At 42.8% G+C, this 144,179-nt stretch overlaps 3 protein-coding genes and 1 non-coding gene across 9 annotated transcripts in view; 2 read left to right on the top strand and 2 right to left on the bottom strand.

Moving 5' to 3' along the window:
• The window catches only part of BYSL (bystin like), an 11,550-nt gene extending 3,932 nt beyond the window's left edge, over window positions 1–7,618 (bottom strand). Inside the window, exons 1-2 of the mRNA XM_025382218.1 lie at window positions 7,015–7,618; window positions 916–1,078 (exon numbers count right to left, since the gene is read on the bottom strand). Of these exons, the coding sequence (XP_025238003.1) occupies window positions 916–1,078; window positions 7,015–7,282 (431 nt within the window). The 5' untranslated portion in view covers window positions 7,283–7,618. The remainder of the gene's footprint in view (window positions 1–915; window positions 1,079–7,014) is intronic.
• On the top strand, window positions 7,493–23,880 carry MED20 (mediator complex subunit 20). Of its 6 annotated transcripts, none has more exons than XM_025382233.1 (4): window positions 7,493–7,838; window positions 11,613–11,767; window positions 19,921–20,098; window positions 22,799–23,880. In XM_025382233.1, exons 1-4 carry the CDS (start codon window positions 7,825–7,827, stop codon window positions 22,821–22,823), a joined length of 372 nt encoding a protein of 123 aa, XP_025238018.1. In that variant the 5' UTR covers window positions 7,493–7,824; the 3' UTR covers window positions 22,824–23,880. The 6 variants fall into 6 exon arrangements, with proteins under 6 accessions (XP_025238018.1, XP_025238012.1, XP_025238015.1 ...); XM_025382227.1 differs by having other exon boundaries at window positions 19,921–20,174; window positions 22,799–23,865; XM_025382230.1 differs by having other exon boundaries at window positions 19,921–20,126; window positions 22,799–23,654.
• A 12,471-nt stretch (window positions 23,881–36,351) lies between these two features.
• On the top strand, window positions 36,352–140,504 carry USP49 (ubiquitin specific peptidase 49). The gene is made up of 9 exons (XM_025382212.1): window positions 36,352–36,875; window positions 38,919–39,000; window positions 61,296–61,369; window positions 128,000–129,383; window positions 131,011–131,215; window positions 135,005–135,113; window positions 136,003–136,208; window positions 138,163–138,360; window positions 138,660–140,504. The coding sequence occupies exons 4-8, from the start codon at window positions 128,028–128,030 to the stop codon at window positions 138,351–138,353; spliced, it is 2,067 nt and encodes a 688-aa protein (XP_025237997.1). The 5' UTR covers window positions 36,352–36,875; window positions 38,919–39,000; window positions 61,296–61,369; window positions 128,000–128,027; the 3' UTR covers window positions 138,354–138,360; window positions 138,660–140,504.
• On the bottom strand, window positions 100,587–100,726 carry LOC112623974. Its single transcript, XR_003119309.1, has one exon. It is a non-coding gene; the product is annotated as a small nucleolar RNA SNORA8 (small nucleolar RNA).
• Window positions 140,505–144,179: the final 3,675 nt, after the last annotated feature.

The raw sequence follows: 144,179 nt of genomic DNA, 5'->3' as shown, positions 1-144,179 counted from the left end.
GTATTTCAACTGTTAGGCATCAATCTGGGAGAGGAGCTCATTTTCATTTCTTCATTCTGCATTTTCAAATAAGTTGCCACAGAATTTATCAGCCTCCTTGTCCTTTTACAGTACAATTAGCAATGAGAGATGCATTAACCCCAAACAATCTAAAGTATCAGGGACACCATTATGTTAGTATCACAGGGTCAGAATGAACTGGTTGAGGACCCTTACCCTAGACTCCACTCCCCACGGCCAAAATTTATGGGCTCAGGAGTTTGACCACAGGCAGTCTAAATGCCTGCATGTTCTGGAGCCAGCATTTATTATAGATGGGAATAAATTAGTGGTCCTAACTGGGAGCAGTCTTGCCTCCCAGAGGACATTTAGCAACGTCTGATGTCATTTTTGGTTTTCATAATTAGAGGGAAGGTTGCTACTGGAGCCTAGAAGGTAGAGATCAGAGATATCTACTAAACATCCTACACTGCACAGGATAGCCTCCACACACACATAAAATTACCCAGCCCAAAATGTCAATAATGCTGAGGTTGAAAAACCCTGGCTTAAATGAAGCCTAGGATATGAACACTTGTCCAAGGAAGTTGAGCTTACCACTAAAAAAACCAAGAATACCAAAACCAGATGCAATAGGATGGCTCTCCCCAGAGGTGTAAAACGGGCCTGGAGCTGTTTCCCTGGCAACTGGGCAGTTGTACAATAAATGGACAGAAGGATACAATGTTTTCTGAGGCTGGGTCATTCCCACTCACAGTGGTCTGCTGAGGATGGGCCAGTTTTGTCAAGGTGGTCCCCTACAACTAGCAACTCCAGGGCCCTTTCCTAAAGTAGGGAATCGTAAGTCTGCCAGGGAACTTGCTTTCCTGTGGGAACTTTCTACAAGCACCCATTATCCCAAATCCCCAGACCTACCTGGCAGGAGGGTTCTTGTTCATGAACATCTCTATGGCACGCTCATCCTCAGGGTCCACGACCACCTCTGCATGGTGGCCCACCCCTGTCATTGTGGCAGCCTTCTCCAGGGTGGGCCACTCCTCATCCTCGTCATCTGATCCATCCTGAGGCATTCTTGGACCTAGAAGAGAGGAGACTAAATGGATGAGCAGAGCAAAAGGTAGCTGAGGGATTTAGTCAGTTTAACTTTAGTCATTATGTAGTACAGGCCTCACATGTGGTTGTGATAGACACAGGTATGTGCAGTGAAACAAATGAGGCATGCATTAGCTCCCTGTCCCCAGGGGCTTGCAATCATGCTTGAGAAACAAAACGTATACACAGGAAACAATGAGAAAGAAATGGCCATAAGTAATAGTTAACATACCATACTCAGTTATGTAGAAGGAACTTCTTTTTTTTTTTTTTGAGATAGAGTCTCACTCTGTCGCCCAGGCTGGAGTGCAGTGGCGCAATCTCGGTTCACTGCAAGCTCCGCCTCCTGGGTTCATGCCATTCTCCTGCCTGAGCCTCCCAAGTAGCTGGGACTACAGGCACCCGCCACCACACCCAGTTAATTTTTTGTATTTCTAGTAGAGTCGGGGTTTCGCCACATTGGCCAGGCTGGTCTTGATCTCCTGACCCCTAGTAATCCGCTCACCTCGGCCTCCCGAAGTGCTGGGATTACAGGCGTGAGCCACCGCGCCGTGCCTGTAGAAGGAACTTCTAAACACTGTACCCATGTTAACTGTTTAATCCTTACAAACCCAAGAAGTGGCCGGGCGCGGTGGCTCACGTCTGTAATCCCAGCACTTTGGGAGGCTGAGGTGGGCGGATCATGAGGTCAAGAGATTGAGACCATCCTGGTCAACATGGTGAAACCCCGTCTGTACTAAAAATACAAAAATTAGCTGGGTGTGGTGGTGCGTGCCTGTAGTCCCAGCTACTTGGGAGGTTGAGGCAGGAGAATTGCTTGAACCCAAGAGGTGGAGGCTGCAGTGAGCCAAGGTCACGCCACTGCACTCCAGCCTGGCGACAGTGAGATGCTGGCAAAAAAAAAAAATACAAAAAATTAAAAAAAAATAAATAAACCTTCTTACGGAACATTGGCAAAAACTTAAAAAAAAAAAAAAAATAAATAAATAAATAAAAATAAACCCAAGAAGCGGATACTATTATTATACCCAGTTTCAGATGAGGACACTGAAGCACCAAAAAGTTGATAATTTGCCCAAGACAGGTAGTCTGGGTCTAGACTGCATTCTTCACCACTATTCTACACATATTAGGGTTTGATTATATGCCACAATGAGTGGTAGAGACGACATATGCACTTAGAGGATGAGTGGCGAGGACAGTTAGACGCTGGATGGGCAGTTTGGGAGCAGGCGGAGTGTGTTCCAGATGCGGAGAAAATAAGGCTTCGGATTTAAGTGTCTCCTAGGTAATAGCAATAAATAATGCTAGGTAGGTGGGAAAGGTGAAGCCAGACTGGAGGGCCTTTAAAGTCAGGCAGTGGAGTTCAGATTTCAATCCACCAGTCTATTTAAATAAATGAAGTTGGCTGGGCATGGTGGTTCATGCCTGTAATCCCAGCACTTTGGAAGACCGAAGTGGGTGGATCATCTGAGATCGGGAGTTCGAGACCAGCCTGACCAACAAGGAGAAGCCCTGTCTCTACTAAAAATACAAAAAATTAGCTGGGCGTGGTGGCGTGCGCCTGTAATCCCAGCTACTTGGGAGGGAGGCCGAGGCAGGAGAATCGCTTGAACCAGGGAGTCGGAGGTTGCAGTGAGCCGAGATCGCGCCATTGCACTCCAGCCTGGCCAAAGAGCAAGACTCCATCTCAGAAAAAAAAAAAAAAAGAAAAAGAAAGGGCCGGGTGTGGTGGCTCACGCCTGTAATCCCAGCACTTTGGGAGGCTGAGTCGAGTGGATCATGAGGTCAGGAGATGGAGACCATCCTGGCTAACACAGTGAAACCCAGTCTCTACTGAAAATATAAAAAATTAGCCAGGCATGGTGGCAGGCGCCTGTAGTCCCAGCTACTCAGGAGGCTAAGGCAGGAGAACGGCGTGAATCCGGGAGGCGGAGCTTGCAGTGAGCCAAGACTGCGCCACTGCACTCCAGCCTGGGCGACAGAGCGAGACTCCGTCTCAAATAAATAAACAAATAAATAAATAAAATAAATGAAGTTAGTCCATTTAAATAACTTCCATTTTTGGAAGGCTACATGTCTGGGCATCTGGAAAGGGGGGCTAATAATCCAAGTGGGGAACTATAATGCTATGTATCAATAGGTCATTAACAACAAAGGCAGTGGCCATATGTGATAAACGCTAAGGGGGAACAGACATTTTGTCTCCACGTGCCAACAATCTCCCAAATGTGTACTTTGTAGGTGGTTCTCCTTAGCGCCAGACCCTAACTCCAGGTGTCTCCTGTACAGCCGCTCTTGGATGACTCACAGTCACCTCAAATCTCACCTGTCATCAACTATATTAATTTTCTTTCCCTCCTAGGTCTATAATGCTAACCATCCACAGCTCAGTAAATGGTACCACTGTCCACCCAGCGCTAAGCCTGGGAGGCGCTCCTGCCTCATCCTTTGCCCTCACCCTCAACACCCAATCAATTACTAAATCCTATTCAATTTTACCTCATAGACTGTCTCTCACATGCTTCACAGCCCCATCTAAGCCTAGATCAGCATCATTTCTTGCCTGGATTTATTCAACAGTCACCCACTCATCTCCATGTTTCTGACCTTGCTTCCCTCCAACTCATTTTCCACTCTGCAGACGGTAATCTTCCAGAAACACATATTTGATTTGATTAGCCCTATACTTAAAATTCTCCAGTAGCTTTCCATTCTTCCTATTGCTGTAAGGATGGTTTTTAAATCTTTTGCAAGTTTGCTCCTACCTACCTGACCATCATTCATTACCCATTAACCCAGTCATTCAGCAAACACTGAGCACCTACACTATATGTGAGGCACTGTTGGGGGTGCTGGCAATATATCCATGAACAAGAGAAATCAAAAGACTTTGTTCTATACAGCTTACATTCTAATTGGATGAGACAGTCTATGACCATACCACTCTGAACGCACCAGATCCTGTCTAATTGGAAAAGACAGACATAAATAAACATATAAATATACTGGGTTAAAATATAAGTACTATGGGCCAGGTGTGGTGGCTCATGCCTGTAATCCCAGTACTTTGGGAGGCCGGGGCGGGTGGATCACCTGAGGTCAGGAGTTTGAGGCCAGGTTGGCCAACATGGCAAAACCCCCATCTCTACTAAAAATACAAAAAAAAAAAATATTAGCTGGGCGTTGTGGCAGGCGCCTGTAATCCCACCTACTTACGAGGCTGAGGCAGGAGAATCACTTGAACCCAGGAGGTGGAGGTTGCAGTGAGTCGAGATCACAGCATTGCACTCCAGCCTAGGCAATGGAGCAAGACTCTGTCTCAAAAAAAAAAAAAAAAAGTACTATGAAAAAAGATAGGGCAGAAATATTGGGAGTATGGAGATGGAGTAGAGTGCTGCAATCGTAAATGGAGTAGATAGGCCTCTCTGAGAAAGTAATCCTACAAGTGTATGAGAACAAACTATCCCAGAGAGAAGGAACAACCAGGCCAAACGCCCTAATTTCCCACGTTTAAGGCACAATGAAGCCTGTATAGGTGGAGTGGAATGCGCAGAGGAAAGCAGTAGAAGAAGTCAGACTGGTAAAGGAGGCAGATCATAAAGCGCATTGTAGACCACTGTAATCCCCTACCTGTGGAGTGCTTTGTAGAGAGTATGAGATATGGCAGGGTGCAGTAGCTCACACCTGTAATCTCAGCACTTTGGGAGGCCAAGGAAGAGAGGATCACTTGAGCCCAGGAGTTTGAAACCAACCTGGGCACCACTGTGAGACCTCATCTCTACAAATAATTAAAGAATTAGCGGCTGGGTGAGGTGGCTCATATCTGTAACCCCAGCATTTTGGGAGGCTGAGGTGGGCGGATCACTTGAGGTCAAGAGTTCAAGACCAGCCTGGCCAATATGGTGAAACCCCATCTCTACTGAAAATACAAAAATCAGCTGGATGTGATGGCTCATGCCTGTAATCTTCGCTACTAAGGAGGCTGAGGCAGAAGAACTGCTTGGTCCTAGGTGGCAGAGGTTGCAGTGAGTTGAGATCGTGCCACTGCACTACAGCCTGGGCCATCTCAAAAAAGAACAAAAAAAAAAAAAAAAAAAAGAATTAGTTGGACATGCTGGCACACACCTGTGGTCCCAGCTATGTGGGAGGCTGAGGTGGGAAAGATAGCTGGAGCCCAGGAGATTGAGGCTGTAGTGAGCTATGATTGTGCCACTGCACTCTAGCCTGGGTGACAGAGTGAGAGACTCTATCTCAAAAAAAAAAAAAAAAAAGAAAAAGAAAAAAAGGAGAATATGAGATACTAACGAGGAGGCTACTGTGATAATCCAGGTGGGAGATTGTGGTGGCTTCAACAGGATGGTGTTCCAAAGCGGTGAAAAGTGGTCTGATTTTGAATATACTTTGAAGGCAGAGTCATCAGAATTTTCTTACAGATCAGATGTGGGGAGGGAGAGACAGAGAGAGGAGATGGGGCGGGGGAGAGAGGGAGAGACGGGGAGAGAGAAATAGAGGAGTCTAAAGTTTGTCTTGAGCAAATGAAAGAATACGCTACTGACGGGGAAGACAATGGTGAGAGAAGCAGGTTTGGAGAGAAGGTCAGGATTTCTGTTTTGTACATGTTAAATCTGAGCTGTCAGATTTTATTTTATTTTATTTTATTTTTTTTTTTTGAGACGGAGTCTCGCTCTGTCGCCCAGGCTGGATTGCAGCGGCCCGATCTCGGCTCACTGCAAGCTCCGCCTCCCGGGTTCACGCCATTCTCCTGCCTCAGCCTCCGGAGTAGCTGGGACTACAGGCGCCGGCCACCACGCCCGGCTAGTTTTTTGTATCTTTTAGTAGAGACGGGGTTTCATCGTGTTAGCCAGGATGGTCTCGATCTCCTGACCTCGTGATCCGCCCGTCTCGGCCTCCCAAAGTGCTGGGATTACAGGCTTGAGCCACCGCGCCCGGCCTGAGCTGTCAGATTTTAAATTGGAGTTGCCAAATAGGCAGTTGAATATAAGAATATGGATTTCATGGAAGAGGTCAGGGCTAGACTATAAAGTTAGGAGTAGTCACCCAAGAGATGGTATTTAAACCATGAAACTTGCCAGCACCAGAGAATATTTGAAGAGGTCAGAGGACTGAGGATAAGAGGTTGCAATAAGAGTCAGTCAAGGATACTGAGAAGTGAGGTGGCAGTAAAACAGGAGTGTCGATGTCTTAAAACCCAAGTAAGGATACTGTGGCCAGGAGGCCATTATTCAATTGCGTCAAATATTGCTTTAGATGAGATCTGGAAAACGGATGAAGCATCTCAGAGGTCAACACTCCCTCCCTAGCGAGAAAATATCAAACGTCTTTCATCTCTCTCCCTCTTTGGCTGCTAAACAATGTGTTTTCTGCTCATAACACTTCCCATTCGTTTTTCAGTTCTCAACTTAAAAGGTCCTGCTGCAATCGGAGAAGCTTCTCAAGACCAACGCTATTGTTACCAGGGAAGCGACACTTTATCATAGAAAAATATTATTCTAACAGTCTACTTAATTGACTCTCTACTGGGCTTGACTGTAAGGTCCTTAAGTCAGACGTGCCTATGTTGTTTACTTCTGTACCCAAACATTCGATAGAACTCCGAGCATAGTACAAAGCTCGTAGTGGGTATCCCATATATATTTACAAAACCAATGGATAAATGCTAGGGTGGAGCGAGTGATTACTGTTGGTCTAACTTAGGGGATGTGTAGAAGGGAGTGCCTAAAACTAGGAGTGGACGCGGAGGGCTCTGAACAGGGTTCAGTCTCCCATTCCATTACTTTTGCAAGTGTAATACGGACCCTTTGTTGACTCGAAGCAATTCCCCTGCCAGACACTTTTTAGCTGTCCACCCCGCCCCACTACTGGCCACTGTCTTCCTCGGATCTCATCCCAGACACTCACCCAGCCGCGTGGTGCGTTCCCGCGACGCCGCGGGCTTGTCCCCAGTCCCATGCTCGGCCTCGAGCTCCTCCTGTTGCTGCCGTGCTTGCTGCAAAATCCGCCGGCTCAGCCGGGGTCCCACATACTCTTCCTCCGTTTCTCCGGTCCTGCGACCCCGCCGCTTCTCCCGGACCCCTGCCCGCACCGCATTCCCAGCCAGGATCTGATCGGCCAGGGGCGCATGTTTTTCCTGACCCCCGACCCCACGGGCCGCCTTCAATTTGGGCATTTTTCTCGAAAACGTTGCCGCGGAGGTTCGCACGTGGGGACGGCGAAAAAGCCAGAATGCGCTTGCGCGGTGGACTCCCGGCTCTCAAGAGGCCACGCGGCGATCACAGCGCCCCCTAGCATTCGGAGGCCAGAAGCGCCATCAGCGCCGCCCCTCCCACTAAAAGAGCTCCCGGGTTCCGGAGCTGGACTCCCCAATATATTCACAGCCTTTAACGTTAGCTTCTCTCAACAGTGCAGTCTTTGAGTGTCGCTCTTAGCTTCATGGGTCTAGGCCTAGAGTGCTCAGCCAAACGAGAATGTCTGGATTTAGAAACCTGTGGGCGGGAATCCGCAGATGATGTCACTGGAGGTGTCACCGAGGGGCCCTGAGACCCGCCCCACTCCTTGGGGAAGGCGTGGACCCGGCGCTCTGTTTTTACGTATTTCCGGAGTCTCTTCCGAGACCGAAGGTTGTGTTGGGGAACTGAAGCAGTTTCTGTGGGCGGATAGGGAACCCTGCGTTTCTACCGTGTGATCCGGCCGCCTTCCTGGCCCGACGCCATGGGAGTGACTTGGTAGGACTGCAGGGGGTTTTGTGGGGCGGAGCTTGGAGTTGTGAAGGGCCGGAAAGAGGACCTTGACCGTGGTCCGCCGTCCCCTGGGAGCTGTCCTCGGGTTGTGTGGATGAGAGGATGCCGTGCGAGCCGCGGGTTCCCCGGCCTTGTTTCCTCGGAGATGCGCCCCTTCCTCTTGGAAGGCGGGAAAGCAAAGCGAAGTTTTTTTGTTTTTTTTGTTTTTTCTTTAAGACGGGGTCTCGCTCTGTCGCCAGGCTGGAGTGCAATGGTGCGATCTTGGCTCACTGCACCCTCCGCCTCTTGGGTTCAAGCGATTCTCCTGCCTCAGCCTTCCGAGTAGCTGGGACTACAGGCGCCCACCACCACGCCCGGCTATTTTTTGTATTTTTAGTAGAAATGGGATTTCACCATATTGGCCAGGCTGGTGTCGACAAAGCAAAGTTTTTATCCCAGGAACCTATCAATGGTTGTGTACCTCATTCCCTTCTAGATTCATTTTCCTTCCCGTGAGGCTATAGTACTGCCCGCAATGGGACGTCAGGGTTGGAAATAGGGTCTTTGGACTGTGACCCACCTGCAGACAGGGTTGGAGGGAGTGGGTTATAAGCAATCAGGAAACAGTATTTTTAAAGATTTTCTTTATTTTTCTTTATTTATTTTTCTTTCTTTTTTTTTTTTTTTTTGAGACGGAGTTTCGCTCTTGTTGCCCAGACTGGAGTGCAATGGCGCGATCTCGGCTCACAGCAACCTCCGCCTCGCGGGTTCAAGCCATTCTCCTTCCTCAGGCTCCGGAGTAGCTGGGATTACAGGCATGCGCCACCACGCCCGGCTAATTTTGTATTTTTGGTAGAGACGGGGTTTCTCCATGTTGGTCAGGCTGGTCTCGAACTCCAGACCTCAGGTGATCCGCCCGCCTCGGCCTCCCAAAGTGCTGGGATTACAGACGTGAGCCACCGCGACCGGCCAAGATTTTTGCCTACCCTTCCCTCAGCCATCAAATGCAGTTAGACCAGCTTGTGTCTGTTTCTAATTTGCCCATTTTAAGATCTTGGGTCCAGAGGGAAAAAGAGGCTATTGAAAATAAGGAGATCATGGTTCCAGGCACTTTATCTCTTTAGGACCCGTTTCCCACTATGTTTAATTCCATGGTTAGTCTAGTTTCAGAGGAGTTTTTATCTTTCATAGGTTTTAAGTCTCCGTTGGAAGAAGATGAGGTAGCAGGGAAAGGTATGGGTCCAGTGCTTGTGGAGGCGTTAGTTGTAAGGTGCCAGGTCCCAGAACATTTTTTTCTTATCTCAGTAGATGTGAGCATTTTTCCCCGTGGGAGAAACCCAGAGGCCAGGATATCTGAAGCCAGTGGCTATAGGCTTCTCATACAAAAGCATGTGTAGGGGAAATACTTTTCCTCCTGGTAGCCCAGGTTCTTGCAGGTTTCTCAGTGATTGCACTCTTGTTTCCCACAGTTCACATCATGATCCTCCTGTGTTCCTTAATGGAAGCAAGATATGTGAGGGATGGAAATAGAAAGGATGCAGCGTAGAACCCTGGAACCCCATGCTCTTTCTTTTTTTTTTTTAAAGAAATAGAAATGGGTTCTTGCTGTTTTGTACATCCAGGTCTTGAATTCCTGAACTCAAGCGAGCCTCCTGCTTTGGTGTCCCAAAGTATTGGCATTACAGACACGAGCCACCGTGCCCAGCCACCCCTGCTTTTTAAATGGAGAAGGCAGCTCCAGGGCAAGGGCTCTCTGTTGGCACCCTTATCAACGTTTTCAGAATCCTAGGACTTCTGTCCCTTGTAGTGTCAGTTTAGGGATTCTTTTATATTTCAAAATAAGGCACATTAGCAACATTGTTTATCAGTGCTTTTTCTGATAGAGTAGTGACAATTTTTAGCAACAGAAGGACTCTACCCTAATAGATTCATTTAGTTGATCATAAAGCAATGTCATCTATGACTGTTTTCTTGATTTCTATATAGCTAAGTACTGCCTGTACTATTGTTTATTAATTTTTTAAATTGATCTTTTCCTTAAAAATGTTTTAACAGGCACTACATCCCTATACAGGCAGTCTAGTTAGTGGTTAAGAGCATGGACATGAAACCAGGTTGCTGGGCTTTGAGTCTTGGGTGTACCACGCATTAACTGTGTGACCTAGTGCAAGTTATTTAACCTCTTTGTACTGTACTTAAATTTCCTCTTTTTTTTTTCTTTTTGAGATGGAGTTTCGCTCTTGTTGTCCAGACTGGAAGGCAGTGGTGCGATCTTGGCTCACTGTAACCTCCGCCTCCTGGTTTCAAGCGATTCTCCTGCCTCAGCCTCCCATGTAGCTGGGATACAGGCACACACCACCACGCCTGGCTAAGTTTTGTATTTTTGGTAGAGACAGGGTTTCACCATGTTGGCTAGGCTAGTCTTGAACTTCTGACCTCAAGTGATCCTCCCACCTCGGCCTTCCAAAGTGCTGGGATTACAGGTGTGAGCCACAGTGCCCGGCAGTTTCCTTATTTGTAACAAGTTGATAAATAACATCTTCATAGGACTATTGTGAGGATTTGGAGAGTTAATTCATCTAAAGGCCTTAGGACGCAGACTGGCACGTTGTTGGTTGGCAATTGTTACCTACCACTCTAAAGGGGAAGCCACCATATGAGGTTCACTCACCATAGGAGGAAACCTTGGAAATGATGTTTTTTTTGTTTTGTTTTGTTCCATTGTTTTGATTCAATTTTTGTGAATACTGTTGCCTCTCATTCCCGAAGATTATAAACTTGAAAGCTGCTTTTTTTCTGTTCCTAGGGCTGTTGACTAGAACTTTCTGTGATGATGGAAATGTTCTCTAACAGCAGTGTCCAATACACTAGCCCCAGCCACCTGTGGCTCTGGGCTACTGTGCTGAACAGCTCCACAGAGTTGGTAAAAACGTGTTAACCCAAACTGAGACTTTGTCCTTGATGTAGTCAGAACTGAAAGAGTTGCAAAACGAATCCCTTTTTCATTATATAACTCAGCATTATTGAATGCTCAGCCTGTGTGCCATCTAGAATCTTCGGCATGCCACACTTGAGAATGTCCCATGATAGGAAGTTCATTGCTCTGGTGTGAGAATCCTGAGAACTATGCTTCAGTTCTTAGAGGGGCTCTCAGGGACAGTGGTCCTCTATTCCTTGTCTTTAAAATGGGGGACTGGTCCAAGTGTAATGAGTTATCTTAATTGATTGTTCACATTCGGTTACAGATTGGACTCCTTGTTCTACTCTTCCCCATTCTAACTACTGCACTTGACTGGTCTTAACTTTTTTTTTTTTTTTTAAGATCGAGTCTCGCCCTGTTGCCCACACTGGAATACAATGGCGCAATCTCGGCTTACTGCGAGCTCTGCCTCCCAGGTTCAAATGATTCTCCTGCCTCAACCTCACAAGTAGCTAGGATTACAGGCGCCCGCTACCACGCCCAGCTAAATAATTTTTGTATTTTTAATAGAGACAGGGTTTCACCATGTTGGCCATTCTTGTCTTGAACTCCTGACCTTGTGATCCGCCCACTTTGACCTCCCAAAGTGCTGGGATTACAGGCATGAGCCACCATGCCTGGCCAAAAAAATTTTTTTTTTAAATTTATAATAAAGTTGCAGGGGTTGGGAGACGGTCAGAGTAGGTAATTTCCAAGATAACTTTTGGCCCTGACGAGCTGTGATGCTGTGGGCGAGTGAGTGGCTCAGTGAGCACATGTGTGTCTCTGGATAACTGACAATTTGGTGCTCTCCTTTCCAGTGTGTCCCAGATGCCTGTGGCTGAGGGCAAGAGTGTTCAGCAAACCGTAGAGCTCCTTACCCGGAAATTGGAGATGCTTGGGGCAGAGAAGCAAGGAACATTTTGTGTGGACTGTGAGACTTACCATACGGCTGCATCTACCCTTGGCAGCCAAGGTCAGTGACATGGGTCTGTAGGATGGCTGGAACGAGGGTTGGAGTTAATAGACATTTGTGTTAATTGAAGTATTTCTGCTTTTCTGCTAAGGGTGGTGTTCTTAAACATGTGGCGAGATGTGTTTCTGAATTCATTAATTATTGGTTCTTTATCTCTTAGAATAGGGCCTTTGAAAGCTTTATTTTATTTTATTTTATTTTATTTTATTTATTTTGTTGAGACAGGGTCTTACTCTGTCGCCCAGGCTGGAGTGCAGTGGCATGATCACAGCTCACTGACTGCAGCCTCGACCCCCTGGGCTCAAGTGATCCTTCCACCTTGGCCTCCTGACTTGGCCTCCTGAGTAGCTGACACGACAGGCATGAGCCACCACACCTGGCTAATATTTTAAATTTTTTGTAGAGACAGGGTCTCCCTATGTTGACCAGGCTGGTTTTGAATTCCTGGCCTGAAGGGACTATCTGGCCTCAGCTTCCCAAAGTATTGGGATTATAGGTGTGAGCCGCCACTCCTGGCTAAAGCTTTATTGAGGTATAGTTGATATATAAGCAGTTGCACACATCTAATGCATACATCTTAATGAGTTTGGATATATGCATACAACTATGATACCATCACCACAACCAAGGTACTAAACATATCTGTTACATCCCAAAATTTCTTTGTGTGTGTGTGTTTGTGTGTGTGTGTGTTTTTTTTTTTTTAAAGAGATAGAGTCTTGCTCTGTTGTCCAGGCTGCAGTGCTTTGGTGTCTCATAGCTCACTGCAGCCTCAAACTCCTGGGGTCAGGTGGTCCTCCCACCTTAGCCTCCTGAGTAGCTGAAACTACTGGCATGTGCCACCATGCCTGGCTGATTTTTTTACGTTTGGGTGGGGTCATGGGAGTGTCTTACTATGCTGCCCAAGTTCGTCTCAAACTCCCAGTCACAAGACATCCTTCCACCTTAGCTTCTCAAGTAGCTGGTATCAAACTCCTGAGCTCAGGGGATCCACCAGCAAGGGCCTCCCGAAGTGCTGAGATGACAGGCATGAGCCACCATGCCTGGCCCTTGTGTTCTTTGAGTGCTTTTTGTTTTGTGCAGTTTGAACTCTAAAAGCAATGTTTCTCAGAGGGTTAATCACTGACTAACCACATCAGAATCACCTGGGATACTTGTTAGAGTTGCAGATTCCTGGCCTTGTTTACTGATTGACTGCTGCTGTAGGCCACATAATCTACATTTAATAATCCAGACAATCCTTATGCACTCTGAAATTTGAGAAAGACTTGTTTTAGGCCCAGAAGTCTTTGTTTATGATTCTTTTAGAGCTTTAGGGCTTCTAGAAGTTTCTTTTTATAGAGTTCCTGTTTTCCTACACCTAACCATTGGCATTGACCTCCTCATTAGCATAAATCAATTGTTCTTTTTAGTGGATTGAGTGATGAGACGGGGTGTGGATGATGGGGGATGGTGGTTGGGAGGGAGAGAGGATTTTTTTTTTTTTTCTTTTTAGAGTGAGGGTCTCACTTTGTTGCCCAACCGTACAGTGGCATGATCACAGCTCACTGCAAGCTCTAACTCCTGGGCTCAGGCAGTGAGAGACTCTTTGGATATGAGTTAGGGAACTTGTTTCTCTTAGTCTTGGCTCTGTGGTAACTTGACCTTGAACAGTTCCATAACACTGTGGTTATCACTGGGGAGCCAGAGCCCTGAGTCCTGGCTTTGCCACATTCTAACTGTGTACCTGTAGGTAACTCCAACAACCTATCTGTTACTATTTCCACGCCTCTCATGTACCTGTTTCCCTTAGATCCAGTTCCTGCACTTCCCCTGTAAGCTGTATTTTCCAGGCCCTCTCCTAGTTAGCTTTGGTTATTGAGAGGCACCAGAGAAGATTAGAGGATGGGAGAAAGGAAGCCCACAGTGTTCCTCTCCCTCTGCTTTGGGCAGTGTCTCTAGCCATGGCTGTGTCTTCACTTCCTTGGTTCTAGCTTCTGCTAGGCAGCCCTCATTCCTGCCTCTGATAACAGCACATATTTTCTTTTCCCTTTAGCCTTAAGAATGGTAGTAGCTTCCTGTGTTGCTAATCTTTGGGTTGTCCCACCATCCTGTTTGGTTTTTCCTTTCTTCCAACCCGTGTATTTGTTCCCCGTATACATTTCTTCTACCAAAACTATCTGACATGGGCTCTGTTTTTGGACTCTTCCCCAATACAGTTCTGTCATCTATAAAATGAAGATAATCATAGTATTTCTCTCCTCATGTTGTGCTAAATAAGTTAATACATGCAAAGCATGTAGAACTGAGATTGTCATGTAATTTTTTTTTTTGAGATGGAATTTTGCTCTTGTTGCCCAGGCTGGAGTGCAGTGGTGCAGTCTCGGCTCACTGCAACCTCCAGCTCCCAAGTTCAAGCAATTCTCCTGCCTCAGCCTCCCGAGTAGCTGGGACTACAGGTGTGCTCCGCCATGCCTGGCTCATTTTTGTGTTTTTAGTAGAGATGGGGTTTCACCATGTTGGCCAGGCTAGTCTCGAACTCCTGACCTTGTGATCTGCCCACCTTGGCTTCCCAAAGTGCTGGGATTACAGGCATGAGCCACTGCACCTGGCTTGTCATGTAATATTTAATGTAGTATTTAAGTAGCTAAGAGTTGTACTGAGCTCTTTTATCATCGTTGATAAAATTGCAGTTCCATTTGTGTTGCCTTCAATATGAAGGAGGTAAGAATCAAAAGATAATTACAAAAGCATTTGAGTAATAAAACATTTGGATATAGATATGAAATGACATATGACTTCTAGTGAAACTACCTGGTGTGGGCTGAGAGGCCCTCACTTTCAAGAAGTTCCAGTCTAGTTGGGGAGACAGAATACCTTCATGGCAGGCAGTAGGGAACAATGGAAAGAGCAATAAACTTGGGGTGAGCAGGCCTGGACTGGAGCTTCAGTCTTGCTGGTTACTGGCTCTGTGCCTGTAGTTCAGTGATTTTCACACTTGATCAGCATTAGCATCATCTGAAAGGCTTGTTACCACACAGACTGCTAGACCCCACCCCAAAGTTTCTGACTTAGTAGTCTGTCACCCAGGCTGGAGTGCAATGGCATGATCACAGCTCATTATTGCCTCGACCTGCTGGGCTCCAGTGATCCTCCAGCCTCAGCATCCTAAATAGCTGGGGCCACAGGTGCGTGCCAGTATACCTGGCTAACTTTTTTATTTTTTTGTAGAGTCAAGGTCTCCCTATGTTGCCCATGCTGGTCTCAAACTCCTGGGCTCAAGCGATCCTCCCCGCCTTGGCCTCCTGAAGTGTTGATATTACAGGCGTGAGCGCCCTGGCTATAATTTGCATTTCTAATAAGTTCCCAGGTGGTTCTGCTACTGCTGCTGCTCTGGGATCCAATTAGCTTCATTTTCCTCATCTTTAGAAGGGGGACAGTAAACCTGGTTCTCCTTGCTTCACAAGGTGGTACAGACATGAAAGGATTTTGCTGTGATAGAAAATACGATTGTCGGCTAGGCGCAGTGGTTCACACCTGGAATCCCAGCATTTTGGGAGGCCGAGGTGGGCAGATCACCTGAGGTCAGGAGCTTGAGACCAGCCCGGCCAACATGGTGAAACCCTGTCTCTACTGAAAATACAAAAATTAGCCAGGTGTGGTGACAGGTGCCTGTAATCCCAGCTACTCAGGAGTCTGAGGCAGGAGAATCGCTTGAACTTGGGAGGCAGAGGCTGCAGTGAGCCGAGATCACTCCATTGAACTCCAGCCTGGGCAACAAAGCTAGACTCTGTCTCCAAAAAAAAAAAAAGTACTATTGTCAGCTGAGTGCAGTGGCTCATACCTGTAATCCTAGCACTTTGGGAAGTAGAGGTGAGAGGATTGGTTGAGCCTAGGAGTTTGAGGCCAGCCTAGGTAAGATCTCGTCTCTACAAAAAAAAAAAAAAAAAAAAGGTCTGGGCACAGTGGCTCACACCTGTAATCCCAGCACTTTGGGAGGCCAAGGCAGGTGGATCATGAGGTCAGGAGATCGAAACCATCCTAGCTAACATGGTGAAACCCCGTCTCTACTAAAAATACAAAAAAATAGCCAGGCGTGGTGGTGGGCGCCTGTAGTCCCAGCTACCCGGGAGGCTGAGGCAGAATGGTGTGAACCTGGGAGGCGGAGCTGGCAGTCTGGCAGTGAACCGAGACTGCGCCACTGCACTCCAGCCTGGGTGACGGAGTGAGACTCCGTCTCAAAAAAAAAATTTTTTTAAATGGTGGGCATGGTGGTCTCAGCTACATGGGAGGCTGAGGCAGGAGGATTGCTTGGGCTCAGGAGGTTGAGGCTTCAGTGAGCTGTGTTCATGCCACTACACTCCAGCCTAGGTGACAGAGCAACACCGTGTCTCAAAAAAAAGAAAAGGAAAATGTTATTGTCTATAACAACTAGAAGTGCCTTCTTCATTAAGTGCGCGCGCACACACACGTATCCCTTAGTTGACTTTTAAGATATTTCCAAGACAGTAACACTTGCAGACTCATATAGCATGAATAAATTATGTAATTATAGTGAGTAGACAGAACAGAATGACGAGGTCAGCTTTGGATGGATTTTTTTCTTGAGAGTCCAGAAGGTTTGAACTGGATTTAGGAGGTGACAGGTGTGAATCGTCAGCAAGCAGTCAGGAGGAGGGATGTGTCCTGGAGGATCTGTGCAGAGCCTCCTGTGTTCATGAACAGTGGCCTATATAGGGAAGCCACATGACCTCTGCTCCCCCAACCCTTGCACCCTTTTCATTCCCACACTCTTACCCCCTATCTAGAATGTCTTCTTCCTTTGTGTGGCTGGATCCTATCTTCTCTTCATATCGCAGTTCAAATCCCTTTTTTTTTTTTTTTTTTTTTTTTTTTGAGGCAGAGCCTCACTCTGTCGCCCAGGCTGGAGTGCAGTGGCGCGATCTCGGGTCACTGCAAGCTCCGCCTCCCGGGTTCATGCCATTCTCCTGCCTCAGCCTCCCAAGTAGCTGGGACTGCAGGCGCCTGCCACCATGCCCGGCTAATTTTTTGTGTTTTTAGTATGGGGTTTCACCGTGTTAGCCAGGATGGTCTTGATCTCCTGACCTCATGATCCACCCGCCTCAGCCTCCGAACGTGCTGGGATTACAGATGTGAGCCAGGCCTGGCCAAATCCTATTTTTTTTTCCTGCTGACTTGTTCACTTTAATCTTTTCCTATCCTGAAGTCTTTCCTTTCTTCCGAAAGACTTGTGGTCTTTCCTCGGTAGTAACTTGTTTTATTTCATGGTCTTTTAAAAAGTTTTTAGCCACCAGGCTCGGTGGCTCACGCCTCTAATCCCAGCACTTTGGGAGGCCGAGGTGGGTGGATCACCTGAAGTCAGGAGTTTGAGACCAGCCTGACCAACATGGTGAAACCCTGTCTCTACTAAAAATACAAAAAATTAGCCGGGCCTGGTGGCGGGTGCTTGTAATCCCAGCTACTTGGGAGGCTGAGGCAGGAGAATCACTTAAACCCGGGAGGCAGAGGTTGCAGTGAGCCGAGATCGTGCCACTACACTCCAGTCTGGGAGACAGAGTGAGACTCTGTCTCAAAAAAAAAAAAAAAAAAAAATGTTTTTAGCCTATCTCAGCTGGGCGTGGTGGCTAATGCCTGGAATCTCAGCACTTTGGGAGGCCAAGATCGGCAGATCACCTGAGGTCAGGAGTTCAAGACCAGTCTGGCCAACATGGTGAATCCCCGTCTCTACTAAAAATACAAAAATTAGCCAGGTGTGGTGGCACACACCTATAATCCTCGCTACGCAGAAGGCTGAGGCAGGAGAATCACTTGAACCTAAGAGGCGGAGGTTGCGGTGAGCCAAGATCACGCCATTGCACTCCAGCCTGGGCGACACAGTGAGACGCTGTCTCAAAAAAAAAAAAAAAAGTTTTTAGCCTATCTCTCTCATGAGATTGTCAGCTTTTTTTGCTTTTTTGAGATGGAATCTCGCTATCACCCAGGCTGGAGTGTAGCGGCATGATCTCAGCTCACTGCAACCTCTGCCTCTTGAGTTCAAGTGATTCTCCTGCCTTAGCCTCCCAAGTAGCTGGAATTACAGGCGCGTGCCACCGTGCCTGGCTAATTTCTGTATTTTTAGTAGAGACGAGGTTTTACCATGTTGGCCAGGCTGGTCTCGAACTCCTGACCTCAAGTGATCTACCCACCATGGCCTCCCAAAGTGCTGGGATTACAGGCGTGAGCCACCGCCCCCGGCCTGATTGTCAGCTTCTTGAAGTCAGGGGCTAAGTCCTCTGCTTGTATGTTTCTTAAGCCCTAAGAAAAGTGTTGGGAATGGCTTATGTAATAAGCATGTGGGATTGTGGCAGTCTATCCATTAATTCTTATAGTGTATGAAAGAGGAATCTTGCTTTCCAGTTTTTGCCTTCTGTTTTTTTTTTTTTTTTTGGAGATAGAGTATTGCTCTGTTGCCCAGGCTGGAGCGCAGTGACATGATCTCAGCTCAGTGCAACTTCCGCCTCCTGGATTCAAGTGATTCTCGTGCCTCAGCCACCCAAGTAACTGGGATTACAGGCATGCACCACCATACCCAGATAATTTTTGTATTTTTAGTACAGATATGGTTTCACCATGTTGGTCAGTCTGGTCCCGAACTCCTGACCTCAAGTGATCCACCCACCTCAGCCTCCCAAAGTGTTGGGATTACAGATGTGAGCCACTGTTCCCAGCCCTTCCTTCTTCTGTTTTCTACTTAACTAAATGTATATAGCTTTCCATTCTTATTGCAAAAAGTCTATGGAAATCAATGAGAAAACTCATTTCTTAGAGACTGGAAGGGGTGAGCTGGGGCTTGAAAGTTGAACTTCCGAACCAGATCCTGAATTCTCTCTGCTGTAGTGTGCTGCTTGCTTCCCAAGTTGGCTAGACTTCTAAAAATTCTCCAATGGTTTGCCATTGGTTTCAGGATACAGTCTAAACTTCTTGAGGCATGGTAGACAAGACCTATCACAGCTTGGCTCCCATCTACCTTTCCCTGCTTATGCTCAGACACTCCCCTTTGCTGCTTCTGTAGGACCATTTACTAGATCTCAAAGAGGGAGGAAGCTGAGGTGAGGAGGAGTGCGCAGAGGAAGGGAGCAGCTACTTCCTTTGGCATGCCCAAATGCTGTTACTTTCATTTTACTTATGTAATACATGATAACATACAAAAGATTATATGTAAAGTCTGTGGGAGTTAGACTTTACGTATAGACCATCGGTGAGCCCACCACTCAACTTAAGAATTAAAACATAGGCCGGGCGCGGTGGCTCAAGCCTGTAATCCCAGCACTTTGGGAGGCCGAGGCGGGCGGATCACGAGGTCAGGAGATCGAGACCATCCTGGCTAACATGGTGAAACCCCGTCTCTACTAAAAATACAAAAAAACTAGCCGGGCGTGGTGGCGGGCGCCTGTAGTCCCAGCTACTCGGAGGCTGAGGCAGGAGAATGGCCTGAACCTGGGAGGCGGAGCTTGCAGTGAGCCGAGATCGCGCCACTGCACTCCAGCCTGGGTGACACAGCGCGAGACTCCATCTCAAAAAAAAAAAAAAAAAAAAAAAAAAGAATTAAAACATAATCAGGCCAGGTGCGGTGGCTCACGCCTGTAATCCCAGCACTTTGGGAGGCCGAGGCAGGTGGATCACGAGGTCAGGAGATTGAGACCATCCTTGCGAACATGGCGAAACCCTGCCTCTACTCAAAAAAAATACAAAAAATTAGCCGGGCGTGGTGGTGGGCACCTGTAGTCCCAGCTACTCGGGAGGCTGAGGCAGGAGAATGGCATGAACCCGGGAGGCGGAGCTTGCAGTGAGCCGAGATCGTGCCACTGCACTCCAGCCTGGGCAACAGAAAAAAAAAAGAATTAAAACATAATCGACACTATTAAAGTTTCCTGTGTGCCCCTCACCATTTTCTGTAGAGCAGGGTGGGTCTTACCACATGCTGCCTCTCCTGCTATTCCCCCCTACCTTTCTAGAAAAGGCCGTCAGTGAGAGGATTCCCCTCACCCCACACCAAGAACTGCTGAGGTAGTGCCAGATTGCTGTCTCGCCTCATTCCGGGGGGAGTCATTTGAGTCTACTCTGGGGTTTGCCAGTGAGGTCTTGATGATGAATAGGATCTCTGTCCCTTGCAGGTCAGACCGGGAAGCTGATGTATGTGATGCACAACTCAGAGTACCCATTGAGCTGTTTCGCTCTCTTTGAGAATGGCCCTTGTCTTACTGCTGACACCAACTTTGACGTGCTTATGGTGAAGCTCAAGGGCTTTTTCCAGAGTGCTAAGGCCAGCAAGATTGAAACCCGGGGCACCCGGTACCAGTACTGTGACTTCCTGGTGAAGGTGGGCACGGTCACAATGGGGCCCAGTGCCCGGGGCATCTCTGTGGAGGTAAGACTTGGTGAAAATAGGAGCAGGATGTGCTGAGGGGGCTGCTCACCAAAGGGCTCTGAAGATTTTCCAGTTCTTCTCTATTTTTTTTTTTTTTTGAGACAGAGTCTTGCTCTGTCACCCAGGCTGGAATGCAATGGTTCAATCTTGGCACACTGAAGCCTTGACCTCCAGGGCTCAAGTGATCCTGCAACCTCAGTCTCCCAAGTACCTGGGACTATACCCACCGAATTTAAATTTTTTTTTTTTTTTTTTTCAGACGGAGTCTCGCTCTGTCGCCCAGGCTGGAGTGCAGTGGCCGGATCTCAGCTCACTGCAAGCTCCGCCTCCTGGGTTTACGCCATTCTCCTGCCTCAGCCTCCCGAGTAGCTGGGACTACAGGCGCCCGCCACCTCGCCCGGCTAGTTTTTTGTATTTTTTAGTAGAGATGGGGTTTCACCGTGTTAGCCAGGATGGTCTCGATCTCCTGAGCTCGTGATCTGCCCGTCTCGGCCTCCCAAAGTGCTGGGATTACAGGCTTGAGCCACCGCACCCGGCCTTTTTTTTTTTTTTTTTAATTAGAAATGAGGTCTTGATGTGTTGCCCTGGCTGGTCTCAAACCCCTGGGCTCAAGTGATCCTCCCACTTCAGCCCCGCAGAGTGCTGGGATTACAGGTATGAGCCACCACACCTGGCCTCCAGTCCTTCTCAATTTAAACAGATATTTATGCCTACCTGATTCCTGACTCCAAGGCATCTGTGCTTTCTCTCCGTGAATCTTTTATCCTTCAGAGACTGAGACTCTCTAACACAAGGTGGGAAGTAGGAAGTGGGAAGCTGGGTTCAAAGCAAGCAGAAAGCTTCATTAGGAAGGGTGGCTTGCTAGAGAAGGGAAAAGATAGTCAAGGAAGGCAGGTGAGTTATGATATGGAGGGACAGTCACCCATGAGAAGAAGTACTGGAGCAGACCAAGACAACTCTTGGAATAATTTTCTGGAGGTGGGCCCTAAATCACATATGCCCATATAGCTCTCCTTAGTATGCTTTAAGATAGGTATCAAAAGTTGGGAAGCAAAAATGTGCTTTTCCTTTTGACATGCTGTCTGCATTCTTTCATGGAGAAAGAGGTGTTTGTGTGTGAGATCACTTCATCTGTGACCCTGAGAGAGAGAGTGTGTGTGTGTGTGTGCGTGCATACATACACATACATAGTGACAAGGAGTGAGAGTGGCAGTGTGGCAGTAGCTGGCTTCTTTGGGACCAGGGAAAGTTCACAACTTATAATGTGCCCAGCACTAAGATAAGAAAACAAGTAAGCTTGCAGGGTCTACCCTTTGAAAATTTGTGATTTATTTATTGAGTGAGGCCGAAACACACAAACTATTTTTGAAGTTAGTCTGAAAATGCCATAAAAGAGGCATTTTGCTCTGGGAATTCAAGCCAGTATGAGCACTGCTGACTTTGGTTGTGATGCTTCCTGGAGGATCAACATTTATGTAGGGATTTAAAATGTAGAAACATGGGGATAGAAAAGTCTAGGAAGAATCCCACTTGGAGAAAAGGGCATTAGTGGTAGTTTCTGCTCAGCAACCTCTAGGACCAAGACTTCCTAACCCTTTCAGCTTGTGATAGACCTTGGATTTGCTGAGACCTACTGAGGACCTACTGTTTATCCTCCACATTTCTAATCTTGTAGTAGAAACACACCCCACCTGTTTATTTACTTGTTTCTCCTTAGGGTTGCCAGTAATTTTGCCCTGCCATCTCTCCAGTAAAAAATTAAGAGAGCAGAAGGAGAAAACCGAAGATGTATATTTTTTGGCCCATGCCACACTATTTGGGAAATTCTTTTTTTTGTTTTTTTTTTGTTTTTTTTTTTTTTTTTTTTTGAGACGGAGTCTCGCTCTGTCGCCCAGGCTGGAGTGCAGTGGCGCAATCTCGGCTCACTGCAAGCTCCGCCTCCCGGGTTCACGCCATTCTCCCGCCTCAGCCTCCCGAGTAGCTGGGACTACAGGCGCCCACAACCGCGCCCGGCTAATTTTTTGTATTTTTAGTAGAGACGGGGTTTCACCGTGGTCTCGATCTCCTGACCTTGTGATCCGCCCGCCTCGGCCTCCCAAAGTGCTGGGATTACAGGCGTGAGCCACCGCGCCCGGCTGGGAAATTCTTTCTTAGGGTTGGAGCCCAGGTTGGTTCTACCTAGGGAGTAAAATATGGTCTTGAAAAAAACTCATAAGCATTTGTGTCTACTCTGCTCTCTACTTACACCATCACACACATTTCCTTCTCTTTATCTTTGTCATGTCTCTTAGAATTTTCTTGAGCTCTCTTTGAATCTTTACCCAGCATAGCAGGGACAACACAGTCCTGAGATCATCAAAAGGGGCCCAGATCTGCTTCTGGATCCTCTGGGAGGGCTGCAGGTTGGCACAGCTCCAGAAAGAGAAATGTCAAAGATGCCTAAAGATGTGGATGTTGAGCCCAGTGTTTGGGTTGAATGTTTCCTGTGGACCAACACTGTGCTAGGAGGTGTGTGTCTTTAGCTTGGGGTTGGGGAAGATGGGAGCAGGAGGCAGGAGGTGCAAGAGAAGCAGACCTTGTCTTAGCCTTCATTCACCCTCATTCTCTGTGCTTTTGGTTCCCAGGTGGAGTATGGCCCCTGTGTGGTAGCTAGTGACTGCTGGAGCCTGCTGCTTGAGTTCCTACAGAGTTTTCTAGGCAGCCACACACCAGGCGCTCCCGCAGTGTTTGGGAACAGACATGATGCAGTCTACGGCCCAGCAGATACCATGGTCCAGTACATGGAACTCTTCAACAAGATCCGCAAGCAGCAGCAGGTGCCCGTGGCTGGGATTCGTTAGTGATGAGCAGCTGCCAGCTGAGCTCTGTCACCAGGGGTACTCCACAGGAGAAGCAGGTGCTGACTCTCAGGTCCCCGGACCTCAGAAACCCAGGGTAGACATGGAATCTACTCTCCTTCTCTGGTTCCCAGCTGTGGCTTTTGTTCTGGGGCTCTGGAGTCCCCTCCCCAACCCCCTGACTCTCACACATAGCCCCCCATCAGCTGTTTTATTCCATTCCTTACTGGATTTGGCCTATCCTCAAGAATGGTAATTATGAAGAATGGAGAAGTTTGGACCCTGCCTCCTTTAGGGGAAAGGTAGGACAGGAATGTCCCTGCCTGGTATTGGTGGGGGAAACAGTCTGTGTCCTCAACTATTGGGGATTTGTCTCAGGCCCACCGTGAACATGCTGCATTTTATGTTTGGATTGTGCTGTAATAAGAGCCTCTTCCTTTTGTCAGAGGATGTAACTGGGCTTCTATCCTGGAGATAGAGTGGAAGGCACAACTGGTTTGATAGTTACCATTTTCTGACCTGTTTGCTGAAGTGATTTGTGAATTGACTTTCCTAGGATGTTGCCTGAGTCCTTTGAACTCTCCTTCTGACATCTTTCCCTTCTGTTGTGAAATATGTTAAGCCACAGGCCAAACTGCTGTAAGATTGAAGTTTGTTTTTTTCTCACCTAATAATAGAGAGGTAATCAGATGGTCTAGGGCAGATTTAACTCTACAAGGTTATCAGGAACTTGGTTTCCTTCTGTCTTATTCAGCCATTCCCAGTATGTTTTCTTACCCACAATATCAAAGAAGACTCATCAGCTCCATATCTGCATTCTCCTGGGGAAAGAGAGAGAGAGAAGATATGTTTTTTTTTACTGGACTGGCCGGGCGCGGTGGCTCAAGCCTGTAATCCCAGCACTTTGGGAGGCCGAGACGGGCGGATCACGAGGTCAGGAGATCGAGACCATCCTGGCTAACATGGTGAAACCCCGTCTCTATTAAGAAATAAAAAAAAAACTAGCCGGGCGAGGTGGCGGGCGTCTGTAGTCCCAGCTACTCGGGAGGCTGAGGCCGGAGAATGGCGTGAACCCGGGAGGCGGAGCTTGCAGTGAGCTGAGATCCGGCCACTGCACTCCAGCCCGGGCGACAGAGCGAGACTCCGTCTCAAAAAAAAGATAGGACTGAGCATTGCTCAAATCACTGTGGCCACACTTTGCTGAAAGAGATGCTGGGACATAGAGCCTCTTATCTGGGCAGTCATGTGCCGAGTTAAGACTCAGGGATGCTGTGACTACAAGATGAAAGAGAATTTGGTTGCTGAGACCCAGTTAATGGCCTCTGCTACATGGAGCTCAATGGACATGCCCAGGAATGCTCTTGGCTGTTCGTTTGCAGTTAATACCTCCTGTAACTAAAGCATTCGTTTATGAATTGACTTGCGAGAAGGGCTGATCTCAGAGTCACTTTGAGCTAAGTTGGATTAGTCACACTAGGAAGTTAATTCCACACCCTTCGTCTAAGTCTCAGTATTGAGGCCTCTCCAGTTCTCATGCACCCCAATCTTAGGGTTAGAACATTTGACCGTGATACGTGCACCATGCTTCATGGTTGCCTGAGCTCCTTCTTCTGTTTCATTTGAGCATCCAAACTACATATTTGGTCATATTGCCTGCCTACCCCATGCCTGCTGCAGAAATATTCATCCAGGTATAACCTTGATATACACAGAGATGGTCTTAGGAGAATTGTTAATATATGTACTGTATTGTCATCAAGGATACTGTCCCTTATTTGAAGACATCTAAAGAGAAACTGTTTTCAGATCCAAGTGCTCAGATCTAAAGCCTCTGCAAAAGTCAGGTAGTGGTCATGTTTCCCTTCTAGTTTTGGCTGACAGGAAGCTCAATTCAGTATCATAACTACAGAACCTGTCATCTGTATTTTTTGTTCTCACGCCCTGTTTTTGTTATTTTGTTTCTGGTTTTTTATATTGAGGTATGTTTTAGATATTGTTTACAAAAATAAAATGCACAGATCTTGTGTTTTTGGCCTCCTGATTTACATTTGCTCTCACCCAGGTTTATTTATTTGTATTTTTCTGTAGGCTGCAGCTTTTATGGAATGAAACAATGCATAGGCAACATTTTGAACACAATGCATTTCCTGAAAATCTCCAGAAGTTGATTGTGGTAAATATAGACTCTCTAGACTTGTGCATTGTAAGGAGGGACTCTGTTCCCTAAAAGCTAAAAAAAAAAAAAAAAAAAAAAAAGCATAAAAACTTTGCCTTTATTTTGTTTTATTAGTATTATTTATTTATTTATTTATTTTGAGATGGAGTTTTGCTCTTGTTGCTCAGGCTGGAGTGCAATGGCACGATCTCGGCTCACTACAACCTCTGCCTCCCGGGTTCAAGCGAATCTCCTGCCTCAGCCTCCCAAGTAGCTGGGATTACAGGCGTGCGCCACCGTGCCCAGCTAATTTTATATTTTTAGTAGAGATGGGCTTTCTCCATGTTGGTCAGGCTGGTCTTGAACTCCTGACTTCAGGTGATCCACCTGCTTCAGCCTCCCAAAGTGCTGGGATTACAAGTGTGAGCCACCATGCCCGACCCTTATTTTTTGTGATGGAGTTTCACACTTGTTGCCCAGGCTGGAGCACAGCGGCACAATCTTGGACTGCAACCTCCGCCTCCTGGATTCAAGCGATTCTCATGCTTCAGCCTCCCGAATAGCTGGGATTAGAGGCGCCCGCCACCACGCCCAGCTCATTTTTTGTATTTTTAGTAGAGATGGAGTTTCATTATGTTGGCCAGGGTGGTCTCCAACTCCTGACCTCAGGTAATCCACCCGCCTCAGCCTCCCAAAGTGTTGGGATTACAGGTGTGAGCCACTGTACCCAGCCCGCTTTGCCTTTTAGGCACAGTCTTGGCTCATACATTTCCAGCGTTTTTCACTTTTGTTCTTTTCCTTCACATTTAAGCATACATTCGACGAGCTTTAAGTCTAGAGAACACCAGATTTAAGAACTGCCACTTGGGTACTTTTTTCCTTTGTGTCAATTAAAGGAAATGTGTCACTAAAAGAGGCAGGTAATGCAATATATTTTCTTTTTTTTTTTTTTGAGACAGAGTCTTGCTCTATTGCCAGGCTGGAGTGCAGTGCCTTGATCTCAGCTCACTGAAGCCTCTTCCTCCCAGGTCCAAGCGATTCTCCTCCTTTAGCCTCCCGAGTAGCCAGGACTACAGGCACACACCATTACATCCAGCTAATTTTTGTGTTTTTCCAGCTTCTTTTTTTTTTTTTTGGAGACAGAGTCTTGCGCTGTTGCCCAGGCTGGAGTGCAGTGGCGTGATCTCGGCTCACTGCAAGGTCCGCCTCCCGGGTTCACGCCATACTCCTGCCTCAGCCTCCCAAATAGCTGGGACTACAGGCGCGTGCCACCACGCCCAGCTAATTTTTTTTGTATTTTTTGTAGAGACGGGGTTTCTTGGTCGTGATCTGCCCGCCTCAGCCTCTCAAAGTGCTGGGATTATAGGTGTGCGCCGCCGTGCCTGGCAGTTTTGTATTTTTATTTTATGTATTTATTTTTTATTTTTTGAGACAGAGTCTTGCTCTGTCGCCCAGGCTGGAGTGTAGTGGTGCGATCTCGGCTCACTGCAAGCTCTACTTCCTGGGTTCACGCCATTCTCCTGCCTCAGCCTCCCGAGTAGCTGGGACTACAGGTGACCGCCACCACGCCCAGCTAATTTTTTGTATTTTTAGTAGAGACGGGGTTTCACTGTGTTAGCCAGGATGGTCTTGATCTCCTGAACTTGTGATCTGCCTGCCTTGGCCTTGCAAAGTGCTGGGATTACAGGCGTGAGCCACCACGCCTGGCCTAATTTTTGTATGTTTAGAAATGGGGTTTCACCATGTTGGCCAGGATGGTCTTGATCTCTTGACCTTGTCATCCGCCCACCTCAGCCTCCCAAAGTGCTGGGATTACAGGCATAAGCCACCCTGCCCGGCCTACATTTCTTAAATAATTTAAGAAATATGGCTTCACTAGCAAAGCTGCCAAAACTAAACTGATGACTTGTGGGAAGGACCCATATGTTATCCAGCTCTTGTGTGCATTTCTGAGTGGGGCTTTTAGGAGTACTTTAGGATATAAATGTTTGTGTATAATTTTTGAAAGTGAAAGTTGAGGGCTATTTATATAAATTAAGGGGAAAAGGACGTGATTATTCCCATTTTATAAATAAATCTTACACTCAGCCAGTAAATGGAGATGCCATATTTCTTTGGTTCACATCTCATGTTCTTGCCACTCTAGGCTATCTTCCTACCCCTCCTTCCTCTGTTTCCAGATGCTTTAGCCTTTTTCCCATCTGTAGCTACCCCAAAAGAACAGAAACTGGGAAACTGCTAGGGCCTTGCCAATGTCATCTTGGGGTACTTTTGCCAGAGCCACACGGAAACATGCTAACCTTGACTGTCAGCTGTCAGGGCAGCTTTAGAGTTCATTTAGTTCTCTCTCAGTGTAAAATGGAGAGGCTGTAGCTCGCAGAGAAGTCATGCAGAGAGATGAGGGTGGACTCAGACCAAACTTGAGGCTCAGGACTCCTGGCTACCAGCATGTGCCAAAGTACAGCAGCTGGACCTCCCTGAGGTGCCGGATGATTTTAGGTGGAATGTGGAAACATTTTAATACTAGTACTTCTGTCTTATTCTAATTTGTATTAAGAGAAAAGTATAACTAGCACTTTATTCCTTAGGATGGGGGTGTTTTTAAGTGTTTGTTTATTTATTTATCAGTAGAGATGGAGGTCTCATCCTGTTGCCCAGCCTGGAAGAGTCTTTTCAAATGATCTGTTAAGTTACAGTACAGGGGATACATGCCAACCTCAAAACCTGTGGAAGGGGAAGGCAAATACTGGATCTTGGGAACCACTGTAAACTACTTTGCGTCTAGTCTATTTCCTACATCCATTGATGGTTCCTGCCCTGGCTGTGCTTTCCTGTTGTCTTTCTTCCATGCTGGATTCTCTGTACCCTGCTCCCACACTGCCTCCTGCTGGCTTTCCTCAGATATTAAGGACCAAGTAGTCACATTTCCCCCACCATGAGTTGGTGTCGCTTCTTCACTGAAGAAAACACCTAGGGACTGACCCACTCCTTGCCTCCACCAGATCTGCCCCAACCCAGTGTGTTCTGAGACTTCAGGTTAAGGCAGTTATTGAAATTTTTATCTTCAAATACTGGAAGGTAAGGGTTGTGGTTAGAAGTTCCCCACCTAAGCATGTGCTCCAGGTGTCAAAAATTGACAGGCAGGACTGATTTATGGCCTTGTCGTCTCCAGCCCCATACCTTTAACTCCCAACATTGCCTTTCTCTTGCCACACCCTCCTTCTCCATTTCTGTTACTGCATGGGTTTCTTAAGGCACAGACCCCAATTACTATCTCATGTGGAATGGCTGAAACCAATTGCATTACAAGTTTGGGCCTCCCCTGAGAATTTGGTGTCTGACTTGTGAGTACTCACTTCTTGGGGGTGGGAGCTCTCCAAGATGAGTCACTATGATTGCGTAGAGCATTCCCAAATAAGTCTTTTTGGTTAGAATAACTCTTTAAATCACCCAGCTTGATTTAGAGTCAATAATTGAATGATGATCCCTCAATCATTCAATACCCACATCTCGGTGGGGCGTGGTCGCTCACACCTGTAATACCAGCACTTTGGGAAGCTGAGGTGGGCAGATCACCTGAGGTCAGGAGTTCAAAACTAGCTTGACTAACATGGTGAAACCCCATCTCTACTAAAAATACAAAATTATCTGGATGTAGTGGTGCACGCCTGTAATCCCAGCTACTTGGGAGACTGTGGCAGAAGAATGAATCACTTGAACCTGGGAGGTGGAGGTTGCAGTGAGACGAGATCTCGCCACTGTATTCCAGCCTGGGTGACAGAGTGAGACTCTGACTCAAAAAAAAAAAAAATTCTGTGATCCAGAAAAGAGCCTCTAAAGGGAGAACAAATCCTGCAATGGAAACAGTATGAGGACAAAGTTAAGCAAGTTTGAGGCTGGTCTAGCCAGCTTTTGTGAGCAGGATCTTTCCCTGCCTTCTGGACCTTACATCTGGGTGTCAAGCCAGAGGATTTTCCTTCTTCATTTTATAGCCAATCCTTTGGGCCTTTCAGACAGTTTCTGGGAAGATGGACTGAGTTTGTGCTATCTTCCTATGTTTCCCCTTTTTCTTTTGAAAATAGGCAGGAGTAAATACGTAAGAAGCAATCTTGATAGCTACTTCTGTGGCTTCAGAGTTACTCTTCTGTTATGACACTCCATGGGGTCTGACAAGTATTCTGTTAAATGGAATTTGGCATAATGCATATACTTTTTCATTTTTCAGAAAAACGTAATTGATGAGGCAGAGAAATAGTTCCTTGCCTCTGTGATGAAATTAGCAAGTTGAAAAATTATTGAAATGATTAGGGCAAAGTTTCCTAATTCTCTTGCATTCTCTGTTTCATTTCCCAACATACCGCTGCCCCATCAGATAGCACAGACTAATTTTTAAGATTAATATGAATTTGACTGAATTTTCTTTGGAGACTTTTAAAAAGAGATTTTAGGGACCACATTTATATAGCCTAGATTGTCCTGAAGCCAGAATTCACGAGTAGAAGCCTTTTGTCATGTAGGAAAGGCAAGGCTGTGAATGTGAAGTCTTTTGTCAAGTAGGAAAGGCAAGGCTGTGAACGTGAAGGGTGTTCTGGGGTGGCCTGCTCGAGGGAAGAGAATGCGTCTTTAAGAGACAGATGGTTGAGTGCTTGCCATAGCACTGGCCCTAACTTGCCACGTAACTTCAATCAAGCTGTTGTCTCTGAGTCTCATCTGTACAGTGGGAATAATGATGCCTGCTTTCCATATTTCATAGAGTTGTTGAGAGGCTCAAAGGAGAATACACATGAAGAGTGTTTTGTAGGCAAGAAGATGCCATCTCTGCTCTCAGGTCTTAATTTTCTAAAATTTTTTATTTTTTAAGACAGAGTCGCACTATGTTTCCCAGGCTGGTCTCGAACTCCTGGGCTCAAGTGATCCTCGGCCTCCCAAAGTGTTGGGATTATAGGTGTGAGCCACCATGCCTGACCTAAATATTTATTAATTTGCTTAAAGGTAACAATAAGCCCATCACGTTAACATAAATAATTTTTTTTTGAGAGAGAGTCTCACTCTATGGCCTAGGCTGGAGTGTAGTGGTATGATCTCAGCTCACTGCAACCTCCGGCTCCCAGGTTCAAGCAATTCTCATGCCACAGCCTCCCGAGTAGCTTGGATTACAGGCGCCTGCCACCATGCCTGGCTAATTTTTGTATTTTTAGTAGAGATGGGGTTTTGCCTTGTTGGCCAGGCTGGTCTCAAACTCCTGACCTCAGGTGATCCACCCACCATAGCCTCCCAAAGTGCAGGGATTACAGGTGCGAGCAAAATATTTATTTATGTATTTAATTAATTATTTATTTATTGAGATGGGGTCTTGCTCTGTTCCAAGGCTGGAATGCAGTGGCATGATCATAGCTCACTACAGCCTCCATCTCCCAAGCTCAAGCAATCCTCCTACCTCATCCTCCTGAGTAGCTGGAACTACCTGTGCCCGCTACCATATCTGGCTAATTTATTTTTAGTAGAGATGACTATGTTGACCAGGCTTGGTCTCAAACTTCCTAAGCTCAAGTGATCTGCCCACCTTGGCTTCCCAAAGTGTTGGGATTACAGGTGTGAGCCACTATGCCTAGCTGATAAAATATTTTTAAGGAAAAGTAACTATTTTTCCAAATAAAATTTCTTGAGAAGAGTAGCATTGTTTTTAATTTTCATAAATCTCTTGAATGTCTGGCATAATAGAAGACTGAAATACTCATATCTGCTTTTGCATTCAATCTGTTTCAATGTTGTTTTGGTTGAAGAATATGAAGAAAATTCAACCTCCCACAGATGCATATTTGGAAAAAGGGAGAAGTATATTCATAACTGTTTCAGATAATTGTGGATATTCTTTGATGCTGTCAAAACTCTGCTAAAGGCTAGTTGCAGTGTGGAACCTCAAAGTATATTAGTGAACTTTTTATATTCTATTAATGTTTATTGGTTTATTTTGCACTTTTTTTTTCTTTTTAGAGATGGAGTCTCGCTATATTGCCCAGGCTAGTCTCGAACTCCTGGGCTCAAGTGATCCACCTGCCTCAGCCTCTCAAAGTGCTGAGATTACAGGTGTGAGCCATTGCACCTGGCTTTATTTTGCACTTTGAATGGATCTTTTATGAATGCGTGATTTTGTAGTGTCATGCATTGGTCATTTGGAAAAACACTGCACATCTCCTAAATGTTGACACATTATACAATATCAAAAAATCATATTTATTAATATCACTACCAGTCCTTGTTGTTTAATTTTAATGTTTTATTTTAGTTTTTTTTTTTTTTTTTTTTTTTGACTTTTTTCCCCTCTGTTGCCCTGGCTGGGGTGCAGTTGTGCGATCTCGGCTCACTCCAACCTCCGCCTCCCAGGTTCAAGCAATTCTCCTGCCTCAGCCTCCAGAGTAGCTGGGACTACAGGCACACGCTGCCATGACCAGCTAACTTTTTTTGTATTTTTAGTAGAGATGGGGTTTCACCTTGTTTCCCAGGCTGGTCTAGAACTCCTGAGCTCAGGCAATCCCCTCACCTCGGCCTCCCAAAGTGCCAGGATTACAGGCGTGAGCCACCGTGCCTGGCCTTATTTCAGTTTTTTGAGACAGAGTCTTGCTCTGTTGCCCAGGCTGGAGGGCAGTGGCATGATCTTGGCTCACTGCAACCTTTGCCTCCCTGGTTCAAGCAATTCTTGTGCCTCAGCCCCCTGAGTAGCTGGGATTACAGGAATGTACCACCATGCCCATCTAATTTTTGTATTTTTAGTGGAAATGGGGTTTTGCCAAGCTGGCCAGACTGGTCTCGAACTCCTGGCCTCAAATGATTTGCCCGCCTTGACCTCCCAAAGTGTTGGAATTACAGGCGTGAGCCACCGTGCCCCGCCCACTACCAGTCTTATTTATTAGAAAAAGTCATGGGAAGCTATCAAGCTTATATTGGGAGATACAAGTCAGTTGTCAGAAATTCTGTTTGACTTAAATGCTTGAGTTTTATTAGGCCGGGCGGGGTGGCTCACACCTCTAATCCCAGCATTTTGGGAAGCTGAGGCGGGCAGATAGCCTGAGCTCAGGAATTCAAGACCAGCCTGGGCAACATGGTGAAACCCTGTCTCTACTAAAATACAATAAATTAGCTGGGCTTGGTGGTGTGTGCCTGTGGTCCCAGCTACTCAGAAGGCTGAGGCAGGAGAATCGCTTGAACCTGGGAAGCAGGGGTTGCAGTGAGCTGACATCACGCCACATCTCTCCAGCCTGGGCAACAGAGTGAGACTCCGTCTCCAAAAATAAAAATAAATGGTTGAGTTTTATCATAACGGACAATGCTATCAGACTCAACTTTATTTTTAAGAACATGTCGGCCGGGCACGGTGGCTCATGCATGTAATCCCAGCACTTTGGGAGGCTGAGGCGAGCGGATCACCTGAGGTTGGGAGTTTGAGACCAGCCTGACCAACATGGAGAAATCCCGTCTCTACTAAAAATACAAAAATTAGCCGGGTTGGTGGCAGATGCCTGTAATCCTAGCTACTAGGGAGGCTAAGGCAGGAGAATCGCTTGAATCTGGGAGGCAGAGGTTGCGGTGAGCCGAGATCGCACCATTGCACTCCAGCCTGGGCAACAAGAGTAAAACTCCGTCTCGGAAAAAAAAAAAAAAAGAAAAGAACATGTCTGCCAAATATCCAGTGAACAACTACAGTCTGTTAGCTGTTCTTTCAAAAAAAATGGTGTTCCATGAAGAAAGCTATTAACTCAGTTCCAAACTCAAATTACAAAAGTGCTTTTCCTCAAGACAAATGTTGTACTTAAAAGTGCTTGATGCATACATACATACATTTAATCACATAAACATGTGTACTTAAAGTAATTTTTATTGTCTTCATCGAAGACCTCTTAAATGAAACAGGTGTTTTTGGTGTTTTTTTTTTTTTTTTTGAGACAGAGTCTCACTCTGTTGCCCAGGCTGCAGTGCAGTGGTGCGATCTCAGCTCACTGAAACCTCTGCCTCCCAGGTTCAAGTGATTCTCCTGCCCCAGCCTCCTGAGTAACTGGGATTACAGGCGCATGCCACCACGCCCAGCTAATTGCTGTATTTTTAGTAGAGACGGGGGTTTCACTATGTTGACCAGGCTGGTCTCGAATTCCTGACCTCAAGTGATCTGCCTGCCTCGGCCTCCCAAAGTGCTGGGATTACAGGTGTGAGCCACTGCACCCGCCTGGCCTGAAACAGGTGTTTTTTTGTTTTGTTTTTTTTACTGTGGCAGTGAAAAATACCTTGACCTCTAGTACAGCTTGGTGCAGTTGCCTTGATTTGTGCTAAGGCAGTAGTTTTACCCATTGCTACTTTTGTATCATTGTGCAAATGTCATCACAGTGACAATGCAGATAATGTCTTAGTATTATTAGGAAAATCATTTTGACCTCAGGCACTCCACTATCCCCCCAGCCCAAAGGGTCTCAGAGATCCCTAGGGCTTTCCAGGCCACACTTTTTAAAAAAATTTATTTATTTTTTTGAGATGGAGCCTCACTCAGTTGCCAGGCTGGAGTGCTGTGGCGCGATCTCAGCTCGCTGCAACCTCCAACTCCCTGGTTCAAGCGATTCTCCTGTCTCAGCCTCCTGAGTAGCTGGGATTACAGGTATGCACCACCACATCCAGTCAGACCGAGTTTCACCATGTTGGTCAGGCTGGTCTTGATCTCCTGACCTCGTGATCCACCTGCGTCAGCCTCCCAAAGTGCTGGGATTACAGGCGTGAGCCACCACACCCAGCCTCCGGGCCACACTTTTGAGAACACTGATCTAATACGTGCTCACAGCATTGAGAAACTTTTCCTCCTGTATTGCTATTCTGGGAGCATCCCTTCCATTAGAAGTTTTAAGTGGCTCCCAAATTCTTCACTCAGCAAAAGCACCTTGTTATGGAACTAACATTGAATAAGTAAAAATCTTTCTTCTCCAAGATTTTTCTTGGGGATTGCTGAGTAAGGGAAAAAGACAGATAATTAGAGTTATAATGTAAGAATTCCTTAAAAAGAATTGTGTTAACTGTGATGGACGAGAGAGCTAAATTCTGAATCTAACTCTGAGGTCTTGAACCTCAGGAAACACTCCACTTCCTCTCCTTCTATCAAACCTCTTTTAAAAGTGCAAGTTATTAATAAATTGCCTTTACAGCGCCTGGTCCAGGCATTGTAGTTTCCCCCTTCCTATTGTGTGTGGGTTGTGTTTTGTGCTTACCTAGTTCTCCTATTTACAGGTGTGTAACTTGAGCCACCACTGTAGCTAATGTGTGTTTATTTTACTTGTCCTTATATTTAAATGTAAGTCTTTATCTGCCTTTAGCTATGTGTTGGATGTTGAAATTGTTGATCTTATTTTGGGAGACTCCCATCCTCCCCCACAACCCCGCAAGTAGTTTCAAGACAGTGCACCTACGAGACTGCTTAGGAACCAAGCCTTTTGTAGCTTAGGTGCTGTTCTGTTTCCCAACGGTGTCCATCCCCATCTCTCCAGAAAGAAGTCCTTAGGACCAGTACCAACTCAGTCTGGTTTACTTCCCAAGCTCTACAATCTGCTGAACTTCATCAGTTCCGGCAGCGATCCTCTAACTTGGAAATTTCCATAAAACAGCTGAATCTCTCTTGGGTCATCAGTGGCAAAAGCCAGACACGTGCTCGCCCGCCTGGGAGCCAATAGTAACTTTTGCTGCTGCCTCCGGAAACCCCACGGTTTGCGGGCTGCTGCTTTAGGAACAACACAGAAATAACGTCTTTTAACAGAACAAAACATATGGACGGAATAGTGAGAAAGCCTTTGTCCTTCGCAGTGGGGAGAGGTGTTAAAGGTGAACCCAAAAAAGTATGGGAAACTCATGTAAAATACCTTTACAGTTCCCCGGGAAGAAGGGGGCGGAGATGGGCTCGGGAGCGTCTCTGGCCCTTTAAGTAGGAGGGACAGACATAATAGTCTGTACCTTTAAGAGTCTCTTTGTCTGGAAACCTTCTTATTTACCCTCCTGTGCTTCAACCAAACTTCGACCAGCCATTCACAACGCCCCCCCTACGCCGCCGCCCCTTACGCCAAGCTCAAAGCGGCCGCGCGTTTGTGGCTGACCCTAAACTTTGCGCCTGCGGCGCGAACCCTCGGAAAGGGTGCCGGTGCCGGGGTCGCGGCCCAGCGCTGCGCCGTTGGCGCAATGCAGGGCCCCAGGGGCGGGGCTCCAGCGGGCGGGCCAATAGGCGGGCAGGGGGCGGGGCCGCGTTCGGTTGTCTCGCGCCCTGGTGACAGCTCGCGCGTGCTGATGATGGCGGTAAATAGAGGGGGCCGGGGGAGGGGACGGAGGCGGTGGGGAGGCGGCAAAGTGGGTAGCTCCAGGGGGTAGGGGGGACGGGGGCCGGGGAGGCCGCGACGGCCAGGGAGCCCATTCTAAGACTCGGAGGCGGGGATAGGAGTCTCCGGCTCACTAGCCCTCCCCTTTAAAGAAGCAAAATCCTCACACACCGGGTGAGGGGCGACAAAGGCAGCGCGCGCCTTGCGGGCGGGAGGAGCTGCGGTAGGGGGCGGGACCGCGGCGCCGGCGGGCTGGGGGCGCCCAGGGCGGGGGCGGCGGGAAGCGAGAGCCGGGAGTCGGGGCGCTCCGGCGTCTTATTTTGGCGGGGTGGGCGACGGCTGGGTTGGGGCAAAAGCCTTGAAGGGAGAGGGAAAGGAAGGCTTGGGGGCGATGGGGGGAACCGGGTTGAGAATGAGATGAGGAGGATTAAGGGGAGAAAGGGTTAGAAGCCAGGGAGAGGAGGAGTGAGAAAAAGCCAGCCAAGGAGGTAGGAAGGAGGCAAAAGCCAGGGTGGTGGGCGTTAAGGAAGCCGGGCAGGGAATGAGGTTAGGGCTGGGAAAAGGGATCGTGGGGTTAGGTGTAAGAGCAGGGGTTTGAAGGGGAAAGCTTCGTAGGGGGTGGTGTTGGGGTGAGGGGTACCGGGGTAAGTGTTGGAAGTGGAAGACAAGGAGGGGCAGAGCTGGGGTAATAGTTGGGAGTAGGAAAGAGAGAGTGATTAAGAGCCAGACGTGACAAGGGTGTGAACTAGTGCGGAGCGAGATGAGCTGAAGGACTAGGACCAGCGGTGTGGTGGGAACTGCTGGCAAGGTTCTGAGAAAGGAATGGGTTAGTGGGTGGGCGATGGATGTAAATTCTGTAAAGCGAGGGGGGGCAAATGAGACCTGGATTGGAACCAGGTGGAGTCCGGAATAAGAGTGTGGTGGAAGGGCCAAGGGAAACAGATAAGAGATGGGTGTCTGTAGGACAATTCTGGGAGCAGAAAAGCTGAAAGGAGACTAGAGTTAGGGTGTAAGAAGTGATGGCCATCTGGAACCAGGATAACTGGGGAATTACGTTAATTGTAGAGGTTCAGCAAGATCCAAGGTGAAAACAGTGAGGTGAAGAGACAAGGCTAAAAACAAATGGTGAGAGGAGCAGGAAGAGATGGGCCCCAGGATTTAAAGGATGAGATGGGGAGTAAGGGAAGAGAAGGGGGCTAACGGAAGCTCGGGGAGTCCTGATGAATGTAGAACTGGGGTAGACTGCACGGGGGTGGGAATCGAATGTGCGTGTTGTGGGGAGTTGCTCCAGAAGGTCTGCAAGGGTCAGGGCAGAAATGCTATAGTGAAAGATCAAGTGTAAGAGAGCCTTTGGTGCAGAAGAGAAGGAACCATGGTGAGTGAAAGGGGACCTAGAGACAGGGGTAAAGACTAAAAAGTAAGGGCAGAGGTGGGGGGTGCAGGAAAGGAATTCTTTGTTGAGGAGAGAACTGTGTGTTGAAACTGTCCATCCTTTTGTCCCTAAAAGTAGGAAATTCCAGAAACCTCTTTCTCTCTTCAAGGAATCTTGAATCCGCTTCCACCCTTCATTGCTTTTGATTTGAGTTTCCTGTCCACTTTGAAGAAATGAGACTCATTTTGATTTGATTTTTTTCTTGTATGGGTGATAAAGCGTAAACTCTGGGCGTTGAAAACCTCTGCATTTCACTAGTGTTGTGATAATGCGGGGAAAGGGTGTGCTTATTTAGAGTGTACTCGAGTGATGTGATAGTTCTGGTGTTGTAGGAGTGCTGTACCTGACAAGTGCTGGGCTGTGTTTTATGGACAGCATTTTCATTTTCCACGGAGAACACACTGTTGTTGGGATAGAGAAAGATGATTAATCAACCAGGTTTCTGCTTATCGTTTTCAGTGGCTGGAGAATGTTAAGAAGTCATTTCAGAGAAAGGCAAATAACCAACCAAGGAAGTTTACTGGGGGAGAGATTTAAATCAGAGCTGAGGGCTTTGAGTTCCTGAGCTGCCTTTAGCTTTTTGTGGGACGTTTCATGCTGTAGTTGGTAACCCACCCATTTAACAAAATGGAATAAAGAAAGAGAGAATTGTAGAGTAGTGGAGGATTTTAGAGTGGCAGACTTATTTTTTAGGGTAAATAAATTTATGAGTAATTTTGATGGAAAAACATCTCTACAAGATAATATTGCATGCTGGGTCTTTGGACAGCTCCACTGCCTTTCGTATTTTATGATTGTGAATAAAGAAGGCCAGATTAATACTAATTTTCTAGAAGCTTTTGATTTTTAAGACACCTTTAGAAATGAAAAGGAAGATAAGAAATTTGGGGCAAAATTTGAATTATTCTTAGAATTTTGTTTTAATGATTTTATTCAGAAGCTTTTACATTTAGCTAAGAATATGAATGAATATTTGTTTTGCATTTGATGGTGCCAAAGGATAGCATATAATTTACTTAGGGAAAAATGCAAACAGTTGTTAAGAATCTTGTTGGGTTATTTCATTATGTACACTCAGATGCACAAAGAGACTTTTTTTTTTTCAAAGTTGTATAAATTTTGGATTGACACTCTTTTGCTGGTGTTTGTATAAAGAGCAAAGATTAGGTTTATGACATTCATAATAGTTAACAAAGATTATATTTTGATTTGTGGATTTGAGCAACAATGGTTATTAATGTATGTGAATAATTTAGAAAACTTTCTACATTCAGCTACTGTGTTAGTGGCATAGTATTTAGTTTATGGTTTGTTTCCTGGATTGTATTAAGCAAGTGTTCAAGGTGACTAGATGTATTTAGCAATTTAACAGAGGATTTTGGTAAAAATTACTATTTTTGCCACTACATTTTAAAAGGATTAGTTTGATACGTTGACTTTCAAGATGAAGAGTAACTTTAATATGAGGCACTTGTTTCAGTGAGATGTGTGTGCATATTCTCTTTATAGATGTGTTTGGGCTGGCATTAGTAGTAGGATGTACTCTGTATGGTATTGCCATGTTTATAATGTAATTGTAATTGTTTTATGCTTAGTATCTTTATATAAACGATTATAGACTTATTTGATATTGGTAAAGAAGAAAATATAAACTGTAAGATCAGCCAAGGGAAAGAGTGAGTCCTGCCTTTTGTTTCTGTATGCAACGGCCTTAGTGTGCTAAACCAGAGCCTCATTGTCAATGGTTATTTCTCAGTCGCTATTTCTAAAACTGAAAATGGATTTTTAAAAATTGAGATAATGCTGTTATCAATAAGGACTCCAATGATAAATTTAAGCTTTATTTTCATTTGTTCGTCAAGTACAGTTCTACCCGATTTAACTTTATTTTGGTTATAATCTTATTTGCTAAGCAAAAGCTTTTAAATTTATATTTTTAGATTTGTTAGGTTGTACATAATGAAATGTTTTCCTGGTTAATTGTAGATTCTTTGGATGGGAAGAGACCTTGAAAGGACCTCTAGTTTATCCAGCAACTCCAGTCAATATCCCACTTAAATAATTCCAGGTAGATAAAAATTTATCCTATTTTTTTAAAACAAATCTTCAGCAGTAATGTGGTAACCTCTAGATAATCTTTGCAAGCATTTAATAATTTATCTATCAGGAGAGTCTGCCTTCTCTCTAACCAGCACATGCTTAATGCTATATATTTGTTTGTTTCCTCTTGCCCCATTCTCAATTTTTGAGTAAAAAAATCTGTGTACTTTTGTATTTATAAGACCTTAGTTCTTCATAAACTTAATAATAGTAACCAGCACACATATAATGCTTTTGTGCCAGATTCTTCTGTAAGCACTGCAAATTGTAACTTGTATACTCCTCAATGGCAATCCTATGAGGTAGGTACTATTACTATTCTCATTTTACAGGTGATGAAATAGAGTGTCCTTGAGATTAAATGGTTCGTCCAAGGTTATACTTAGACATTCCTGCAACTATTTATTTGGTAGTTAATTATCTTATATTACAAATAATACAAAATAATATTTTGTTAAATAGTAACCCAGTGATACATTTAAGCTTTATTTTAGTTCAAAAGTTAGAGTTCTAAGTGGTGGGATGGGATTCCAACCTTTGCATTTTGCCAGCAGAGTCTGTGCTTTGGTTTTACCTCTGGTTTGCCTGTTGTGAAGTTCTCCCTCACCATGCTCTTCTTCAGATTCAACACTTAACAAGTCTTGTTTGCCAATCTTTAAAAATTATTCCTGTAGTCCTGTTACTAACCTTTTATCAGTTCCTTTCTAGATGGGGAACCTGGGGTAAACACCATAATGATTATGTATAATGTAAAGATTACATCGAGGTTCTTGCATGCTTCTATTTTTTCATTCCAAAATTGTATTTACAAAACAACCCCACACCAGTAAAAAATGCCTTATTGCATTGCAGATTATGCATCCAGAAAACTGCCCTGGACTTGTTGTATACTATGACATGTTTACAGTTGAAAGATTATTGTTGTTTGAAGAAAAATGAATTTTTTTCTGACTTCAGATTTCAGTGCAAATATCCATAAGCAATACTTGTTTATACCCTCACTAATTTTTTACTATTTTCTCTTTATGTGTGCCTAAGTGATATACCAATTCCCCCATACATTATTATTGTTATTATTATTTTTGAGACAGAATCTCGCTCTTTCGCCCAGGCGAATGCAGTGGCGCCATGTCAGCTCACTGCAGCCTGTACCTCTCTGGGACTACAGATATGCGCCATCACACCTGGATAATTTTTGTATTTTTTGTAGAGACAAGGTTTTACCATGTTGCCCAGGCTTGTCTCGAACTCCTGGGGTCAAGCGATCCGCCCACCTTAACCTCCCGAAGTGCTGGTATTACAGGTGTGAGCCACTGTGCCTGGCTCCGCTATACTTTAACTGGTTAAGTAAATTGATCCAGTCTTTTTTTTTTTTTGAGATGGAGTACTGCTCTGTAGCTTAGGCTGGAGTGCAGTGACGCCACCTTGGCTCACTACAACTTCCGCCTCCCAGGTTCAAGTGATTCTTCTGCCACAGCCTCCCTAGTAGATGGGATTACAGGTACCCACCACCACACCCAGACAAGTTTTTATATTTTTAGTAGAGACGGAGTTTCACCTTGTTGGCCAGGCTGCTCTCAAACTTCTGACCTCGAACTCGTGACCTCAAGTGATCTCCCAAAGTGTTAGGATTACAGGCGTAAGCCACCGTGCCCAACTGATCCACTCATTTAAAAAAATAATTAACAATTACTGAGTGTTTACTAGGTGTCCAGCATTAACTGAGTATGTGAATTGTTTGAAACTTGAAACAGCCCTATGAGAGAACTTCTGTTGTTAATACTCTATTTTTTGGTGGCTGTTGATTTTATAATTTTTTAAATGTATGGAAAAGTTGCAAAAATGATACAAGAAATTCTGTATACCATTACTCAGTTTTACCAATTTTTTTTCATTTTGTCCCATTTGCTTTATCATTTTCTCTAACTTGAGTATTTTTAAACAAGTCAGATTGAAGAAGATGCATATGAAGACCTTAATTTTAAAGAAGAAAAGGGGAGAATGTTTTGAGTATTTCAGAAAGTTTAGTTTGTATTTGATTTCAGTCAAATACTTGAAGCAAAGGAATCTCAAGATTGGGTTTAGAATGGACTTTGTGTTTTTATGGTCTTGTCTCCAGTACATTCTGAGATTCTTTTACTTGTGAATGATGGGTTTTCAGGTCTTTCCCATTAGAAGAAACTCTATCATAGTGTACCCATCTGTTGGGAACCTCCTTAGCATGTGACATGTGTGCTCATGCACGGATGTGTCCTCAGGACATGCTAGCTATGGAGGTATGGGTGATTATTGTGTGAGAAACAGGAACCATGGGGCCTTTCAACACCACAACCAAGAAATATTTAGGTGAAATACATATTTTAAAGACTCTTATGTAGCTTCAAGGAGCTGGAAAAGATCAAAGTGAAAAATGTATTGCTTTAAGAATATTGGTTGGCTGGGTGCGGTGGCTCACACCTGTAATCCTAGCACTTTGGGAGGCTGAGGCAGGTGGATCCCTTGGGGCCAGGAGTTTGAGAACAGCCTGGCCAACATGGTAAAACCCCACCTTTACTAAAAATACAAAAATTAGCCAGACGTGGTGGCACGTGCCTGTAATCCCAGCTACTCAGGAGACTGAGGCAGGAGAATTGCTTGAACCTGGGAGACAGAGGTTGCAGTGAGCTGAGATCAAGCCACTGCACTCCAGCCTGGTCAACAGAGCGAGACTCTGTCTCAAAAAAAAAAAAAAAAAAAAAAAAAAGAACATTGCTTGGGATTAATACAAATAGGTTTGCCATATGATGAGGGAATGAATGGAAGTATCTTAATATTTTATTACCTTCCCCCCAAATAAACTTAAATTTTGGGAGTCTTTTCTGTTGTTGTCACATAAGGAAATTTAACTGACTCCTTTCCCGTCATTTAATCTTCATTAAAATGATGGCCTGTCTATTCGATAAACTTGTGACCTGAAGGGGATCCTCAGTTTAAGTGGAAGGAATATTAACTGTATTCTGACAAATGCAAAATACGGCACTTGTGGCTGGGCGCGGTGGCTCACACCTGTAATCCCAGCACTTTGGGAGGCTGAGGCAGGCAGGTGGATCACCTGAGTTTGTGAGTTCGAGACCAGCCTGACCAGCATGGAGAAACCCCGTCTCTACTAAAAATACAAAATTAGACGGGCATGGTGGCGGTTGCCTGTAATCCCAGCTACTCGGGAGGCTGAGGCCAGAGAATTGCTTGAACCAGGCAGGCAGAGGTTGCAGTGAGCCGAGATTGTGCCATTGTACTCCAGCCTGGGCAACAAGAGTGAAACTCTGTCTCAAAACAAAACAAACAAACAAAAAAATGGCACTTGTGGGCTTCTTTTCCTTTCCCCCCCTCTTTAAGCAATTATCAAAGCTATGAAATATAACTCCTTGTTAAAGCTGATTATAGGCCAGGCACGGTGGCTCACACCTGTTATCCCAGCACTTTGAGAGGCCGAGGCAGTTGGATCACTTGAGGCCAGAAGTTCGAGACCAGGCTGGCCAACATGGTGAAATCCTGTCTCTACTAAAAATACAAAAATTAGCTGGGCATGGTGGTGCATGCCGTAATCCCAGCTACTTGGGTGGTTGAGGAACATGATTTGCTTGAACCTGGGAGGCGGAGGTTGCAGTGAGCTAAGATTGTGCCACTCCATTCCAGCCTGGATGACAGAGTGACACTCCATCTCAAAAAAAACAAAAAACAAAACAAAAAAAAGCTGATTGTAATAATTAAAAACACACCCCTTTCATAAGGATGAAAAAATTACAGATTGTTTGGAAAAGCATTCTTTCTAGTTACTGTTTTGGAGATATGGGCTATTTTTAAAGACTATAATACTATCCCTTTTCCATTCACATGTTAATAGAAGTCTGGAAAGTAAGGCATTCTCCTGAAATTTTCAGGGTTTTTTATTATATGTCAAGTTGTAAACAGCATTCTGTGACAGGTATTTTCTCTCTTTGTCTTTTATTGAGCTAATTAGTGATTTACACTCTAGTAGCATCTCTTCCAGCTTTACTGTGTGAAAATGTCTGCTACTCTGTGCCTTCTATGCAGCCAGGACTGGCAAATGATTGGGGGCAGATGTTGGTTAGCACATCAGAAGGATCAGGAATAAAATTCATTTTTCTTTTGTATTTTTAAAGATATGTTTTAAAGGCTTTTGTCTATATCTTTGCCCCACTCCATTATCCCCTACCCTCATTCAAATAGGAATGTTATGACCTCCGTAACCCAGAGCTACTGTTCTTGATTCAGTTTTGGATTGTTTTCTATCCTGTTCCCACCCCCACCGAAACGTTGTGTCGTGGGATTTAGGGAGGATTAGCACGGCAGTCTGGCATAGTTTAGAGCCCAGGAAGCTGGTCTTCACTGCTCCCTCCCATCATCAGAATACAGAGCTTTCAGTCATTGTCTTTAGAACCCAGCAGTGCTTCTCTTGCTGGGCAAGTTGTGTGAAAGATGGGAGGGCAGCACTGTTGCTAGTGAGTTAGAAGGATACTTTTGTATGATGCTCGTATCTTTCCAAAGGAAGGATAGGCTCTGCTGTTGTGTTAGCTTTTTCAAAATGCAGCAGAGAATGGCAAAAAGATAATTTATAGCTTGGCTTTAGCATTTTGTCGCATTGGTGTCCTGCTCTTTCGTGCCTCCTGCTCTGTCTGTCAGTCTCTAACATGGGAAAGATGTGTAGGATATGTCATGTGCTCACTTGGATGGACCATGTGGGTGCATTAAAATAGCAAGAGCTTTGACTTTGAAATAAAGTCTTTAAGGATCAATTTGTTTTGTAGATATAAATTGTAGTTGAAAATGAAAGGAAGAGTAGATAGGGGTTTACTGATTTATCAGCTTTTTTTGAGACGGAGTCTCACTCTGTGGCCCAGGCTGGAGTGCAGTGATGCGATCTCGGCTCACTGCAACCTTCATCTCCCGGGTTCAAGTGATTCTCCTGTCTCAGCCCCCAGGGTAGCCAGAACTACAGGCATGCACCTCCACGCCTGGCTAATTTTTTGTATTTTTAGTAGAGATGTTTTGCCATGTTGGCCAGGTTGGTCTCAAACTGCTGACCTCAGGTGATCTGCCTGCCTCAGCCTCCCAAAGTGCTGGGATTACAGGCGTGAGCCACCATGGCCGGCCTTGATTTATCAGTTTTGAGCCCAGACCTTTCTAGAATGCCAGGTAATTTATGGTACTTATTTTTGCAGTTATGGATACTAACTTATCAGGACAATAAGGTCAAAGTCCCTGTTAAAGCTAATTAGATTCTACTTGACAAAAATTGGAGGTAGCCGCAAAGAAAATCAGGTAAGAAAATGTATGAACTGCTCAGTTCAGCCGTCATTGCTAATAGCTTTATGATCATAGACATCTAGCCCTTGACAGCGAATCAGCATTTATGAACAGAGGTCATCTCATTTATGTAGGCATTCATAGAGTATGTAGGACTGTATTAATGTTATGTTTTTATAAATCAGAATGCCAAGAATATCCCTATAGATGGTCACTGCTAACATTTACATCTTTCACTCTCCTTTTTTATGTTCTGATACAATCAGCTGTATCAATTGGATGCTTACGGCTATACACTGATTGCATGCTTGTATCTAAAAGAGGTCAAAGGTCAGGTTAAAAACATTCATATAAAAAAGTAAAATATGGTCAACTGATTAGAGGAGGGGTCTTATAAGTAAAGATGAGAGCAAACATATCACTGTGGAATTGAATATACTCTTAAAATAAATATTTTAGAAATGTGTGACATAACGGCCGGGCATGGTGGCTCACGCCTGTAATCCCAGCACTTTGGGAGGCTGAGATGGGCGGATCACGAGGTCAGGAGATCGAGACCATCCTGGCCAACATGGTGAAACCCCGTCTCTACTAAAAATACAAAAAAGTAGCCAGTTATGGTGGCGGGTGCCTGTAGTCCCAGCTACTCGGGAGGCTGAGGCAGGAGAATGGCGTGAACCCGGGAGGCGGAGCTTGCAGTGAGCCGGGATGGAGCCACTGTACTCCAGAGCGAGACTCCATCTTTAAAAAAAACAAACAAACAAAAAAAGGAATGTGTGACATAACTTGAAGAGCTTATAACAGTGCATTTCAAGTGAAAGGTAAGTGTGCTTTAATGAAGACATCAGTCTCATCTGTGAGTGGCCTCATGGTCTACTTCATACTGAAAATCCCAAATTGGGCCCAGTGTGTAGTTTACCTTGTTATCCCAGCACATTGGGAGGCCCAGGTGGGAAAATCTCTTTTTTTTTTTTTTTTTTTTCCCTTGGGGCGAAGTCTCACTCTGTCCCCCAGGCTGGAGTGCAGTAGCGCGATCTTGGCTCACTGCAGCTTCCACCTGCCGGCTTCAAGCCATTCTGCCTCAGCCTCCTCAGTTGCTAGGACTACAGGTGTGTGCCACCACGCCTGGCTAATTTTTGTATTTTTAGTAGAGACAAGATTTCGCCTTGTTGGTCAGGTTGATCTTGAAGTCCTGACCTCAAGTGATCCACCTGAGTGGGAGTGATTGCTTGAGCCCAGGAGTTCAAGGTTACAGTAAGATATGATTGTGTGCTGGCACTCAGTAATCTAAATCTGAAATATTGAAGTATTGCAATTTTAGAGCCTTATAGGCAGATGTTGTCCTACTACAGGTTGCTATTATTTTCCTTTACCAGTATTATCATGTATACTAGCTAACATTTGGAACTTGTGGCCTTTCATTAGGAGACATCTAAAAAGGGGTGAACAGGTAATTTTTTTTTTTAAATGTTATTCTCAGTGCCCAGGGAATATGGAATAGACATGTCACTCTACACTGAATACGTTAATCAGTTTTTGTTAGCAGCATGGCGTAATGAGCATATTAACTACAACACCTACGTTGGCAGCCAACAGTCTGCTTGTGAAATCTTTTAGAAAACAGAAATCTGGTGAGAAGTGTTCCTGAGCAGTTGAAATATTGTCGGGTGCGGAGTGAGGGCGTTACATAGAACAAATAAAGTAGAAAAAACTTATCCTGGCCGGGCGCGGTGGCTCAAGCCTGTAATCCCAGCACTTTGGGAGGCCGAGACGGGCGGATCACGAGGTCAGGAGATCGAGACCATCCTGGCGAACACGGTGAAACCCCGTCTCTACTAAAAAATACAAAAAAAACTAGCCGGGCGAGGTGGCGGGCGCCTGTAGTCCCAGCTACTCCGGAGGCTGAGGCAGGAGAATGGCGGGAACCCGGGAGGCGGAGCTTGCAGTGAGCTGAGATCCGGCCACAGCACTCCAGCCTGGGTGACAGAGCAAGACTCCGTCTCAAAAAAAAAAAAAAAAAAAAAAAGGAAAAACTTATCCTCCAAAAAGTAGTTGTTTCACCACTGAAAGCCATGAGGAAAGGCATTTTATCTGTGGATTGAGATGTGGCTGTCTAATTTACGTTGGACTTATAGAGTTCTTTTTGTATTTTGATTTTTCATTTAACTTTGTCATTTAAACAACTTCAAGGTACATTTCTATTTGATGAAAAAAGTTTTGTAAAACATTTTAAGGACGGTGAGTTTCTCATTTTTTAGTATATATTATATACTACTGTAAATTATTTTTCCCTTCCACTTCCAATTAAAACATATCTGACTTAAAAAAATGCCTTCAGCAGAAGTAAGAAGTTTCTGTTTAAGCAGAGTTCTTGGCACTTAAGAGGTGTTCAATAAGTTTTTATGGAATAAATTAATGTATGCATGAATGAAAAATATTATTCTGAATTTGGACTTCATACTCCTATAATTTGGGTACAGTATAGCATTGGTGTTCAAAGGCTCTCTGTTCAGCCCTCATTCCCATGTCTATTTTCCTCCCCACCTCACAGTCACACTCTCTAATGTGTTTGGTATGTCCTCGATTGTGTATGCATCTTTGTAAAATACTTACTGATTCTTTTGGTATATATATTTTTAATTACAAAATTGCTCATTATACTACACTGTTGTAGAATTTGGCTATAGAATTCTCCTTGTAGAAATGCTGTAGATCTTACTCTGGTTTTTACTTTTTTCAGTGAGCACTATATTTTAAGAGCTATGTATGGGCCGGGCATGGTGGCTCACGCCTGTAATCCCAGCACTTTGGGAGGCTGAGGCGGGCAGATCACGAGATCAGGAGTTCGAAACCAGCCTGGCCAGCATGGTGAAACCACGTCTCTACTAAAAATACAAGAAATTAGCTGGGTGTGGTGGTACGCGCCTGTGGTCCCAGCTACTCGGGAGGCTGAGGCAGGAGAATTGCCTGAACCCAGCAGGCGGAGGTTGCAGTGAACCAAGATTGCACCACTGCACTCCAGGCTGAGGGTGAGACTCTGTCTCAAAAAGACCAAAACAAAACAAAAAAAAACTGTTCATGTGGATGTAGATTTAGCTAATTGCTTCTAGCTGCAACATAGTATTCTGTGGTGTGCATCCATTCCCATAGTGATGGGCACCTAGGCTACCGTAAACAATGCTACCGGTAACAGTCTTGCACATGTCCATTATGGACATGTTTGAGAATTCTCAGGGACACAGACCCAGGAGTAGCATTGCGGCATAAGTACTATGAGGCTGTTGAATGGTTATATAAGCTTATAACAACAAGCATTGTGTTTCTATAACCGCCCCCCCAACACTTGGTATTGTCCACATTTCTAATTGTGGCCTTTTAGTAATGTCTCATTTTAATTTTTATTTTGTTTATTTATTTATTTATTTTGAGATGGAGTCTCACTCTGTCACCCAGACTGGAGTGCAGTGGCACGATCTCGGCTCACTGCAACCTCTGCCTCCTGGGTTAAAGCTGTTCTCCTGCCTCAGCCTCCCGTGTAGCTGGGATTACAGGCGTGTGCCACCATACCTGGTTAATTTTAGTAGAGATGGAGTTTCACCATGATGGCCAGGCTGGTTTCGAACTCCTGCCTGACCTCAGGTGATCCACCTGCCTTGGTCTCCCAAAGTACTGGGATTACAAGCGTGAGCCACTGTGCCCGGCCCTTTTTTTTTTTTTTTTTTTGAGACAGTCTCACTCTCCCAGGCTGGAGTGCAGTGGTGCAATCTCAGCTCACTGCAACCTCCATCTCCTGGGTTTAAGCAGTTCTCCTGCCTCAGCCTCCCGAGTAGCTGGGATTACAGGCATGTGCCCCCACACTCAGCTAATTTTTTTGTAGTTTTAGTAGAGACAGGGTTTTGCCATGTTGGCTAGGCTGTTTAATTTTTATTTCTAGTTACCAGCGAGTTTAATAATTTCTTCAATTCTAGTTAGCCATTTTCCTTTGCCTCTTCATATCCTTTGTTTCCTGTATTTTTCTTGTTGATTTATAGAACTCCTTAATATATATAATATTTCTTAAATCCCTGGTTGGTTTTGGACCATATAAATATCATCTTCTGGGGTGTCATCTATTAACTTTGCCTAGGTGTTTTTTGTTTTTTGTTTTTTTTGAGACGGAGTCTTGCTCTGTTGCCCAGGTTGGAGTATAGTGGTATGATCTTGGCTCACTGCAACTTCTGCTTCCTGGGTTCAAGCAAGTCTCCTGCCTCAGCCTCCTGAGTAGCTGGGACTACAGGTGTGTGCCACCACACCCAGTTAATTTTTTGTATTTTTAGTAGAGACGGGGTTTCACCGTGTTAGCCAGGATGGCCTTGATCTCCTGACCTCGTGATCTGCCCGCCTCGGGCTCCCAAAGTGCTGGGATTACAGACGTGAGCCACCACGCGTGGCTGCTTGGTGTTCTTTATTGAATGGAAATTCTTGATTTTGATATAGACACATCCATCATTTTTTAGCCTACTGTATTTGCCTTATTACTGCTTCTTAGACTTAGATCATCCAGATTGTCTCCCTAAATTTCTTTTAGCTTTATGGCTTTACATTTCCCCTTAAGTTTTTAATGTATATGGAGCAATCTTTAGATGTGGTATAAGTTGGATCCAGCCTTATTTTTTTTTTTTATTTCCCAATACCATCTACTAAACTAGCTGAACTTTCCAGTTGATTTGTAGTAACATCCTTATTGTAAATCAAGTTTCTCACCTTTCTATTCTATCTCATTGGTGTATTTATCTCGAAGTTTCTTAAAGGGGGCACAGTTAGTAGAGTAGGTATGTTTAGCACTGCAGGGCCTGTCCACTCAGTGTCAGTAGTGTTGCCCTGTCATTGTGACATCCATGATGTCCCATGCATTTCCAGACACACCCTAGATGAGATCCTGTACCATATCATATTTATTACTGTGCCTTTCTAGTATTTATTAAGACATGGCAGGATGGATTCCCTCTCTTTGCTTTTTTTTTCAAAATTGATATAACTATCTGTAGATCTTTTTTTTTTCATAAATAGTTTAGATTTAGTTTTTCTAGTTTCCTCCCTCCCCAAAATGTCCTGTTATAATTTTGATTATTGAGATTATAATTTGATTTAGATTAATTTACCAAGATTTGGCATCTTTTTACAAAGTTAAGTCAGTACATCCGTGAGCATGAAAGAATGAACATAATATTTTATTATTATTTAACTGGAGGAACTATTGGGTGTGTATTATGTTTTGTAAGAGAATAGTATATTTTCTCAAAGTTTAAAAAGGAAAGAAAACCATACTTTATGCAGAAGCATAAACTGCATAAAGTATAATTTTCTTCCTGATTCCAGACTATGAAACAAAAAAAAATTTTTTTAATGTTCAACTTGAAAGCTATGGAATATGCTACAGTTAAACCACCTTGCTAATCTATTCTCATTGTCTTCCTTTATGGTAAAAAATGAGAGCAAATGTTTTTGCCAGAATGTGTTTTAGTTTAATTTTTAAAAATCCCTGGTCAAAATTAATCACTTATCAAAAAATATCAGGTCCAGCTATTTCCTCACTTACAGATTCCCTAGATGCCTTTTCTACCTGCCTGTCCATGCAGAGCCCAACATGTGATCAATAAGTGTGTTTTTGTTCCTTGATGCCGTCAAGCAAAACAAGAAGTATGGTTTTAACACTCATTGATTAGTAGTAGGTGATATTATGTTTAAAAATACCATATGATACCCCTCATTTTGCTATAAAAGGTCAATAGAAAATATAGGTGTTTTACTTTTTTAAATATTTGGAGATAGAGAAAAGCATATATCCTAATTGGGAAGTCATTTTTTAGGTTTTAGAGACAGTGGGGCAGCAGATGTTTCAGATTTGAGTCTCATCATTATTCTGTAGTTTAAGTCTTTGGGAAAGAACAAGTGACTCTGATTCCACATGCTCCTTGCCTTGTTCTAACAGACTTGTAGTATTTGTGCTTTCCTTTCCTGAGGAAGCATTACAACTTTTTAAGTGTTTTCATGGCCGGGCGCGGTGGCTCAAGCCTGTAATCCCAGCACTTTGGGAGGCCGAGACGGGCGGATCACGAGGTCAGGAGATCGAGACCATCCTGGCTAACACGGTGAAACCCCGTCTCTATTAAGAAATACAAAAAAAAAACCAGCCGGGCGAGGTGGCGGGCGCCTGTAGTCCCAGCTACTCGGGAGGCTGAGGCCGGAGAATGGCGTAAACCCGGGAGGCGGAGCTTGCAGTGAGCTGAGATCCGGCCACTGCACTCCAGCCTGGGTGACAGAGCGAGACTCCGTCTCAAAAAAAAAAAAAAAAAAAAAAAAAAAAAAAAAGTGTTTTCATTCCGCACTGAAATGTGATTCAGTCAAGTTGTTCTTTTGACTTTGGTTTAGCATCTGTTTGAATGAAAAAGGAATTTTAATTCATTAAGTGATTGACGTAGGTATAAACCATGAACCTTCTCCAGTGACATCATAATATGTTAAACATTCTTCTTTTCTTTTTCTCTTTGCTGGTTTTATAACTATGACTTTTGAATATCTATCAGCAAAAACATTATTTCCTGCCCTTAATTTTTTTCAAAGACAGCCACACATACCATTTGAGTTTTCCAAATACTTTTGTTTTGCCTTGAAACTCAGACTTTTTTTTTTTTTTTTTTTTTTTTTTGGTATTTAATGCCATATTTCTAAGCAGTAGGCTTATGCTTACAAAAATCTGTGTAGGGGCCGCGCAGGGTGGCTCACACCTGTAATCTTAGCACTTCAGGAGGCTGAGGTGGGTGGATCACGAGGTTAGGAGTTTGAGATCAGCCTGGCTAACATGGTGAAATCCCATCTCCACTAAAAATACGGCGTGGTGGCAGGCGCCTGTAATCCCAGCTGCTTGGGAGGCTGAGGCAGGAGAATTGCTGGAACCCGGAAGACAGGTTGCAGTGAGCTGAGACCACACCACTGCACTCCAGCCTGGGCAACAGAACGAGACTCCATCTCAAAATAAAATAATAAAACATAAATAAAATAAATAAAAATCTGTGTAGGTTCTTTTCTAAACCTGCCCAGCTTTTATCCTGGGATCTACTTCCCTCATATCCTGGGTATTTCCTTTGCCTTCTTATGGAGAACCCCCTGTTTTCCTGGACTTGATATCTTTCTCCTTTGTTGTTTATATTTTAATTTGTGTGGAGCATGTCCCCCAGAAGTTCCTGAGAAAAAGGTACATGAGATGTAAATTTGTTTGGGATTCTGCATATATGAAAATGTCTTTATTTTCTTTTATACTTGATTTATAGTTTACCTGGGTATAGAATTCTAGATAAGAGAATATTTTCTATTTTCTCTGAGTTTATCAGGCATCACTCTATTGGCTTCTAGCTTCTGTTGCTGTTGATGAGAAGTCTGATGATGTTCTTCTGATTCTTGACTATTTTTTTCCTCCCTGGAAATGTTCTGAAATTTTAATACAATTAGCCTTATTCTAGGCCTTGTTTTGTCTTTTATGCTGGACACTTGGCGGGCCTTTTCAATTTGGTAACAGACTTTTCAGTTCTGGGAAATTTTCTTGAATTCTTTTTTTTTTTTTGAGACGGAGTCTCGCTCTGTCTCCCAGGCTGGAGCGCAGTGGTCCTATCTTGGTTTACTGCAAGCTCTGCCTCCCGGGTTCACACCATTCTCCTGCCTCAGCCTCCCGAGTAGCTGGGACTACAGGCACCCACCACCACGCCTGGCTAATTTTTGTATTTTTTTAGTAGAGACGGGGTTTCACCTTGTTAGCCAGGATGGTCTCCATCTCCAGACCTCTTGATCCGCCCGCCTCGGCCTCCCAAAGTGCTGGGATTACAGGCATGAGCCACCGCACTCAGCCTGAATTCTTAAATTCTAACCAATCCCTTCCTTTTCCTCCTTGCCCCCCGTTTTCTCTGTTCTTCCTCTCGAACTCTTAATACTTGTGTTTGGAATTTCTAGACTGATGATTCCTTTAATTTTCTTTTCCTATTTCCCGTGTTTTTGTCTCTTTACTCTGCTTTCTGGGGGGTGTCTTGAACTTCACCTTAAGACCTTTCTAATTAGTTTTATATTTATGCTGTCATATTTTTAATATTCAAAAGTTTTTTTTTCAGTGAATGTTGCTTTTTAGTAGCTTTTTTTAGTAGCATTATTTTTGTTTCATAGATGGGCTAGCTGTTCTCTGAACGTGTTATTTCCTCAGCTTTCTGTAAAATCTCTGTTTCCTTAAAATACCTTACTTGTTCATTTCATTTATTTTGATCTTTCATTTAGGGAATTTTGTTAAAAGTATAGCTTTGGCTGTTTTACTCATATTCAAGAGTGAGCCACGAAAAAACTGAAAGCTGGATTTGCCAGCTTTTTGGAGTGGCAGCTTCTAAAAGTTAACTGGTGGTTTTCATTGTAAGCTGATTAGTCAAGGACCCATATTCTTTGAGAGGACACCTCTAACAGTCAGTATTTGTGCTTTTCTCTTGACCAGGTTCATCCCCAGAAAGAATGTTCCTATTATCTGCTTAGGGCTTACAAACCTGGCTGCAACATTTGGGAAGCTGAGTGGGGAAAATGGCTAGGGATGTCTCACCTTTCAGGATATCAACTTTCTCTTAATCACCATCTTTTTTAGACTGGTGGGCCTGCCCCAGTTGTGCCTAGTCCAGAGTCTCTCTAGTAATCTTTCCAGAGAACAAACCTCCCATCCTCTGCCCAGCAGCTGCTTGGAGACAGGGTGGCAATCTAGGGATAGAACTTTTACCCCATTCTTTTTTTAGCCTTGTCTGCTATCCCCACTTTCAGAGGCATTTTGAGTTTTTCTGGTTTGTCTTAGCACAATTCAGTTTGCTTTGGGCTTCTCCTTAACATAGGGAGACCCTCCATCTCTACATAAAACTAAAAAAAAAATTAGCCAGGTGTGGTGGCATGCGCCTGTGGTCCCAGCTACTTGGGAGGCTGAGGTGAAAGGATAGCTTGCACCCTGGAGTTTGAGGCTGCAGTGAGCCATAATTGCGCTACTGCACTCCAACCTGGGCGACAGAGCAAGACCCTGTTTCAAAAACAAAACATAGAGGCAGGGTCTCACTCTGTTGGCCAGGCTGGTCTCAAACTGCTGGCCTCAAGCAGTCCTCCCATGCTTGCCTCTGAAAGTGCTGGGATTATAGGCATGAGCCACCATACCTGTCTGACCTATGTTTAAAGTTAGAAACCATTTTTGTAGGATAAGTGCAGATTCACAGTTGAGTAACTTCTCAAACAAGGCTAACTTCCAACTAAGTTTTACCACAGGCAAAAAACCTACTTAAATAAATTGTATGTTCCTTGGCACTGATGTAGGGATACTAGAATTGCAGCAATTCAAAGCAATTATCTTGGGCCTACATGTTGCTGCTTCCTTGCTGTGTGATCCTGGGTCATTTCCTAATGAAATTGGGCCCTCTGTGCTTCATGCTGTAAAATGCTGCTGATACCCACCTCATTGTGAGAATTAACTGAGCAAGTATACATGAAAACACCTCACACAATATGGTATCTAGGAGGAAGTATAATATTCATAAATCTCTTATTAAAATTGTTGCTTTGCTAACAAAATTACTGTATAGTATGTATAAGAAGTGCTTGATAATGACAGAATTAATGATTTTAATGTATGCTGACAGACTGAACTCTACCAATTAATATTTATTATATGTGGGACATATAAGAAGCAGGATTAGCTTTAAGCAGAGTGATAAAGTAGAAACTATATAAAAGGTGATCTTTATGGCTGATGCTGCTGCTCTACAAACTAAATGGGATTTGGTATTGTTTTTATTTGCATTTATCTTGGATGACTGAGGAGAATGCAAGCACATTCCTTTGCTCTCAGGTCATGTTATTTTTTGGTGAGAAGAACTCCCAATCTGGCTAAGATCGTATGTCTTTTAGTTCTTACTAAGCTGTCAGTTAAAATTGTAAAGACCCAGATACCCAACACATTTTAGGATTCTTGAATTCTACCTGAATGATGAAGCTCTTTTATCCCAGCCTGCCCCAGAACATCTGGGATGTTTGAATGTCAGTGTTTCTTTTTGCTAGAATAATGATCTAAAGTGTTTGCTTTCTTTGGTAGCAAAGAAAGAATACCTAACATATGTACAGCTCTTGCCAGTTTATAATGCACTTACACACGTTTTCTTATTTGATCTTTGCAACTCTTTTGGAAGAAAGTAGAGCTGATGTTATATGCTTTACAAATGAGAAAGTAGGGATTCTCAAGACGTTAGTGAATTGCCCAAGGTCACACTGGTAATAAGTAGATAACCTGGACCTTAAACTGAAGCCATCTCATTCTAAATCTGAGGCTTTTTCAATCTTTCGTGCTCATATATCCCTTACACATTAACAGATCCATCTAGTATCTTATTACATATGGAAGACAATCAACAGGGCAAGTGGATTCCTAAAGCCATTTTGATCCTAGTCATCATACAGCCATTTAGAGAAGGAAATTTATGATGTGGGGCCTGGCCATCTTTCAGTCAGACTCTGGATCTTTTATGTATCGTTGTAATGATCCCAAATTGTTTTTATTTAAGACAACTGAAACGGCCAGGTGCGATGGCTCACGCCTGTAATCCCAGCACTTTGGGAGGCCGAGGTGGGTGGATCACGAGGTCAGGAGTTTGAGACCAGCCTGGCCAACGTGGCAAAACCCTGTCTCTACTAAAAATACAAAAATTAGCCGGGTGTGGTGGCAGGTGCCTGTAATCCAGCTACTTGGGAGGCTAAGGCAGGAGAATCGCTTAAACCCAGGAGGCAGAGGTTGCAGTGAGCTGAGATCATGCCATTGCATTCCAGCTTGGGCAACAAGAGCAAGACTCCGTCTCAAAAAAAAAAAAAAAAAAAAAAAAGCAAGCTAAAACAATATGATAATTTTTTCTCTAATACAAAAATATATGTGTGGAGAGATGATAAAATTACCATTTGCAGTGGTAAATATCACATGAAGTTTTTAATGAAAATAGGTACTTAAGAGCTGGGTGGGGTGGCTGGCACGTGCCTGTAGTCCCAGCTACTTGGGAGGCTGAGGTGGTAGGGTCACTTGCGCCCTGGAGTCTGGAGTTCAAGACCAGCCTGGGCAACATAGTGAGACCCTGTCTGTAAAAAAAAGTATTTTATAAATGTTAGGCAGCATATTGCCTAGGAAGTAAAATTTAAGATAAATGTAAAAAATGGGATCCTCAGCCCAGCACGGTGGTGGCCCACACCTATAATCCCAGCACTTTTGTAGGCCTGGGCAGATCACTTGAGGCCAGGAGTTCAAGACCAACCTGGACAACATGGTGAAACCCTGTCTCTACTAAAAATACAAAAATTACCTGGATGTGGTGGTGCGAACCTGTAATCCCAGCTACTTGGGAGGCTGAAGCATGCAAATTACTTACCTGGGAGGCAGAGGTTGCAGTGAGCTAAGATCATGCCACTACCCTCCAGCCTGGGCAACAGAGTGAGATTGTCTCAAAAAAAAACCCGGGATCCCCTATCAGTGATTCATTTGGCCAGCAGTATATGTTAATATGTCCTTTGTACTATGTACTATGCTATGTCAACAGGACACAATAATGGATGATAAATAATCCTTCCTCCCAGGAATCTCACAGTCTAGATTACCATTCCATGTATACTGTAAATACAGCTTTGTGGACTGCATTTCTGTTTAATGGTGAGGAAGCATTTTAATAAATAGCTTCTAAGAAGTCAATTCATGTGGCAAATGAACAGCACTATTACCACCTAGATTATTCTGAATCATAGTCAAAATGTGTAAATGCAATCCTTCTACCCTTTGTATTTCACAATAATTCAAAAATCTCTGTTTTACAGTTTCTGTGCAGAGGCCTTGAGTTTGAACTTAAACCATTATTGAGAGCCATAAATGGACAAAACCCATGGCAAACTAATACTTTTGAATCTTAGTAAAGTCAGCAGATCTTGAACCTTTTTTTCATGCTTTCTGTGTGGTGCACTGAAATGTAAAATGTTATATGTTTCTTATTTACTCTGGGCAATATGTACAAAATTTTAGAATTTTAAATTTGAGTGGGACTGGAGATAACATAATTAATCAGTGGCAGAGTGTGGACTGAAACCCAGGCTTCCTGATACCTAGTTTAGTTCTCTTCCTGCTATCCTGTACTGGGCTTCCTAATTTAGCAGCCAAGAGAGATTTAATTGTAATTGCTGATTGTGGTCTCCTTAAAATTTTAAAGTTTTCTTTATTTAACTGTAAATGCATGTAAATTTTTTCTTTATTTAGTTGTGTGAATTTCCTCTGCCTTGTGTCTTCCAAGGCGTTTGGGCTGTTTTAACTTCAATTACGGCTGGTTGCAGTGGCTCACGCCTGTAATCTCAAAACTTTCAGAGGCCGAGGCTGGCGGATCACGAGGTCAGGAGTTCAAGACCATCCTGGCCAACATGGTGAACCCCCTCTTTACTAAAAATACAAAAATTAATCAGGTGTGGTGATGCACCTGTAGTCCCAGCTACTTGGGAGGCTGAGGCAGAAGAATCACTTGAACCCAGGAGGCGGAGGCTGCAGTGAGCCGAGATCGTGCCACTGCACTCCAGCCTGGGCGACAGAGCAAAGCTCTGTCTTAATTTAAAAAAAAAAAAAAAAGAAATGGATTTGGATAGGCCAAAAATGTGACTGGGTCAAGGAAAACACTTAAATCCATCAAGGCCTTGCTATTAGTAAAATTATGGAGTGTGTGGATAGTGGAAAACAAGTATAGTGTGCTAGTGCCTTAGAATGTAAAGGGAAATAATAGGCAGACTAGAAAATTTTGTCTGTGTTTCGTATCCAGCCTCTCCATTCTTTGGTCAGTATGTACTGAAGCACCTACTAAGGACAAGGCACTTTTTCAGACATCAAAGGTATTACTATGACAATAAGTAAGACAAGATGCTATTTCTGTCCTCCAGGAGCTTACAGGGCAAGGCACTTACAGATGAGGTACAGCATAGGTTAATAAATGTTTGTAGTTTGGAATGTGCCACGTTATTGAGCTTGCTGAAAAAGGTGTAATCTTGGTTAAGTTTATTTACTGACTTAAATGTATTAATATTCTCTTGGTCCACTTTTTAAACTTTAAAACATATAAAATGTACATTAAAATATTTTTTGATATAAAATATATTTTAAAATATATAACTATATCATAAAATATTTTAAAATATATAACTAAATCTTAAAATATATATAGATAGTATATTTATGTGTATTTTTAAGATAACAGGTCTATTCTACTTGGTAAGTCATCTGAACATTCCATACCTTACTACATTAATATTAGAGAGCTATCAAAGAAAGGGCATTGCTGCTGTGATGTCACCCAGAAGTTAGTTTTTGGTGCCTGCCTCCCGCCTGCCTGCCTGCCTGCCTTCCTTCTTTCCTTCCTTCCTTCCTCCCTCCCTCCCTCCCTCTCTCCCTGCCACCCTCCTTCCCTTCCTCCCTCCCCCCCTTCCCTCCCTCCCCTCCCTCCCTCCCTCACTCCTTTCTTTCTTTCCCTTTCTTTCTCTCTCTCTCTTCTTTCTTTCTTTCTTTCTTTCTTTCTTTCTTTCTTTCTTTCTTTCTTTCTTTCTTTCTTTCTTTCTTTCTTTCTTTCTTTCAACAAGGTGTGACTCTGTCACTCAGGCTGGAGTGCAGTGGTACAATCACACACAACTCACTGCAGCCTTGACCTCCTGGTCTCAAGTGATCTTCCTGTCTTAGCCTCCCAAGTAGCTGGGACTACAGACTTATGCCAAAACACACAGCAAATTATTTTTTGTAGAGGTAGGGTCTCCCTGTGTTGCCTAGGCTGGTCTCAAGCTCCTGGGCTCAAGTAATCCTCCTGTCTTGGCCTTCCAAAGTGCTGGGATTGCAGATGTAAGCCACTGCTCCCAGCCTGGTATATTTCTAAAGAGCAGAAACCTGGGTTTGAATCCTTGCCTTGCCACTTATTAGCTGTGGAACTTATGTATGCCACAGTTTCCTCATCTGTAAAATTGGAATAAAAATATCTACCTCACAGTTGTTGTGAGGATTGAATTTGTTAATATATGTAACAGCACTTAACTGTGTTTCTGGCACACATTAAACACTGTTATCAGTGTTGCTGGCTATAATAATAATCATCACCATCATCATCATTGTTATTATTTGGCAGAATAAGAGTAAATTGGGTAAGGTTTCAAGAATGGATTTTCTCCTTTTCAAGCCCTGAAAATTGCTTTAAACCAAAGGTAGATAAAGGAAGAGAATTAAACCTTTGTTGATCATCAGCTATGTGCCAGGCAGTACACTGGTGTTTTACTTGCGTTCTCATTTATTCCTTACACCAGTGCTGTGAAGTAGATTAGAAAACAGGCTCGGAGAAGTTAAGGAAGGTCTTGTAATAAATGGACACCATGATGATGACTGGTCTCTGTTACTCCACATCATGTGCTCTTTTCTTGCATGAGCCAGACAGCCCCTGAGAGTTCAGCATGTTTCAGTAACAGGTAAGCTTGGAATATGGCCTCCTAACTTTGGGAACTTCCTTTCTAATGACCATTTAAAGGGATGTCATCCACATTTTTAGTTAGTTCCTACTGTAGTGATTTGTTTTATGTCTGTAATTTCAGTTCCCACCCATTTAAAAGTATATTGCAGTAGTGTAAATGATATAAGTGGGACCTGGATAGAAAATATTTGAACTGTGGAATCTTATTAATAGTTTTCAGCATTGAGCTGATTTATTATAATTTCCCAGTGTTCAAGATTACCATCGTAATTATTGAAGTTGCTAATCTTCACATTTATTAATATAACTTGCCTAGGGCTTTAAGCCTAAACTCCATATGGTTACGTACATATCCTAGGTGCTACTTGGTATGGAACTGATTATATAGTCAGCTTTGGGGGAGCATCCCAAATTAATTGGAATAACTTGGTTTTAAATGTAATTAAGTTAACTTTAAATTTTTTGGTGTTCTTAGATTGAACGTAGGGTCATTTGAGGGACATTTTATGGATGTGAAACCCCTATCCATAAAGTGTCAGCTTAGCTTTTCATGGATATGGTTGCCTCAGAACCCCCAACCTAGAACTAGAAGTTGTAAGCTTTCCCTAAAAATATTTATTTGCTGGGTTTCATGATCTTGTAACCTCTTATGCTTCCTGGGACCTACTTTCTGGCCTCATGCCACTGATTTGCACCATAGTGCACCCACATGTGAAACTTGGCTCCCTCTTTGATTTTCAGAAAGGCACTATTCACACAGGGCATTTGCAGATTATGTGTACCTACCTGAAGAAAGGGGCAAAATAGAGGTGGAGTGAGCCTTACTTTGCATTAATGTAATCAACTTCCCTAGTAAAACATTCCTGTTCTTAAAATGTTTTCAGACCTCCCTTGACCCAAGAGCTTCACCCCCACCTAATCCCAGCTCTGCTCCATTATACTAACTCTTTTCTTCTTATTCTTTCCCTCTCCTCCTCATTCTTCTCCCCATTCCTTTCGGCGATATAAAACCGAATTCTTCCCTGTCTAATGCAGAGCAATTTCCCTTTCTTGACAACCATTCTAGGATCTTGACAGCCAGCCACTCTGCAGCGAACCACCTACTCCAAGGGAACTGTACATGAGTGATGGGAGCCCATATTATGGGAACGTATTTTCTTTTCTTTTTTTTTTTTTTGAGATGGACCTCACTCTGCCGCCCAGGCTGGAGTGCAGTGGCATGATCTCAGCTCACTGCAAGCTCTGCCTCCCGGATTCACACCATTCTCTTGCCTCAGCCTCCCGAGTAGCTGGGACCCCAGGTGCCTGCCACCACGCCCTGCTATGGGTTTTTTTTTTTTTTTTTTTTTTGTATTTTTAGTAGAGATGGGGTTTCAAGATGTTAGCCTGGATTGTCTTGATCTCCTGACCTCATGATCCGCCCGTCTTGGCCTCCGAAAGTTCTGGGATTACAGACATGAGCCACCGCACCCAGCCGTGAACATACTGTCTTTTTTCTTTTTTTAAAAAAAAATATATATATTCTCCAATTATAAAACTTTTAATTAAAAAGTAAATTTTAATGTCGATAATGCAAACTTGTTAAGGGCAGAAAGATAACACATAAGGCTGTCACTTCACACTTGGAGGGTTGCACAGCAGGCGCACAGAGGCGCTCCTCACTTCCCAGACAGGGCGGCGGGCGCCTGGCCGGGAACATATTTTCTTAAAGTTTCTTCCAAGAGGAAATCTGTGTTAGCTGTTAGGGTGACACAATAGAGAATCTTCTTTCCTCGTACAGTGGTGGCCCAGCTTGCCGATCTCAAGCTTAATACTGAGTCCTGCTTCCTAAAAAAGTGTCAGAAACCTTAAACATTCTTATACATGTAATTTGTCCAAATCATAAACTCTAGATGTCTTTGGCTAATATATCGTCCTTGTGTACAGAATATATACCGCTTTTAAAGAAGCATGCCGCTTACATATAGGTCATAAACCCACTTAGCACAAAAGAGTCACCTCATGCCATCTTGTTATTTTATATTTCACTTACGCTAAAATAATTTTAGCTTTTGATATTCAGGTATTTTTGTTACCATGAATTTGTGTGTTTCTTTTCTGAGTTTCAGATTGTATGCAAATATAATGTGTAATTTTTAAGACCTAAAACAAATGCAGAAGTGCGTTTTTCAGGAAGTAAACCTTTAATACTTCCATTGATCAGTCTACCCATAAGTGACTGACTCTTTGGTTACTCTTAGCTAAAAAGAAAGATCACAGTTTTTTTCACTCTTACATCAGTTTTAAGGACTTGTCGGGAGTTTAATGCATTGTAATATACTGGTCCTTTTTTGAATTTGTAATTACAATTCATGAAATTGCTTTTTTCTTGCCGTGTATTAGCCCAGCCTTACAGATGGTTTCCCACTTGTAGGTAATAGAGAAGAGGAAACCTAACCAATGACTGTGGAATAATATGGAAGAAGATGGAAAAAACTTGTTTAATGGGTAAGAAATAAAAACTGTAATAAAACATTATTAATGAAAGCTATTTGTAATAATAGTATTATGTGTGGCTGAGGTTGGCATACTATGAGGGTAACTGATCAGTTACTGTTTGTCTTACTCCATTCTGAACTTTCACCGCTTACTTTCATCTTAACCTTGTGAATTTTTTAGTACCACGAATTAACTTAAGCTATAAGGGGACACAGCCATATTTGAAGTTAAAATGGGACCTAAAGACCAGCAACCATACTAAAACAAGTCTAGGATAGGTCTTGAAACTTATTGGTGGCAAGATAGAGCTCATATCTGTCATGACCTGTCAAGAACAATTATCTACCTCTTCTTTTTCTCCAAATGCTATCATTTGCTATGTTTGTCCCACCACGGGGATCCCGTTCATTTGAGCAAGTGCAGATGTGTGTCTGGTGGTAATCAAATATAATTCTGCTTTGGGAGGTTGAGGTGGGAGGATGACTTGAGGCCAGGAATTCTTTTATTTGTTTATTTAGTTTTGAGATGGAGTCTTGCTCTGTCACCCAGGCTGGAGTGCAGTGGTGTGATCTCAGCTCACTGCAACCTCTGCCTCGCGGGTGCAAGCAATTAATTCTCTTGCTTCAGCCTCCTAACTAGCTGGGACTACAGGCATCTGCCACAACCCCTGGCTAATTTTTGTAGAAACGGGGTTTCATGGTGTTGGCCAGGCTGGTCTTAAACTCCTGACCTCAAGTGATCTGCCCACCTTGTGCTGGGATGTGCCTCCCAAAGTGCTGGGATTACAGGCGTGAGCCACTGCGCCTGGCTGAGACCAGGAATTCTAGACAAGCCTGGGCAATATAGCAAGACCTCATCTGTACCAAAAAATAAATAAATAAATAAAAAGCCAGGTGTGATGGCTAGCTACCAGGGAGGCTAAGGTGAGAGTATTGCTTGAGCCCAGGGAACTGAGGCTGCAGCGAAGTATAATCATTCCACTGCCCTCCAGCCTGGGCAACAGAGTAAGACCTTCTTAAAGAAATGGGATTCTACAGAAAGCCCAGTAAAAGGTTTGACTAAGTTTATGAGATATAAAATTTTTTTAAATTATGCAAGTTTATACATTCATGTCAATAATTTAAAACTACCAGATAACTACAATCCTCTACCTGAATCTTATCGTCCTCCCAGAATCTATAAGTATATGGCATGTATTTGTGCAACCTTCTTTGCCTAGTGGTTAAAAACATGGACTTGGAGCCAGACCATTTTTAACCAGTCACTATTAACTTGACATTTGGGCATGTTATCTCTGTGCCTCAATTCCTTGGATATAAGGTGAGGACAATAAAATGCTATCTCATAGCAATTGATTTGTTAATCCATATAAAAAACTTGAAATAATGTCTGGAACGAAGTAAGTGTTTAGTAAATGTTAACTATGATTCTCATATGTATCCCAATTAGCATTTTTATGTACCAGCCATCTACACATAAATTTTTCTCTGATACATTCTAAGAGTTAAACCATCTCAGATAAGGTTTAAACATGGTGGCAAAAGCTTTTTAGTTTTTTTCATGAAAAATTTTCTTTTTGACTTCATCTCTAAGTATGCTGCTAGACTATGTGTGAGAATAAAGTTCTATACCTTTACCTTTTACTGTATATCTTATGGTGTATATGATATTTATAGGCCGGGCGCGGTGGCTCAGCCTGTAATCCCAGCACTTTGGGAGGCCGAGATGGGCAGATCACGAGGTCAGGAGATCGAGACCATCCTGGCTAACACGGTGAAACCCCGTCTCTACTAAAAATACAAAAAACTAGCCAGGCGAGGTGGCAGGCGCCTGTAGTCCCAGCTACTTGGGAGGCTGAGGCAGGAGAATGGCGTGAACCCGGAAGGCGGAGTTTGCGGTGAGCTGAGATCCGGCCACTGTACTCCAGCCTGGGTGGCAGAGCGAGACTTCGTCTCAAAAATAAATAAATAAATAAATATGATATTTATTTATAAATAAACAACTATCTTCAGGCTAACATAGGTTCATCTTGCCTGTAAAGGTGTCTTGTAAAGCAGGATACACAATTCTCTTGTTTCTAGATAGCTATGTCAAATGCTGTGTTGTGTTTCTGTCAATCTATTTTGAAGGATGTGCCTTCTTGAGTTTTTTTTCTTTTCTATTTTTTTTTTTTTTTTTGAGATGGAGTCTTGCTCTGTAGCCCAGGCTGGAGTGCAGTGGCGCGATCTCAGCTCACTGCAACCTCCACCTCCCGGGTTCACGACATTCTCCTGCCTCAGCCTCCCGAGTAGCTGGGACTACAGGCACCCGCCACCACACCAGGCTAATTTTGTTTCTGTATTTTTAGTAGAGACGGCGTTTCACCATGTTAGCCAGGATGGTCTCGATCTCCTGACCTCGTGATCCGCCTGCCTCGGCCTCCCGAAGTGCTGGGATTACAGGCATGAGGTACTGCATCCAGCCTGAAGTTTTTTGTTTTTTTTTTCCCTCTTTACACACAGGATCATAGTAGTTATTTTATTTTTTATTTAATTTAAAGAGACAGAGTCTTGCTGTACTACCCAGCTGGCCTTTAACTCCTAGACTCAAGTGATCCACCTCTCTGAGCCTCCTGAGTAGCTGGGACTATAGGTGCCCACCACTGTACCTGGGCTAGAATCATAGTAGTTTTGATCATATTTCTGATACTGTTTGTATGGCTTGTCAGCACTTTCTTAGGTGGTATAGACAATTTAACTATTTTAAGAAGGAAGAACACTTAGAAACAGTAATCTATTTTTATTGTTTCCTGTTATCTCAGTGTTTAAAAAAAAAAAAAAAAAAAGACTAGGAATAGAAACAGGCTAGGCATGGTCGCTCACGCCTGTAATCCCAGCACTTTGGGAGGCCGAGGCAGGTAGATCACCTGAGGTGAGGAGTTCAAGACCAGCGTGACCAATATGATGAAACCCCATCTCTACTAAAAATCAAAAATTAGCCAGACGTGGTGGCGCATGCCTGTAATCCCAGCTACTTGGGAGGCTGAAACAGGAGAATTGCTTGAACCCAGGAGGCAGAGGTTGCAGTGAGCTGAGATTGCGCCACTGCACTCCAGCCTGGGTGACAGAGCAAGACTCTGTCTCAAAACAACAACAACAAAACAGAAACAGTAATCTCTTTTTAGTATTTCCCTCTTGAATTGCTCTGGATTAGATTAGATTATTATGGACTATTCTATCTGCTGTGACTATAGATAGTGAGGCTATTTTAGAAGGCTAAAATATAAAAACAAGTTGGCTGGGCACAGTGGCTCACGCCTGTAATCCCAGCACTTTGGGAGGCCAAGGCAGGCAGATCACGAGGTCAGGAGTTCGAGATCAGCCTGACCAACATGGTGAAACCCCATCTCTACTAAAAATACAAAAATTAGATGGATGTGGTGGCACATGCCTGTAATCCCAGCTACTCAGGAGGCTGAAGCAGGAGAATTTCTTGAACCCGGAAGGTGGAGGTTGCAGTGAGCCAAGATCGCGCCATTGCACTCCAGCCTGGCAACAGCGAGAGACTCCGTCTCCTAAAATAAAATAAAAATAAATAAATAAAAACGGAAGTTAACATTTACTAGTATGTATTGTGTGTCAGACAATGTTTTAAGTGCCTTACTCATTTATTTATTATCTCATTTAATCCTGTCACTTATAAGGTAGATACTGTTATTGTCTTCATCTTAAAGCTGAGAAAAGTGAGGTGCAGATTGAGTAATTTGCCCAAAGTCACATTGCAAGTGGCAGCTTCAGGATTTAAACCTAGGCCTATGCTATTGACCAGGGAGTGCTGGCCTAGTTAATAACTCTTATAAGGTTTACTATGGTTGTGAGAATTTGAATAAGACATAAAAACCAAATATCTCCTGAAAAAGTCACCGTAACTATTGGGTTTTGTTTGCCTGTGTGAAGAAAAATTTGAAATCTTGTATTTTAAGTATGGGAAACATGATATGAGATGATTATTCATAAATAATTATTTTTCTTGACCGTGCTTAAATGAATATTGCTGTTTTGCTTCATTATGAATCATTTATAGTATATAGAAATTACCTAACTAAACAACAACATATGTTTAGAAGGGATTAGAGTTGATTTGTAGATTGCCATTTAGCTGCTATTCATAGAAACATGCAGACAGAAAGATTGAACTGCGCAGCAGTTTGGAACTGATTGATAATTGGAAATTGCTCTTTCATCCTGTTAAAGAATATTTGAGTGACAGCAGAAAGTTGTACAGGAGAAGAAAAGCCAGGAGAAAGGTGACTTACAGGTCATATCATTAGAATGTGATGGCCTAAAGAGTAAATGTGCATTAGCAATTGACATTTATATAGGAACTAGGAGGAAGTGTTGTATGTGATTTTTGTTCTGGGGTCTGACTTCTTCAAATAGCAATTCATTTCTTGTTAAAATATGGTGAACTACAGAGTAAGCGACAGTTAAAGTAACAACAAGTACACTAATAAAATGTCTTGGCCCTCCTGTGAGTATGGTTGCAGGTAGTCAGTGATGTTTTCCTCTTTTTCTCTCCATGTTTTTTTAACCCCTTTCCCTTGTTTGAGAATCTCTTCTGAATATTGATGAAAGTTATGGCTCTTATTGTACATATCTTTTAAAACAATGTCTTAAAGGGTGGTCTAGGGGCCCCTCAAGAACCTTTCAGGGGCTGATGAAGTTAAAACAATTTTCCTAACAATTCTAGAATTTCTACCCTCATTCTCTTACAAGTGTGCAATGAAGTTTTCCAGAGGCTACATAATGTACAATTGACTGAACGCAGAAGCAGATAGGAGAATATAGCTGTTTTCCTTAACCTAGACTTTAAAAGATTAACAAAAATGTAAAATAAGGCCACTCTTCTCATTAGATTTGCTGTGATAAGCTCTGTGGTTTCTTTCTATCTCAGAACATTGTAATGATCCCAGTGTGGGCTGAAAGTCATGATGTCTCTCCCACTGATAGGTACCAAACTCAGAATGTTGTTTGTATGAGTTGCTCCCAACTTTGGACAGGCCCTTTCATGTCCTTTCAACCTTTTGTTTTACAGTATTAACTGAACACCTACTGTGTTCTAGCCCTGTTCTATTAAAGCAAAAAAATCTCTACCATCATGGAGCTTATGTGCTATTAACAGCTTCCATTTTAGCCTTTGAGTTCTTTGCCTAGACACAGTTGCCTCTTTAGGGGAATCTCAGAGTTGATAGCACTAGTGTGTCTCAGTGGCTGAGTGCTGAGGATAGAGTGGCTTGACATTTTGCGAATTTTGATTGTTAAAAAAGGCACCACACAGGGCCGGGCGCAGTGGCTCACGCCTGTAATCCTAGCACTTTGGGAGGCCGAGGTGGGTGGATCACGGGGTCAGGAGATCGAGACCATCCTAACACTACGAAACCCCGTCTCTACTAAAAATACAAGAATTAGCTGGGTGTGGTGATGGGCGCCTGTAGTCCCAGCTACTTGGGAGGCTGAGGCAGGAGAATTGCTTGAACCTGGGAGGCGGAGGTTTTTCTGTGAGCCGAGATCGCACCATTGCACCCCAGCCTGGCGACAGAGGGAGACTCTGTCTCAAAAAAAAAAAAATAAAGGCATGCTTTGGAAGGTTGAGGTGGGAGGATTGCTTCAGGTCAGGAGTTCCTTTTTTTTTTTTTTTTTAGATGGAGTTTCGCTCTGTCACCTAGGCTGGAGTGCTATGGCGCAATCTTGGCTCACTGCAAGCTCTGGTTCCCGGGTTCACACCATTCTCCTGCCTCAACCTCCCAAGAAGCTGGGACTACAGGCGCCCGCCACCATGCCCGGCTAATTTTTTGTATTTTTTAGTAGAGACGGGATTTCACCATGTTAGCCAGGATGGTCTCGATCTCCTGACCTCGTGATCCACCCGCCTCGGCCTCCCAAAGTGCTGGGATTACAGGCGTGAGCCACCATACCCGGCGAGGTCAGGAGTTCTACACCATCCCGGGCAACATAGTTAGACCCTGACTCTGGGGGGTAAGAAAAAGGCCAGGCATGGTGGCATGCACCTATAGTCCTAGCTACTCAGGAAGTTGAGGCAGGAGGATAGCTTGAGCTCAGGAGTTCGAGGTTACAGTGTGCTGTAATCACATCACTGCACTTAAGCCTGGGCAATAGAGCAAGACCCCATCTCTTAAAAAAACAAAAAACAAACAAACAAACAAAAAAACAAGCCGAGCATGGTGGCCTCATACCTGTAATCCCAGTATTTAGGGAGGCAGAAGCCAGAGGATTGCTTGAACCCAGGAGTTTGTTTGAGACCAGCCTGGGCAATATAGTGTGACCCGCTCTCCAAAAATAAAAATAAATAAAAACACAACAAAGGCACAACATGGTTTAGGATTTTTCAAATTTTACGTGGAACCCCAGAGTAACAATAAAGATGGGCCTGTCCTCTTATTATTGTGGTTGATTTTACCTTGTTTTGCTTTCAGAGTTAGTGCTAGTTTTGTCAAGAAATAAAGAAAATGAGGGCTGGGCGCGGTGGCTTATGCCTGTAATCCCCGCACTTTGGGAGGCTCAGGTGGGTGGATCACCTGAGGTCAGGAGTTCAAGACCAGCCTGGCCAACATGGTGAAACCCCATCTCTACAAAAAATACAGAAATTAGCCGGGCATGATGGCGGGTGCCTGTAATCCCAGCTACTTGGGAGGCTGAGGCAGGAGAATTGCTTGAACCCAGGAGGCAAAGACTGCAACAAGCCGAGATTGCACCACTGCACTCCAACCTGGGCGACAGAGCAAGACTCCGTCTCAAAAATAAATAAAGAAAAAAGAAAAAGAAAAAAGAAAATGAGATACCAATGGATGTTAAATTTATTCTTTTTTTTTTATTATTTGAAGAAAAATATTCTTAAATGCATGAGATTTTCTTTTCCTGGTGAGTTGCTCCCCAAACCCTGTAATTTATTTAATAGACTTTTATACAAAAAGATATGACTTGGCTCATTAGATTGAGTCACTTAATACCGACTTGAAGGTTAACTAATATGGCTGTCAGACTCTTTGCTCACTGGCTAGATGTCTGTCTTATCACTCACTAACTTCAGCCATTTCTAAATACTGACAACTGGAATACCATTAGAATATTAATGGAAAAAGAAACTGACATTTAAAACATGAATGACCCAAATTTTTTTCCAAAGATTATTTTAAGTTTAAAATACACTTTAATAGAAACTTTTTTTTTTTTTAATTGGGTGGCATTTTGGCCTTCCCTTCATTGAAGGTATGAAAGGAGATTTTTTGTTTTGTTTTGTTTTGTTTTGAGACGGAGTCTCACTCTGTCACCTAGGCTGGAGTGTAGTGGCGCCATCTCTGCTGACTTCAATCTCCGCCTCCCGAGTTCAAGTGATTCTTGTGCCTCAGCCTCCTGAGTAGCTGCAATTACAGGCATGTGCCACCATGCCTGGCTAATTTTTGTATTTTTAGTAGAGACGGGGTTTCACCATGTTGGCCAGACTGGTCTCGAACTCCTTACCTCAGGTGATCCACCTGCCTCGGCCTCCCAAAGTGCTGGGATTACAGGCATGAGCCACTGCGCCCAGCCCTATTTTTTCTGTCCTTATGAATTTATGCCCTTTTAAAAACCCCTTTGTTGTGATTTTAAGAGAGAAAAGAGGTAAATATATTCATTCTGCTTTGTTTTACTGGAAGCCCAGGGTTTAACATATATTATCAAGTGCATGCAAAATACTAAGACTTGTGTTAGACATTTGGTCTTTTCTCTAATTTAAAAATCCCGTCAAATTATGTTGAGGTTTATGGCCAGGTGTGGTGGCTCAGGAAATCCTAGCACTTTGAGAGGCTGAGGTGGTAGGATTGGTTGAACTCAGGAATTTGAAACCAGCCTGGGAGACACAGCGAAACTGTCTCTACCAAAAAAAAAAAAAAAAAAAAAAACAAAACAAACAAAAAAATTACAAAAATTAGCCAGGTGTGGTGGCACATGCCTGTAATCCCAGCTGCTCAAAGGGCTGAGGTGGGATGGTCACCTGAGCCTGAGGAGATCAAGGCTACAGTGAGCTGTGATCATGCCACTGCGCTTCAGCGTGGGTGAGGGTGAATGAAAAACAAACAAACAAATAAATAAATAAATAAATATTGAGGTTTCGAAAATTCATTTACATTAATGTTCATCTAATTTTTTGAGCACCTTTTATATGCTAGGTACTATCACATACATTATTTTATATAATCACATCAACTCTGAGAACATTAAGACAAATTCAGGAAAGTTAAATAATAAATTTAAGTTATACTGTGCCTAGCTATTGGATATCAGATAGCTGATGTGGTTTTTAAGCAGGGGAATCAGTATAGAATGAAAATGCTGTTTTTGTTTAATACCCATGATAATACTTAAGATTTACTGTAGTAGATCCAGAAAGATTGTAGGCATCAAGATCCACTAGCAGTTAAAACAGTAATAATGCAGGCATGCAGTGTAAGGACAGATTTGGGGCAAGGGGATAGCAGTGGAAATGGGGAGGGTGACGAGGTTCAAGAAGTCAAGAAGCAAGGGGGGCATTTGAATTCATACTCTTAAATGAGCTATCATAACAGAGAGCCTAGACTAGGATCTAATACTCCCCTTTCTGAATACAAATTAGTAGGCTTTGTAACTGACTTGATTGTGACATGAATAAGGAGTTAAAGAGAAAGTCAGGTTTTCACGTCAGGTAAATAGGAGTGCCATATCTAGAACTGGAGGAAGGTGGAAAGAAGTGCTGAATTGAGGAGCAGTTAGTACATTCAAATATTAAGCATGAGAGGCCGGCTTAAGCGTGAGAGCAGATTACAGGCTGCTGTGGCTCATGCCTGTAATCCCAACAGTTTGGGAGGCTGAGATGGGCAGATTGCTTGAGGCTAAGAGTTCGAGACCAGCCTGGCCAACCTGGTGAAACCCCATCTCTAATAAAAAACAAAAAAAATTAGCCAGGTGTGGTAGCGCATGCCCATAATCCCAGCTACTCTGGAGGCTGAGGCATGAGAATTGCTGGAACCTGGGAGGTGGAGGTTGCAGTGAGCCGAGATCACACCATTGCGCTCCAGTCCGGGTAACAGAGTGAGACTCTGTCTCAAAATAAAATAAAATAAATAAGTGTGAATTTCATGGTTGGTTAAATATATGATCATCTAACATGTCTTCTGTATTCCTTTGTTTTTTGATATTTGTCTGAATGTGCTGTAAACATATCATACACTATTTAAAAAATTGAGTTCATTAAATCGCATTGTTTCCTTAATGTGCTCTTATTTTTAAGCTGATCTTTTAGTATTTTTAAACCTGTAGTTTGAGGACCGTCTTTTCCTTTTGAAACCATGTACTCTGATTTCATTAGAACACAAAATATTTTTACAAATCAATTTTACAAGGTTGAGAGCCCAATAGAAAAGACATGAATTGACTGGACGCAGTGGCTCACGCCTGTAATCCCAGCACTTGGGAGGTCGAGGCGGGCGGATCACGAGGTCAGGAGATTAAGACCATCCTGGCTAACATGGTGAAACCCTGTCTCTACTAAAAAATACGGAAAAAAAAAAAATTAGACGGACGTGGTGGCGGGTATGTAATCCCAGCTACTCAGGAGGCTTAGGCAGGAGAACGGCGTGAACCCAGGAGGCGAAGATCGTGTGACTGCACTCCAGCCTGGGCAACAGAGCGAGACTCAGTCTAAAAAAAAAAGGAAAGAAAAGACATGAATTGACAGTTCACATAAAAAGAAAAAAGATAGATCAATATTCACTGTAAAGATGTACAAACAAAATATATGTATATATTATTTTTCAAATGTCCTATTGAAACATATTTAAAGTTGTATCAGTCTCCAGTATTAGGGAAATGCATTCTCAAATACTGCTGGTGGGTAATTAGGGGGTAGTGTGTAAAGTAGCGTAACGTTTTGGAGGCCAGTTTGATGATCTCTATCCAAAATTTAAAAGCGTATATCCCTTGACACAGCAATTCATTTTCTGTAAATTATGTCATAGATGCACTTGTGTAAGTGTTCCATGATATATACCCAACCATATCTATGGTGTATTGTTTATAATAATGAAACACCAAAATGGCATAATTCTCTTCTCGTGGGGGCTAGTTAAATGCATTATGCACTTCATATCATAGGATATGCTACAGTCTTTAAAAAGAGTGATGTGGCCGAGTGCGGTGGCTCACGCCTGTAATCCCAGCACTTTGGGAGGCCGAGGTGGGTGGATTGCCTGAGGACAGGAGTTTGAGACCAGTCTGGCCAATATGGTGAAACCCCGTCTCTACTAAAAATACAAAAAAATTAGCTGGGCATGGTGGTGTGCACCTGTAATCCCATCTACTCGGGAGGCTGAGGTAGGGGAATTGCTTGAACCAGGGAGGTGGAGGTTGCAGTGAGCTGAGATCGTGCCACTGCACTCCAGCCTGGGCGACAGAGTGAGACTCTGTCTCAAAAAAAAAAGAGCAATGTAAAGCCAGATATATGGGAAAATGTCTAAGATATATTAAGTTAAAAAAGGCAAAATTTAGAATAACATATAGGATACAACTTACATTAAGCATCATATTTCTAAATGCATAAAATATTCCTGGAAATGTGCCCCAGAAGGATGCTCAGTTAACAGTAGTTACCTCTAGAGAGGCTACTGGAGACAGAAAGTAGCGGGAGAATACTCATAGAATTTTAATGTTCTATACTTATATTGGGTTTTTTAATTTATTTATTTATTTATTTATTTATTTAGAGACTGCTCTGTCGCCCAGGCTGGAGTGGAGTGGCGTGATCTTGGCTCACTGCAAGCTCCGCCTCCTGGGTTCACGCCGTTTTCTTGCCTCAGCCTCCTGAGTAGCTGGGACTACAGACATCCGCCACCATGCCCGGCTAATTTTTTGTATTTTTGGTAGAGACGGGGTTTCACCATGTTAATCAGGATGGTCTCGATCTCCTGACCTTGTGATCTGCCTGCCTCGACCTCCCAAAGTGCTGGGATTACAGGTGTGAGTTACTGCACCTGGCCCTGGTTTTATTTTATTTTATTATTATTATTTTTTTTTGAGACAGAGTATCACTCTGTTGCCCAGGCTAAAGTGCAGTGGCGTGATCTCAGCTCACTGCAACCTCTGTCTCCTGGTTCAAGCGATTCTCCTGCCTCAGCCTCCTGGGTAGCTGGGATTACAGGCGTGTGCCACCACACCCAGCTAATTTTTATATTTTAGTAGAGATGGGGTTTCACAATCTAGCCCAGGCTGGTCTTGAACTCCTGAGCTCAGGCAATCTGCCTGTCTCAGCCTCCCAAAATGCTAGGATTACAGGCATGAGCCACTGTGCCCGGCCGATGAGTTCTTTAAGAAATAATAATAATTATCGGCCGGGCGTGGTGGCTCATGCCTGTAATTCTAGCACTTTGGGAGGCTGAGGCAGGTGGATCACGAGGGAGACCATCCTGGCCAACAGGGTGAAACCACATCTCTACTAAAATACAAAAAAAAATTAGCCGGGCCTGGTGGTGCATGCCTGTTGCCCCAGCTACTCAGGAGGCTGAGGCAGGGGAATCACTTGAACCGAGTTTGCAGTGAGCCGAGATCGCACCACTGCACTCCAGCCTGGTAACAGAGCAAGACTCCATCTCAAAAAACAAACAAACAAAAAACTACAATAATTTTCAAGCATATAAAAATTGATAGTAATTTCTTAATATCATCGACTATCTAGTAGTCAGTGTTCAAATTTCCTCATTTATCTCATTTTAAAAATCATTTGCTGATTTGAATTAGGATCCCAGTAAAGTTCAAATGTTGCAATTAGTTGATTTTTTTTTTCTCTCTCTCTCAACTGCCTCACCTCCTCTCTCTCTCTCTCTCTCTCTTTCTCTCTCTCCCTCCCTCCCACCCTCCCCCCCCCCCCCTCTCCCCCCCCCCCCCCTCCCTCCCTCCCTCCCTCCTTGCAAGCTATATGTTAAAGAAACTAAGTCATTGGTCTTGTAGAGTTCCCTTCAGTCTGAATATTGGTGACTGTATCCCAGTGGTATCAGATACACTGGTGGAAGAAATACTTAATAAGTGTGTATATTTCCATCAGGAGATACCTAATATCTGGATGTCTCTCTTTTTTCTTTTTGTTGAGTAGCCATTGATGGTCATTGCCTAGTCCACTAATTCATAACAGTCTTCTGTAAATGGGACCGTTAGCTAGTGGCTCTTACCAATATATTTAGTATTCTAGGATATACAACATTTAGACACAGGTTACACACTTTCTTTTTATATTGTCTGCAACTATTTCCATTGGTATTCTAGTTTATTTTAGGACCCTTTCATCATGGTTTAAAGTATTCTTTTTGATCAGAAAGGTTGTCTTATTTTTTGAACTCTAATTTAAAAATTACTTTAGCTTTCTCAGTTTTTATCAGAATATTTTTTCAGCTCTGTGTGTAAAAAAATCTTAGACATAGCAATTAATAATTTGCCAAAGAGGACACTGAAGTAGAACGTTATTTGTTTATTCATTTGGTCTTCAACAAAATTTATTAGGTACCTGCTCTGTTCTCGGCATCGTGTTTTCTTCAGGTTTTTTATAGTTGGGACACAGTCAAGCAGACAGAAAATTACAGTGCAGCTGGCTGAATAAGGGAAAGTATACACACGTGCTCGGAGAGCACATAGAAGATAATGCTTAACCCAGCCTTGGAGGGTAGTGGAAGGTTTCTTGGAGGAAGGAGTGACTATACTAAGATGTGATGGATAAGTAGGAGTCAGGCTAAGGAAGGAATGGATAGCCAGGGGAATGATGACAATGTTCTAGGGGAGGGAGCAGCTTATGGGAAGACCCAGAAGTAAGAGAGAATAGTTCCTTTGGGGAACTTAAAATGCTTTAGAACAACTGGAGCATAGTCATGGGGTAGAGAAAGAGGGATGAGCTAGAGAGGTATGCAGGATCAGACTATGAAAGACAAGCCATTTTGAGGAGTTTGGACTTTCTCCCCAAGGCAGTGAGAATGACATATTTAGGTTTTAGGCTGAATGCAGGAAGACCCATTAAAAGGCAGTTACACTAATGTGGGCTAGAACTGATGATAGTTTAAATTAGAATAGAGGCAATGGATGTGGAGGTAGTTTTATTCATTCCTTCAGAAAATAAGTACTAAGCATGTTTTTTCTGCTAGGTGCTGTTCCAAGTGTTTGAGATATAGCTGTGACCCAGATAGAACTCTCTGCCCTCATGGAGCTTATAGTCTAGTGGAGGAGAAAGACTATACATAAGTAAATACATACTATGCTTAGATAGCGATAATTGCTAGGGAGGAAAACAAATTGGGAAAAGAAATGAGAGTATTAAGTGGGGAATTTTATAATAGAGTGACCAAGGAAGGTGTTACTGAGAAGGAAACATCGAAGCACACATCTGAATGAAGTGAGGATGCAAGCCATGTAGATATCTGAGGGAAGAGCATTATAGGCAGAAAAAAAACAGAATTGCACAGGTCTGAGATGAGAGATTGCCTGGTGTGTTGGAAGAACAGTGAGGAGGCCAATGTGGCTCATGGGGAGTAAGTGAGAGGAAGAATAATGAGATCAGAGAGAAAAAGGGATCCGAGCATGTAGGGCCTGATTGGTCATTATAAAGATATGATGGAGAGAAATAGTCAAAGCTCATAAGGAAGAATCAATAGGATTTGGGAATTGATGGGATATGGGAAGCGGTGAAGGAGGAAGGAATCTTGAGATAGGGAACTATCACTAAGATAAGGAACACAGTGCTCTCATAATATGAACGCTGTGACTTAATTTAAAAGAATAAAGCAGCTGGAGCAGGCAAGCATAGATACCTATTATTGTGTAAATCTCTCTTTTATGACAACCTTGGGGAAGAGGTAATATTTATTATACCCATTATGATGAGGGGGAAGTCTCTCATCTTAGAATGGGTTTTCCTTTGGTTTTGGTAGATCTCTAGTTAGGGACCGACTTTGTTCAGCAGCCAGGAAGATGCCTGAATGATGGAGCAGCAATGCTAGGCTAAATATGGATGGAGCCCTTAGGATATTGAAAAGTGCTCCCTGATACACAGTGCCACATGCTACACACACACACACACGCAGACACACACACACACACACACACACACACACACCATCTGCATTTTGTCTGTATCTTCAGTCTTTAAGATATCTGCTAAATCGCTGGTTGACATTACCATAGTTGAATAGTATAGCAGCTGCTCTACTGAGAGAGAAGTCACTTTGACTGTGTCTGTACTAAATGTGGCTTCAGGAGATTCATCCATCCATTGAATCCTCACTTACTGATGAACTTTTTAAGTATGCATGTAATGCCTGTGTTACAGAGATAACAATAACAGGCTCATTATCCCAGGTCTTAAGGACTTCAGAGTCTAATCAGGTGGATAAAGGAAAACAGGAATTATAGTTAGGCATGCCATAATCTTGGGTGTGAAGAAGGTATTAGAATACCGAGGAAGAGTTCCTCATATTCTAGATGAGGTTAGGCAAACTATTTTTTTGAGACTGGGTCCCACTCTGTTGCCCAGGCTAAAGTGCAGTGGCTGCAACCTCTGCCACCCAGGCTCAAGTGATCCTCCTGCCTCAGCCTCCCGAGGAGCTGGGACTACAAGCATGCGCCACTATGCCCGGCTAATTTTTGTATCTTTTTTGTAGAGATGGGGTTTTGCCATGTTGCCCAGGCTGGTCTTGAACTCCTGAGCACAAGCGATGCACCTGCCTTGGCCTCCCAAAGTGCTGGTATTATAGGCTTGAGCCACCACGCCCAGATGAGATCTTTCTATAGTAAGATACAAAGAGGGTTAAAAGGAGATAACGTGCTGAAAGGAGATAACATGCTCAATACAAATTTTATTAAGCTTTTTATGTGTTCTCCCTTTACTTCCAGTTTTATTTTTAGGTAGATGAGTAAATATGCCTCAAGGCCAACTGTCACTTTAGCACTAAGGTAAATAACTGGTTGAAGAATGCAGATGTTGATAGCCACACTTTATCCTTTGTAGTTGAAGATGACAGCCACTGACCAGCAGTTGCCGTCTAGCCAGCAGATCCCTACCAGTTGCACACACTGGTCCTTGGTTTGTAGCTGGAAACTCCAGGAACAATAGTCTTCCCTTATCCTCAGGGGATACATTTCCAAAACTCCCAGTGGATGCCTGTTTCAGTACCATGGTATCCAGCACCACGGACAGTACCGAACCCTATATATACCATGTTTTTCCTATATATACATACCTATAAAGCTTAATTTATAAATTAAGCACAGTAAGAGATTAACAACAACAATAATAGAACAACTATAACAATATGCTGTGACAAAAGTTTTGTGAATGTGGTTTCTTTCTCTCAAAATATCTTACTGTACTTGTACTCATGTTTTTCAGACCACAGGTAACTGAAACCTCAGAAAGCAAAACTGTGGATAAGGGAGGAGTCTGCATTGAGTTTGGCAGAGTTTGCACTTGACATCCTGTCTTCAGAAATAAATACATCAAGTGCTTGTCAATGCCCCCTAGGCTTATCTGCCTCTGTGATTTCTCTGAGTCCCCAGTGGTGCTGTGTCATTTGAAGTTGCATGCTAGCATGTCTTCAGAGTGTTTCTTTTGCAAATTCTGCATATCTTTGTTCAACTTACCACATAGCAGCTATTTGGGAATGCAAAGCAAAGGGAAAAAAGTATGTTTGAGAGAGCACTGATTAATATTACAATAGCTTATTAATATTACAAGTTTTTATTTATTTACTTTTTTTTTTTTTTGAGATGGAGTCTCACTCTGTCGCCCAGGCTGGAGTGCAGTGGCACGATCTCGGCTCACTGCAACCTCCGCCTCCCAGGTGCAAGTGATCCTCCTGCCTCAGCCCCCCTAGTAGCTGGGATTACAGGTATGCACCACCACGCTTGGCTAATTTTTGTATTTTTAGTAGAGATGGGGTTTCACCATGTTGACCAGGCTGGTCTCAAACTCCTCATGTGATCTACCTGCGTTGGCCTCCCAAAGTGCTGGGATTACAGGCACGAGCCACGGTGCCTGGCCTTATATTACAAGTTTTTAAAGCCTTAAGTGTGTCGAGTTTCCAGTGGTGTGAGTGAAAAAAGGGTCTGAAAAAAGGTAGTTTTAAATAATAAACCTATAGCATTAAAATGACGGGATCCGATTGTGTGGCAGTAAACAGGTTTTATAAGTGACAGCTTAAAATTTTATTCCTTAATCATTTTGCAGAGTGCTAAGGGTCAAAAATAATAAAAATACTTGTCTTTTGTTTGTCTGTTTGGTTTTTTTGAGAGAGAGGCTCACTCTGTTGCCCAGGCTGGAGTGCAGTGGCGTGATCACGGCTCATTGCAACCTCCGCCTCCCGGGTTCAAGTGATTCTTGTGCCTCAACCTCCCAGGTAGCTGGGATTACAGGTATGTACCACCACTCCTGGCTAATTTTTATATTTTTAGTTAGACAGGATTTCACCATGTTGGTCAGGCAGGTCTCAAACTCCTGACCTCAGTTGAGCTGCCTGCCTTGGCCTCCCAAAGTGCTGGGATTACAGGCATGAGCCACCGTGCCTGGCCAATAAAAGTACTTTTAATAAAGAAACAGTACTATGCCCCTCCCCTCCCTCCCCGCAAAAAAAAAAAAAAGTCTCTATAGCAGAAGAGCTCAACATCAGTGCAGTTATTACCTTGAGAAGCTCTTCCCTAGAAAATTATGACATTTTCAATCATAGAATTATAAGATTAAAAGGCTCTCCTGCCAGGCACAATGGCTCACACCCGTAATCCCAGTGCTTTGGGAGGCCAAGGTGGGCGGATCACTTGAGGTCAGAAGTTTGAGACCAGCCTGACCAACATGGCGAAACCCTATCTCTACCAAAAAATACAAAAATTGGCCGGGCGTGTTGGTATGCACCTGTAATCCCAGCTACTCAGGAGGCTGAGGCAGGAGAATCACTTGAACCTGGTAGGCGGAGGTTCCAGTGAGCTGAGATCACACCACTGCTTTCCAGCTTGGGCAAAAAAGTGAGACCCTGTCTCAAAATATAAATAAATAAAAGGCTCTCCAAGGCTTTGTTCTGAGGATTTGATTTAAAACATTGTTTCTCAGACTTTTTGCTTTAATGGATCTTTAAAATACACACGTGTGTGTACACACACACATACACACACATATACACCAACCTAAACTAACATCTGCTATCATCAACATACAAGAAAGAGTATTTTAACACCAAGAACATTGGAGACATATAATCTCTTTATAAAGAAACCAGTGTTTCCCAAGAACAAAATAGATAGTAATCTTACCCTGGTGAGTGAAATTATTAGTCTGAAGATTAGTGGTTGGGGAACTCATTCATCTCGACTGGTACGTTTAGATCCTATTTTGGGTTAGGATAAATTACCTTGGGATAGAATGAACTCGCAAATGATATTATCATATTAGCTGGAAGTATATTCAGGGGAATCTTAGTTGAATTGTAGTTTATGCTGCTGCTGCTGCTTTTTTTTAATTTTTGAGACAGAGTCTCGCTCTGTTGCCCAGGCTGGAGTGCAGTGGCAGAAACTTGACTCACTGCAACCTCCAGCTCCTGGGTTCAAGCAATTCTCCTGCCTCAGCCTCCTGGGTAGCTGGGACTACAGGTGTGCACCAGCACAGCCAGCTAGTTTTTGTATTTTTAGTAGAGGTGGGATTTTACCATCTTGGCTAGGCTGGTCTTGAACTCCTGACCTCAGGTGATCCACCTGCCTTGGCCTCCCGAAGTGCTGGGATTACAGGCATGAGCCACTCTGCCTGACCCACCCTGCTTCTTTTTTTTTTTTTTTTTTTGAGATGAAGTCTCGCTCTTCTTGCCCAGGCTGGAGTGCAATGGCGCGATCTTGGCTCACAGCAACCTCCACCTCCCGGGTTCAAGCAATTCTCCTGCCCCAGCCTCCCAAGTAGCTGAGAATACAGGCATGCACCACCTTGCCTGGCTAATTTTGTATTTTTTTTTTAGTAGAAATGAGGTTTCTCCATGTTTGTCAGGCTGGTCTTGAATTCCCAACCTCAGGTGATCTGCTCACTTTGGCCTCCCAGAGTGCTGGGATTACAGGCGTGAGCCCACTGTGCCTGGTCTACCCTGCTTCTTAGTAAGACTTTTAGTGTTTGCCTTGGCACCTTAAGATGGCCTTACCTATCCAGGTTCTTTGTACTTATTTCTCATCTTCTATATGAGATTGTAAACTCTGAGGTCAGAGATCTTACATTGGACAAATGTTTTAGTGCTTATCTTTTTGTATGTGTGGTAAAAAAAACATAAAATTTACCATCTTAAACCCTTCATTTTCAAGAGTAGAGTTCACTAGTATTTAATATATTTGCATTGTTGTGAAACACTTCTAAAGTTTTTCATTTTGCAACAGTTTTTCATTTTGCAAATCTGAAACTCTGTACTCATTAAAAAACTTTCCATCCTCTTCCCCAGTCCCTGGCAACCACCATTCTACTTTGTCTCTATGAATTTGACTTCTTTAGATACCTCATATAAATGGAATCATACAGTATTTGTCTTTTTCCGATGGACATATTTCATTTTGCCTAAAGTCCACAAGGCTCATTTATGTTGTAGCTTGTGTCAAAATTCTTTCCCCGCCTTTTTTTTTGAGACAGAGTTTCGCTCTTATTGCCCAGGCTGGAGTGCAATGGTGCCATCTCGGCTCACTGCAACTTCCACTTTCTGGGTTCAAGCAATTCTCCTGCCTCAGCCTCCTGAGTAACTGGGATTACAGGCGTATGCTACCACCCCCAGCTAATTTTTGTATTTTTAGTAGAGATGGGGTTTCTCCATGTTAGGCTGGTCTCGAACTCCTGACCTCAGATGATCCATCTGCCTCGGCCCCCCAAAGTGCTGGGATTACAGGTGTGAGCCACCGTGCCTGGCCAGAATTCTTTCATTTTTAAGGCTGAATATTCCATCTCATGCGTATACCACATTTTGCTTATCCATTCATCCATTGATGGACATTTTGGTTGCCTCCACTTATTGGCTATTATGAATAGTGCTGCTATGAACATTGGTGTGCAAATACCAATACCTCAGGGTCTCTTGAAATTTCATATGAGTTTTATAATTAATTTTTCTATTTCTGAAAAATGCTGCTGGGATTTTGATAGGACTTGCATCGAATCTGTAGATTGCTTTTGGTAGGATTAACATTTTAACAATACCAAGTCTTCCAATCCAGGAACATGGATGTCTTTCCATTTATTTGTGTCTTGAATTTCTTTCCACAATGTTTTATAGTCTTCAGCGTCCAAGTCTTTCACTTGCTCAGTTAGTTTTATTCCTAAGTGTATTTTATACTGTTATTAATGAGATTTTTAAATTTTTCCTTTTGAATTGCTCATTGTTAGTGTATATAAATGAAACAGATTTTTGCATATTGATTTTGAATCCTGCAACTTTGCTGACTTTGTCTATTCTAACAATTTTTTTGCAAACTCTTTAGGATTTTCTTTTTGTTTCCTTTTTTTTTTTTTTTTTTTTTGAGACGGAGTTTTACTCTCGTTGCCCAGGCTGGAGTTCAGGGGCACGATCTCATCTCACTGCAACCTCTGCCTCCCAGGTTCAAGTGATTCTCCTGCCTCAGCCTCCCAAGTAGCTTGGATTACAGGCGTGCACCACCACACTCAGCTAATTTTGTATTTTTAGTAGAGATGGGGTTTTACCATGTTGGTCAGGCTGGTCTTGAACTCCTGACCTCAGGTGATCTGCCCTCCTTGTCCACCAAAAGTGCTGGGATTACAGGTGTGAGCCACCGCGCCCGGCCCAGGATTGTCTATGTATTAGATCATGTTATCTGAAAACAGATAAATTTACTTTTTTTTTTTTTTTTGAGACGAATCTCTGTCGCCCAGGCTGGAGTGCAGTGGCGCGATCTTGGCTCACTGCAACCTCCGCTTCCTGGGTTCAAGCAGTTCTCTGCCTCAGCCTCCCAAGTGGCTGGGATTATAGGTGCCCGCCACCACGCCCAGCTAATTTTTTTGTATTTTTAGTAGTGATGGGGTTTCACCATCTTGGCCAGGCTGGTCTTGAACTCCTGACCTCATGATCCACCTGCCTTGGCCTCCCAAAGTGCTGGGATTACAGGCATGAGCCACTGCGCCTAGCCCAGATAAATTTTCTTCTTTTCCAATTTGCCTAATTGCACTAACTAGAACTTTTAACATTATGTTGAATAGAAGAAGTGAGGGTGTGCATGCTTGGCTTGTTCCTCATCTTAGAGAAAAGGCTTTTAGTCTTTCACCACTGAGTATGATATTATCTGTGAGGGTTTCATACATGGTCTTTATGATTTTAAGGCAGTTTCCTTCTATTTATAATTTGTTTGATGTTTTATCATAAAAGGGTGTTGTGTTGAATCTTGTCCAATGCCTTTTTTGCATCGAGATGGTCATCTTTTTGTCCTTATTCTGTTAAAGTGATGTGTTACATTGATTGATATTCATATGTTGAATCATACTTGCATTCCAGAAATGAGTCCTACTTATTGATGGTATGTAATTATTTTAACATGCTACTGAATTTGCCAGTATTTTGTTGAGGGTTTTTGCCTCAATACTCACAAAGAATATTCATCTGTAGTTATCTTTTCTTGTAATGTCTGCGTCTGGTTTAGTGTCAGGGTAATGCTGGCATCATAGAATGAGCTTGGAAGTGTTCCCTCCTCCTCAGTTTTTGGAAGAGTTTGAGAAAACTTGGCATTCATTATTTTTTAATGTTTGGTAGAATTCTCCAGTGAAGCCATCTGGTCCTGGGCTTTTCTTTGTTGGAAGGTTTTTGGTTACTGATTTAATCTCGTTACTCACTGTTTTTTTTTCAGCTTTTCTATTTCTACATGATACAGTCTTGGTAAGTTGTGTGTTTCTAAGAATTTATCCATGGCCGGGCGTGCTGGCTTGCGCCTGTAATCCCAGCACTTTGGGAGGTTGAGGTGGGCGGATCAGGAGGTCAAGAGATCGATACCAGCCTGGCCAACATGGTGAAACCCCATCTCTATTAAAAATACAACAATTAGCTGGGCATGGTGGCACATCTGTAGTCCCAGCTACTTGGGAGGCTGAGTCATGAGAATTGCTGAAGCCTAGGAGGCAGAAGTTGCAGTGAACTGAGATGGCACTACTGCACTCCAACCTGGCAACTGAGCGAGACTCTGTCTCAAAAAAAAAAAAAAAAGAAAGAAAGAATTTATCCATTTCTTCTAGGTTATCCAGTTTGTTGGTGTGCGTTTGTTTATAGTAGTCTCTTATAATCCTTTTTATTTCTGTGACATCAGTTATAATTTCCCCTTTCATTTCTGATTTTATTTTATATTATTTACTTATGTATTTTTTTTTCTTTTCTTTAAGGTTGAGTCTCACTCTGTTGCCCAGGCTGGAATGTAGTAGCATGATCTCAGCTCACTGCAACCTCCGCCTCCCAGCTTCAAGCGATTCTTCCTGCGTCAGCCTCCTGAGTAGCTGGGACTACAGGCGTGTGCCACCTTGTCTGGCTAAGTTTTCTATTTTTAGTAGAGATGGGGTTTCACCATGTTGGCCAGGCTGGTCTTGAACTCCTGACCTCAGGTCATCCGCCCACCTCAGCCTCCCAAAGTGCTGAGATTACAGGCATGAGCCACCATGCCTGGACCTTTCTTCTTTTTTAATGTATGCTTTTACAACTATAAATTGACCTCTTAACACTGCTTTTCCTGTATTCCGTAAGTTTTGGTATGTTTTCCTTTTTATTTGTCTCAAGGTATTTTCTAACTTCTCTTGTGACTTGTTTGATCCTGTGGCTGTTTATGAGTGGATTGTTTAATTTTCACATATATGTGGATTTTCCAGTTTTCCTTGTGCCATTGATTTCTAGTTTCATTTCATTGTCATTAGAAAAGATACTTTGTGGCTAGGTGCAGTGGCTCACGCCTGTAATCCCAGCACTTTGGGAGGTTGAGGCAGGCGAATCATGAGGTCAGGAGATCGAGACCATCTTGGCCCTGGGAGGCAGAGGTTGCAATGAGCTGAGATCACGCCACTGCACTCCAGCCTGGCAACAGAGCAAGACTCAGTCTTTAAAAAAAAAAAGAAAAAGAAAGAAAAGATCCTTTGTGTGATTTTAGTCTTCTTGAATTTGTTAAGATTTGTTTTGTGGCCTAACATTGGTCTGTCATAGAGAATTTTCCATGTGCACTTGAGAAGAATGTATATTCTACTGTTGTTGGGTAGAGTTCTCTATGTATGTCTATTAGGTCCAGTTGGTGTATAATGTTGTTCAGGTCCTCTCTTTCCATGTTGACCTTCTGTCTGGTTGTTCTGTCCATTATTTAAAGTGGAGTTTTGAAATTCTCTAGTATAACTGTGTTGCTCTTTTACCTTTCAATTCTGTCTAAGTTTTTATTTCATATATTTAGGAGCTCTGGTGTTTGGTGCATAGATATTTATTATTGTTATATCTTCCTAGTTTACCCTTTTATCATTATATAATGTCGCTTTTTATCTTTTGTGAGAGTTTTTTACTTAAAATCGATTTTGTCTGACATTAATATAGCCATTCCTGCTCTCTTCTGGTTACCATTTGCATGGAGTATCTTTTTCCAAACTTTTCCTTTCAATCTGTGTGTCCTTAGATCTAAAGTGAGTCTCTTGTAGACAGCATATAGTTGGATCCTTTTTAAACTCCAGTCAATATATGACTTTACATTTAAAGTTAATTACTGGCCCAGCATGGTGGCTCATGCCTGTAATTCCAACACTTTGGGAGGCCAAAACAAGAAGATCGCTTGAGGCCAGGAGTTAGAGACGAGCCTCGGCAACATAGAGAAGACCCCATTTCTACAGAAAAAATGTATTTTTTTAATTAGCCAGATGTTGTGGCATGCACCTGTAGTCCCAGCTACCCAGGAGGCTGAGGCAGGATTGCTTGAGCCCAGGAGGTCAAGGCTGCACTGAACCATGATAGTGCCACTGCACTGTAACCTGGGCAACAGCATGCGAGCCTATCTTAAACAAAACATAAACTACCAATAGGGAGGGAAGGACTTACTATTGCCATTTTGTTAATTGTTTTTGGTATATTTTGTAGCTTTTTTGTCCTTTTATTTTTTACTGCCTTTTTTGTGTTTTGTTGATTTTTTTGTAGCAATATATGTTGATTCTCTTCTCATTTCCTATTATATATATTCTATAGATACTTTGTGTTTACTGTTGTAATTACATAAACCATTTTTAAAGTTACAGCATTCTGTTTTAAATTGTTAAAAACTTCATTCACATACAGAAAACTACTTCTTTCAAGTTTCTGCTGAGAAATCTGGTGATTATCTTTGGAAACTCCCTTGTATGTGATGAATCGCTTTTCTTTTGCTGCTTTGAATATGTTCTCTGCCTTTGACTTTAGATAATTTAATTATAATGTATCTTTGTGATCCTCTCTGGATTTATCCTTGTTGAAGTCCTTTGAGGTTCTTTAGTGTGCATATCCATTTATCTTCTTAGATTTGGGAAGCTTGCAGCTGTTACTTCTTCAAATAAGCTCTCTGCCACTTTGTCTCTCCCTCTTCTCCTTCTGAGTTTTCATAATGTGCATTTCAGAATGGGTTGTCCTGATAGTGCCCTATAAGTTCTTTATGTACTCTTTGCCAATCTGTTTCCTTTTTGCTCCTGTGACTCTACCTTTTTTTTTTTTTTTTTTTTTTTTGACAGAGTCTTGCTCTGTCACCAGGCTGGAGTACATGCAGTGCAGTAGCGCGATCTTGGCTCACTGCAACCTCTGCCTCCTGGGTTCAAGTGATCCTCCTGCCTCAGCCTCCTGAGTAGCTGGGACTACAGATGCTCACCACCATGCCCAGCTAATTTTTGTATTTTTAGTAGAAACGGGGTTTCACCATGTTGGCCAGGATGGTCTCAGTCTCTTGACCTTGTGATCCACCTGCCTCGGCCTCCTAAAGTGCTGGATTACAGATGTGAGCCACCACACCTGGCTGACTCTACTTTCTTTTGCCTGATTAAACCTGCTGTTGAACCTCTCTAATGAATTTTTCCGTTCAGTTATTGAATTTTTTAAGGTCCCAAATTTCTGTTTGGATCTTTTTCATTGTTTCTCTTTTTATTCATGCATTGTTTCCTTCATTTCATTTAGTTTTGTATCTGTGTTCTAGCTCATTGAGCATCTATAACAGTTATTTTAAATTCTTTGTCATGCAGCTCACAGATCTGCATTTCTTTTTTTTTTTTTTTTTTTTTTTGAGACGGAGTCTCGCGCTGTGTCACCCAGGCTGGAGTGCAGTGGCGCGATCTCGGCTCACTGCAAGCTCCGCCTCCCAGGTTCACGCCATTCTCCTGCCTCAGCCTCCGAGTAGCTGGGACTACAGGCACCCGCCACCACGCCCGGCTAGTTTTTTGTATTTTTAGTAGAGACGGGGTTTCACCATGTTAGCCAGGATGGTCTCGATCTCCTGACCTCGTGATCCGCCCGTCTCGGCCTCCCAAAGTGCTGGGATTACAGGCTTGAGCCACCGCGCCCGGCCTACAGATCTGCATTTCTTTAGGGCCTGTTTCTGGAGTTATATTTTATTGCTTTAATTCAGCCATATTGCCCTGTTTATTTGTATGCCTTATAATCTCTTGCTGGGCTTTAAGAACCTAAACCAACCATCTCTCCAGTCTTTGTATAGTGACTTTGCAGAGGAAGACCTTTACCAATTATCCTGGCTGTTGGTTCTAGGATCGCTCAACCTTTTTCTGACCTCTTGCTCCCCCTGATGTCTGCCTATGGAACTTCAGTGCTAACATCCTGCTCTCCTCTGTTTTCAGTGTCTTCTGTACTCTGGAACCTGTCCATGAGTGCTCACCACTCATATCTCACATGACATGATTCTGAGTCATGTGAGATAGAAACCAGTCTCTCAGGAATCCCCAGACAAGCCAGAATGTTGGACACATAGTCAACTCTTTTGTTTCCAGAAGGAGTAGACCCAGTATAGGGGGGTTTCCTCCAACTTTCTCTGCACTATGCCACATAAGAAAAAGGACATGAAAGGACATGCCAAACACTGTGAAATTTCCTATCCCTTTTGCTGTAATCTCCTTTTGGTTTTACAGTGGCCTGGTGCTGTAGCTTCTCAGCTTTTCTTCAGAGCTCTCACACAAAGGTATTCTGGTCCATATATTGTTGTTAACACACTAAACACACTCTTGCTCTCTTGACTTTGCTCATATTGTTCCTATCTAGGAAGAGTCTCCACACTGCCTCTCACTCATTCATTTGTTCAGTAAATAATCTGAATATTTATTTGGCATACTGTTGGCTCTGGAAATATAGTGAAAAATGCACAGTACCTGACTTCTCTGTGTCTTTGTTGGGGAAGGATCTGTTGCTTCCTAATCTACCATCTTGTTGATACTACTTCTCTAATGATTTTTATTTTATTTTTATTTTTATGATTTTTCCAGACAGAGTCTCACTCTGTCACCCAGGCTGGAGTGCAGTGGCATGATCTTGGCTCACTGCAACCTCCACCTCCCAGGTTCAAGTGCTTCTCCTGCCTCAACCTCCCAAGTAGCTGGGATTACAGGTGCGCACCACCATGCCTGGCTAGTTTTTATATTTTTAGTAAAGATGGGGTTTCACCATGTTGGCCAAGCTGCTCTCGAACTCCTGACCTCAAGCGATACACCTGCCTTGGCCTCCCAAATTGCTGAGATTACAGGTGTGAGCCACCATGCCTGGCCATGATTTTTATTTTTAAAGCATTTTATTTAGCATTGGAGATATGAGGAAATGGTAGCTGCCCTGAAATAACTTCCTTTTTGGCTGGGAAGACAGGATTTATAAATTAAAACTATCAATATTTGGTAGACTATAGTAAGTGAGGGGTTTGTGCCATAATCCCAAAAGAAACAATCCTGCATGTTAAAATCTCGAAAGATCAAAATCCCCTAAAGTGTAAAATCCCCAAAATTGTAATCTTGAAAGATGAAAATCCTGAAAATGTAGTTCTGGGAAAAAAATTATTTTAAATTATTTAAAAGACATTTACTTACTTTTTGTTTATTTTTAGAGACAGGGTCTCACTATGTTGCCAAGGCTGGAATGCAGTGGCTATTCACAGGTGTGATCATAATGCACTACAGCCTCGAACTCCTGGGCTCAAATGAGCCTCCTGACTCTGCCTCCCAAGTAACTGGGACTACAGGCACACACCACCATGTCCAGCTTATTTACCTTTTTTTTTTTTTTTTTTTTTTTTGAGATGGAGTTTTGCTCTTGTTGCCCAGGCTGGAGTTCAATGGCGCGATCTCGGCTCACTACAACCTCCGCCTCCTGGGTTCAAGCGATTCTCCTGCCTCAGCCTCCCGAGTAGCTGGGATTACAGGCATGCGCCACCACCCCTGGCTAAGTATATATTTTTAGTAGAGACAGTGTTTCTCCATGTTGGTCAGGCTGATCTCGACCTGCAACCTTAGGTGATCTGCCTGCCTTGGCCTCCCAGAGTCCTGGGAGTACATGCGTGAGCCACCGTGCCTGGCCTATTTACATTTTTAAAGGGAATTTATTTGAGAAACATATAAAAACATAACAGAAAGGCTGAGCGCAGTGACTCACACCTCTAATCCCAGCACTTTGGGAGGCTGAGGCAGGTGGATCACTTGAGGTCAGGAGTTCAAGACCAGTCTGACCAACATGGTGAAACCCCATCTCTACTAAAAAATACAAAAATTAGCTGGGCTTGGTGGCATGTGCCTGTAATCCCAGCTACTCAGGAGGCTGAGGCAGGAGAATCGCTTAAAACTGGGAGGCGGAGGTTGTGGTGAGCCAAGTTGTGCCATTGCACTCCAGCTTGGGTGACAGAGCGCGACTCCATCTCAAAAAACAAAACAAAACAAAACAAAAAACAAAAAAAACCCCAGAAATCTTCATAAGTTACTTTATACAATAAAATAGGTAATAATATATTTTTACAAACATAAACTCACTCAAGTATATTAATAGTAGTTATACAGATATAGCAGTTATGAGCAGATGAACCATATTCATAAAGAAATAAGTCAAAAAATGAAATGTATAAATATATATCACTGTAGTTGGTAATTGTGTGTACCCAGCTTTATAACTGTGGTCTTCTGGAATACCATGATGGATAACGTAAGTCTTTTGATGAAATTGATCAAAACCATCATTGGCCGGGCACAGTGGCTCACACCTGTAATCCCAGCATTTTGGGAGGCTAGGACAGGTGGATCATGAGGTTAGAAGTTTGAGACCAGCCTGGCCAACAGAATGAAACCCCATCTCTACTAAAAATACAAAAAATTAGCTGAGCATGGTGGTGGGTGCCCGTAATCCCAGCTACTTGGGAGACTGAAGAGAATCGCTTGAACCTGGGAGGCAGAGGTTGCAGTGAGCAGAGATGGTGCCCCTCACTCCAGCCTGGGCGACAGTATGAGACTCCGTCTCAAGAAAAAAACAAAAGAAACAAACAAAAAAAAAACCCTGCAACATATGCAGTTGCCTAAAGAGAAAAACAAATTTTTAAACAATCATTTAGAAAATTGTTTGTTTGTTTGTTTGTTTGTTTATTTATTTTGAGACAGAGTCTCACTATTTATTTATTTATTTATTTATTTTGAGACAGAGTCTCACTCTGTCGCCCAGGCTGGAGTGCAGTGGCACAATCTCGGCTCACCGCAACCTCCGCCTCCCAAGTTCAAGCGATTCTTGTGCTTCAGCCTCCTAAGAAGCTGGGACTACAGGCGCACACCACCATGCCTGGCTGATTGTATTTGTTTATTTATTTTTTGAGATGGATTTTCGCTCTTGTTGCCCAGGCTGGAGGGCAATGGTGCAACTTTGGCTCACTGCCACCTCCGCCTCCCAGGTTCAAGCGATTCTCCTGCCTCAGCCTCCCAAATAACTGGGATTACAGGCACCCGCCACCAGGCATGGCTAATTTTTGTGTTTTTAGTAGAGACCAGGTTTCACTATGTTTGTCAGGCTGATCTTGTACTCCTGACCTCAGGTGATCCGCCCGCCTCGGCTTCCCAAAGTGCTGGGATTACAGGCATAAGCTACCACACCCGGCCGATTTTTTGTATTTTTATTAGAGACAGGGTTTTGTCATGTTGCCCAGGCTTGTCTTGAACTCCTGAGCTCAGGTACTCCGCCTGCCTTGGCCTCCCAGACTGCTAGGATTGCAGGTGTGAGCCACAGCACTCAGCCTATTTCTTTTAAAGATATTGTTTTGCTTTGTTACCCAGATTGGACCTGAACTCCTGGGCTCAAACGAACCTCCCAGCTCAGCATCCCAAGCGGCTGAGACTACAGGCACATGCCATTGCACCCAGCTGAAAAATTCTATGTTCCACAAATGCAGATACACAGAAAAGACATCTCTTTATTTATTGAGGAAGTTTCGACCTTTTTTTTCTGACATGCACAATGCTTACACAGAAAGCCAACATGATAATGCACTTTTTTGGAGTCATATTTACAAAATACATAAAACAAATTGTAACTCCGTAAAAGTATATAATTTATACTTTTAGTACTGGAAATGATGCAAAGCTGAAATATATAGCACAGTGAATTGTAAAAAATAGTGCTAGCAAAGTTACTGACTAGTTCAAAAGTAATTATGTGCATGGTAGGATAAGAAGACATATACTTAGCCAGGCGTGGTGGCCCACACCTGTAGTCCCAGCTACTCGGGAGGCTGAGGCAGGAGAATCACTTGAACCCAGGAGGTGGAGGTTGCCGTGAGCCAAGATGGCTGGGTGCAGTGGCACATAACCTGTAGTTCTAGCTGGTTGAGACAGAGGCAGAAGGATCAGTTGAACCCAGGAGTTTGAGGCTGTAATACACTATGCTTATGTCTGTGAATAGCCACTGCACTGTGGCCTGGGCAACACAGCGAGATTCCATCATATATATATAACATATTCAAATATATAGTATTTATATATAATATATAGTATTCATACATATAGTATTTATGTGAATAAATAAATAAGCTGACTAAATAGTGGAATAAAAAACTTGAGGAAAAACCCAAAAACTGGAAATAAAATTTAACTTCTGAAAAATGTATTACAGGAATAAATTCTGGGCAGTTAGTTGCATAGAGGTTGTCCATAAGACCTGGCTGACTTTCGCAGTAATTTAACTATATTTTGAAGTCCTACCTCACAATGAATAGCTGTGATTGAAATGAAAAATAGGTTTTTTTTCTTTTAGGGCATGGCTCTCCTTATAGAATACATTCACATTTGACATTCACCAACATGATATACACAGACATGAGCATTTCCTATTAAATTTGCCCATCTTTTGTGCCATACTTCTATGTTGTTTTAGGTACACAGAAATCCATTCCATGTGAAATCATATACAGACCACAGATTTGGCACAAATAATACTGGTGATTGAACAGCAACACCATTGTGTATGTGTTTTGTTTTGTTTTGTTTTGTTTTGAGACAGTCTCACTCTGTCACCCAGGCTGGAGTGCAGTGGCGTGATTTCAGCTCACTGCAACCTCCACCTCCTGGGTTCAAGTGATTCTCCTGCCTCAGCCTCCCAAGTAGCTGGGACTACAGGTGTGAGCCACCACACACAGCTAAGTATGTGTTTTCTTATCCTACCATGCACATAATTATTTTTGAACCAGTCAGTAATTTTGCTAGTTCTTTTGGGCAAATGTGGCTTTAATTCATTAAAAGCTCCTGGAATTTTATCAGCTGGAAGGAATGCCAGTGTGGACGAGTGATGCATTTTTATTTTTATTTTCTTATTAGAGACACGGTCTTGCTCTGTCACCCAGGCTGGAGTGCAGTGGCACGATCTCAGCTCACTACAACCTCTGCCTCCCAGGTTCAAGTGGTTTTCCTGCCTCAGCCTCCTGTGAGTAGCTGGGATTACAGGTGGGCACCACCACACGTGGCTAATTTTTGTATTTTTGGTAGAGGCAGGGTTTTGCCATGTTGGCCAGGCTGGTCTTGAACTCCTGACCTCAGGTAATCCACCCTCCTTGACCTCCGGAAGTGCTGGAATTTCAGGCATAAGCCACTGCCCCTAGCCAAATGATGCATTTTTAAACGGAAGTGTTCGTTGTTATTGTGTTATGTGACTAATCTACTCATCTGAATTTTCTGCCAAATGCAAGTAAAAACAGGATGGGAATAGTTCCACCTAGTATGATACAAGTAACATGCTGCAGCTACCCTGCTTACGATAAAAAATGAACTTCCCCAGAATTCAGCTTTCAGGATTTCAACGTGCTGAATTTTAATCTTCCAGGATTGTGATTTTCAGGATTTTAGATGTTAGGGATTTTTAGACGTTAGAGATTTTGATCTTTCAGGATTATGGCATTTGAGATTGTGTTTTTAGGGATTATGATTAGCACTGGTATGTGAACAACCTATAAATGCAATAAGAGCTCGGAGTAGGACTTCATAAGTAGATGGGCCTTCAACCTAGAATCGAAGAAAGAATAAGCTTCTCTGAATGGTAAGCTTCTTGAAGGCAGGAACTGTGTCTTTTTTTTTAAACTATAATATTTCTAGGGCCCACAGAATGCCCAATAGATATCCAAATTGTTTACTGAACAAATGGATGAGCAGAAGGGAAGTACAAGAGACCCTTCCGGGTTGGGGGGTTAGTATGAACAAAGGTGAGAAGGCAAGAGTGTGGTTAGTTTGGGAGTCAGACAATGAGTAATTTAGTTTGTCTACATTGCAAGGAGCCTATGGGGCCTATGGGAAATACTCAGAAATAGTTGGAGAAGATGACAGGGGCCAGATAGTGAAAAACTTTTGGTTGGGTTTTTTTTTTTTTTTTTTGAAACAAGGTCTACAAGGTCTTGCTCTGTCACCCAGGCTGAAGCGCAGTGGCAAAATCATAGCTCACTCCAACCTCGACCTCCTTGGCTCAAACAGTCGTCCTGCATAGCTAGGACTACAGGTATGCACCACTCTGCCAAGCCAATATTTAATTTTTTTCCTGACTTCATAGTAGCAGAATTTTATTTAATTAAAAATGTTTTTTAAAAATTAGACATTACAGATTCAGAACCCACTATTTCAATTAACTGAAGAAAAATAGGAGGTTGGGCTAAGACTTTGACAAATTATATTGTAAATCCATCCACAGTGTTATAAAATGAAAAGAACAAAAATAACAATAGTTTACACATGTCTTTAAAAAAGCAAGTTTAGAAAAAGACCAGATTAAATCAAGCCTAACCCTGTAAATTATAAAAGAAAGAACCTTGAGATTCATCCAGCTGCTCACTTCCTCCTCTCTTTCCTGTTTCCGTGTAGTCAGCCACTACTGTTGGTTCTTCAAAACTCCTTTTATGTGCCAGCTTCTCTAAGAAAACTTTACTGACCCAAGGTCTCATAAGATACCATTACTGTGTTCTTCCAAAATCTCTATTATAGCACTTCTTATTTTTTTAATGTTAATAATCAATTCATTATACTGATATTTACATTATGGTATTTGCTGAGACAAACTGCAGAAGGTATTGCAGAGTTCTTTTTTATTTTATTTTATTTCAATAGTTTTTGGGGAACAGATGATTTTTGGTTACATGGATAAGTTCTTTAGTGGCAATTTCTGAGATTTTGGTGCACCCATCACCTGAGCAGTGTACACTGGTACCTACTGTGTATTCGTTTATCCCTTACCCCTCTCACCTTACCCTCCAAGTCCCCTAAATCCATTATATCATTCATATGCCTTTGCATCCTCATAGCTGAGCTCCCACTTATGAGAACACACGATGTTTGGTTTTCCATTCCTGAGTTACTTCACTTAGAGTAATGGTCTCCACCTCCATCCAGGTTGCTGCAAATGCCATTATTTCATTCCTTTTTATGACTAAGTAGTATTCCATGGTACATATATTCCACATTTTCTTTATCCACTCGTTGTTTGATAGGCATTTTTGTTTCATTTATCTTTTGTATTTTTTTTTGGTTTCAATTTATTTTGGGTCTGTTCTGATCTTTGTTACTCTTTTCTTCTGCTGTGTTTGGCTTTGGTTTGTTATTTCTCTAGTTCCTTGAGGTGTGACCTTAGACTGTCTATTTATGCTCTTTCAGACTTTTTGAGACAAGGCCTGGCCCTGTTGCCCAGACTGGAGTGCAGTGTCACAATCTTGGCTCATTGCAACCTCCGCCTCCTGGGCTCAAGCTGTCTTCCCACCTCAGCCTCCAAAGTAGCTGGGACTACAGGCATATGCCACCACACCGAACTAATTTTTGTATTTTTTGTAGAGACAAGGTTTGCCATGTTGCCCAGGCTGGTCTCAAACTCCTTAGCTCAAGTAATCCACCGGTCTCAGCCTTCCAAAGTGCTAGGAGTATAGGCATAAACCACTGCACCGGGCCTCTTTTGGACTTTTTGATGTAGACATTAAATGCTATGAACTTTTCTCTTAGCACCGCTTTTGCTATGTCCCAGGGGTTTAATCATTTGTGTCACTATTATCATTTAGTTCTAAGAATTTTTAAAATTTCCATCTTGATTTCATTGTTGACCCAAAGATTATTCAAGAACAGATTATTTAATGTCCATAGTTTTGAGGGTTCCTTTTGGAGTTAATTTCCAGTTTTATTCCACTGTGGTCTGAGAGGATACATGATATACTTTGATTTTCCTAAATTTATTTAGACTTGTTTTGTGACCTATCATATGGTCTATCTTGGAGAATGTTCCATGTGCTGATAAAAGAATATATATTCTGCAGTGGTTTAGATCCATTGTTGGGGAGCTAGTGTGGTCTTTTAAGGGTGTTATAGAACCTTGTTTTGTTTTATTAGCAGAATTACTTTTCTGATTCCTTCTCATCTGGGTAGACTATTTCAGTGGAAAAATCTGGAACTCAAAGCCTGCTGTTCAGATTTATTTATACCACAGAATGATCCCTTGATGTGGTGCTCTGCCCCCTTACCCTGGGAATAGGGCTTCCTGAGAGCTGGACTGCAGTGATTATTATTGCTCTTTTGGGTCTAGCTACCCAGTGGAGCTACCAGGCCCTGGGCTGGTGCTGGGGAATATCTGCAAAGAGTCCTGTGATATGATTCATCTTCAGGTCTCCTAGCCATGGATAACAGCACCTGCTCTGGTGGAGGTAACAAGGGAGTGAAGTACACTCTGTGAGAGTCCTTGGTTGCAGATATGTTTAGCGGGCTGGCTCTCTCAAATGCTGGTTATGCTAGCAGCGAAACTGTCATGTGGATAGACGCAGGACTTCTGGTTAGCCAAGATGTTGCAGGCAGTGGAATTATCCAGTTTGCCATTGATGGGCATTTAGGTTGGTTTTGTCTTTGCTATTGTGATTACTGCTGCAATGAACATATGCATGCATGTGTCTTTATGGTAGAGTGATTTATATTCCTTTAGGTACGTACCCAATAATGGGATTGCTGGGTTAAATAGTAGTTCTGTTTTAAGTTCTTTGAGAAATCACCAAAGTGCTTTCCACAGTGGCTGAACTAATTTACATTCCCACCAGTATTGTATAAGTGGTCCCTTTTCTCCACATCTTTGCCATCATCTGTGATGTTTTTGACTTTTAAATAATAGCTTTCTAACTGCTGTGAGATAGTATCTTATTGTGGTTATTTGCATTGCTCTAATGATTAGTGATGCTGAGCATTTTTTTCATATGCTTCTTAGCCGCAATATGTCTTCTTTTGAAAAATGTATGTTCGTGTCCTTTGCCTACTTTCTGATAGAGCTGTTTGTTTTTTTGCTTGTTAATTTAAGTTCCTTATAGCTTCTGGATATTAGACCTTTGTCAGATGCATAGCTTGCAAATATTTTCTCCCATTCTGTGGGTTGTCTATTTACTCTGCTGATAGGTTTTGTCATTGTTGTTGTTCTTTGCTATGCTCTTTAATTAGGTGCCATTTGTCAATTTTTGCTTTTGTTGCAATTGCTTTTGGTGTCTTTGTCATGAAATCTTTGCCAGGGCCAGTGTCCAGAATGGCATTTCCTAGGTTTTCTAGAGCTTTTATAGTTTTAGGTTTTACTTTTAAGTCTTTAACCCATGTTGAGTTGATTTTTGTAGATGGTGTAAGGAAGGAGTCCAGCTTCAATCTTCTGCATATGGCTAGCCAGTTATCCCAGCACCATTTATTGAATAGGGAGTCCTTTCCCCATTGCTTTTGTCAACTTTGTTGAGTATCGGATGGTTGTAGGTGTGCAGTTTTATTTCTGGGCTCTTTATTCTGTTCCATTGGACTGTGTGTCTGTTTTTATATCAGTACCATGCTTTTTTGGTGACTGTGGCCTTAAAGTATAGTTTGAAGTTGGGTAAAATTGATGCCTCCAGCTTTGTTCTTTTGCTTATGATTACCTTGGCTATTCAGGCTCTTTTTTGGTTCCATATGAATTTTAGAATAGTTTTTTTTCTAATTAGAAGAATGTCATTGGTAGTTTGATAGGGATAGCACTGAATCTGTAGATTGCTTTGGGCAGTATGGCCATTTTAACAATATTGATTCTTCTTATCCATGAGCATAAAATATTTTTCCATTTGTGTTATCTCTGATTTCTTTGAGCAGTGTTATAATTCTTGCTGTAGAGATCTTTCACCTCCCTGATTAGCTGTATTCCTAGGTATTTTGTTTCTGTGTGTGTGTGTGTGTGTGTACGTGTGTGTGTCTGTTGTGAATGAGATTATGCTCTTCATTTGGCACTCAGTTTGATACTCAGTATAGAAATGCTACTGATTTTTGTACATTGATTTTGCACCCCGAAATTTTGCTGAAGTTGTTTATAAGATCTAGGAACTTTTGGCCAGATATGATGGGGTTTTCTAGGTATAAAATTATTTCGTATTTTGTATTTTTATTTATCGATATATTTTTTCTTATGCTACCTTGTCCAAGATCTAGTTATAACGTTATATCATCTGCAAATATAGTTTGACTTCTTCTCTTCCTATTTGGATGCTTTTATTTCTTTTTCTTGCCTGATTGCTCTGGTTAGGAATTCCAGTGCTCTGCGGAGTAGGAGTAGTGAGAGTGAGCATTCTTGTCTTGTTCCAGTTCTCAGGTGGAATGCTTCTAACTTTTACCCATACCGTATGATGCTGGCTGTGGGTTTGTCATAGGTGGCTGTTAATTATTTTGAGATATGTTCTTTCAGTGCCTAGTTTGTTGAGGATTTTCAACATGAAGTGATGTTGAATTTTATCAAAAGTCTTTTCTGCATCTATTGAGATGATCATGTGTTTTTTATTTTTAGTTCTGTTTATGTAGTCAGGGTGTCCTATTTCAGAGCCTTTGGGTACTGCTTTGTGAAGAAAGACCTGGTGTTCTCTATGAGCCAGAAAAAACCCTGCTTTTTCAGCTCCCTTCCAGCTTACTCTACCTATGTCTGTTAACTGTTTTCTTACTCAATTTGTATTGTATTGTATTTATTTATTTTAGATACAGAGTGTCACTCTGTCACCCAGGCTGGAGTGCAATGGTGTAATCATAACTCACAACAGCCTGGAACTCCTGGGCTCAAGTGCTCCTCTCACCTCAGCCTCCTGAGTAGCTAGGACTACAGGTACACATTACCATGCCCAGCTAATTTTTTTATTTTTTATTTTTGTAAAGATGGTCTCACCATCTTCCTCAGACTGATCTTGAACTTCTGGGCTCAAGCAGTCCTCTCACCTTGACCTCCCAAAGTGCTAGGATTACAGGCATGAGCTACTATGCCCAGCCAATTTATATCCTTTCATAAACTTTTACTTTACCTACCTTTTGTTAGCTTGGATTTTCCGTTTTTTTTTTTTTGGTTTTTGGTTTTTGGTTTTTTTTGTGAGATGGAGTCTCGCTCTGTCCCCCGGCTGAAGTGCAGTGACGCGATCTCGGCTCACTGCAAGCTCCGCCTCCCGGGTTGACGCCATTCTCCTGGCTCAGCCTCCCCAGTAGCTGGGACTACAGTCGCCCGCCACCACGCCCGGCTAATTTTTTGTATTTTTTTTTTTAGTAGAGACGGGGTTTCACCGTGTTAGCCGGGATGGTCTCGATTTCCTGATCTCGTGATCCGCCCGCCTCGGCCTCCCAAAGTGCTGGGATTACAGGCGTGAGCCACCGCGCCCGGCCTGTTTTGTTTTGTTTTTTAAGATGGAGTCTCGCTCTGTCACCAGGCTGGAGTGCAGTGGCGCAATCTCAGCTCACTGCAGCCTCCGCCTCCCAGGTTCAAGTGATTTTCCTGCCTCAGCCTCCCGAGTAGCTGGGACTACAGGCGCCCACCAACATGCCCAGCTAATTTTTTGTATTTTTTTAGCAGAGACGTGGTTTCACCATGTTGGCCAGGATGGTCTCGATCTCTTTACCTCGTGATCTACCCGCCTCGGTCTCCCAAAGTGCTGGGATTACAGGCATAAGCCACCGCGCCCGGCCAGATTTTCCAGTTCTTAAAATAACAGTTGTGTTTACTTCCCAGTTCCTTCCATTTTCCATACTTGACTAACCTAGCAAATCTAAATTACAATTAAATCGGCTTTCATGACTGCATTTCGGAATCTTGTAATGGAAATGTTAATGGCATCAGCATTCGTTTAAGTTGGCTAAAGCCTCCTTTGCATGCTAAATGTGTGTTTGTCATCCTTCCATCTCATCCACCCATCCAAAAGTCATTATTAAATCTTTCCCCCTCTGGGATGTACCAGGCAAATGTAAGACACAGCACCCGGTGGTAAGGAAACTGTATTCTCTAACCTAATGATTGCCCCTTTGATGGTGGGTAGAGACCCAGATTGAAGACTAGTGGTGGTTTGGGCTTAGAATGATTCATCTCCTTAAGAATCATCAGCCTTGGCCGGGCGCGGTGGCTCAAGCCTGTAATCCCAGCACTTTGGGAGGCCGAGACGGGCGGATCACGAGGTCAGGAGATCGAGACCATCGTGGCTAACACGGTGAAACCCCGTCTCTACTAAAAAAATACAAAAAACTAGCCGGGCAAGGTGGCGGGCGCCTGTAGTCCCAGCTACTCGGGAGGCTGAGGCAGGAGAATGGCGTAAACCCGGGAGGCAGAGCTTGCAGTGAGCTGAGATCTGGCCACTGCACTCCAGCCTGGGTGACAGAGTCAGACTCCGTCTCAAAAAAAAAAAAGAATCATCAGCCTTTCATCTTTCCTTATTACCATCTCTCCATTTCTACTCTTACATTATTTTTTTCTTTCCTATTTATTGAATACAATGATATATTGTAAAAGCTGAAGAGAGGCAGTATTGAGCTGGAACCTTGACCCAGCTATTTTCTATGTGAGTGTTCTTGAGAATACTTACCGTATTAGTCCATTCTCACATTGCTATAAAGAAATACCTGAGACTGGGTAATTTACAAAGAAAAGAGGTTTAATCACCTCATGATTCTGTAGGCTGCATAGGAAGCATAGTGGCATCTGTTTCTGGGGAGGCCTAAGGAAACTTACAATCATGGTGGAAGGTGAAGGGGAAGCAGGCACATCTTACATGGCTGGAGCAGGAGCAAGATAGAGAGTGTTGAGGTGCTACACACTTTTAAACAACCCGATCTCGTGAGAACACACTATCACAAGAACAGCATCAAGAGGATGGTGCTAAATCATTCATGAGAACTGCCCCCATGATCGAATCACCTCCCACCAGGCCCCACCTCCAATACTGGGGATTAAAATTCAACATGAGATTTGGTGGGGACACAGATCCAAACCATATCATTTACCCTCTCTGATATTCAAGATCCTCATATATAAAATTGGGATAATAGTATCTGGGCATTTTAGGACTAGAGAAGATGTGAAAAATACCTAATACTTGATGTTCTTTACTAACTGTTATTGCTGTTATTATTGTATAATCATTGTTTCCATTTTCTCAACAGCATGGGAGACTTTTTAGATAGTGCTCAGTGCTCGATGTTATGATAGAGTGAGGTAAAGTATGGGTATCATAGGAATGGAATTGGTAGTTATTAACTAGAGAATCATAGGTCAGACATCTCAAGGACCTCAGAGACCCAAGAATGCCCCATACTACAGAAGAACTCATGAGAACTTTAAATAGGACAAATTTCCTTTAGTTGCCTACTTCGATTTCTTCCTAGTGATGGGCGTGCATGTTTCAGTGTTCTTAGCTATTCAAATATGTGTATACTTTAAAGCTTTGTTTAAAGTTTTAAACAAAATGGACCCACTTAATATACTCAACATGTTTTCTAGTTTTGTGCTCACTTTACCAACATTGGCAGTGTTTTCCCAAAAGGGCAGAATTCAACAACAGCTTTGTAGGTAACACTGCCAAGACAGATTTGAAATCACATGCTGAATAGCGTGGACTAGGTTAACAACCAGGGTTTTCCAAATGCACTACCATCCCAAACCTCATCATTTGGCCCTTTCTAGGGTACAGAAATCTTGCTACTACTTCTTACATTTCAGAAATCTTACATATATGCTGTGATAATCTTGTCCATCTCTGCCTTATTTTAACCTAAATTTTTTACCCATACTAATAAGAACTACTGAGAGGTAGGTATAGGTATAGGTATTTTACATGGATTTACTTGCACTATTTGAATTTCAAATTAGAATCACTTTTTAAAAATCTTTCAAAAATTGTGGGAGTATGGAAGAAGTTATTGGAGTAGTGTTTCTTGTCAGTGCTTACTTTATTATTATAATTCTGAAATTATTTCTACTACGAGAACTAATGAGAAAACATTTAATGAGCAGCAAAAGAATAAAAAATATTTGATTATATTTATTCTAGTGGGTTTTTTCTAGCTTCTATTGAAGACTATATAAATCTGAACAGTATGAGAAAACTATAGAACTACAGAAATACTGTGTCAAGGCCGGGCGCGGTGGCTTACACCTGTAATCCTAGCACTTTGGAAGGCTGAGGCGAGCGGATCATGAGGTCAGGAGATCGAGATCATTCTGGCTAACACGGTGAAATCCCGTTTCTACTAAAAATACAAAAAACTCACTGGGCGTAGTGGCAGGCACCGGTAGTCCCAGCTACTCGGGAGGCTGAGGCAGGAGAATGGCGTGAACCTGCAAGGTGTAGGTTACAGTGAGCCGAGATCGCACCACTGCACTCCAGCCTGGGCAACAATGCGAGACTCCGTCTCAAAATAAATAAATAAATAAATAAATAAATAAATAAATAAATACTGTGTCAATAGAAATACCAAGTTTTAACAAGCACAAAGCCAAGAAAACCAGTGATACCAGATACTGAATTTCTATGGCACTGATCTTTGAACACCCAGCAGGAATAAACTACTGAGTGCAGATACCATGGCAATGCAATTAAATTATTCTAGTGTTTTAAGATTTAAGACATCCAGTTAGTCAATCATTTTAGTTAAATGAGATTTTTGTAATGTTGCCTAATGTTGTTTTGGCTGATTTCTACACCTAAAGCATAGTGTTTGATATATCGTAGGCGAGTGCTCAGAAAATGTTTTCTTTGACTAATTTCTAGTGATAAAGTGCTTGCCAAAAATCCCCTTTCATGGAAGCTGGTATCCTTGAACAACCCATTTCCTCATAATAACACCAGGTTTCTAGTTGGAAAAAAAAACACTTTTAAGTATGTCATATTTTCAGGAGCCATTAAAAATGGCATCCTTACCATGCTTGTTTTTTCTCTTTGCAAGCAACATACCATGTGTGTGAGCTGTTTATTGAAAGCCAAGTCTTTTTAAACATTTGACTTTTTTTGCCTGTACATACCCAATTTTGTTGGTTTGTCCTACTAGGACCTAGGTATTTGCCAGTACATACGTCTGTGGCTAGGAAAGCATGATAGTCTTACATAGTGCCCTACAAAGGAGCTAGAACTGGAAAGAATAGGTTAAATGAGCAATCATCACAGAATTTCAGAAGATAATCATCTCTGCTCAGTTAATTTATCAAAGGGAAGCAGCTCCACCTAGAATTACAAATCAAGACTATCAGGTAACATGAGTAAAAGATGCCCAGGAAATATTTGGGGTCAAGTTCTTAGTTCTTTATATCAAGAGCCTTGTGCAGGGGGTGAGTGGTAAAAAAAAAAAAAAACAGTACAGACTTTGCCTTAGGGAGTTTGGACTATGGTTAGTAAACCAGATAAAACAATTAAGGACTGTGAACAATGAGGTGTTCTTTGAGGGAGAGATTCACTGGGTAGTAGAATGATCAGGAAAAGCCTTAAAAAAAAGGACACGACCTAAGCTGGCCTTTGAGGGTTGGTACAGAAGAGGAAGGATAGCATCTCAAGGAATTGACTGTTCTTGGGACTTCTGAGGAAGTAGTGAGTAGACCAGTCCATCTGGTGGTTTGGATGCAAAGAAAGGGTGGGAGATAATATGAGAAGCTTGTTTGGGGTCAGATTGTGTGCGATACTTTTGAAGGTCTGTCTGAGGAACTTGGATTTTTTCATACAGACAGTCCATTAAAAGTGGAGGTTATGGGTTGTTGTGGTGGTTGTTTTTAGTTTGGAGTAATGTTTAATGTGAAGTATGGATTTAGAAGCTCAGGAGATTTAGTGGTGGAGAAAAATGATTAGTTTATTTCAAAAATAATAGCTCTACTTTTGTTTTTTGAGATGCAGTTTTGCTCTTTTTGCCCAAGCTGGAGTGCAGCGGTCTCGGCTCACTGCAACCTCTGCCTCCTGGGTTCAAGCAATTCTCCTGCTTCAGCCTCCCGAGTAGCTGGGATTACAGGTGCACACCACCATACCTGGCTAATTTTTTGTATTTTTATTTATTTTTATTTTTATTTCTGTTTTGAGACAGAGTCTTGCTCTGTTGCCCAGGCTGGAGTGCAGTGGCACAATTTCGGCTCCCTGCAACCTCCGCCTCCTGGGTTCAAGCGATTCTCCTGCCTCAGCCTTCTGAGTAGGTGGGGTTACAGGTGTGTGCCACCACGCCCGGCAAATTTTTGTATTTTAGTAGAGATGGGGTTTCACCATGTTGGTCAGGCTGGTCTTGACTTCGTGATCTGCCCACCTCGGCCTCCCAAAGTGCTGGCGTGAGCCACGGTGCCCGGCAGTTTTTTGTATTTTTAGTAGAAATGGGGTTTCACCATGTTAGCCAGGCTGGCCTCGAACTGCTGACCTCAGGTGATCTGCCCACCTCTGTCTCCCAAAGTGCTGGGATTACAGGCGTGAGTCACCGTGCCCGGTCGATAGCTGTACTTTATTATTATTATTATTATTATTATTATTATACTTTAAGTTCCAGGGTACATGTGCACAACGTGCAGGTTTGTTACATATGTACGTACACCTGTGCCATGTTGGTGTGCTGCACCCATCGACTCATCAGCACCCATCAACTTGTCATTTACATCAGGTATAACTCCCAATGCAATCCCTCCCCACTCCCCGCTCCCCATAATAGGCCCTGGTGTGTGATGTTCCCCTTCCAGAGTCCAAGTGATCTCATTGTTCAGTTCCCACCCATGAGTGAGAACATGCGGTGCTTCGTCTTCTGTTCTTGCGATAGTTTGCTGAGAATGATGGTTTCCAGCTGCATCCATGTCCCTACAAAGGACACGAACTCATCCTTTTTTATGGCTGCATAGTATTCCATGGTGTATATGTGCCACATTTTCTTAATCCAGTCTGTCACTGATGGACATTTGGGTTGATTCCAAGTCTTTGCTATTGTGAATAGTGCCGCAGTGAACATACGTGTGCATGTGTCTTTATAGCAGCATGATTTATAATCCTTTGGGTATATACCCAGTAATGGGATGGCTGGGTCATATGGTACTTCTAGATCCTTGAGGAATTGCCATACTGTTTTCCATAATGGTTGAACTAGTTTACAATCCCAACAGTGTAAAAGTGTTCCTATTTCTCCACATCCTCTCCAGCACCTGTTGAAATTGACAAATGGGATCTAATTAAACTAAAGAGCTTCTGCACAGCAAAAGAAACTACCATCAGAGTGAACAGGCAACCTCCAGAATGGGAGAAAACTTTTGCAATCTACTCATCTGACAAAGGGCTAATATCCAGAACTTACAAAGAACTCAAACAAATTTACAAGAAAAAAACAAACAACCCCATCAAAAAGTGGGCAAGGGATATGAACAGACACTTCTCAAAAGAAGACATTCATACAGCCAACAGACACATGAAAAAATGCTCGTCATCACTGACCATCAGAGAAATGCAAATCAAAACCACAATGAGATATCATCTCACACCAGTTAGAATGGCAATCAGCTCTACTTTTTATAGTGACAATGCAGGTTATCTTGTGTGGAGGTTCCTATCAATCAGCCTGTACAGGTAGCACCAGTGTATAACAATCTGTTGGCCAGTCAGCACTGGTGCTTCATGCTGCTTTCCTAAATTCTTTTTTTTTTTTTTTTTTTTCCTTGAGACGGAGTCTTGCTCTGTTACCCAGGCTGGAGTGCAATGGTGCAATCTTGGCTCACTGCAACTGCCACCTCACAGGTTCAAGTGATTCTCTTGTTTCAGCCTCCTGAGTAGCTGGGATTACAGATATGCACCACCACGCCTGGCTCATTTTTGTATTTTTAGTACAGATGGGGTTTCACCATGTTGGCGAGGCTGGTCTTGAACTGGTTGACCTCAGGTGATCCACCGGCTCAGCCTTCCAAAGTACTGAGATTACAGGTGTGAGCCACCACGCCTGGCCTGCTTTCCTAAATTTGAATTGCTTGCAAATCTGTTTTGTTTGCTCCATCATTGTCTTTCTATCATTAACATACTACTTATTTATTTTCAAAAGTATAAACTTATATGGAATTTCTGTAGGGGTTAAAGTAGACACTAGGTTACCAAGGCATAATTTCCCAAGACTTGGAGACCTGTGATCACTGGGAGGATTTTTGGATCTTCCTCTGAACTTAGCTGTATTAAACATTGAAACAATCCTGCAAAATGCCTAGATGAGACAGGTTTAGAGGTAAGTTTTATCAGACCTTCTTGGAACAGATAAACCATAGAAGAATTAAACTGTTTCAGAGAAGAGATAAAGTGGGAAAGCTGTCCATCTCAGGTTTTGAGGTTAGTGTAATCTTGATACAAAACAGGGAAAGTCAGTATATATAAGAAAATGAAAGGCTAATCTTCTGAAAATGGATTTGAAACATCTAAATACAGTACTAGCAAATTGAATGTATCATTGTATTAAAAAACAAAACATCAGGACCAAATAGTTTGTTTAAATTATTATATTGCAAGGATGGTTTCATATCAGAAAATACATCACTGATATCATCCAACATATTAATTTTTAAAATGGGAAGATCTTTTTATTTTCTTAATAGGTTCAGAAGAAAACATTAGATAAACTTTAATATTTAGGCTGGGCGCCGTGGCTCAAGCCTGTAATCCCAGCACTTTGAGAGGCCGAGACGGGTGGATCACGAGGTCAGGAGATCGAGACCATCCTGGCTAACATGGTGAAACCCCGTATCTACTAAAAAATACAAAAAACTAGCCGGGCAAGGTGGCAGGCGCCTGTAGTCCCAGCTACTCGGGAGGCTGAGGCAGGAGAATGGCGTGAATCTGGGAGGCGGAGCTTGCAGTGAGCTGAGATCCGGCCACTGCACTCCAGCCTGGGCGACAGAGCGAGACTCCGTCTCAAAAAAAAAAAAAAAAAAAAAAAAAAAACTTTAATATTTAGTCTGATTAAATTTTTTTCACAAAGCTAGAAATAAAAAACTTTCTTAACCTAAAGTTAACCAAAACTTCCTTTAGTAGACTTCACACTTACCAGTAAAACTATAGACCTGTTCCCTCTCGAATTAACAACAGTACATGGTGCCCACTATCAGCCTTAATATTTATTAATCAACTGAACTTCCTGGTTAATTCCAGAAGATAAGAAAAAGAAAAGAGAGGACCACGCTGTCTGTATTTGAAGACTATGTAGATATCCATAGAAAATTCAAGAGAATCGCCGGCCGTGGTGGCTCACGCCTGTAATCTCAGCACTTTGGAAGGCTGAGGTGGGCAGATCACCTGAGGTCAGGAGTTCAAGACCAGCCTGACCAACATGGAGACATCCTGTCTCTACTAAAAATACAAAATTAGGCGGGCATTGTGTTGCATGCCTGTAATCCCAGCTACTCAGGAGGCTGAGGCAGGAGAATCGCTTGAACCCGGGAGGCGAGGTTGCAGTGAGCCAAGACCACACCGTTGCACTCCAGCCTCGGCAACAAGAGCGAAACACCATCTAAAAAAAAAAAAAATTCAAGAGAATCCACAAATTATTAGAGCTAATAATAACAGTTCTGCAAGGTTTCTGAGTTTCAGATCAGCAACCTTTTGATTCAACTATACGAAATTATAATTTATGTAGGTCAAAATGGTCAAGTAAATATTTGCAGTTTCATATGATTAAACCTAATACAAAAATCAATCACATTCCTGTCTACCAGCAATAATCATTTAGTAAATGTATACTTTTTTAAAGATTCTTTTCACAGTAGCCACAAAAAGACCATAAAGTATCCAGGAAATATCTAAACAAGAAATACATATCTTGGGGAGAAAACATAATCAAAAGACCTGAATAAACAGAGAGATACCATGTGCATGGATGGGAAGACTTCGTATAATAAAGAGGTAATTTTCCGTAAAAACGTTTATAAATTCAATAAATGCCAATCAAAATTTCAAATGATTAAGGGTGAGGCTAGGGGGAAAAAATCCAGATGTATTGACAACCTAAGTGTAAACTTCAAAACTTTTAGAAGAAACTGTTGGCAGGTACCTTCATTACCTTGGCATAAGAAAGGATTTCATAAACAAAAGATGAAATTATAAGATGCATCATATGATAGTATTAACTTTAAATCTTATGTATGACAAAAGATGCCTTAAACAAAAGACAAACTGCAGACAGAGGATATTTACAACACATCTGACTGCCAGAGGCCTTGTATTCAGAATATATAAAGAACTCTAATCATTTAATATAAAAAATACAAACAACCTAATCAAAAAATAGGCAAAGGTTAGTTGATCTCTTGGAATATGTAATGCCTATTATTTTGTTTCTGCCAGTATTAAATATGATGTTTCTATTGATAGCACCTTCAAAGCAGCTTAGTTCTTTTTTTTTGAGACAGAGTCTTACTCTGTCTCCCAGGCTGGAGTGCAGTGGTGCAATCTTGGCTCACTGCAACCTCTGCCTGAGGTTGAGGCAGGAGAATTGGGTTCAAGCAATTCTCCTGCCTCAGCCTCCCAAGTAGCTGGGACTACAGGCATGTGCCACCATGCCCGACTAATTTTTTTTTGTATTTTTAGTAGAGATGGGGTTTCACCATGTTGGCCAGGCTGGTCTCAATCTCCTGACCTCGTGATCTACCCGCCTCGGCCTCCCAAAGTGCTGGGATTACAGGCGTGAGCCACCGCGCACAGCTGCAGCTTAGTTCTTATTAGTTTTGGCAAGTTCTTATGTGAGTGGTAGCTTTAGTGGTGATTATATGTTTTGTCAGCTCACAGTAGAGAAAAAATAGCCAATAGATATATGAAAAAATGTTCAATTTTACTTTAGTAATTTAGAAAATGTAAATTTAAAAAATTTTAAATTCTGAGAGTGGTCAATCAAATTTGACTTAAGAGCCAGCTTTGTAATTCATCTCACAGCTCAGCCATGTACCAGCAGTGCAACCTTGGAGAAGTTTCTTTACTTCTCTGAGCCTGTTTGTTTTGTTTAAAATGGGGTTAAAATTACTGCCTCATTAGATTGTTGAGAAAAATAAATGACATATATTAAGTTTTAGAACAGTGCCTGGATGTAGTAAGTGTTCAATAAATGATAGCTGATTTAATTATTTGTAATGCAACTTAATTATCAAAATACCAAAAAGTATCCAGACCCAGGCAAATTTTGTCTGACTGTATTTTTTTTTTTTCTTGAGACAGAGTCTTGCTCTACTGCCCCTTGCTCTATTGCCCAAACTGGAGGGCAGTGGTACGATCTTGGCTCATTGCAACTTCTGCCTCCTGGGTTCAAGCAATTCTCCTATGTAAGCCTCCCAGGTAGCTGGACTACAGGCGCCCCCCACCACTCCTGGCTAATTTTTGTATTTTTAGTGGAGACGGGGTTTCACCATGTCGTCCAGGCTGGTCTCAAACTCCTGACCTCAAGTGATCCATCCGCCTCGGCCTCCCAAAGTGCTGGGATTAGAGGCATGAACCACCACACCCGGCCTGACTATATTCTACTTGGAGAAATCTGAAATAAATGGGGAGTAACTTACCTCTGAAAATGCCAGCTAGCTAGCTTCTTACTCAGAGCCCTCCCAGGTGGCATTACCTGGGTGAAGTCATAACTAGGGTCTAGACCTTATCTCTAAAGGCTCACCGCCTCAATTTTGTGAGAATAACATATTATGCCCAGTTTCTTGGGAACTGACTTATATGATCAACATCATTGGCGTGAAGATTCATTTTTAGTGAGAAACAGAACTGTTAAGCCAACTAGTACTTGAGTTTGGTTGTTATTACATTCTCTCCCTGTAGCCGAGGTATGTGGAAAATCAATTTTGGTTTTCTGTGCAAGGAATCCATGCGGAGGGAGTCTGCTGGATGGTTTTAGCGACTGTTGGTATCAGGCCCTTATATGATATCAACAGGGTTGAGTAGTTGTATTTTTTAGTTGGGGGACTTGCTGTCTTTAGCTGAAGGAAGAACACTGCCTAACCATTGGTCAAAAGATGCTCTCCTCTTAACTGCTGACCTTCAATTTGTGGTCAGGCATAGGCTGGCAGTCCTCCACAGTCATATTCTCTTTGGTTCTGTGAGGTTATATCTCAGTCACTTTGATTGGGTTTGGGGGGCCCCAGAACTCTGCTGTCATTCACACCTCAGGGTTATAGTATTTTTAGCAGATGGATTATTGTGTCCACTGTTTTTTTTTTTTTTTCTAATTTCAACCTCGGAAGATAAAACCTTAATTGCTGTTTTGGAGACATTTTATATCATTGTCATGTGACAATTCCTTATTTCTTGAACCTGCTCAATGACATCATCACCTTAACAGTCCTGATCCCACCTTCCCATTAAGGTGCAAATCATGTCTGGAACAATTCTATGGCATATTTTCTTTGTTGGCAGACTCATGTATGTTGGCTTCTTAGAATTAGTAATGCATTAAATGGTCCCATAGAGATCTATTGTTTGGTCTCTTGGAATGTGTAATATGTATTATTTTGCTTCTGCCAATATTAGATAGGATGTTTCTCATTCATAGTTCCTTCAAAGCAATTTAGTTCTTCTTTCTTTTTTTTTTTTTCTTTTGAGATGGGGTCTCACTTGCTCTGTCACCCAGGCTGGAGTGCAGTTGTGCGATCTCAGCTCACTGCAGCCTCTGCCTCCTGGGCTCAATTGATCTTCCCACTTCAGCCTCCTGAGTAGCTAGGACTACAGGGTGCATGCCACCATGCCCAGATAACTTTTTGTAGTTTTTGTAGAGACGGGGTTTCACCATTTTGCCCAGGCTGGTCTCGAACTCCTGGACTCAAACGATCCACCTGCCTCGGTCTCCCAAAATGCTAGGATTATAGGCGTGAGCCAATGCACCTGCCCCAGTTTAGTTCTTATTAGTTCTGTTAAGTTTCTGTGTAAATGGTAGGTATAGTGATGATACATATTTTGATAAGTTGATTGTAGCTAAATTAGGTGGTTTGATGAGACTGTTGTCCTGTCTTCAAACAAGCTATTCTTTATTTACCCTTGGCTATAGGCTGTTTGTGATCACTAACTTGAAAATAATAAACATTCAATGGTAGGCTGGTCTTGAGGAAAAAAAGACAAAAATAATTTTAAAATTTACTGAGAAATCAGGCTCACACAACACCTTGTTCATAAACTAAAGGTTATTATTCTAAAGGTTAGTTTAGAATAATTACTTTTCTAGTTATTCACATCTCTTAAAAACTTAATAAATTACATATATACCTTGTTTTTTTATTGAATATTTGCTAAGGATATACCTCACTGATATAATAATTTCATGGGTATGTACAGTGTTCAGCACATTTACCACGGGCAACGTAGGAGAGATGCTGGAAAAAATTATGAAGTCAGTGAGACTGATTTTTCGTGTTCTCATATCTTTTTTTTTTTTTTCTTTTAAGTGACCTCTCTTGTTGGTGTCCATTAGAACCTTAAGGCTCAGAACTCCCTTCTGTGGGATCTCAGGCAATGATTCATGCTTTTCCCTTCCTCTTCAGTTTCTTTCTGTCAACATTTACTTAGGCAGTATCATATGCCTGAGCTCTGCTTTCCATCTCCTGCTACAGTAAATTAACCTGCACTTAGTTATTGGTAGTTGATTGGCTTAGGGTGTTTCCCTTAAAATATTTGCCTTTAATAGGGACTTCGATGTCTTAATTCAAATGGTGAGACTTACTGGCACACCAGGAGGTTGATATTTTAAAATATGGCAGAGGTAGCTAAGATTTGTGGGACTTAAACTGTAGTAAGTTCATTGCCTGGGTATGCACTGGCCCTCTTTTTGTGGTCAGCCTGTTTGATTCTTGTACAAGTTAGGGCCCAGTCCTCTCACCTCTTGTGCCTGCTTACTATAGTTGAGTTCCCAGAAGTACATCTGCTTTATTCTTGTACAAGAGATGAGGGTTCATGCACAGTTCACGTCTTTGAAATGCCTTCTATGCCTTATTTGAAAGAGGGCCCCCTTTATGTATTTGCCATGCAGCGCGTTCTCTTGGACCTGTAAGTATTCAACGGGCATACCCCCATTGGAGAGTGAGCTAAGGCTGATTCTGCTTTCTTTAATTTGACTGCATTTTGTGATGCTATGGGTTTGTTTTTGTTTTTTGTTTTGGAGACAGAGTTTCGCTCTTGTTGCCCAGGCTGGAGTGCAATGGCACGATCTCAGCTCATCACAATCATTGCCTCCCGGGTTCAAGCAATTCTCCTGCCTCAGCCTCCCAAGTAGCTGGGATTATAGGCACCACCATGCCTGGCTAATTTTGTATTTTTAGTAGAGACGGGGTTTCTGCATGTTGGTCAGGCTGGTCTCGAACTCGCGACCTCAGGTGATCTGCCCGCCTCGGCCTCCCAAAGTGCTGAGATTACAGGCATGAGCCACTCTGCCCGGCGATGCTATGTTTTTTTGTTTGTTTGTTTTTTTAAAAACATCTAAATTGGACTTTTATTATCCTTGCACTGTGTTGCTATTAAACAGTTTTTAAAGATTTAATAGATAATATTAGAAAAACCCTCAAATTTGCTCTAAAAAGATAGTGATTTTTTTTTATTTTTAATATAAAAGTATCCTTCATTTTCTTGTTTAAGAATAGCTTATTATGAACACCTTATTAGATGAAGTTTTCTGGATAAAATCAAAACTAGAGACTCAGTTACTGTAAGATGCTGAAAACCAGCCTGACTTTGGGCCCTGTGGAGGCAAAAATAACTGGCCTGGGGATGGGTAACAGGGCTGGCCAAGTCAGCCAGTATTTTGATTAGGTTTAACTACTTTCAGAGTACATGGCTATCTCATTTGAGCCTCCCTCAGAACAGCTCTCTGCAGTGTAGGTATTAGTGCTCTCCAACTTTAGGCACTAAGAAACTGAGGCTTATAGTGCATCTTGTGAATTTAGAATGGTATGGAGGAGGAGTGCTTCACCATTCAGCTGATTCCCTTAACTGTTCTCTCTCTCTCACACACACACACACACTCTCTCTCTCTCTCTCTCTCTCTCTCTCTCTCTGTCTCTGTCTCTCTTTCCCTCCCCGCCTTCTTCCCTCCCTCTCTTCTGACCCCCCCCACCACCTCCACTGCCCATTTCAGAGAGGTTGGTTGGATATTGAAAGAGATTACCAGTACACTGCAATAATGTTAGGAGCTGTTCCATGAGGGGAAGATCTCTTGAGAGTTGGCGAAAAGAGAGTCTGTCCACAGATTCACTTCTATGGACAGTTTTTGGTAGTGGCCCCTGGGGAGGAAGACTAGAAATTACCTTGGTACCTTGGTTGATAAGAAATGTCAAATGATTGACACTTGACTGACTGAGGCTCTGCTGTATTGCCACTCTGCAGAGTACAGACTCTTCAGAGCCTGCATTTTGCAGTCATCGGCTTATGGAAAAGATGTGGGGAGGGGACTCTTTTTGTAATGGCTAGTGCTACTAGCTAGAATTCCTTAGGTACTCTATATGCCATAAATTCCAGATTGCCTATCTCTAAACCTTATTTCCTAAGGAAAACAGAGTAAACCATTTTAGCTCTGTGCTTATCTTCAGTCATCTTGCTGATGCCTCAATTTTTAAGATTACTGAAACACTGAATCTTCTCAGTGCCATGTCCTTTTTTTAAAATAGGTAATGTGACTTTTTTCCCCAAAAGGTACAAAGGTTGACCACTGAGTCTCCTTTCCATCTCCATCCCACAAAGCATGTGCTGTTACCAGTTTCTTGTTATCCTCTTATTTGCATGTGTGTATATGTATGCTTGCATGTATATTCATGATATATTATACACATTGTTCTGCCCCTTTGCTTTTTTCACATACTGTATTTTGAGTTGTACATATAGCCCTGCCTCTTTTTTCCTTTTTAAAAAATAACTGGTGGTTTCCACTTATGGCTGATTTATAATTCATTTAACTTATTCCCTATTAAAGTGCATGAATGATAAATGATCTCTTTGTAGCTTCCAATGTTCTCCTTCTGTATATATTTAACAAATACTCCTGTGTATTTGGCTCCTTTTCTTTGGATATTTGTCATCTTTTCTCTTGAAACCAAGTACTTAAAAGTTGTCTTTTTTTTTTTTTTTTTTGAGATGGAGTCTCACTCTCTTGCCAGGCTCAAGTGCAGTGGTGTGATCTTGGCTCAAGTGATTCTTCCGCCTCAGCCTCCTGAGTAGCTGGGATGACAGGCGCACGCCACTATGCCCAGCTAATTTTTGTATTTTTAGTAGAGATGGAGTTTTACCATGTTGGCCAGGATGGTCTCGATTTCTTGAACTCGTGATCTGCCCACGTCAGCCTCCCAAAGTACTGGGATTACAGGCGTGAGCCACCGCGCCTAGCCTAAAAGTTGTCTTCATGCAAAATATGATGGGCCTCCTTCCTGACAGACATGCTTTGGTATGCTGCTGGAGAGGCACAGAACTAAATGGACTGCTGTCGTTTAAGCAGCAGGACATCAGGAAGACGGGTTCCCATTTCTTAGAACAACCACCGAAATAACCGACACCAGCATCTAATCTTGAGGATCCATTTGTATATTCCAGTCAGATTTATTTTCTATTCACAGAAATTGTTCCTTTTCTTCTCTGCAGGCAGTTCCTAATGTATATGTGTCTTCCATACAAATGACCATGTGTGGAAAGCCCTCTTCAGCCATGTGGAGAAAGTGGGAGGAGGGAGATTCCCAATTTCACTGCTTGAGCTGCAGCTGGGAAAGCAATTCTTGGCGTCTCAAGTTGCAACTTTGAAATAATTTTCTCAGAGAAAATACATTCGGTAGTTAACTGTTATAGTGGTAGCACTAGGATTCTATTACTCTACTATACATACATTATGAATTCAATAGGCTTTTTAAACTAGACCAAGTGCTATTTTTCACATTGTTTCTATGATTGAAAACCAACCTGTTGGTTGGTGTTTGTGAATACTGTGTTGGATCTGTGTGGCCAGATTTTGCTTCATAAAACCAATGTTATGTAGACTGGGGGTAACCTTTATGTGACTGGGGTCAGAAAAACAAAAATACTATATTTTTAAAAATATAATTTTTGTTCTGTTGTTTGCTGAGACTACAGTGAGACTTATAAATGTATAGGATGAGCTTCTTTCCACCTGGATAATTGGAGTCCATGAGAAAGGAGCAGAATTGCTTAAAAATCAGGAGTGCAGTGGTGCGATCTCAGCTCATTGCAACCTCTGCCTCCCAGGCTCAAGCAATTCACCTGCCTCAGCCTCCAGAGTAGCTGGGATTACAGGCGCACACCACCACACCCGGCTGATTTTTGTATTTTTTAGTAGAGACAAGGTTTCACCATGTTAGCCAGGCTGATGCTGAACTCCTGACCGCAAATGATCTACCCACCTTGGCCTCCCAAAGTACTGGGATTACAGGCCTGAGCTACCATGCCAGGCCTCGGACTTTTCTTTCCCAGTAAAGTGGAAGTTTCAGAAAGAGAGAACAACGTTTGGCTAAGCAAGGGCATTTCAACAGACTGACTAAAGTGGCTTCATGCCCCGCAAAGACAGAGCTAATCAGGAAATTTTGTAGACAAATTGTGGATAAAAATCTGGTGAGGTTACTGAAAGAAATTTGGTAGGGTGGTGGGGTTAGGGGCGGTGGCTGGGGGTTGCCTCCTGAGTCTAAAAGGCAGACTTGAGGCCCAGACAGAAAGGCTCATGCAGGCAATCTCTGTGACTAACGCTACTGAGAAAAACTGCACCACTTTGATTCGGTGTGGGGGATCAGGTGGGAGGTGTTTTTCAAAGGGTACATTTCAAAGTAAAACTAGAAATGATGGTAAAAATGAAGAGTATTTCATAACCTATCTAATTTGTGAACAGCTTGTATCCCAAGGTCTTCTCTCACTACTGATATATTGTTTGCTTTTCTTGTCTTTAAAGGTGTTTTATTTATTTATTTACTTATTTATTTGTTTTGAGACAGAGTCTTGCTCTTTTGCCCAGACTGGAGTGCAGTGGCACAATCACGCTCACTGCAGCCTCAACCTCCTGGGCTCAATCAATCCTCCCACATCAGTCTCCCAAGTAGCTGGGACTACAGGCACATGCCACTACGCCCAGATAATTTTTTGTAGTTTTTGTAGAGATGGGGTCTCACCACATCGTCCAGGCTGGTCTTGAACTCCTGGGCTCAAGCGATCTGCCCACCTCAGCTTCCCAAAGTGCTGTGATTACAGGTGTGAGCTACCATGCTGGCCTAAAAATATTTTTATGTTGTATTTCAAGCATACCCCAAAATAAAGAGAGTAGTAAAATGAATTCCATGTACCTATCTCATAACCTCTCTAATTTGTGAATAGCTTGTATCCCAAGGTTTTCTCTCACTACTGATATATTGTTTGCTTCAACCATTACAGACATTTTGACAATCGTGTTTTTTCTGTCCTATTATTTTTTTTTTCCTGGAGTACTTCAAAGCAAATTCCATATATCAATCATAATATTAATATTTCACCTACAAATATTTCAGAGGTATTTCTACCATACAAAGATTAAAAATGGAACCACAGCACCATTATCACATTAAACTAATAATTACTTGGTGTCACTTAATACTTAGTCCATGTTCAGTTTCTCTAGTTGTGGACTAAGGGCGGTGGTAGGGAGGGAAGCTGGAAGAAGGGGTTACAAAGCGGCACAAGGTAACTTTTAAGGGTGACTGATGTGTTTATTGTTTTAATTGCAGTGGTTTCATAAGTATATCATATGTTAAAACTTACCAGATTATAAACTTTAAATATGTGCAGCTCATTGTATGTCAATTATACCTCAATAAAACTTAAAAAAAGAAAAAAACTAATGGTGTAGCTAGATACAGACAGTATTTTAAAACATTTTTCCCCAGTTATCTCAAAAATATCTTTTTATGGTTGGTTTGTTCAAATCTGGACCTAAATAAGAACCACAGATTGCATTTGATTGCTGTGTCTATAGGTTTCTAATAATCTAGAGCAAATCCACTCCCACTTGCCTTTTTTTCATGCCATTTATTTGTTAAAGAAACCAGATGACTGACGGATCCTGTAGCGTTTGCTACATTTCGATTTGGTGATTTGGCTAACTGCAGCCTATGACAGCATGTTCTTGGCTCCTAGGTTTCCTATAACCTGGTAGTTAGATCCAAAGGCTTCCTTGGACTCAGGCTCAGTTCTTTTAGCAAGAGTATTTTATAATAGGTGATGCTGCTATGAACCTTTCATGGCATTGTATCAGGGAGGTCTAGTTGCCCTAGTTTCAAGCAAAATTGATCAGTAGAGTTAGGTATTGTCAGCCTTATCCATCTATTATAACATTTCCTGTCAGTTTTCACCTAATACTTTAAGAAGCCACTGCCTACATCCCCTATTAGGAGTAAATTACTCATATCTGTGTATGTCTGAATAATGCTTGACAACTATATTGAGGTATAATTTTCATAGAATAAACCACACATATTTCAAGGGTACAATTCAAGAAAGTCTGACATATATACTTATATACACTTTGATATGTGTGTGTATATATGTGTGTGTATATATATATATTTATGATTGCCTGTCTAGCTGCTGTAGAGAACATGGTATTAGAGAGGCATACTACAGGGACAAACCATGATTCCTTTGGTCAGCTTTTAGAAGGGTAAATCCTGATTCTCTCAGTGGTAGGGATAAAATTTTTCCATGTGGCAGTAGAGAACAGGGAGCCTTTAGTTCGGATCTTGTTTTATCACTAGCTTGTCGGGGAGATCATGCTAAAACAAAAGACTTCAAGTGGCTTTTGGGTTTCCTCTTACAGGTTTTATTATGTAGATATCCTAAATACCTGCTTGCAGATATCCACATGCTGTTTGGGGGTTTATTATCCGAACCCAGCCTTGTTTCTGGCTCTTCTCCCCACTTTGATTTTCCTGTTCCATTTCAAAAGCACAAAATCTCAACAAGGATTTTAAAAAAGAGAAATCTTTTCATGCCTGTACAGACTTTTATCCCACTTTCCTTTAGGGAGACCTTAATACCAATGTGGTAATCCCAAGCAGAATGACACAGGAAGTAGTTTGCATTGTGCAAGTCTCATTGCACATGTGCTGCACTTAATGGAGCTGATCTCTGTGCCATTGGGTCACATATACAGTATGGCTAAAGACAGAGTATAATGCTTATCTTCAGTAAAAGGAAGAGTTAGCAAATGAGATCAGGGGTTCTATTGCACAGGATAATCCTTTTTGGCTTAAGAAAAATTCTGGCCTGTGAGTGACATCTTTCTTCCATTGGTTGGAACATTCATGTGTTGGGATTCATAGGGAAGTTGGGTTAGCTGACCAAGGTGTGGACAGAGCTGATTCCCCAGGTTAGTAAGGGAACTGTTATTGAGCAGGGCCTGAGCAGTAGGACAAATTGGGGACAGGATACTGGGGTGGCTCAAAATGCATGCCATGCCTTTTTAACATCAGCTCTATGAATGGCCTCACCAGGTTGTAGCAAGTGGGCCCCTTTGATCTGGAGGCAGCACAAACTACTAAGCTCTGAAGCTTAATCCTTACCCAGCCAATCTGGTTCTCATCCACTTTTGGCTGCCCCTTCTCCTCTGCAGAGAGTCAACATTTCTAAGAGTGTGTGCATGTGTGTGCGTGTGTGTGTGTGTATACATGTGTTCTCCCAGTGTATTCAGAATCCTTGAATTTAATATGATCAGTCTTCTTTTGCCATCTTGCCTCCAGTCAGCCATCCTCCTGGAAAAGGGGTTAGGTTTTAGGTACAGAACTCTTTAGCAAGAATATTAAGTTAATTAATCAAAAAGTCTGATCCCTTGAGGGCCAGCTAGCTTAGCTTTGTACCACAAGTGGCATCTCCTAAACACCTATCAGTCATCTTACAGATCTTGATCACCAGGAGACCTGGATGAAACTGTATATATAGCTCAGTACAGGATCATCACTGCTACCAAACAAAAAAGTACAAAATGTTCAGTAGCTTCATCCTGAAAATATAATTAATAGTAGTATACTATAAAGCAGATATTATTATGTGAAAATTCAACCTGAGATTCAAATGTATGTGTAGGAGTGGCCCTGCACAGTGGCTCATGCCTGTAATCCCACTACTTTGGGAAGCCTATGCGGGTGGATCACTTGAGGTCAGGAGTTTGAGACCAATCTGGCTAACACAGTGAAACCCTGTCTTTACAAAAAATACAAAACTTAGCTGGGCATTGTGGTGCACGCCTGTAGTCCCAGCTACTCTGGGGGCTGAGGCAGGAGAATTGCTTGAACCCGGGAGGCAGAGGTTGCAGTGAGCTGAGATAGCGCCACTGCACTCCAGCCTGGATGACACAGCGAGACTCCATCTCAAAAAAAAAAAAAAAAAGAGAGATGGTGGCGGGCACCTGTAATCCCAGCTACTCCGGAGGCTGAGACAGGAGAATCACTTGAACCCAGTGGGCCGAGGTTGCAGTTAGCCAAGATTGCACCACTTCATTGCAGCCTGGGTGACAGAGCAAGACTCCATTTCAAAAAATGATTTTTAAAAAAAGGGCCGAGCGTGGTGGCTCACGCCTGTAATCCCAGCATTTTGGGAGGCCGAGTCGGGCAGATCACGATGTCGAGAGATTGAGACCATTCTGGCCAACATAGTGAAACCCCGTCGCTACTCAAAATACAAAAATTAGCTGGGCATGGTGGTGCATGCCTGTAGTCCCAGCTACTCGGGAGGCAGAGGCAGGAGAATCATTGGAACCTGGGAGGCGAAGGTTGCTGTAAGCGAGATCGCGCCACTGTACTCTAGCCTGGCGACAGAGGAAGACTCCGTCTCAAAAAAAAAAAAAAAGCATGTGTGGGAGCCAGGCATGATGGCATGTGCCTATAATTCCAGCTACTTGGGGAGCTAAGGGAGGAGGATCACTTGAGCCCAGGAGTTTGAGTCCAGCCTAGGCAGTATATTCTGTCTCTAAAATAATAATAATAGCCAGCTGCAGTGGCTAATGCCTGTAATCAAAACACTTTGGGAGGCCAAGATGGGCAGATCACTTCAGCTCAGGAATTTGAGATAAGCCTGGGCAACATGGCAAAACCCCATCTCCACCAAAAATACAAAAAATTAGCTAGGCACAGTGATATGCGCCTGTGTTTCCAGCTACTCGAGAGGATCACTTAAGCCCAGGAGGCAAAGATTATGGTGAGCTGAGATCATGCTATCGCACTCCAGCCTGGGTGACTGAGTAAGACTCTGTCTCAATTTAAAAAATAATAATAATAAAGTGTGGAACTCTGTGTGAGTACACTAAAAATTATCAGGTTTTTACTTTACACGAGTGAATTTTATGGCATGTAAACTACCAATAATTTTTTTTAGTTTTTAAAAAGTATCAAAATATATAATCCTGTATTGAAATGATGCTTGAAGTTTTAGGAAGTAGATAAAATTGAGAAGAGAGCTGAGGACAGAGCCTTAAGGAAACCCTAAACTTCAAGGAAGGGAGACATGAAAACAGATGTAATTACAGACACAGGAAGCAAGCCTGACAAGAACAGTTATCTAAAATTCAAGAGAGAATGTTTGTGCAGTGTTAAGTGTAGAAAAAATGTGGATGGGGACTGAGAAAAGGCTAATGCATTTAGCTATAAGGAAACTGCTAGTGACCTTTGAGAAAACAGTTTCTACAAAAAGGAGGTGTTAAGGAGTGAATTGTGAGGAGGATGAACCTGCACATTACTCTTGCCACAAGGAGAAAGAATATAGTGTCAAGGATGGTCTAGAGGCAGGACAAACTTTTGTCTGTCTGTCTGTGTATCTCCCTCTCTTTTTAGACAGAAGACACTTGAGAATATTTGTAGCAAGAGGAAGGAAGCAAACAAAAGAGAGCAGAGGATGAAGGTACGGAGGGTGTGGAACAAAGCATTTGTGCCATGTCAGGTGTTCTGCCTTTGTCATTTCCCTGCATGGCTGCAGGGATAGCCCCTTTCCATGGGCAAACCAGTATTGTATGCCAAACCCAGTTCCCTAGATGAACTCTACTCCTTTTTCATTGAAGAAAGCAGATCCTAATGCAAGTGAGCTATCATGCTGGCATAGGTTACATCTGCTGTAACCTATGATTAGACACTCATTCTTGAACATCATCACTTGATTACTGATGACAGATGAGTGATAGCACACCTCACAAGGGCTCTGGCACACCTAGCATGTCAGGACTCGTTGACTGTGGCCAAGAGCTGCTGCGTAAGTGGACATTCCAGCTCTTGGGTCAGAAAGCTAAGAACACATTTTGTCAGAGCTTCCGAACCCTTCTTAGAGAATTCAGCCTTTCCAGGGGGTCTCTGAGCTGCGCTATGACTTATAGTTTACCCCTCATCCACCCCCTATTCAGAGACAATGGCACTGATGGGGAAAACGCAGCAGCCTGTGAGGACACTCTACCCATTCAGCAATCTCTTCCCCCATCTACTGTCCCTTAGCAAAGGACTTCTGAACAGTTTCTCTAACCCTACCCTTCTCAGTCTCTGCCCCCCTTTTTTGTTTTGATTTCTATCTTGATTTTTAAATCTTTTTCTTAATTATATTGATATTAGATTATGTTTTCCCATACTTCCTGGAAATGTTAGCAGAAAGTGAAATTCATTTTTAACATTTATTATTTGCAAATATGTATTCGCTGTGTCTCTTTAAGCAGTCTATGCAGGTTTTGTGGTAGAGGTAATTCTAGGTACACTTAGTGAGTTAAAGGGTTAAAATACCCAGTGCTGTCGCATATGGCAGTGAGCAGAATCACAGATGTTGATGATACCACGTAATTAGTATTCTTTTATGTAAATGAAGGCTGTCAGCATGTTACCATAGTGTCTACTCTCTCTGAAGCTGGAATTTATGCCACTTGGTCTCACCAAACCAAGCACGATTATTCAGCGGTCCTTAGTTAACAACTGAGGAGAAATCAATATGATGAGAGAGAGAAGAAATGGAATTTTCTCTAAAGTAGATTTACCCTTTTTTTCTCCCCCTATTTTGTTTTTGTTGATTCTCCTTCAACCCCCAGAAAATTTTATTTCTGGTGATGTAGTTACATAGTTAAGACCTGCTGAGAAATTTGCTATTTGAGAATAATGGAAATACTCCAATTAAAAGGCATCATATTTTCAAGCTATAGATTTTTTTGAAAGATTTAGAATCCTAATGTTGTCATCTCTCATATGGAGAATTTTTTAAAACATGATATAAATCTAGAATTTTTTCATCAGAACAAAAGGTAAATGTTGAAAAGATGTAATTATCTTTTCATTTAATACTTAGTGATATTTATCTACAGAATGCTTTTAAATACTATGGTTCTTAGCTCCAGTTGATTCAGATTTTTAAAATAAAACTATGGTAATTAAAAAGGCAAAAGCTGATATTTTGTCAGGTTTACTTTCCTCATATGCAGATCGACCAAGGGTGTGCAGGACATTTATTTAAAGCTGCTGATCTATTTAAAACTTGCTGATGTAGAAGTATTCAGACACATCATGTTCTTTCCCAATTACACTGTAAGTTTATCAGTTTGGGGTACTAGGTGCCTGTCACACTGGATGATGTATATTTTAAGTGGAAATGTTAAAAGGATGGCCTTTGAGAATATGAAGGGAAACCTGTACACATCAGAAAAATATGAAATAGAATTCCTCTTTTTGCCAATGAGTGTTAGGCCCTATTCTGAAATAAAGTGGTCAGAGTATGTGTGAGAGGTGAGTTAAACACATTTTCTTTCTTGACCTGAGTATACCTGATGTGGTATTCTCTTTATTCTCTATTTTGTTTATTGGTTAAGGTGGCTTTTATCTTTTGTGTCAGTCTTGGGAGATTTCCATTTCATGATCATACATGTTTTTCCTCTAGAGAAGCTGGTCTGCCTAGCTTAAATCAGTATGGTGAGGTGCAAAGTAGCCCTCTGTTTTCCTGAATGGATTTACTCTGCCCATATGGCAGGTTAGTGAGTTGCCACGACAGATATGTAATGGGAAAAGGGCTGTGCAGGAGAGGATGTGCGTGATCAGCAGATTTATAGATCAGAAAATGAAATCAGAAGAAAGAATTTCCAGAGTGCCCTTTTCATTTGACAGCTCTCCATGGAGAGGATGTGGAATGGTTTTTTAGTGTTCTTCTCTTTTGGCTTTTGGTTGTTCCAGCATATTTTTTTTAGCAGAGGAGTTGATTTTGCAAGGCATCAGTGTTCTGGGTGTGGTTTTGCTATATTCCTATTTACAGAAATAATTCTCTCCTTGTAGGATTTGAAGCTCTGCTGTATTTCATATGATAAGATCTTGGTAGTAATTAAATTCCTGAAGACACATCAAGGCTAAAATGGGGATTTGCCAGGCATCAGGTTTTGAGTTATAAGAGGAGGCTATTCAGATGTGATTTAGCTAGTACCAAATCTTTCAATGGAAAGGAAACAAAAGGAAAAGCAGAGCAAGCTAAAGATAGTGTCCTGGTGTGTTTAAGTCTGTGCTGTCTTAATATAATACTGTAATCACTAGCTACATGTGACTTTAAATTAAAATTAATTAAAAGTGCAGGCCGGGCGCGGTGGCTCAAGCCTGTAATCCCAGCACTTTGGGAGGCCGAGACGGGCGGATCACGAGGTCAGGAGATCGAGACCATCCTGGCTAACATGGTGAAACCCCGTCTCTATTAAGAAATACAAAAAACTAGCCGGGCGAGGTGGCGGGCGTCTGTAGTCCCAGCTACTCAGGAGGCTGAGGCCGGAGAGTGGCATGAACCCGGGAGGCGGAGCTTGCAGTGAGCTGAGATCTGGCCACTGCACTCCAGCCCGGGCGACAGAGCGAGACTCCGTCTCAAAAAAAAAAAAAAAAAAAAAAAAAAAAAAAAAAAAAGTGCAGTCCTTCAGTCTCACTAGCACATTTCAAGTGCTCAGTAGTCACATGTGACTAGTTACTACAGTACTGGACAGCACTGTAATATATTCAGATAGAGAATATTATCAATAATAATTTGTAATAATGAATTCTCTGTATATATTCTCTATATTCTCAATATATCAATGATATATATTGATTGATGATACATAGAGAATATAGAGAATATATACAGATAGAAAATATTGATATCCCTCTCATTGATATATAGAGAATATATCATTGCAGAAAGTTCTGTTGGACAGTATTAGTCTAAGTGGAAGAATTTGAGAAATAAAATTATTTCTTTGATTTCTATGAAGAGTCTTTCATCCCTATACAATTTACTGGATTAATGTACTAAGGTTTTAATGTGCAAAAAAATCATCTGGCTGGGTGCAGTGGCTCATGCCTGTCATCCCAGCACTTTGGGAGGCCGAGGTGGGTGGATGACCTGAGGTTGGGAGTTCAAGACCAGCCTGACCAACATGGGGAAACCCCGTCTCTACTAAAAATACAAAATTAGCCGGGTGTGGTGGTGCATGCCTATAATCCCAGCTACTTGTGAGGCTGAGGCAGGAGAATCGCTTGAACCCGGGAGGCGGAGGTTGTGATGAGCCTAGATTACACCACCATTGAACTCCAGCCTGGGCAACAAGAGCGAAACTCCATCTGAAAAAAAAAAAAAAGAAAAAAAAAGAATCATTGAGATTTTAGAAGCCTCTCCAGATTCAGATTCACAAGGACTGGAGTAGTAGCCAGGAAATCTGTATATATAACAAGTAGCCTGGGGAATTCGGATGTTGGTAGGTAGTTCAGGGACTACATTTTGAAAGAATATTGAATTAGTGAGAAACTTGGGAATTGCCTACATCTTGATATTTTTCCCTCCCCTTTATTCCTTCATTACTTTCTTTTGTGTCCCAGGAATTAGTTGTAAGCATCAATGTGTACCCAATTTGCACCCTCAGTTGGTATTAAGTAGCAAAAAGAAAATTCATTTATTTACTATTCCATCTTTTAATGTATGTGTGTTTTGATTTGGCTGTGCACTAAGAAAAGTCAACAAAAATGGTTTTTTCAGTACTATTCCAGACTGTGTGAGAGGGTAATTCTGACAGAATACTTTTGACTACTAACAGTTGAGCACCCACAAGTCTTGGCATTATAAGGGAGTAAAAACAGAAATATACATAATCTCCCCTCTGAAGATTACAGTATTTCCCCCTTATCCTTAGGGGATATGTTTCAAGACCCCCACTGGATGCTTGAAACCACAGATAGTACTGAACACTATATATACTGTGTTTTTTTCCTATACATACATACCTATGATAAAGTTTAGTTTATAAATAAGGCACAGTAGTAGATTAACAATAACATAATACAGTAGAACAATTACAATAATATACTGTGATAAAAATTATGTGAATGTAGTCTCTCAGAGTATCTTAGTGTACTGTACCACAGGTGACCGAAACCTCAGTAAGTGAAACCATGTACAAGGGGAGACTACTGTATATCTTGTTATAAAGTGGGTAAACATCCAGAAAAATGACTTAAAGGGTGCTTAGCGGTAAGAAAATCATGATCTGGCTTGATTGAGGGTAGTCCAGGTCGCTTCCCTTTGTATGATTTGAGGGTTTCTTATATAAAGACATGCCTCTGCCATCTGGAACAGGCAATAAAAATGGTTAGAATCTCTAATTTGGTCCTGCAGTATATTTATTTATTTGTGGATTTCGGCACACATAAATAGGACTAGGCCAAAAACGGCATCTGGAAAATTAAAGGGGCTACTCACAGTACATTGGATTTAGAACTTCTCTGGGTTGACCTCATAATCATGAAACTGCATTTGCTCACAGAAATGAAAAGTAGAGAATAAATGGAGGTGAAAAAAATTCACCTTGAGAGAGGAATTACCGGCCGGGCACGGTGGCTCATGCCTGTAATCCCAGCACTTTGGGAGGCCGAGGCAGGTGGATCACCTGAGGTCAGGAGTTCAAGACCAGCCTGACCAACATAGTGAAACCCTGTCTCTACTAAAAATACAAAAATTAGCTGGGCGTGGTGGCACTTGCCTGTAATCCCAGCTACTAGGGAGGCTGAGGCAGGAGGATTGCTTGAACCTGGGAGGTGGAGGTTGCAGTGAGCCGAGATCGTGCCACTGCACTCCAGCCTGGGTAACAGAGCAAGACTCTGTCTCAAAAAAAAAAAAAAAAAAAAGAGAGAGAGGAACTCCCTTTAGGGAATTGAATTATTTCTTTCTTATTTATTTATTTATTTATTTATTTATTTATTTATTATTTTTTGGAGACAAAGTCTCGCTCTTGTCCCCCAGGCTGGAGTGCAATGGCGCAATCTCAGCTCACTGCAACTTCCACCTCCGGGTTCAAGCAATTCTGCTGCTGCAGCCTCCCCAGTAGCTGGGATTACAGGCACCTGCCACCACACCCAGCTAATTTTTTGTGTTTTTTTAGTAGAGATGGGGTTTCACCATGTTGGCTATGCTGGTCTTGAACTCCCGACCTCAGGTGATCTGCCTGCCTTGGTCTCCCAAAGTGTTGGGATTACAGGTGTAAGCCACTGCACCAGGCCTATTTTATTATTTTCTTTATGTTTTTATTTTTATTTATTTATTTATTTTTTGAGACGGAGTCTTGCTCTGTCACCAGGCTGGAGTGCAGTGGCCCAATCTAGGCTCACTGCAAGTTCCACCCTCCGGGTTCATGCCATCCTCCTGCCTCAGCCTCCTGAGTAGGTGAGACTACAGGCGCCTGCCACCACGCCCGGCTAATTTTTTGTATTTTTAGTAGAGCTGGGGTTTCACCACGTTAGCCAGGATTGTCTCGATCTCCTGACCTTGTGATCCGCCTGCCTCGGCCTCCCAAAGTGCTGGGATTACAGGTGTGCGCCCCCGCACCCGGCCTATTTTATTATTTTCTTTTTGAGACAGATTCTCGCTCTGTCCCCCAGGCTGAAATGCAATGGCGTGATCTTGGCTCACTGCACGCTCCACCTCCCAGGTTCTATCGATTCTCCTGCCTCAGCCTCCTGAGTAGCTGGAATTACAGGTGCCTGCCACCACGTCTGGCTAATTTTTGTATTTTTTTTAGTAGCGATGGGGTTTCACCACGTAGGTCAGGCTGGTCTCGAGCTCCTGACCTCAGGTGATCCACCCACCTCGGCCTCCCAAAGTGTTGGGATTACAGGTGTGAGCCACCACGCCTGGCCTTTTTTTTTTTTTTTAAAGAGACTAGGCCAGGTGTGGTGGCTCACACCTATAATCCCAACACTTTGGGAGGCCAAGGCAGGAGGATCACTGTGCCCAGAAGTTTAAGACCAGTCTGGGCAACACAGTGAGACCCCCATCTCTACAAAAAATAAACAAAATTAGCTGGGCATAGTGGCATGCACCTATGATCTCATCTACTCTAGAGGCTGAGGTGGGAGGATCACTTGAGCCCAGGAGGTGGAGGCTGCAGTGAGCCAAGATCACACCACTGCACTCCAGGCTGGGTGACAGAGTGAGACCCTGTCTCAAAATATATAAATATACAAGCAGATAGAGATAGATAGATAGATAAGATAGATAGAGACAGGTCTATGTTGGCCAGGCTGGTCTTGAACTCCTGACCTCAAGCAATCCTTCCACCTCGGCCTCCCAAAGTGTGCAAGCCACGGTGCCCAGCCTAGGGAATTTTAAGTTCTGGTATTGAGGGGAAAACGCCTTTCAAAGTTCCAAAGATACAAAAAATTTTCTTTTAAAATAGTTGTATAGCAGCCTAGCGCGGTGGCTCACGCCTGTAATCTCAGCACTTTGGGAGGCTGAGGCAGGCGGATCACAAGGTCAAGAGATTGAGATCATCCTGGCCAACATGGTGAAACCCCATCTCTACTAAAAATACAAAAAAATTAGCTGGGCATGGTGGCGCGCACCTGTAGTCCCAGCTACTCGGGAAGCTGAGGCAGGAGAATCGCTTGAACCCGGCAGGTGGAGGTTGCAGTGAGCTGAGATCACAACACTGCACTCCAGCCTGGTGACAGAGCAAGACTCCATCTCAAAATAAATAAATAAATAAATAAATAAATAGTTGTTTAGCTTCTTTCCCTTGTGACAGAGCAAGACTCCATCTCAAAATAAATAAATAAATAAATAGTTGTTTAGCTTCTTTCCCTTGGAGAAATTGCCCATAAGGCTTCTCTGATGAACAATATTGAAGAAGTATTATGGGAAGGAAAAAAAAAAGAAAACATGCTTAGGATGTTACTACTGTTTTAAAAAGCATTTTCATATATATCAGCTGGAAGATTTGTTGCTTTTTTTTCTTTTGTTTCGGTAGTTTGGTTAAATATTATAATACCAGTAGCCACTTCACCTCTTGTCCTAAGTCATATTTGTCCAATTCTTTACTTACCTATCCTTTCAGTAAAGAAGGTAAAAGTTTTCCCACCCTTACTGCAAGATGCAGATGTTCTTTTCAAAAAGACAGATGTTGGCTGGGTGCAGTGGCTTACACCTGTAATCCCAGCACTTTTGGAGGCTGAGATGGGAGGATCACTTGAGGTCAGCTCAAGACCAGCTTGTGCAACATAGTGAGATGTGTCTCTAAAAAAACAGGCCGGGCGCAGTGGCTCATGCCTGTATTCCCAGCACTTTGAGAGGCCAAGGCGAGCAGATCACTTGAAGTCAGTAGTTCGTTCAAGACCATCGTGGCCAACATGGTTAAACCTCGTCTCTACTAAAAATACAAAAAGATTGGCCGGGTGTGGTGGCATGCGCCTGTAACCCCAGCTTCCTGGGAGGCTGAGGCAGGAGAATCGCTTGAACCAGGGAGACGGAAGTTGCAGTGAGCTGAGATTGCGCCACTGCACTCCAACCTAGGCAACAGAACGAGGTTCGACCTCAAAAAAAAAAAATGCATAAAAAATAAAAAACATTAAAAAACACATATACGGCCGTGCGCGGTGGCTCATGCCTGTACTCCCAGCACTTTGGAAGGCTGAGGTGGGCGGATCACCTGAGGTCAGGAGTTCAAGACCAACCTGGCCAACATATTGAAACCCCATCTCTACTAAAAATACAAAAATTAGCCGGGTGTGGTGGGGCAGCATCAGTAATCCCAGATACTCGGGAGGCTGAGGCCAGAGAATCGCTTGAGCCCGGGAGGCAGAGGTTGCAGTGAGCTGAGATCCAGCCACTGCACTCCAGCCTGGGCAACAGAGTGACTCCGTCTCAAAACAAAAAAACCACATATACAATGTTCCTTAGTCATGTCTCATAAAAATTATACTTTATACTGGTGAGGACTTTCTTTTTCTTATTTTTATCTTATATCCTGTTATCTCTGCTTTGAAAAATATTGCAATCGACCTAAAATTGACATTTTTATTTGAGGCTCTTCATCTCTCCCACTGGTATGTGAAACACCATAAAGTTTCAAATTTGTGCTAACCCTTCCGTAAGATTCTTCCTTTTTAAGTAATTTAACTGTCCTGTAATTCTCTGCTTTTATACCAAATGTGCCTTTTTTTAACTTTCTTTTTTTTTTTTTTTTTTGAGACGGAGTCTCGCTCTGTCGCCCAGGCTGGAGTGCAGTGGCCGGATCTCAGCTCACTGCAAGCTCCGCCTCCCGGGTTCACACCATTCTCCTGCCTCAGCCTCCCGAGTAGCTGGGACTACAGGCGCCCGCCACATCGCCCGGCTAGTTTTTTTTTGTATTTTTTAGTAGAGACGGGGTTTCACTGTGTTAGCCAGGATGGTCTCGATCTCCCGACCTCGTGATCCGCCCGTCTCGGCCTCCCAAAGTGCTGGGATTACAGGCTTGAGCCACCGTTTTTAACTTTCAAAGGAACCAATTTGGAATTGAAAATGAATGAATCTAGAGTTGAAATACCGATTGCAAGTCTTTTTCTTTTCTTTTCTTTTCTTTTTTTTTAGGAAAACATTTTTCTAAAAGAGTTTTCTTTTTCTTTTTGGGGGACTGTCGTGACAGGCTGAGAGAGTGGCGACTTCTATAAGACATGGATAGATGCAAACATGTAGGGCGGTTACGGCTCGCCCAGGACCACTCCATCCTGAACCCTCAGAAGTGGTGCTGCTTAGAGTGCGCCACCACCGAGTCGGTGTGGGCCTGCCTCAAGTGCTCCCACGTGGCCTGCGGCCGCTACATTGAGGACCACGCCCTGAAACACTTTGAAGAGACTGGACACCCGCTAGCCATGGAAGTCCGGGATCTCTACGTGTTCTGTTACCTGTGCAAGGACTACGTGCTCAATGATAACCCAGAGGGCGACCTGAAGCTGCTAAGAAGCTCCCTCCTGGCGGTCCGGGGCCAGAAGCAGGACACGCTGGTGAGACGCGGGCGGACGCTGCGGTCCACGGCTTCGGGTGAGGACGTGGTCCCGCCGCAGCGCGCTCCTCAGGGACAGCCGCAGATGCTTACCGCTCTGTGGTACCGGCGCCAGCGCCTGCTGGCCAGGACGCTGCGGCTGTGGTTCGAGAAGAGCTCCCGGGGCCAGGCGAAGCTGGAGCAGCGGCGGCAGGAGGAGGCGCTGGAGCGCAAGAAGGAGGAAGCGCGGAGGCGGCGGCGCGAGGTGAAACGGCGGCTGCTGGAGGAGCTGGCCAGCGCCCCTCCGCGTAAGAGTGCACGGCTGCTCCTGCACACGCCTAGCGACGCGGGCCCGGCCGCCTCGCGCCCCACCACCCTCCCTACCTCACGCAGAGCGCCCGCCGCCACGCTCAAGCTGCGTCGCCAGCCTGCCGTGGCCCCGGGCGTCACGGGCCTGCGCAACCTGGGCAACACCTGCTACATGAACTCCATCCTCCAGGTGCTCAGCCACCTCCAGAAGTTCCGAGAATGTTTCCTCAACCTTGACCCTTCCAAAACGGAACATCTGTTTCCCAAAGCCACCAACGGGAAGACTCAGCTTTCTGGCAAGCCAACCAACAGCTCAGCCACAGAGCTGTCCTTGAGGAGTGACAGGGCCGAGGCATGCGAGCGGGAGGGCTTCTGCTGGAACGGCGGGGCCTCCATTAGTCGGAGCCTGGAGCTCATCCAGAACAAGGAGCCAAGCTCAAAGCACATTTCCCTCTGCCGTGAACTGCACACCCTCTTCCGAGTCATGTGGTCCGGGAAGTGGGCCCTAGTGTCGCCCTTCGCCATGCTCCACTCAGTGTGGAGCCTAATCCCTGCCTTCCGCGGCTACGACCAACAGGACGCGCAGGAATTTCTCTGTGAGCTGCTGCACAAGGTGCAGCAGGAACTCGAGTCTGAGGGCACCACACGCCGGATCCTCATCCCTTTCTCCCAGAGGAAGCTCACCAAACAGGTGTTAAAGGTGGTGAATACCATATTTCATGGGCAGCTGCTCAGTCAGGTATGTGTGTGCCTACCATGACAATGAGAGGCTTGTATGTTAGTTTGGGCTTCCTGTGAGTGCCTTCCCCTGGTTATTGGGCTAATAAGAGTAGCCAACATTTGCTGTGATTATGCATTTTTGAGGGTGGCCATTGTACCTTTTATTCTACTGTACATTATGATGGCCTTTTGGGGAAACTTGCCTAGTGTCTTTCCGGCCAGATTTTTAGTTTAACTTGCCACATTGCTTAATTTTCAGTGAATATCTTTAACTGTTATTGAAGATATGGGTAATATAATATTCTCATTGTTATAATTAAGTACTCATTGTTGGTGTGCCATCCTTTGATCAATTTTAGGGAACAGATTTTGCCTGTAACTCTGGTTCCATAATAGTTTGAAAGAGCTGTCTCCCTTCTTTACATACAAGGAAGGAAGATAGCTAGGAGCATGCTAAAGACCAATGCAAGCCTCCTTCCTGTTCCCCATTACATTTCCTGGATCTTTAGCCATGTAACCTAAGCAAAGATTCTGAGATAAGGCCTTATGAGAATATGCAGAAAGAGTATTTTTATAGTTTAAAAAAAAAAAAAAAAAGACGGGCGCAGTGGCTCACGCCTGTAATCCCAGCACTTCAGGAGGCTAAGGGAGGTGGATCACCTGAGGTCAGGAGTTAGAGACCAGCCTGGCCAACATGGTGAAACCCCGTCTCTACTAAAAATACAAAATTAGCTGGGCGTGGTGGTGCATGCCTGTAATCCCGGCCACTTGGGAGGCTGAGGTAGGAGAATTGCTTGAACCCAGGAGGCGGAGGTTGCAGTGAGCCGAGATCGCGCCATTGCACTCCAGCCTGGGTGATAGATGGAGACTTTGTCTCAAAAAAAAAAAAAAAAAAACCAAAAAACAAAAAACGTGTTGGGGGGGCAGATTGGTGGGCAACTTAAGAGATTCAGGTAAAACCTCTACACTGTGCTTGTGTCTTGGTTTTTAGGGTTTTGAAAGAATGATGAATGGTATGGAAAGGGAAAATTTAATTAGGTTTTTGTTTTTGAGCATGTAAAAGGGGAGTATTTATTAGCACTTCTTCTGTCTCCCCTCCCCTTAGGAAGAAAGGTGCACCTGGGAAGGTTATAGTGGGAATGGAGGTCTAATCACAGCATTTTGAGGCTGTGCAGACAGAGGGGTTCAGTGTAGGGCTTCTGCAAGTAACAAAGGCAAAAAGAGAGGTGTGCTGGGCTCTATGGAAGGTCTAAAGTCAAGAGGAGGAATTACAGGGTGAGGGAAGTAGGCAGGGACCTGCAAATTCTCTATATCAGACTGATCCCTTGAGAGACTGCATAATAACTTGCAGTCTGTGCTACTGTACTGTTGAATGTTAGAGCATATTTTGGGAGAGGAGAAAGGCGGGTTGGTGTAGTCTCTATGCAGTATGGTTTTTAAATTCCAGCTAGCATCCCATAGTTAGAAATGTACATCAGAAGTAATATACTCTAATTCTTTTAAAGTTATGTTTATTATTTTAATATTACTATTTTTTGAAAATTATACACTTAGTTTTGATAAAGTGTGTCTTTTATGAAGCAAGTAAAACTGTATGCAGGAAGCATGGAAGTTACATAATCTGTAAATCAATCTTTTCATTCTAGGTCACATGTATATCATGCAATTACAAATCTAATACCATTGAGCCCTTTTGGGACCTATCCCTGGAATTCCCTGAACGCTATCACTGCATAGAAAAGGGGTTTGTCCCTTTGAATCAGACAGAGTGCTTGCTCACTGAGATGCTGGCCAAGTTCACAGAGACAGAGGCCCTGGAAGGAAGAATCTACGCTTGTGACCAGTGTAACAGTGAGTGCTGTGTGGAGGAGGGGGCGTAGTGGGGAAGTATAACTGGAATATCAGTTTAACGTGCTGCTTTGTCCTCTTTAGTCAAAAGTAACACTAATGATATTGAATGGTTCTAAAGAATCTTTTAAAGATCTCTTCCTCTCATTTTTCTAAAAATCAAAAAATATGGACTTGTTTTAATTATGTATTAAAAAACAAAACAAGGCTGGGCGTGGTGGCTCGTGTCTGTAATCCCAGAACTTTGGGAGGCTGAGGCGGGCGGATCACTTGAGGTCAGGAATTTGAGACCAGCCTGACCAACATGGTGAAACCCCGTCTCTACTAAAAATACAAAAATTAGCTGGGCGTGGTGGCAGGTGCCTGTAATCCCAGCTACTCGGGAAGCTGAGGCAGGAGAATCGGTTGAACCCGGGAAGTGGAGGCTGTAGTGAGCCGAGATCACGCCATTGCACTCTAGCCTGGGCAACAGAGTGAGACTCTGTTTCAAAAAACAACAACAACAATAACAAAAAATGAAACAAAGACCTAGGAGTTGATTGACCTCCTGATTGACATTAGTTGTCATCTTGGAAGGGATTTTAAAGTGTGGCTCCTGAAATGGGGACTCTGAGAATGTTAGTACTTAGCTTATTAGTGCTATGGGGCTGCTGCGTAAATTAATGAATGTAGAGTCCAACAGTTCTTACTTAATCTAAACCCAGATGGAATAGCCTTTCTGAGGGATGCGATATCAGAAAAGCATGCTTTTGTAATGAACTGGCAGACTTAATGTCTGTCAAAAGTGATGCTAAAGATTGGTACAGTGGAACCAAGAAAGTAAGTCTTAAGGTACATTGCTCAGTGGCAGCTTCATGAAATATTTTCTGCATTTTTTTTATTCTTCACATGCCTGAAAAGTTCACATTTCAGAGAGGGTCATAAGGAAGTATTTCTGTGTTATCTGTAATTTTAAAATGGAACTCTTTACATATGGTTACAGAGGCGTGTTATACAGGGCCCTTCCGTCTTGCCACACTAACACTTAATGCTTCTGCTAACCCAGTATGGACAGACGAAATGCAGAGCAAATATGTGGCTGCTTATGTTTGGGGGTTGTGGCATATATAGATTTGGAAACTAAAAGTATAAAGTTAATGGATTGTACAGAGACCTAGAAATCCATTTTCAGTCACATGATAGTTTAGATTACCAGTTTTGAAGAAAAAAATGTTAGGCCAGGCGCAGTGGCTTATGCCTGTAATCCCAGCACTTTGGGAGGCCCTAAGGTGGGCGCCATTGCACTCCAGCCTGGGCGACAGAGCCAGATGCTGTCTCAAAAAAAAAAAAAAAGCTAAATTGTGGGAAACCTGTTCCACTCTTTGAAGAATCAGAACAAAAATCAAAAGTCAGGCTTGAGGCCAGGTGCAGTGGCTCATACCTGTAATCCCAACACTTTGGGAGGCCAAGGCAGGAGGATTGCCTGAAGCCAGGAGTTTGAGACCAGCCTGGGTAGCACAGCAAGACCTCTTTTAGGAAAAAAAGGAAAAAAAAAAAAACCCCACAAAGTTATGCTCGATATCATTTTGCCATTTCAAAAGAAAATTTGAAATTTTATACCTGGCTAACTGTAGACTCACCTATCCTGTTCCATTTTGAGATACAGAGTCAGGTGAATCAAATTGTTTCATTAGAGTAATATTAAAAAAAAAAAACAGAAAACAAAGAAACCCAGTGATTCCTGAAGCCTTTTACTTGTAATGAACAAAAGAATATTAACAGCTTTAACTCCATCATTTTTGGATATGATAGATTAGGCAAGAAATAACTTTGGTTTATCTTTACAAGAAAGGATTGTTCTTTGGTTGTCAGATGTGCCAATTTATCAGGATTTCTCTAGGCAAGTGCAAATAATGCCAGAGAAGGAAACCTATGGTGAGGAGATGAGATGCATTGATCTGTTGCCTGTGAAGTTTCAAAACTGTCAGTCTTCTACCTGTCTTCCTGGACAGCTTAATGAAATGGAGACAGAACTGATCAATCTCAATTGAATCAGTAATTTATTTTTCTTTGTGAATTTCATTTTAGGGAAACAAAGCCTGACTATATTGTCTTCATCTTAGCTCACATACTCCCTCTGCTGAGGGTGGTAGTCACTGCCAGGGTTCCTAGCCAGAGCTGCAGTAATTTTCAAAAAAATGGTGAATAGGAATATAAAATAAGGCCAAGCCCCTCTTTGAATTCCATTTCTGTTCATGCCAGCACATATTGTGACTACACACCCTGGTAAAAGCTTCTCCTATGGCACAACTCATTCTGATGCAGTCTATTATGGGAAGCTACACCTCCACATCCTATTGTCACAGAAAGCTCTGTGATACATCATCTGGCTGTGATTTGCTACCTTTCATGAGTAGTACAGACAGGACTGGGAATCAGATGCCCAGCTCTTCTGACACTGAGCCCATGATATCAACAGCTCAAGACAATTAGCAGGGACTGCCGTAGAACACTAATTTTCTACTCTCATCCATTTACCAGTTTAATATAACAAAACAGCCATCAGTAAATGGTTACAGGAAAGGCTTCTGATAGAAACTAAGATAACTCTATTTCCATTGTTTATTTGCTGAAATTTAGAAATGCATTTCCTAAAGGTTGGGCACAGTGGGCTCACACCCACAATCCCAACACTTTGGGAGGCCAAGGTGGGAGGACTGCTTGAGGCCAGCAGTTCAAGAAATGCATTTCCCCCACGTTTAGAAACAAAATTAGAGACTGATCACTAGTTCTGCTTTGGAGTAGATGAATTTAGCCACCTGTCAGCTTTGTCCTTGTATGTCCAGCAATGTGCTTTTATCTAGGAAATATGTTTCAAAAACTAGGCACAGCATAAAAATATAGAACCAACAGTTTATTTTCTAAATGTTTGAATATGCCATAAGCAAATCATGCTAAAGAAAAATGTGTTTAAATACTCTATCATTTAGTAATCTTATCCTTTTTTTCCTAAGCCTGAAATATATGCATTATTCCCTATTTTACTGGTGAGGAAACGGAGGTTCAGAGTTTTGAGTAACTTATCCATTAGCACACAACTAGTTGTGAGCAGGAAGTAGAATTAGGCTTACCTAGTGCAAACAAAAAGCTTCTTAAAATCATATTGTGGGGTATCATAATTGAAGTTATAAGCCATTGTAAAGACATGGAGCCTTAACATATGCTTCTACTCTGTGTGCTTGCTGTTGCACGTTCCATTATATTCCATTATACGCAAAGTTCCTGATGGCAAAAATTGGAAAGATTTGAGTTGCTTGTAACAGTCGACCCAAATAATAGTGACTTAAAATGAGAGGTATTATTTTTCTGTTACATAAAACAAGTCTGAAGGACATTCAGGGCCAGCATGGTGGCTGCATGGTCATCAGTGACCCAAGCTATTTCTGTCTTTCTGTTTTACTATCCTGTTGCAAGACTTCTGTCTTCAAAGTTACCTTTTGGTCCAGGAGGAATTCCAGTAGTTTCAGATAGTGGGAAGGCCAAAGGGATGCACCTTACAAGTGAGTCAGCCTTGTATAAGCAGAGTCCCACACAGTCATTCCTTTCATCTTAGCCAGAACTTCCATGGCCACACCATGCAGGCTTGTGAACCCGGGAAATGCAGTAAAGAGGGTCACATTGCACTCCTCAAAAAATTGAAGTTCAGGTACTTAGAAATATGGAGAATGCATATTGAATGGCAAGTCACTGTCTCTGCCATAGCTAGAAAAAACTCTTCACAACCTATGTCTTATACCTTCCCAAACCACATAGGCAAACGACGAAAATCCAATCCCAAACCCCTTGTTCTGAGTGAAGCTAGAAAGCAGTTAATGATCTACAGACTACCTCAGGTTCTCCGGCTGCACCTTAAAAGATTCAGGTGAGCTTGCTGTGGGAGTCCTAGCTGGGTGAGAGCTGTGGGAATAGCTGCTCCAAAGGCTTTGGTGAGGGCAAATGTCTTCTATGGTGTTGGGAGGGGAAGCCTGTTCACTTGAGACCTTGTGTTTTCCATGGAGATTAAATCATTCACATCCACTAAGGCAAATTAATGTGGGAGCCCAGCAGGACTGGGCTTTTGCTGTCATGCGCCTGTGTAATTAATTATCCAGCCTGCACTGGGTATCTGTGCTTAAAGATTTTCTAGCCTGGCTTGGACTTATGTAGAGGTTCATCTTCAGGATGAAATATAAAATAATCTGGAAAAGAAGGGCAGGCAGGAAACTACAAAAAGACTGTTGCTTGAATTGCTTGTTTAGGGATCTCTAGGTTTAGAGTACTTCATGGAACATTCACAGCAAATAAATGGGCCAGGCGCAGTGGCTCATGACTGTAACCCTAGCACTTTGGGACGCCAAGGTAGGCAGACTGCTTGAGCTCAGGAGTTCGAGACCAGCCTGGGCAACATGGTAAAACCCTGTCTCTACAAAAAATACAGAAATTAGCCAGGCGTGGTGGTGTGCACCTATAGTCCCACCTACTCGGGAGGCTGAGGTGGGAGGATCACCTGAGCCTGGGAAGGTTGAGGCTGCAGTGAGCCTTTATTGATCGCACCACTGCACTGCAGCCTAGGCAACAGAGTGAGACCCTGTCTGAAAATAAATAAATAAATAAATAAATAAATGTGAACATTGATTACCACCATTTTATTGATGGGAAGACCAAAACCAGAAGGTTTAATTTTCTCAGTTCCCTGTTTTATTAATACCTACCTCTACCTACAATTGTATATGCCGGTTTTTACTAGTAACAAGCTTATATCCATGTTCTAGGTGGTCTGGCCGTAACCATCGAGAGAAGATTGGGGTCCATGTCGTCTTTGACCAGGTATTAACCATGGAACCTTACTGCTGCAGGGACATGCTCTCCTCTCTTGACAAAGAGACCTTTGCCTATGATCTCTCCGCAGTGGTCATGCATCACGGGAAAGGGTTTGGCTCAGGACACTACACAGCCTATTGCTACAACACAGAGGGAGGTGCGTGCGCTTTACTCTGTGGGGTGGGGGACACGGAAAGGGGTTATTTGTCCACATTTTATTGTTTTCCTTTTATTTCCATCCCATGGATTACCTAGAGGGAAATTACATACATGAAAATCCAATGGCAAGAATTGTGAAAGTTGGGTCAGGCGCCGTGGCTCACACATGTAATCCCAGCACTTTGGGAGGCTGAGGTGGGTGGATCACCTGGGGTCAGGAGTTTGAGACCAGCCTGGCCAACATGGTTAAACCCTGTCTCTATTAAAACAGTACAAAAATTAGCCGGGAGTGGTGGCGGGCACTGGTAATCCCAGGTACTCAGGAGGCTGAGGCAGGAGAATCGCTTGAACCTGGGAGGCAGAGGTTGCAGTGAGCCAAGATTATGCCACTGCACTTCAGCCTGGGTGACAGAGCAAGACTCTTATCTCAAAAAGAAAAAAAGAATTATGAAAGTTGGATTCAAATTTTGGGTATATTACTAAGTAACAACGTATTAAAAGGAACTGACATGTAAAAGTGCTTAGAACAGGACCTAGGCCCTGTGCAATGGCTCACGCCTGTAATTCCAACACTTTGGGAGGCAGAGGTGGGAGGATTGCTTGAGGCCAAGGGTTCAAGACTAGCCTGGGCAACATAGTAAAAACTTACCCAGGCGTAATGGTGTGCACCTGTGGTCCTAGCTACTTGGGAGGCTGAGGTGGGAGAATTGCTCGAGCCCAGGAGTTTGAAGTTGCAATGAGCTGTGATTTCACCACTGCATTCTAGCCTGGGCAAGAGTGAGATCCTGACTCAAATAAATAAATAAAAAGAGCAGTTGCCTAGCACATAGTGCTTATTCAGTCAGTGTTTGAGGATATTGTAGTATTATCAAAAATATTGGTTATTGATAATATTACTATTGTTGTGGTAATGCTACTTCTGCATACCCCAGTTTCCTTCTTGGTTATGCAGAAACAGTAGAACCTGTGTAACCTCAAGGAGATACTGTATAAATCTCACTAGCTGCAGCTTATAAAGCTGAGAACATTTACTGAGCACTTACTATGTTCTTACTACTTCCCCCGCCATGGGAAGTGTGGGGATGCAAGGGCCCCTCCAAAGGTGCTTTAGGTCCTCATCCTCCAGTGTGGAGTCTTCCAGCTACTGCACTGACTGATGGGCTGCAGATGTGTTTTCAGCTGTTCACTGTTCTTGAACTGCACAGCCCTTGGGGCAGCCAGAGCCTGTGAATAAATACTTTTTTGTTCCTTCTAAATTTTCCTTTATCACTCCCCTCTATTTCCATTTCTCCTCTCCTCCTCCCCTTTCTCCTCATCTTCCTCCTCATCTCCCCATTGCTTAGCCTGCAGTATTGCAGCTATCTTTCTAGAAGGCTCTAGTGGACAATAAAAAAGCCTGAAGAAAACAAAGATAAAAATTGCAGTCAGTCGGCCAGGCGTGGTGACTCACGCCTGTAATCCCAGCACTTTGGGAGGCCGAGGTGGGCGGATCACGAGGTCAGGAGATCGAGACCATCTTGACTAACATGGTGAAACCCGTCTGTACTAAAACTACAAAAAATTAGCCAGGTGTGGTGGTGGGCGCCTGTAGTCCCAGCTACTCGGGAGGCTGAGGCAGGAGAATGGCGTGAACCCGGGAGGTGGAGCTTGCAGTGAGCCGAGATCCCGCCACTGCACTCCAGCCTGGGCGACAGAGCAAGACTCCGTCTCAAAAAAAAAAAAAAAAAATTGCAGTCAGTTGATAAGCGGTACTGTGGGGTTTGGTGGGGTTAAAGCCAGTGGATACACAGAAGTCTGTCGGTTTCATTTACCTGTCCCTTCCCCCACCAATAATCGAGGGTTGGCTCTATTCAGAACTTCTCTGTCCCTTTCTTCATCTCCTGATTTTGCCTGCTGACTAGAAATATGAATTGGGTAGTCATTTTCTCTCTTTTTCTCCTTTGGTTTCCTAGGTTTTTGGGTCCACTGCAATGACTCAAAGCTGAATGTATGCAGTGTCGAGGAAGTGTGCAAAACCCAGGCCTACATCCTTTTTTACACTCAAAGAACAGTGCAGGGCAATGCAAGAATCTCAGAAACCCATCTCCAAGCTCAGGTGCAGTCCAGCAACAATGATGAAGGCAGACCACAGACATTTTCCTGAATGGGAGGCATGTATCAAAGACTGGCTTTTGTGTATTGGTGTCCATACATCTTTCCTCTTATAGGAAATAAGGCTACTGCAGGAACAGATTACTAGGTTTGCCTCACTGGGTCTAGAGTAGAAGGTGCCAGGTGATTCGTGTCCTGTCATAAATTTTGTAGTCTTTCTTTTGAATGAGTTTGGGAGTTCCCTCCTTTCCTAAAAACAAAAGAAGTAACTTCTATGAAGATCCTTTCATCAGTTGCTTCTGAATATAGAGGGATCTAGGTGGAAGAAAGGGGGAGTAAATTAATCATATCCACACAGGAGAGCAGCCATGTTTTCTCTCCATTATGTGATTCCCCTGCTAAGCAGGACCTCCTTGCAGCACCAGAAGAACCCTCCAGATGTGAGCAGCCCTGGACAGACCGTGTGAGGAGGGGCCCTGGGCTAGCAGTTTGCTGGATGGGATTGGCTTCAAGATGGGAGATGAAGTCTAAAGGGTTTATTCCCACAAAGGAAGTAACCTTCAAGGGTTCAAAACAAACTTCCTTTTTTGGGGATAGCTGCTGAAGAGTGGAGTGAGATGCATGGAACAAATTTCCCCATGCAAAATGGGATGGTTTTCGTATGTCATACCCTCCCTACCTGCTGCTGTCATTTAATCATTCCATACTTCTGAGACTGGCATGAATACCCCTTCATTCTAAAGAAGGGGCAGGTCATATAAAGAAGCAATAGACCAGCACATGTTGCATGTTGAGCCAAAGGACACTCCTGGCTATCCCAGTTCTGTAGCAGATCCCTGGTTCAGGTCTAGGGCAAGCACATGGTTTGGTTTAAATTGATTCTTAGGTTTTCTCAGAACTCAATTGAGGGTGGGCAGAGATAGCTGGTGGTCCAGGGCTTATTGAATGCCTATCACCCGTTACCACTTCAGTGCAGCATGCAGCTTCTTAGCCTGCAGCTTCTTTCTTGCTCCTGGAGAGGTAGAACATTCATGGTCACAGGGTTTGGGAGCTTTTGGTTTTCTAGGGTATGTTAACTGCTTAGGAATCCACCTCGTACATATCTGAAGAGTTGATTACCAATGGCCTTGACCTGTTTCCTCCCAAATCTGATAATCCCTACTGTTGCTTTACCCCCCATACTCAGTCCATCAGAGAAAAAAACAAGAGTGCCCCGTCCTTTCCCCCGGTGCTAGTAAAATACATCGTCCTTTTTAAATTGGGTCAGTTTCTAAACAGAATGAAATTGCCCAGATAAAAACCCTTGTCCCCATCAGGTGCCACTTCATTCTTAGTTCTTCACTTAGATTTGCTGGTGAAAGTGAATGCAAACCCTAACTTTTGTTGCTGTGGTTGCTGCAGTGAGCCTCACTCAGCCTGTCACTATAAATGCTCATCTTTTGACTGAGTATATCGTATTAATGTTTGAATTCAGGTAGAAGTACAGTTGTCACTTGAAGGGAGTAGATGTGGAAGGGAGTTCGGGGAGGGGTGGGAAGTGGGGAAAGCGAGGCTAAAGAATGAGGATTATAGCTTTAGCAATGTTGATGAGCCACATTTCCCGCACAGATCTGTAGCATTTGCTGTTGACTTTTTGAAATGAACTCTCCCATAGGCCCTGCCAGGCAGCACTGAGACATGGAGGAAATTCAGACAAAAAATGGCTCACCCTGATAGGGAAGGAATGACTATATTTTAAATTAAACTTGCTTTTTCCAACACTGTGAGATTTCTGTAATATTTAGCTTTTATTTGGAAGCGATAGCGTATGGCATTTTTTATGCTGTTTGGTTTATATTGTCTACTGCAGGCTTCTTTGTATAAGCTTTGCCTGGGCTCACCCTCTCCTGGACACTGTTTTAAAGTGTCACCGCTGTCCATGCTGCCAGAGGCTCTGATGTGAAGCTGTACTCTCAAGATCCACGTTTTTAAGTCGGCATGATTAGTAATGACTTTTTGTGGCAATAGAAAAGCCCATTAACTCAAAAAAACCAAGGAGAGTAAAAAGGGAAGGAAACTATGAATCGTGCCTCATCTTTCATTGAATCCTATATTTATTATTCTAGAAAAAGAACTTACAAGAGAGAGAAGAACTAATAGAGCATCTACTTTACCCCTCAGGCTGTCCAGTGGGGATAATTACTAATAAACATTTAATGGAAAATTCAAAGATCTTCCAATTTAATTTTAAAAAATAGTTTTATACCAAATATTATAAGGATTTATTAAGCAGATTAAGGACTTCATGAAATAAGAGCTTAGCTGAGCACGCATATATCAAAGTAATAAAAGAAACTAACATCAGAGTCTCCACTGAGCTACACATTTGTGAAAGGTGCCCACTGCAGTTACAGACACCTCAGGTACCCAGAGGCAGCAGCACTAGACACTTAAGAAGTTGGTATTTAAGGAGATTTTTTATTAAAGAGTTCCCTGCTGCATAAGCCAATGGCTATTGTGAGTGAATTGTCCCTTTGCCTTTAATTTATTTACATATTGGGTATAGATAAATGTCTCAGTTGCATCTTAAATTGAATCATTCTAAAGAGAGGAAAATAAGAACCAGGTAAAAGCTGACTAGATGCTGCCAAATCAAACCCAAGGTCTCCTAACTGAACCTTAATGGGCCTGCTTCTCTCCCAGGGCAAGTAGTTAAGAGTCTCGTTCCAGGAACCCTTTGTAGTTAGTTGGCTGGCATGTTTACTTGCTGCTGTAGCCAGCCAAGATGAGTGCACCTAGGCCCTCAAAAAGGATTTTTTTTTTACCTCAATCTAGCCTAACTCTCATATCTGTGGTTGCCTCTGAGATGAACATCCATGCTAGTATAAAAATAGTTAGGAATGCCCTTGGCAGCCAGGAACTGAAGCTGTTATTAAATGGTAGTCAGAGCTCTTGCCAGCTTTGATCCAGCCCCTCAGTCTTGGAGTTATGGGGCAGGGTTGGGGGGCAGTGCTACACTGTAAAGAATTTCCAGGCTGGGCGCGGTGGCTCACGCCTGTAATCCCAGCACTTTGGGAGGCCGAGGCGGGCGGATCACAAGGTCAGGAGATTGAGATTGAGATCATCCTGGCCAACATGGTGAAACTCCATCTCTACTAAAAATACAAAAATTAGCTGGGCGTGGTGGCACGTGCCTGTAGTCCCAGCTACTCGGGAGGCTGAGGCAGGAGAATCGCTTGAACCCAGGAGGCAGAGGTTGCAGTGAGCCGAGATCGCGCCACTGCTCTCCAGCCTGGTGACAGAGCGAGACTCCGTCTCAAAAAAAAAAAAATTAAAAAAAATTTCAGACGTCTCTTAAAATGTCATGAATAAAATTGGAAACTGTAGAAGTGTTATGTGTCCTATGGACTCAATAGCAGAGTTTATTTTTGTCTTTAATGGCAAGGCTTCTAGAGTCAATGATTGTATGAGTTTGCTACTCTGGCTGTGCTTACAGCTCCATCCAAGTACAAGGGAAGAACCAATGAGGTGGATTGGCTGGCAGTGGGGCATGCCCCAGCATAAGCCCTAGAGAGGTTGACAGTAGTGCAGAATGAAAACTTGGTTGGGGATGGTGGGTGGTGGGAGGAGGGTGGGCAGGCCGGGAGGGAGAAATGGAGTTTGTTTTACTTACTGACAAAGCTTTGTGAACTAATTTTATACAATTCATAAAATTTGGTGCCTTGTACTCAATTATGGTTTGCATGGAATTGAAAAGATTAAGGGAAAGGATTTCTTGTCATTTCAAGTGGCAAATGGGTCTGTGTAGTGTTTAAAGGACATCTGGTATCACAGACTTTTAAAAAGCATTTCATGTCTCTTGTGTGTGAATGCAAATTATTCTTACCAGCAAGTTCTAAAATTATATTACAATGTCCAAATTCTTTGTATTTGTGACTGTTCATCAAATGGCTGTTTTTCAAGCAGACTATGTACTCCATTTGTTTTTCACTTCCCTTGTCACGTTCCATACATTAACTTGGGCCTTTTAAAATCAGGCTGGGGGGCTACCCCTTCTTAAATGTATACTATATCCCTATCTGAGGTTACATCTTGTGAGTGGAAGGGATGCTTTCCCAGGTGGTTGGGAGAGCACAAATGTTCAGAAAAGGCCTTTTAGTCTTTATCAAAACAATGACTAATGCTGGGCAACATATAGCAGAAGTCAAACAAAAATGATTCCTCCTGAAGTGGTACCTTCATTGGTTCTGATGTTCTTTTGCAAAAAATGTCCGGGAGCAGTATAGAAAACCTCTGTATGTGAACCACAGATTGTAAGGCAAGCCAGTGCACTGTGTAATATGCAAAGGGAGTGGTGCAAAAGAGAAGGCACCCATCCTAGCTCTCCATGCCCTTCCCCCCTCCGGCAGGCACTGACTGAGATGGTGCTGAGTGGCTGTGGAAGGTGCTAAGACCCAGTCTCTTCACTGCAGGGCTGTTTACAGCCAGTTTCTTTTACTCCGACCTTAAGGTTTCCACTGAGCTCCTGAAACTTCACCAAATGGTGTTTAAAAGTTTACCACTCAAATGCGCACTTGAAAATTGGGTCCCTCAGCCTCATTACTGAACTAAATAAGTGAAGAGGTTGTATCTTTGGGGTAAAACTTTCCATGGCCATTTAATTTTTTAACTAGTTAAGTACGCATCTTCCTGGTGGTTCAGACTTTTTAAGTCAGCACTAAAGCTGAAAAGCGCCTTCTAAATATGACTGTGACTTTAGTTTGTATCTTACGTTTAATAACTGTTCTGTTGGGCCAAGACTATGACTTTAATTACTGTGTACTTATTCAACCCACACTCTGCACTAAATACACCATAGCTACTATAGCATTGTGACACTCATTTTTGTGGACTCATTCCATACTTCCGCTGGCATATTTCGTTTAAAATCTAGCTAGAGATTTTCATAGTACTGTGTTAACTAGCCAGGGCTGAGAAGTGTGACAGGATATAAAACTGACTTTCCTTGGGGAAAATGTTGTTTTGGCAGTAATGAAGGCCAATTCCTTCATTTACAGAATTAATGATTACTTATCAATTTTTGAAAGTTGTAGATTAAGTAGTTTTATTTACTAAATTCTTAACCACTTTGAATAATTAAGCCAGTTTAAGTGAAACATTGGCTGGACACAGTGGCTAGCACCTGTAATCCCAACACTTTGGGAGGCCAAGTGGGAGGATTGCTTGAGGCCAGGAGCTCAAGACCAGCCTGGGAAACACAGACTTGAAATCTTTTCAAAAATGTATAAAAATTTAAAAATAAATAAATGAATCCTTACTCAACCATCATTATGGCTTTAAAACCCAACCAACAGTAAACACTTACTTGAAGCCAAAACAGTAAATTTTGAATAAAATTTGAATTATGCTTTTGGAAGCTGCCATGTCTTAATTCTTGCTGGATTTTGATTTTCAATTTTGGAAGTTTTTATCAAATAAAACTGTTCAGTCATGAGTATATCAGGTAGCAGCCTTTAAGGATCTAAGTTTCATTCCTATAAAAAACAGGAGGTGCTGGTATTTCTTGTCTTAGCAAGTGGTCTGATACGGGTCTTAAATGGGGGTTAGCATCTATACTATGGCTTAAAAGTTTCCTCCTTGGTCACCATTTGGGAGGTGATGGCTTCTAAGCTAAGCTTTGCTCTCATGTGATCCTTCTTCATCTCAATACCCAGTAAAATATAAACCTCTCAGAGTCTACCCAGTGTAGACTCAAGGGTCTTGGCTTCATCTATCAGATAAGATCTATCTGATTTATACAAAGAATGGTGCTGTTTTTATATACATACTAAAAAAATTTAATTCTCAAGCAATTTTCTTAATATTTATGCCAGCAAGGTCAGGAAAGACTATTTTGTCC

This window comes from Theropithecus gelada, chromosome 4, assembly GCF_003255815.1.
Source record: "Theropithecus gelada isolate Dixy chromosome 4, Tgel_1.0, whole genome shotgun sequence".
NCBI classification, from domain to species: Eukaryota; Metazoa; Chordata; class Mammalia; order Primates; family Cercopithecidae; genus Theropithecus; species Theropithecus gelada.
This window is presented reverse-complemented; position numbering and strand designations above follow the sequence as displayed.

Bases quoted from the DNA above. Each gene is read 5' to 3' on its own strand.
- MED20 (XM_025382227.1), top strand. The intron at 11,768-19,920 runs GTCAGTGACATG...TGTCCCTTGCAG, and splicing joins ATCTACCCTTGGCAGCCAAG to GTCAGACCGGGAAGCTGATG. The intron at 20,175-22,798 runs GTAAGACTTGGT...TTTGGTTCCCAG, and splicing joins CCCGGGGCATCTCTGTGGAG to GTGGAGTATGGCCCCTGTGT.
- USP49 (XM_025382212.1), top strand. From the start codon at position 128,028: ATGGATAGATGCAAACATGTAGGGCGGTTACGGCTCGCCCAGGACCAC. The intron at 129,384-131,010 runs GTATGTGTGTGC...TTTTCATTCTAG, and splicing joins ATGGGCAGCTGCTCAGTCAG to GTCACATGTATATCATGCAA. The intron at 131,216-135,004 runs GTGAGTGCTGTG...CAAACCACATAG, and splicing joins CGCTTGTGACCAGTGTAACA to GCAAACGACGAAAATCCAAT.